The sequence below is a fragment of the Sarcophilus harrisii genome, chromosome X (assembly GCF_902635505.1).
Source record: "Sarcophilus harrisii chromosome X, mSarHar1.11, whole genome shotgun sequence".
NCBI lineage: Eukaryota > Metazoa > Chordata > Mammalia > Dasyuromorphia > Dasyuridae > Sarcophilus > Sarcophilus harrisii.
Window position 1 is genome coordinate 26,285,474 of NC_045432.1, and position 144,179 is coordinate 26,429,652.

Sequence of the window (144,179 nt, forward strand, 5' to 3'; positions counted from 1 at the left end):
ATTATAAAGTATAATATTAAATAGACCACCCCTCAAATCTACTTGTAAAGTATAAATTGAGCAAATATAATCTGCTGGTCCTTAATAAAGAAGTTCCTGGGACACTATTAAATAGATCCCCACTCACATCTACTTGTAAAGAATAAAATTAGCAAATATAATCTCCTGCTCAGTAATGAGCATGTTCCTGAGACAATATTAAATAGACCACTCCTCAAATCTACTTGTACAGCATGAAATTAGCAAATATAATCTGCTGGTCAGAGATGAGCATGTTCCTGGACAATAATGAACAGACCACTCCTCAAAACTACGTCTAAATTATAAAATTAGCAAATATAATCTGCTGGTCAATTAGGAGCAAGTTTGTGGGACAATATTAATTAGACCAATCCTCAAATCTCCTTATAAACCATAAAATTAGCAAAATTCATCTCCTGGTCAATGATGAGCATGTTCCTGAGACAATATTAAAGAGACCACACCTCAAATCTGCTTGTAAACCATAAAGTTAGAAAATATAATCTGCTGGTCAGTGACGAGCAAGTTCCTGGGACAATAGTGAACAGAACCACCCCTCAAATCTACTTGTAAACTATGAAATTAGCAAACATAATGCAATGGTCAGTAATGAGCATGTTCCCAAGACAACAGTGAACAGACCACTCCTCAAAACTACTGTAAACTATAAAATTAGCAAATATCATCTGCTGTTCAGTGATGAGAAAGTCCCCGAGACTATAGTGAACTGACCACCCCTCAAATCTACTAGTAAACTATAAACTTAGAAAATATAATCTGCTGGTCATTAATTAACAAGTTTTGGGGATAATATGAAATAGACCACCCCTCAAATCTATTTGTAAAGTATAAAATTAACAAAAATAATCTGCTGCTCAGTGATGAGAAAGTGCCTGAGATAATATGGAATAGACCCCCCCTCAAATCTCTTATATTAAAAATAATAATAAATAATTATAATAATATAATATAATAATTATAATAATAAATGAATTCTAAAGTATAAAGTATAATATTAAAGAGACCACCCCACAAATCTACTTGTAAACTATAAAATTAGCAAAAATAATCTGCTGGACAGTGATGAGGAAGTTACTGAGAAAATAGTGAACAGACCCCCACCCCCTCAAATCTACTTGTAAAGTATAAAATTAGCAAATATCATCTGCTGGTCAGTAATGAGCAAGTTACTGGGAACATATTAAATAGGCCACCCCTCACATTTACTGGTAAACTCTAAAATTAGCAGATATCGTCTGCTGGTCAGTGATGAGCACGTTCCTGAGAAAATAGTGAACAGACCCCCCCCCCCCTCAAATCTACTAATAAAGCAGAAACTTAGAAAATATAATCTACTGGTCACTAATGAATAAGTTACTGGGATATTATTAAATAGACCACCCCTCAAATCTATTTGTAAAGTATAAATTTGGCAAAAAGAATCTGCTTCTCAGTGATGCGCAAGGTCCTGGGACAATATTGAATAGACCACCCCTCAAATCTACTTATAAATTGTAAAATTAGCAAATATAAACTCATGCTCAGGAATGAGCAAGTTACTAAGATTATAGTGAACAGACCAATAGTGAACAGATCAATCTTCAAATCTACTTGTAAAGTATAAAATTAGCAAATATAATGTGATGGTCAGTGATCAGCAAGTTCCTAGATCAATATTAAATAGACCTCCCCTCAAATTTACTGGTAAACTATAAAATTAGAAAACATAATCTGCTGGTCATTAATTAACAATTTAGGGGATAATATTATATAGACCATCCCTCATATCTATTTGTATAGTATAAAATTAACAAAAATAATCTGATGATCAGTGATGAGAAAGTGCCTGAGATAATAGTGAATAGACCCCCCTCAAATCTCTTATAATAATAATAATAATAATAAATAATTATAATAATATAACAAAATAAGTATAACAATAAACAATAAATGAATTATAATATATAATATGAAATAGACCACTCCTCAAATCTACTTGTAAAGTATAAATTGAGCACATGTAATCTGCTGTTCATTAATCAACAAGTTCTTGGGACAATATTAAATAGACCACCCCTCAAATCTACTTGTAAACAACAAAATTAGCAAATGTAATCTGGTCGTCAATGATCAGCACATTCCTGGATCAATATTAAATAGACCACCATAAAATTAGCAAATATAATCTGCTGGTCAATGAGGAGCAAGTTTGTGGGACAATATTAATTAGACCAATCCCCAAATCTCCTTGCAAACCATAAAATTAGCAAACTTCATCTCCTGGTCAATGATGAGTATGTTCCTGAGACAATATTAAAGAGATCACCCCTGAAATCTGCTTGTAAACTATAAAATTAGGAAATATAATCTGCTGGTCAGTGATGAGCGAGTTCCTTGGCCAATATGAATAAACCACCCCTCAAATCTACATGTAAGCCATAAAGTGAGCTAACGTAATCTGCTGGTCATTAATGAACAATTTCCTGGGACAAAATGAAATAGACCACTCCTCAAAACTACTTTTAAACTATAAAATTAGCAAATATAAACTGCTGGTCAATGATCAGCAAATTCCTGGAACAATCTTAAATCTACCCCCCTTCAAACGTACTTGTAAACTATAAAATTAGAAAATATAATGTCATGGTCAGTGATGAGAAAGTTCCTTAGACAATATTAAAGAGACCACCCCTCAAATCTACTTGTAACCTATGAAATTAGCGAATATAATCTGCTGGTTAGTGATGAGCAAGTTCCTGGGACAATTTTAAGTAGACCACCCCTCAAGCCTATCTGGAAGCCATAATGTGAGGAAATATTATCTGCTGACCAGTAATGAGCAAGCTCCTGAGACAATAGCGAACAGGCCACCCCTCAAATCTACTTGTAAACTATAAATGAGCCACCTAGCTGCCCCCATGGCTCCATTCTTGCTTAGCATTTTGTGATAGAAAAGTATTCTCCCCTGGGACAGCTAGGTGGTACAGTGGATAGAACATCAGCCCTGAAGTCAGAAGCACCTGAGTTCCAATGTAGCCTCAGACACTTAACATTTGCTTGCTGCGTGACTCTGGGCAAGTCACTCAACCCCGATTTGCTTTCTGCTGAGGCTAGCATCTGTCCATTCCCAATAGGAAAGAGCACTTCACTAATTTCTATAAAATTCTTTTTTGATCAGTTGTGTAGTTAATTGGACAGGAGCATGAGGGAGAGAAAACCAAACTTATCTGAGATAAAATGAAATTGATGTATGCTGAGAGATGCTTGGGAGGCAGTAACGTAGCATGGAGGACAATCAGGATGAACTCAGCCTCTGTTGCTTATCATCTATGTTACTTTGAGTAAGTCATTGGCCCTTTCAGGGTCTCACTTTCTTCCTGTATAACGTGGGGAGGCTGGACTAACAATAACGATCATCGCTAGCATTCATAAAACCCTACAAATAGCTTATCTGATCCTCACAAGAGCCCCTATGTTAGTTGCTATTATTATCCCCATTTTACTGCAGAGGAACTGGTAAGTGACTAAGGTCAAATTTGAACTCAGGTCTTCTTGACTCCAGGTTGAATGGCTCTGTCCAGTGTGCTACCTGGCTGCCTAGATTACTCCTTCAGGGTGTTACTCCCCAAAGTAAGGCGTGTGCGACTTAGGGGATACACGGGATGATCCATTGAAATAAGTGAAAATAACTTCTAAATCTAAGGATTACTCATCTAAAATAAGAAGAATGACATTAAGCTTTATAGTATTTTTCCTAATTGCATGGAAAGACCATTTTTCGCATTCACTCAAAAAAATTTTGAATTTTTAATTTTCTCCCTCCCCTCCTGCTCCCTAAAACTGTAAACAATTTGATATATGTTATCTATATGCATATTTGTCATATTGTGCAAGAAAAATCGGCTTTGGTCTGCCTCTTCTTTCACAAACTAACTAATATGGAAATATGTTTAAAAGAATCGCACACGTTTAACCTATATCAGATCTCTTGCTGTCTCGAAGAGGAGGGAGGAAGAAAAATTTGGAACACAGTCTTACACAAATGAATGTTGAAAACTATCTTTATATGTGTTTGGTAAAATAAAATACTATTGAGGAAAAAAAGAACTAGACAAAAAGAAAAAAAAAACACAATAATAAAGGGGAAATAATATGTTTCTATCTTTATTCAGAGTCTATCAGTTCTTCCTCTGGATGTGGATAACATTTCCAAAGTTTCTATTCATTCCACATTAGCTCATGCATGTGCATGTCTTCCCACATTTATCTGAAACTATCCCTTTTGTGATTTCCTACAGTATGATAGTACTGTGTTATATTCATATACTATCATTTGTTCAGCCATTTCCCCCAAGAGGCGGTGTTCACCTTTAATTTCTAGTTCTCTCCAACTCCAAAAAGCTGTTACAAATATTTTTATACATAATGAATCTTTTCATCTTTCTTTGATTTTTTTTTGGGGGGGGTATGAAAGTAAGTGAGCAGTATTGTTGAGTCAAATGGCAATCCAGTTTAGTAACCTTTGAGAAATAGTTCCAAATTGCTATCTGGAATTCTTTTTTTTTTTTCTGAGGCAATTGGTGTTAAGTGACTTGTCAAAGGTCACACAGCCAGGAAGTGTTGTGTCTGACGTCAAATTTGAACTCAGGTCCTCCTGGCTTCAGGGCTGGTGCTCTGTCCACTGCACCACCTCGCTGCCCCGCTTTCTGGAATTTTTGAACCAGTTCATAGTTCCAACAACCATTGCATTAATGGGCCTGTTTATTCCACAGCCCCTACAACAGTTCTTTCCTTTCTTTTCTCTTTCTTCCTTTCCATTTTTCCTTTCTGGCTTTCTTGCTTATCTTTGCCAATCTGATGGAAGTGAAGTGGAAACTCAGAGTTGCTTTTAATTTGCAATTCTCTGATTATTCATGACTGGGAGCATTTAAAAAAATATAGCTGATTATAACTTGGATTTCCTCCTTTGAAAACTGACAAATGTTTAAAAAAAGACTTCAAGAAAACAGTCCTATCAGTGCACTGTTACTGAAGATGTGAATTGGATTAGCTGTTTTGGAAAGCAATTTGGAACTATGCTAAAAAGGATACTAAACTGGGTAATCCCTTTGACTCATCAAGACCATTTTTTGGCATAAATCCCAAAGAGATCAAAAAAGAGGAAAAGAGGAAAAGGACTCATATGTGCAAAAATATTTAGAATACTTCTTTTGATTGTAGTAAAGAATTGGAAATTGAGGAGGTGACCACTGTTAACAGGCAATCGCATTATCAGACTTATGTGAAAACCAGGTCTTTTATAAGGGAGATGAACATGCATGTGAACCTCAAAGAGTTCAAAGTCCTTACAGAAGTTTACATGTTTATGTTTTATTAATGAAAGCTTTTTATTTATATTTTTATTTATATGCATGGGTAATTTTTCCAACCTTGACCCTTGCAAAAATTTCTGTTCCAACTTTTCCCCTCCTTCTCCTACCCCTTCCCCTACATGGCAGGTAGTCTAATACATGTTAAATGTGTTAAATTCACTATACGTATATATATATATATATATATATATATATATATATATATATATATATGTAGTTATATAGTTATCTTGCTGCATGAGAAAAATTGGATCAAGAAGGGAGAAAAAAACTGAGAAAGAAAACAAAGTACAAGCAAACAACAAAGAATGAGAATGTTAAGGTTTACATGTTTATAATAGCAGGACAAAGGGAGGAGGGGATACCAGGAAGGCAGAAAAGCAAGGTGATGGCAAAAGCTGCTTTTTTTTCCCTTGGGAACTTCCCAGGGGTCCTCAAACTTTTTAAATAGGGAGCCAGTTCACTGTCACTCAGACTGTTGGAGGCCCAGACTAAAGTAAAAACAACTTTGTTTTGTGGGCCTTTAAATAAAGAAACTTCATAGCCCTGGGTGAGGGGGATAAACATCCTTAGCTGCTGATTATGGCCCACAGGCCGTAGTTTGAGGACCCCAGTAATATCTAGATTATGAAGATGGGAGGATCCACTTATCTGCAAAGGACGCCAACTTGCCAACCATGTGACAGACTGGTTAGTGCCTGTGTTGTCCCCCAAGGATACACAAGGAATCCAACTTGGGGTGCAACAATAAATTATGTCAACTCAGGGGAAACTTTGTCTTTGACACATTCAGGGCCTCTTGCATACACTGGGTCTAGTGCTTCTAGAAAATGTGGAACTCAGAAAGACAAATTCAGGGGATCTCTTAATAGCCCTTAACATCATCCGCTGGGAACAGAAAAACAAATTCTGCTGTATTGATGTAAAGGAATCTTATTGCAGTGTATAAAATGTATGCTTTCTTTTGATTGATGACACATTCAGAATTGAGATGACCTCATTTGGACTTCCACTTTTGAAATTTTCTTAACCACAATCAAGATATGTGATTCCAGTCACAAGACAAAGGTTCTCAGATTATGGGAGTTGCCTTCAGACTGGTGGGAGTTTAATACTTTTTTTTATCATATATTATAATATATTATTTTATTTTTTATTAATGAAAGCTTTTTATTGACAAAATATATGCATGAGTAATTTTTCAGCCTTGACCCTTGCATAGCCTCATGTTTCAGATTTTCTCCTCCTTCCTCCCATTCCTTCCCCTAGATGGCAGGTAGTCTAATACATATTAAATATGTTAAAATACATGTTAAATCCAAATATATAAAATATAAAATAAAATATAATTATATTAATATAATAGTTTAAATTGCTGATATTTGACCATTTAGATCAATCACGTTTCTCTGGAAAGCGGGTACTGAGTAAGGTTACAAAGATAAGTAAGAGCTTGACTTTTAGGTAAGTTTCTCTGAGATGTAGTTGGTGGGTGAAGTTTACAAGGGGATGGCGCTTCAAAGGGGAACATCAAATCTAGCTTGTCTTAGCAAAACAGAATTAAAATCAAATTTCAATTAAAATATTGACACTGCAGTTACAATCCACCTCTTTGATTCTTAGGAGGCTATAGCTCCCATGAGTCACTTAGCCTGATCAAAGTCACAAAGCAAGACACAGCAAGATCTTATATGGCTACCATCCCATAATGTTTAGTAAAGCAATTATTACAGAAACAAAAATGGTGTGGCCTAGTATCTCTATTGAAGTGACATGTTTCTAGCTGTTTGTTCTAATGTTGTAACTCTAGTATAAGGGAACAGAGGCCAAAGAAATGTTGTCCCACATAGTCTTCTTTAATGGGACTAATGTGAGAGTGGATTCCCCCCTCCCCCCAAACCATGAGGCTTACTCTTACAATAATTCATTCAGTCTCTTTCATAGTAACCCATTCCCAATGTTCATTCTATAAGCACATCAAGTCTCAGGGTTCAGATATCTCCTGCAGTTTCTGAAAACCTCTCCTTTTGAGCATTTTGAAATGGGTCTGTTCTCAGAACAGCTATGAAGGGAGGAACTTCTAGAAGATCTGCTTCTCTGACTCAGTTTACTTACAGAGATTCTTAGGTGTTTCTGCTGTAAATTTTTATAAAACTGACTTCAGTACAATTTAGTATATTCTCCTAAGCTTGACTTTTTTTTTTTAGCTTTTTATTTACAAAACATGCATGGGTAATTTTTCAGCATTGACAATTGCAAATCCCTTTGTTCCAACTTTTCCCCTCCTTCCCCCCACCCCCTCCCCCAGATGGTAGGTTGACCAATACATGTTAAATATCTTAAAGTATAAGTTAAATACAATATATATATGTATATGTATGTGTGTATATATATACACACACACACACACACACACACATGTCCAAACAGTTATTTTGCTGTATAAAAAGAATCGGACTTTGAAATAGTGTACAATTAGCTTGTGAAGGAAATCAAAAATGCAGGTGGACAAAAATAGCGGGATTGGGAATTCTCTGTAGTGGTTCATACTCATCTCCCAAAGTTCTTTCCCTGGGTGTAGCTGGTTCAGTTCATTCCTGCTCTTTTGGAGCTGATTTGGTTCATCTCATTGTTGAAAAAGGCCACATCCATCAGAATTGATCATTAGATAGTCTTGTTGCCATGTACCATGATCTCCTGGTCCTGCTCATTTCACTCAGCATCACTTTATGTAATTCTCTCCAGGCCTCTCTGAAATCCTCCTGCTGGTCATTTCTTATAGAACAATAATATTCCATAACATTCATATACCACAATTTATTCAGCTGTTCTCCAAGTGATGGGCATCCCCTCCCTTTCCAGTTTCTGGCCACTACAAAGAGACCTGCCACAAACATTCTTGCACATACAGGTCCGTTTCCCTTTTTAAAAATCTCTTTGGGATATAAGACCAGTTAAACTTGACTTTCTAATAACCAACTCAAGCATCAGGAATCCATAATTCCCCCCAAAGTTCAAAGAATTTCAGTTTTCACATCTCACTTGCTGTTACCTAAACCTTGTACCTGATATGGATACTGTCCTCAACAGGCTAAAGGAAGAATCCTAAAAAGAAATTCATGAAGGTTTGACTTTTAAGACAATCCCTTCTGGTAAATATTAACATTTACCAAAATAGATGTGTAAACTAGGGTGCTGAAAAGGAAAACTTTCAGTTTTAAATTAAACTTAAAAAATAAATATTGCACTCTGTTCAATTTTGAAAGAAAAGAAAAAATCTATTAGGTCTTTTTCTTATTTTTGTCTTACATATCCCTTTGGGAAGATAGTATCACTATATCAGCTTGAAACCCATTTTCCTACACAAAGCCACAATTTTAATGGAGTGACAAGTTCAAAAGTTCTTTTTATTTAGTTGGTTAGGGAATGATCTTCCCTACTGTTATCTTAGTGTTTTTAATATGAACCAGCAGTAACTCAGATGCATTACTGGACACCTTCTCTGACAGAGAAACTTGCTATAAAAGGAAAATTAGGAGGGACATAGTCACAGCAGGGAGATAATACCACTCGACTTCTCTTTGATTTCAGACATGAGTAACTTGACATTCAATAATGTAGGAAAGCAAAAAATTATTCACAGAGTACAGAAGACAGGTTTATGTTTGACTAGGTCATAAAATTTCTTGTTTAAGAAACTGAGTTAAGAGGATTCTTTTTTTTAACTGAAGTTTTTTCTTTTCAAAAGATATGCATGGATAATTTTTCAGTATCAATCCTTGCAAAACCTTGTGTCCCAATTGCCCCCCTTCCCCTCACCCCCTCCCTTAGATGGCAAGTAATCCAATATATGTTAAACAGGGTAAAATATATATGTTAAATCCAAAATAGGCATAGGTATTTATGCAATTATCTTGCTACACAAGAAAAATCAGACCAAAAAGGAAAACTAATGAGAAAGAAAACAAAATGCAAGCGAACAATAACAAGAAGAGTGAGAATGCTAGGTTGTGATCCACATTCAGTTCCCACAGTCCTCTCTCTGGGTGCAGATGGCTCTCTTTATCACAAGATCATTGGAACTGGCCTCAATCATTTCATGGTTGCAGAGAGCCACGTCCATCAGAATTGATCATCAGATAATCTTGTTGTCAGGTACAATGAGTTCCTGGTTCTGCTCATTTCACTCAGCATCAGTTCCTGTAAGGTAAGCAGAGCTGACCATCTCTGCAGGCAAGGGCAACCTGAAGAGATGAATTTAACACAATTTTACACAGCATTATTCCCAGCCAAATATAAGAAATCTCAGAACCATGATTGGAAGACAATAACAATAAGGGCAAGGTAAACCCAGCAAAAAAGTAACAACTCTAGGGGAAGGTGGATTACCTTTTAGATTGGGAAACAGATATAACAAGGAAAGGTAATAAGTTCTGACCAAAGATATAGTTCCTTGTGAATAAAATCACATAAGACAAATGAATCTCACATTTAAATGATGGGAAATACTTATAGGACTTCACCTGTTTCAATTCCCAACTGTTACAGCAGCTCAAAATGTGTTGGGCTAAATATTATAAGCCCCTGTTGTTAGTTTGTTACTCTGATATTGTAAGTGGGAGGCTGGTAGGGAATCATGATTCTGGGGCCAGGCAAAAGGCTCTAAGGAGTCTGGTCTCACTCTGATAGGGTGGGACCCCACTACCTTAAATAGCAGTTCTACAGGTTGGAGCCCAGGGAATAGAAAAGAGATTGAATTCAGTGGTTCCCAATTTGTACAAATTGATACACGCTATGGGCAATCTCTCTCTCTCTCTCTCTCTCTCTCTCTCTCTCTCTCTCTCTCTCTCTCTCTCTATATATATATATATATATATATATATATATATATATATAATTGCAACCAAGGCCAATAATAGAGAAGTCTTGATCAACATATACATTAAGGGCTATGACGAATGAAAATCTTGGGAGATGGAGTTTCTGGGTAATTAAGAATCAATTTATTAATTAGGCTAGCTGATAATGAATAAAATGATGGTCACTGGTCTCTCTCCTTAACCAAAGATCCAACCATGAAGATCCCTGAGTTAGAAAAGGGTCTGCCCTTGATAGGTAAAAATCGACCCTGATTGGTGAACAATTACTGAGGGGTGGATTTTCAAATGAGGAAGTGGGCTGAAAGTCTTCAGCTCCTACAGTGGTTTGGTCATGAGACTCAGCTGCCTTCAGCAGTTTGGTCAAAGGAATGCAAGTCTCTTCAGAGTCCTTCGTTCTCCTTCATAAACTGGGCCCCCCCAGACTATAATAGAAAGGTACAATGACAAGGACCCAGTGCTTTAGGGCTAGAATGTACCTAGATTAGATTTTGTATAAAACAGTGAAAGCAAAAGTAAGATCCCCTAGTTGGGTGAGATCAGACCAAAAAGGAGGAGCATGTACCCCAAGCATTAGGCGATCTCACCAACAATCTTGTCTTTCAGAGACTGGATGGAGAGCCCACAAAGGGCTGGTATTTTTTTTTCTGAGGCAATTGGGGTTAAGCCACTTGTCTAGGGTCACACAGCCAGGAAGGGTTAAGTGTCTGAGGATAGATTTGAACTCAGGTCCTCCTGACTTCAGGGCTGGTGCTCCATCACTGCACCACCCAGCTGCCCCCAAGGGCTGGTATTTGAATGAAGAAATAGAAAGGAATAACCTTAATCCTAATTTAAGATTCCTATTTTAAGAACCTAATTGGTTCTTAATAGAAAATAATTATTTCTCTCAGAAAAAAAAAAAAAAAACTTATTTTCACAGTTTTTAAATATGTTGCCATGGTGTCAAATATTGGAAAATTAAGCTCAACAGCAATAATCTATATTTAATATTTCCTAGGGCTAGCTTTATGTTGAGGATTAATTTTTTTTCAAATACTTCTTTATGCAATACATATTCCACAAATCTAGCTACCTCTTCTCTCACAAATCTTAACAATATGACTTTTTTTCAGACAGTAGAAATACCTTGTCTGGGCCCTAGGCTTAAATTTTTCTTTTTCCTTCTCTTTTCCCTCCTAGACACAGTAGGATGTATCTTTTAACTCATTAATTACTTTCTTAGAACACTGTGCAATTCCTTTTAAAAAGCGCTTCCTGATTTCTGGTTGAGACTGGTTGACAAAACTAAATAAAAAACTCAAGCATTACATGGTTCACTCGAATTTAGACCTTAATGTTTAGTATCTTTTCACAATCTATTTTTTAAAAAATCTAGGATTTTCTTCTGGAAATCAAAAAATATGGGGGCAGCTAGTTGGCGCAGTGGATAGAGCACCAGCCCTAAAGTTAGGAGGACCTTAGTTCAAATTTGACCTCAGACACTTAACACTTCCTGCCTGTGTGACCAGTCATTTAACCCCAATTGCTTCAGCCAAAAAAATACTTCAAATTCTATGAAGCTGCAAAAGTTAGTTTCAGAATCCAATTTAAAATGGATTTATAATTTCTAATATCAAAATCAATTTGACCTACTTAACTTTTTAACTTAACTTTGATTGACTTAAAAGTAAGGATTAAATTTCACTGACCCTCAAGTTTCTTCTTGATTTAAACAAAGTTCTCTACTTTCAGGGTCAAGAACAAAGTTCAAATGACAAACTGTTTTTGAACTCTTACTGATGCTCATTTGTAACAGTCTGACACTTTAAAAACTAGAGTAAAAAAAAAGCCTCCCTCCCTAGATGTCAAGTGGTCATCAGGACACAGCACATAATCTTTTTTTTCTCCTAAAACAAAATCAGCAGTTTTGAAGTGCCAGAAAAGTGTAGGACCTATAAACACAATCAATTTGTTACCAGTTTATGTTTAAGTCTGATTATGTCCCGTGCTCACGCTTATCATAAGTGTGGAGTGGGTAGATGAAAACAAATTGTTCCGATGGCTGAAAAGGAAGCTGGAGCAAATGCTCAGGAGCTTGGTCAGCTACGGAAGAGGCCAAGGTCATTCACGGCATCCCAGGCCATTGCCAAATGTCTTGCCTTTTGTCTTGCTGCTGAACTTTGATGACTCTGGAAGAGAGAGTGAGACCGATGATTTTGTGCAACTCTGCCCTACTTTATTTTTTTTTATAGTTTATTTTTTATTAAAGCTTTTTATTTTTCAAAACACATGCATGGACAATTCTTCAACATTAGCCCTTGCAAAAAAAAAAAAAGGTGTTCCAATTCCCCCCCCCCCTTCCTCCCACGCCCTCCCCTAGATGGCAAGTAGTCTAATACATGTTAAACATGGTAGAAATATATGTTAAATCCAATATATGCATGCATATTTATACAATTATCATGCCGCACGAGAAAAAAAGAGAAGCAAAATAAAATTCTGCCCCACTTTAAATCCAATCTATTCACATGTCGATGACATATCATTTCAAAAATGAAGGACAAACAGCAGTGCTTTTCTGTTGACTTTTCATGATCCTAAGAAAAGTTAGCTTACTCTATCCCAGCACAGAAACACAAAAAAGAGAGACACAGAAACACCAATAAACATGCACAAGGCTGACGGCTTCTTGGGAAGGGTCCCGGTGAGGCAACCTTTTCAGCTTCTTCAGCTTGGAGAAGTTAAAACTGTTTTTTTTTTCAGTTCAATCTCCAGTTAAGATATTTGAGCAGCTAATAGAAATAGGGTTTCTGAGGGGCAGCTAGGTGGGGCAGTAGATAGAGCACCAGCCCTGAAGTCAGGAGGACCTGAGTTCAAATGTGATCTCAAACACTTAACACTTCCTAGCTGTGTGACCTGGGCAAGTCACTTAACCCCAATGGCCTCAGAAGAAAAAAAAAAAAAAAAAGAAAGAAAGAAAGAAAGAAAGATAGAAAAAATATGGTTTCTGAGAATACCCTTTGAAGTTTTGGGGAGTTTCTCCCCCATGGGTCATGTGGTCCTAGGCTGAGTACATAGAGCTAATAAAGATTCAGGAGTCCCCTAACGGATGCCCCTCTCACAGTTCACAGCATTCAAACTGGGAGCCAGTTTAGTACCAGAACAGGGAGGTAGTTGATGCTAAGGAAAAAACAAATTCGTGGGTTGCCCAGAGATACAGGTGCTTTGGAAAGAGTGAATCTTGGCAGGGGTGAGTGTGTGGGGGAGGCCGGGAGGGGACATATGGCTCTTGCCTTCCAAGAATGGGTTCACAGTCATATTTCCCCAGCATGAGTCTGGCTATCAAATAGGTTGGTTTTTCTCTGAGGACCTAGTTTATAAGCTAACAGAGGACAATTTAGGATAAAACCTGGAGACCACTTTTCTCTGAACAAAATTTAAATATAATAAAGTGGGAATCACAAGACAGATACCCAGATATTAAATGCCACTGAGGAAACTTCAAACACAGACACACAGTCACAGCCTTTTCAGGCCAATTTTGGGACATATATCATTTGCTGATTTTGCTGTATATACCTTGGAAATCCCTTTTTTCTCATCCCTTTCTTCTTTTTTTTTTTTTTTTTTTTTTTTTGGCTGAGGTAATTGGGGTTAAGTGACTTACCCAGAGTCACACAGCTGGAAGAGTTAAGTGTCTGAGATCAAATTTGAACTCAGGTCTTCCTGACTCCAGGGCAGGTGCTCTATCACCTCCGCCACCTAGCTGCCCTTCATCCCTTTCTTAAATATGAAGCATGTATCCCTCCCAGCTTTAAAACCAAAATTATCCCATGATAAAAGAATTGTTCAGACTACGAATGGCTCCCCCTTGGCCTGAGCTAGGGCTCCCCTTAGAGAAAATAAAATTTCTAAGGTTTTGACTTCCTGAAAGATTATTGATTCTTCTCATCATAAGCTGAGAGCTCCTCTTGAAGCAGGAAGAAAAATCTCAAGGATTTAAATTCCTTAGGGGAATTTCCCAGGCTTTATATTGCCAATTATTGCCAATCAATCACACTCTAAGACAGACAAGACACCAAGACAAACACAGCTGCAGCTCCTCCAACAGTGTGGGAACTTACCTTGGCTTGGAAACATTGGGAGTGGGGAGAGGGGGTCAGGTCTCTGGTGCAATCCTCTTAGGAGAAATCCCCACAGTGAAAATGTCAACCGAATGCTCTGAAGGGCCCTCCCTAAGAGGTTCCTCTGGGGCCTCAAACCCTTCATGGTCATCACACTCTTAAAGTAGAAATTAAGGTGAACTGAGAAACAAAGTTCTGAGTGTGAGCAATTTATCAGTTAGGGTTTTATTTGCGGATGGTCAGTTGTTTTTAGTCACATCTAAAAATCTGTGACCTTATTTGGAGTTTTCTTGGCAAAGATACTGGTGGCTTTCCATTTCCTGCTCCAGTTCATTTTACAGATGAGGAACTTGTCCAGGGTCATACAGCTAATAAAATGTCTGAGGCTGGATTTGAACTAGGCAGATGAAGCTTTCTGATTTCAAGCCTAGAGCTCTAGCCACTGTGCTACCTAACTGCACATTAGCCTAGCAGTAAGCAATATAAATTGGGTCATTGGACAATCTCTGTGATCAAAAATATTGGCTGGGGGTAGCTAGGTGGCACAGTGGCTAGAGCATCAGCCCTGAATTCAGGAGGCCTGAGTTCAAATATGATCTCATACACTTAATACTTCCTATATGTGTGACTCTGGACAAGTCACTTAATCCCAATTGCCTCAGCAAGAGAAAAAAAAAATATATATATATATATATATGTATTAGCTGACAGGTTTTTATAACAATGAGCAAGCTGACAGCATAAAAATCTCAAACAACAAAACATGAAGTGTCTTCTTCTGATTGGCTACTGATGATATAGCGAGAATTGAAATTACATCATTTGCACCTCCCCTTCTGAAATCTCTAACCACAGCCCAGGTAACTTGATCCGAATCCCAAGACAAAGGTTCTCAGGTGATGGGAGTCATCTTCAGAATAATGAGGATGACTACATTCAATAATTGATATTTGAACAGTTAGATTAATCAAATTTCTCTGGAAAGTGGGTATTAGGTCGGGTTCCAAAAAAAAAGACTTGACCTTTAGAGAAGATTCTCTGGGATAGAGTCGTTGGATAAACTTTACAAGGAATTTTTAATTTAAATTAATTTAATAAAATAAAATAAATTTAATAAAATCTAGCTTGATAAAAGTCTTAGGAAAAACAGAATTAATATTAATTTTCAATTTTACACTGGGAAGATTTGTGTGAATTTGATGAGGTCCTGGGTAGCCAGGTGGCCACTAGCTGAGAAAACCTGAACCACTGTAAACAATCTGGAAGCCAAGTCAAGCTGAGCCAAGCTGGAAAGAGCACGGATAGGATCGACTCATCCTTAAGTGAGCCTTTTGTTCAAGTAGACCCGGACACCAGGTGGAGGTCTTTGGTAACCTCCCCCCAATATCAGAAAGTCAAGTTATGATGTCAATTCTCCCCGCCCTTAGAGTTCTCTTATAAAAGATCTGCTCATACTCTATCAGGGGTCCTCAAACTACAGCCCGTGGGCCAGATGCAGCAGCCGAGGATGTTTATCCCCCTCACCCAGGGCTATGAAGTTTATTTAAAGGCCCACAAAACAAAGTTTTTATTTTTACTATAATCCGGCCCCCCAACAGTCTGAGGGACAGTGAACTGGCCCCCTAGTTAAAAAGTTTGAGGACCCCTCGGTGTAGATCCTTGCTAACTCCTTTTCAGAGCTAGCCACCCTCATGGCATCTTCCTCCTTATTATAGCTAACTCCTTTTGGGGCTAGCTAACTTCTCTTGTAATTTAGTCTGCTCTCAGCAGCATAATAAAGTCTTTGCCCCTTGATTTGGAGGTCCATGCTTACAAATTCTTGTGAGATACCTTTCAACACCAGCCCATAATCCCTATATACTTTAAAAAAATGTTTTGTGGGTATTTTTATTTTTTCCCAATATACTTTTGATGTAATATGATTTTGTGGTCCCCTAATTTTAGGGGGGGCTTCTGTTCTGGTAATAAATCAGTGATTTGAGATTTTCAGCCTCAGGAAACTCTCACACCCAATGTGCCTGAGACCACTCCTCAATTCATTACTGACTGGTAATAATCTGTTCAACCGATCCTTCCTACCTATGAGACATAGAATATATATATATATATGATTGAAATTGAATAAATGTATCTCCTTTGCTTCAGTTTCTCTGCTGAATTCCCTTACAATTCAGTCCACTTTGTAATGGCGTTACTATTGCAATAAAGCTTTCCCCCTTGACTAGGAGATGGGTCCAAGTCTGCAAATTCTTTTGAGACATCTCGAAACACTGGTCTGGGACCTCAAACTTTTGGGGTCCCCTTTCCCAACCTCAGCACTTTTGGGGTCTAACACTCTGAAACCCCAACAAACTGATACAGAATAAAGTGAACAAAACCAGAAGAATTTATGCTGTAAGAATAACAATGTATAAATGAACAACTTTCCAAGATTTGGAAATGATTAGATATATTCCAGGGGACTGATGATGAAACATATTAACTACCTCCTGCTTGAGAGGTAATGGATTCAGGAGTACAGATTGAGACACTTTGGGGACATGGCCAATGTGGGAATTTGTTTTGCTTGACTATGCAAATTTGTTGAAAAGGTTTTTTGCTTTATTTTTTCCCCCTCCAAGATGGGGGGAGTTGAGAAAAAAAAATTTCATGAAATTTTGATTTTGGTTTAGAGGATAGAGCACTGGCTCTGGAGTCAGGAGAACCTGAGTTCAAATCCAACCTGTAAGAAACAAAATGCCTTATCAAGCACTCCACAAACTGATGAATCCAAGAAAAGATTTTATTTTCCGTTCTTGCAAAAGCTAGTTTCTAAGTCAGTAGGCATGTCTTTGAAGCACAAAAGCACAGCCTTTTATTTCCCAACCCAAAATGCAAGTCCTTCCCCTATTGTCCTCAGTGATTGGGTATCATAGAAATTAGGCTATCCAAAATGTTTAATTTCTCCCATGTGAGTACTCACCCCTGATTCCATCTTCCCTCCACTTGTGAATCTGAGTCTTTGTTCCACTTCAGCCTAACCTTTAGATTCCATTTTTTAGCTTCCAATTTAATTTTTTTTTCTGATTTGTTTCATTTCTCTGCATTTCTCTAATTTAAGTTTTGTAACCCTAGAAACTAAACCCTCATCCATTTGTCGCAGGCCTCAGACACTTAACACTTGCTAGCTGTGTGAACCCCGGGAATTGATTCCTGTTCTTATAAATTGGAACCAGCTCCTTATGTATTTTGGAATTGGGATTTTTATCAGAGAAACATGTTGCAAAAATAATTCTCCCCTTCCCTTTCTAATTTTAACTGCATGGATGTTTGTTTTAATTTTATGTAATCAGAATTACTCATCTTATTTTCTGATCCTCTCAAATCTTTTTTAAGGGGCGGATCATTAACTCTTCCCCTTTATATAGTGGATTTGTTTGTAATGTGACCTTTTATATCTAAGTGACGGGTCCATTTGAAATTGAATTTGCTATCGAGTGGGATCTTTTAATCTAAATCTAATTTCTGTTACACAGGTGAGAGCCCTTTTTCCAGCTGAACTGCCAAGCATTCAAACTCCACTCCAGAGAGCTCAATTCCCAAGAGTTGTCCCCACTAAGTGCGAAAATTTAGGTTTGCCTAAAAGATGATTTTTACAGAGAATTCCCGTAAGCCAAGTGCTCACATGAAGGGCAGAAGAACATTCTCAAGATCTCTCTGAAGAACTTTGGAATCCATTGAGAGACCATGGCACAAGATCACCCAGCATGGTGTGGCCACATCAAGGAAGTCACTATGCTCTCTGAACAAAGTGGAATTGCAGTACCTCAAAATAAACACAAGATGCCCAGGTTTAGAGCCATCCCCACTCCAAATGTTCATCCGGCCCATTTGTGCTCCCGTTGTGGTAGTCTTCAGAGCTTGTGTCAGTCTCATCAGCCACAGCAAGACACGCTGTACCTTCACTCCAACATAGTAATGTCATTTTGGTTCTTTTTGAGAATGAAGAACAACCAACTTCTGCCCGATTTCCAGTTTTTCTAGCAGTTTTTGTCAAATATCAAGCTTGGGCTTTGGAAGTTAATTTACTAGCTACGATGGCCCTTAGCTTTTGGATACTATGGACCCAACAGACTTTTCTAATCAGTGTCAAATTGGTATCCACTGTTTAAACCTTTAGTTTTCAAAAAAAAAAATTGATAGAGGGGAAAGTGGAATTGAATGTCAATCAAGGTTTTTGCACAATTGTTGGAGGAGATTGAAAATGGATATCATGATTTAGTAAATGCAGTCCTTGATGCTTGTTTTCTATTTGGAACTAGGTATTTTTAGCAAATGTCTTTTTTTCAATCAATGAGTATCTATTAAGCACTCATTTTGGTACTTAAAGGACAGCAACGTGGTGCTTTAGTGGATGGAGTTTCCGGCCTGGAGAAAGGAAAAAGGACAGCAACGTGGTGCTTTAGTGGATGGAGTTTCCGGCCTGGAGAAAGGAAAACTGAGCTTCCTGAATTCAAACCTGGTCTCAGCTGTATCACCCTGGGCATGTCACTTAACCCTGTGTGTCTCAGTTTCCTCACACCTGTAAAATGAACCGGCAAACCAACTGGCAAACCAACTGGCAAACCACACCAATATCTTTGCCAAGAAAATTCCAAATGGCCTCCTGAAGAATGGACCTCTGACTGAAAGGGACTGAACCACAACAATGGCATTTAATCCTTGGCATTGTGCCAAGAGCTGAGGCTACAAAGAAAAATAAAAGTTCTTGCTCTCAAGGAGCTCACGGTCTAATGGAGATGACACCCATTTTAAATCATGTAAATTGAATTTCGAACCAGACCTTCAAATTGCTATCACAAAGTATTGAACCAAGATTTTTAGAAATAATTGAGCAATCATGTTGTCGTCACTAAAATGCTCAGCGATCGTTAATAGCAATCGGAGATGTTTTACTGAGGGCTAAAAGATTTTCTCCACCCCCACCATTTATTTATGGTGTTTATGAAAGTCCTTGGAATAGAATCCTTTGGGGCCATGTTTTATAATGCACACATTTATTTCTAAGTATACAAATAAGACACTTCTTCACTTGAAATGTAAAATAAAATTAACTTTTTAAAAGACAAAAATAATAGTTTGGGACTGCGTGGGTTTTTGTTTGTTTGTTTGTTTGTTTTAATGACAGCACAGCCCCATTCAAAAAGTTGAGCTAGCCTATGAGTTGCACCCATAGCTCCCACTAAGCTCTGGGGAGACCCCGTGGCTTTCCAGCGAGCGCTTCCCGCCCGTTGGGAAGGAGGCGACGGTAGCAGAAGGCGCCCCCCCCCCCCTCCTCCCTCCTTCCCCGCTAGGAGCTGAGCGGCCCCGCCCGTTCGGAAAGGGGCGAAGTGGGAAGCGAACATTTCCCTCCCTTTGCGAAGGAGGGAAAAGGAGCCGAAGGCTCCTCGCTCCCTGGCCCCGCCCAGTCCTAGGAAAGAGGGAATGTTCCCTCCTGTTGGGCGGGGGCTGACTCCCCTCTTCCCGGCTCCCCCTCCCTTCCGAGAGTAGCCGAAGGGAGCCGAGCGCCCCCACTCCGTCCCGGAAGGGGCCGCCGGGAGCCCCCTCCTCACTCCGCCCCGGAAGGAGCCCCTAAGAGTCTGACGCCCTCCTAGCCGAAGCCACCCCCTTCCCAACCCCCCCTTTCACCTAAGAAGCCCCGGACCACAAGCACCCCAAGTGGGTCAAGAAGGCCGGCCCGGCGGGAAGCGCTTCCGGAAGGAGAGGCGGCAGCGATTGGCTCCCGGGGCCGCAGCCGCGTGAGGAGGCGCTGGGCCCCCAGCACCCGCGCATAACGCCCCCTGCCGGCTCTCGGAGCGCCCACAGCAAAGGAGAGGCCGGCTCCAGCGGCGGCGGCGGCGGCGGCAGCGGCAGGAACCCAGCCGCAGTAGCAGTAAGCAGCAGTAAGCAGCAGCCGCAGCAGCAGCAGCTCCCGAGCCGAAGCAGCAGTGAGAGAGCTGGAAACGGGGCTTTGGGCTTCCCGTAGCACGAGAGGAGCAGGAGCGGACGCTGTGCCCGCGGCCCCTGGGGACCAGGTGAGGAAGGGCTCGCCTGGGCTGGGCCGGTGCCCCCACACACAAACCAGGAAGCGACAGCCCTGCGCCTCGAGATTTTCCTTTGTGCGGGGAGGGGTGTGTGTGTGCTTTTCCAGCCTGGGGAGGGGGGAGGCCGCGTCCTGGGGAGGGTGCTAAGTGCGGGACGAGGCTGCCAGATGGACGTGTTTCTCTGTGCCTAGGCCCCGGACTAGACGAGGGGGAGCCTTTTCCTGTTCCCGGTGTCCTTCCTTTTGGGGCTCCTTTTTTTTCCTCCCAGTTGCCTCAGGTCTAATCCGCTCTTTTCCTCCCTTTCCCCTCCCCTACTCGCCCCTTCGGGCCACTTCCCGGGCCATAACAATGCCGCCTGCTTCCCTGTCTCCCTCCCTCCCTCAATCACCAGCAGTCTGCTCCCCCTCGACACCCTCGACTCTTTCCACTCTATTCACTAGCTTGTACTTTCCCCTATGTGCCTGTTCTGCTTGAACCCTTCCCCCCTCCTTCCCCACCCCAACCTTGCACCGGTAGCTGGTTCGAGACTCTTCCTCCCTAAGGGAAGGCAAGGTCGCAAACCTTATTTTCAACCTATTGGCCTCAAAGGGTAGGGGCTGGGGGTGGGGGAAAGCAGGTGGAGGACGAGAGACAGGTTTCAGCTGCTGCAGTGATCCCCTGTGTTTGATCCCTCATATCTGATCCTGTGTTATTTCCTCTCTACACCCCTCCTCCATCACCTCTCTCTTCCCCCTCTTCTCCCCTCTCCCCACCCCCCAGTGTGAAGGTTGGTCACAAAATGGTTGTTCGGCAGGGATTTTCCACAAAGTCTGGTTGTAGCTCCTCAATTTCTCAACCCAAGAAAAACAAACAAACAAATGGAACGCCACCAACTTGCAAGGTTTCCTGTAAATGTCAATTTTCCATGCTTCCAGTTTAGTAGGACCCCTTTGTGAACCACAGGAAGTCTAAGGGCCTTTTTCGGAAATCCTGCCTACTAAAAAACTGACTACTGTGTTGAAATTCCCACATTTAGGAATCTGAGATTGTTGGCAAAAAGCCCAGAAGTCACTCTTTTTCAACTGATGGATGCCTTTATGTTACCCTGAAACTGTTGGATTGACAAGAAATACTCCGCGGAGTATTTCTGTGCTATTTTAGTCATGCAATATTCTGGTGATTTTGGAAAAACTGCACCTTGTATCATGTGGAAGGTTGCTTTAGAACTCTGAAGGGAAAGAATATTCTTGATACTAACATTTTTTTTTTTCTCACAAACTAGTGTGATTTTATTGATGGTGTTTACATCGATCTTGGTATATTTATTGTTATTGTTATTGTTAACATCCTTTTCAAAATGTTCTGACTGATTAGATATGTCAAGTCCAGGTCAGGATTTCAGCCTTTAGGCTGATTCAGGATTTCAGGATCTTTAGCCAGGAGTTATTTTGTTTCTGAGAGATTTTGTGAATTGCCTTTGTCCTTTCTGCATTCAAAAGCTGCAACTTTGATATAGTGGTGGACAACCAGTCACTCCATGGTGTGTGATATTATTTTCTTAGGATTGTACAATTTGCTGACCATCTTGTACTACCCGCTCATTTTTAGAGAGGAGAAACATGAAACACTGAGTAGAGCTAAGATACAAACTCAGATGATAGGAAATAGTTGGGAAAAAAAAACAAAAAACAAAAAACCCTTGAGGTGATCTCTTCCTAATCCCTCATTTTTCAGATTAAGAAACTGAGGACCAATAGAGGCAAAATCTTGCCGAGGGTCACACAGACAACCAGTTTTGAGGTTATGATTCAAACTGTGGCTCAGTGGGTAGGGAGCTGATCCTGCCTGGCTCGAGGGTGGCTTCAGATACTTCCTAAGTATGACCTTGGGCAAGTCTGTCTTTCACAATTTCCTCAACTGTAAAATGAGGATAATAATAGCACCTACCTCCAAGGTTGTTGCGAGGACAAAGCACAGTGCCTGGCACATAGTAGATGTTACATGACTGCTAGCTATTACTATTGCTGTTATTAAATCTCAGTTGTCTGACTTTGTAAATAGTTCTCTGACCACTATCATGATGCTGCCTTGACAAATCTGACAAATCCTTTTGAAGAAATCTAAATCTCTTCACCCCTTGACTGTGAGAGAGAAGAATGTTATTCTTGTTGATAACTAGATTGGATGGTGGCGGTTGTGTTTGAGCTAGAGTGGACAGTGATTGCTGAGAGTAAAATGAGCAGGCTAGTAACAAATAGAAGGACTTGAGTGATTTCTCCCAATGTTTTTCCCCTAAAAAGATATTTCCAGTACTTGGATGAAAACCATAATTCATCAGGAACTTTTGAATTAACTTGTGGGCCAAGGAAGATGAAAAACAATGTTGTTTAGTGGTTAACAATGAGAGGTAAGTGTCAGAAATGAACTGAGCCTCGAATTGCTAGCACAGAGTGACTGCTGGAAACAATTGGTGAGAGGGGGAGAGAGAACATTTTGTAAAAAAAAAATCAGTAGAAAGAATATGAGAACACATACATTTTTCTTTCTAGGAATATGTAGTGCACTGGTAGATAGATAAATGGAGCTTTGAAGAAAATTGGGCAGGGATGGATTGCTTGCTGGGTGTTTCTGGGCATTCATTAAGCACTTTCTGCGTGCAGGAACTATATCACTTCTAACATAGTGATACCGAGACCAAAATGAAATTGTCTCACCCTCAAAATGCTTGCATTCTCTTAGGGGAAACAACAGGTACATATGTAGGTGTATACCAAATAAGAACTCTCTTTATAGTTGAGAACCAATTTCCATTCGCTCAGAGCTCCTTATTTGATCAGAGCTAATGGGAGCAATTATTAATACTTAAATGTGCAGCAAATGATAATAGCTAACACTTGCATAATCTTTTAAGGTTTACAAAATGCACTTACACAAGATCATAATCTCATTTGATCCTCCCAATACCCCTGAAGATTTTAAATATTTTTGTCAAAGTTTATATCAAATAGATATCACTGTGGATAAAAAGATTCATCCCCCAAGTGGCCAGTCTTCTGTGGATGGCCCACTCAAAACTTCGGCTAGGTTTGTCCTTAAGATATCACCTGTCTAGTCTGTGATTTGTACTCAGCACTGCAGCACCTTCCAGTGCTCCTGCTCTGTTGCATGTCCATTGGGAGTCTAGATTCATCTCCACACTGGATTGAGATATTAGTTGGGGAGGGACTGATTAGATTAGATAAGATTTGAGGTGGAAGGGATTTCAGCCCTCAGGATCTCATCCACGCCCTCTGATTTTACAGAGGAGGAAACTGAGCCCCAGGGAGGGGCAAGGACTTGCTCAATGTCACATTGTAACTGGCAGCTTCGGGATTTCTGCCTTCCACATCCATTAGGCAGTAGTCTCTATGAGTTGAAACTAGAAAGAGCTACCTACAGGTACTGAAATTACAGGTGAAAAATGTTTGAATAGTAAAATGCTTTTATTTTCTTCCCTTCTCTACTTTCCCTGCTTTTTCCTTTTTTCTCCCCTGTAGGCATGGAGAGCAGAAAGCTTATTTCTGCCACTGACACTCTGTACTCTGGTAATCTACTGAACTCCTTGAATGAGCAACGAGACCATGGCCTGTTCTGCGATGTCACTGTTATCGTGGAAGATCGAAAATTTCGGGCTCATCGGAATATTCTGTCCGCATCGAGTACTTACTTTCACCAACTTTTTTCAGTTGCTGGGCAAGTGGTTGAATTAAACTTTATAAGGGCAGAGATTTTCGCTGAAATTCTCAACTATATTTATAGTTCGAAACTTATGCGTATTAGATCAGATCTACTTGAGGAGTTAATTAAGTCAGGGCAGTTATTAGGAGTTAAGTTTATAGCAGAACTCGGTGTACCTCTGTCACAAGTTAAAAGTATCTCAGGTACAATAAAGCAGGATGGTGGTGAAACCTTACCTCCTGGCACAGATGAAAAGCATCTTCAAATGCAGAAGGCAGATAATGAAGGGTCTGATGCTGGGGTGACTATGATGCCTGTTATAACTGAGACTTTTTCTCTATGTGCTGAAGATTATGAGACCAAAAAGATCGGTACTGATTCTGATGAAGATGATGATGATGTCATTTTCTGTTCCGAAGTTTTACCTCCCAAAGAGACTTTGCCAAGTGGTAACACGGCAGCACAAGTCCAGCCCGACCCAGGGCCTGTTGCCTGTACCGATCAGGCTTGTAGCTCAAGTAGCTCTCCCCCTGTAACAAATAAACCCTTGCAGACACTTGCTACCTCTGTGAACCAGACGGGCCCAAGCCAACCCCGAAATAGTGAAGAAACTCTTAAGGCTTCAGCACCCAAACATCTGACTCCCAACATCATTTTGTTAAATCAGCCGCCTCTTAACTCCCTACCCGGTTCCTCACTTCCTAGTCAGGTGTCTCCGGTTAATTTACTTGTACAGAATCATCAGCAGACGCCAAATAGCACTGTGGCTTTACCTAAACGTAGGGCTAACGTAGAAGTGGAAGCACAGATTATAGAGGATGACGATGATGCTCTCAGTTCTAGTCCAGACTCAGGAGTTGGTAATTCCTCTTTGGTCCCCCACCCTGATGCATCTTTTAATGGCTCTGCGATCCAGTCAAAGCAGGTCTCTCTTTTTCATCAAGAACCACTCTCTAACTCTTTAAAAATTTCTAATATTATTACTGAAAGCAGTAAGGATTCAGGTGGAGGTACAAAGCACGTGATGGAGGGTCAGAAGATCATTACGCTAGATACAGCTACTGAAATTGAAGGTTTATCTACTGGTTGTAAAGTGTACGCGAATATTGGGGAGGACACGTATGACATAGTGATTCCTGTCAAAGATGATCCTGATGAAAAAGAGGTCAAGCGTGATAGTGAGGGCCCGAAAACTTCCGGCGATGAGCCTTCAAACAAACGCGTCAAAGTCAAACATGACGATCACTATGAATTAATCGTAGATGGGAGGGTGTATTATATTTGTATAGTGTGCAAAAGATCTTATGTCTGTCTGACAAGTTTGCGGAGACATTTTAACATTCACTCTTGGGAGAAGAAGTATCCGTGCCGTTACTGTGAGAAGGTGTTTCCCCTTGCGGAATATCGCACCAAACATGAGATTCATCATACCGGAGAGCGGCGGTATCAGTGTTTGGCCTGTGGCAAATCCTTCATCAACTACCAGTTTATGTCTTCACATATGAAGTCGGTTCATAGTCAGGACCCTTCTGGTGACACAAAGCTTTATCGCTTACATCCATGCAGGTCTTTGCAGATCAGGCAATACGCTTACCTTACTGATCGGCCAAGGAGTATACCCGTAATAAAGGAAGATGGAATTGTGTATAAGGTTGATGGTGGGAAAGAACCTTCAGTAGGGACTGCCACATCTACTCCCCAAAGCAAGCCAATGACTTGGGATGATATCTTTATTCAGCAGGGAAACGATTCCATGTTTAAACAAAATGTAACAGATGGCAGCACTGAGTTTGAATTTATAATACCAGAGTCTTACTGAATTGCTTTGGGGGGAAAACAAAACAACAACCTGAGTTTGTGACAGGGGGCATTGTTTTCAAAAGACCAGTAAACACTTACAAAATAATTGGGGTGAAAGCTTAAGTTAAATCAATCCTTCAAAGTCAATCTGAAAATAGTTTTCATTTGCATTATTTTTAGTTACAGGAAATTGGTAGGAGCAAATTTATCTGAAATTTTATTTGAGTATAAACTCAGGAGTCATCTCCAGGATGAGCTGTCCATTAGTTAATTGGGGGGGAGGGTTGTTCATTCGTTTATTTTTTTAAGAAAAATTAATGATATAAAAAAGAATTTGAAGCAATCACTCCTCTCTGACAGGTATTATTGGCATACCTGAAAAATTGAACCTATTTTGTGAATTTTTCCTTATCTATAGCACTTTACTGCTGATTTCTGCAAAAAACATTTGAACATCAAGTCTACAATTTTTGTGTTGTCTAATGTGTATGACATAAAAATATCCAGCAGCTTTTAAAGTCATTTTGAAAAGGTTCAAAATAACTATCCTGTCCACTTGGATGGCTTGCTTTGGGCCCAGCAATACTGTATTATTTCTCTGGTCCAAATGGATTATTAAACTTCCATCTGGATAGTTAAATCTGTTCTTCCATGTAATAAGCTTGTCACCTGGAACAAGGATAGAATTGGGCTCATCAGAAACAATGGTGACTTACATCTGGCCACGTACCGAAAGAGACCAGTGGCTGGTCCACTTTATCCCTTTGCCACATGGGATATGTAGAGGGAATCTTGATGGACTGAGATCTGAGTGGTATGGAATGGAGAAAAAGGAGAAGTCCTGCAGTAATTCTTTTAAGTTAGGAAACTCAAGAGAATGAAATTAGGAAGCAATCGTTGATTTGCTGGTGACTAACATGCCCATGTTAACATGTGATGTTACTTTTACTTTTTAACCTGAAGGCTGCACTATGGGCTTGCAAATATGCATAAAACCATAAAAATAACTAAATTCCATGGTTTGGGGTGGGGGAGGAGTCCCTCAATGTAAATTGTTAAACCTAGAATTTTCTAATAGGAAATTTTCATTTGAAATGGGGTGGTTTTGGTTTTTTTTGTTTTGTTTTGTTATTTTTTTCTTAAAGAAAAGCCTTAGCTTTTTAATGTATTATGAGATATGCTTTGCTCTATTCTACCTGCAAATCACTGTGATGATTCAGCATTCAAGAACTTCGGATGGAGTCTTGCCGGCCTGGTGGTCCCGGCCTAGTTGTAGGACTTCAGACAGGTTTGTGTGTCACCTTCAAAATGACGCATCAAGGAAACAAAGTCAATAGGAAACTTTCATCGGAAAGGCTAGTAAAGTGAGCAAGCATAAATTACTTCACTTAGTATTTCCTAAGTCAACCTGTTGAATTTCTGTAAATGATTTACAAAAAAAAAAATGTAAAAATACAAAAAAAGTTGATAGATATGAAAAGGTTGTGCATAGTAATAGTTATTTGTAACCTTTCACTAAATATTTCTTATTTGATAGTTTAAAAGAATTTTTCTTTTTATGTATTATAAGAATGTTTTTAAAGCTTAAAGCTTTAATTATAAATTTTCATGCATATGTCATTGTTGCTAGGATGAATTAGATTTGAAGATAATTTTTAAAGCTTCTAAAGCTACAAAGGTACCAGAAATCAGTATTTTTAATAAAAGGAGAACAAAACATAAGTCATTTTTTTGCCTACCCAGGTGTATGCTGTGCATATGTTTTCTGTCTTGCGTGTGAATAGATTTTTCAAATCATCATTTTGTAAATGAAATTTTTTTTTTTAAATTGAAGAAAGTAGCTTTTAATTTAAGACTCTGCTACCGAATCACAGTAGTAGAGTTTGTGTATAGATGTTAATGATGTTATTCTTTGGTCATCAGAGTGTACTTGTTTTGCAAAACATTGTTGGTTCAAGTTTATCCATTTCATTAATATACTTCATCAGTTAAATGCGATTATTATGTGAACAATACCTAGACCAGCATAGCTTTCAGACCTTTCAGACTTAATGGCCCATGTGCAGTTAAACACATAGACACATTTTGTCATGCTAAGGCTTAGTAAGTTTTATGAATCAGTTGTGACAAATGGGGAATTCCTTGTACCACTCCAGTTCTTTATTCAGAATGAAGTGGATATAATTATTTGCTGCTTAATATGCCCTAATGAAGTCCTGATCCTTAAATTTAAGCTCTATGCCTATTAAAGGTCACTTTTTGAGGGCTAGAAGGGAACATGGATTTGGAGGAAAACTGGAAAAATTAAGATGAATTGTATTTCTGCCGGAAGACTCTTATTTGCATGTATCTCAGGGTCTTCAGTTTTCCTAGGAGCAATTTCAATATCCAAAGTCCAGAGCGCATATAAAAAAACAAAACAAAACTTTTTTTGTGGGGAATAAAATCCTTCACTTCTAGTATTTATTGGATTGAAAATGTGTAGAGGCCCTGTTTATTTTTCTTAATGGAGCCTATTGGCCTTTAGATCTCGGCCTATTGCACTTATTATTTTTGTGGTTATTAAGCTAGCTTTTTCCTTTTGGTCTTAATGCTAAATTTCCTGTAAATATTAGAAGACGCTTACTTACTCTTTGAAACAGTACTCATGTTCAAAACAGTCACACAATTTTACAAGGCTTAAAAGTCTTTGCAAAATAGGAAAAAATGCCATAGCAAACTTTCAAAGGACTATTTTAAAATACTGTCAATCTTCATAATGATATTGGTAGTAAATATCCTCCACCCTGTCACTAAGGGAAACTCTGCTATGTTTTCCAGTATAACTAAGAGCATAATATGTTCGAGGTAATCATTGTTAGAGGCTGCGTATTTATTTTCTGCTGTTGTTAAGGTATGATGACTGTTATCAAGATCTGAGAGCCGACGAACTGGACGTTGTCTTAAGAGCTTTGATTTCTGTCACTCAGAATTAAAACTGTCTGCTGTTCACTTTCACCGACACTGTAATGTGTATATATACACTTGTACAGTCTTTTGCTTAACTTTTAAAGTTGTGCTTTAAATTTTAACCAGTAATTCTTGCTGTTAGTTCTTAGAAGCTTTTTATGACAAAATAAAAAGTTTTAATTCCGCCTATCAGGTGTCTTTATTGAAAAAGATATTTTAGCATCATGATGAATTTCTGACCTAAAAATCTCTTTCCCGGGGAAATACATATATAGTCCTAGACATCTGGGGTATGGTGGGAGGTCCTCTCCCTGAGCAAGCATACCATATATACATGTATTTCAAACAAGTTTCCAAACCAGATTGGAAAACAAAAGAGTGATGCCATTTAGAGGGCACATTTGTTTTCCTTGACCGAACAGTGAAAAATAGAAAATGAATATTTCTTTCGCATTTATATTATTTTTCAGTTTTGGCAGCGGGACTTCAGTTGAACCTCTCCTCCCCCCCACTTTGTTAAAATTTTGGACCAGACTCGTGATGTCATTAACATAGGGAACTCACAGTAAGTAAATTCCCTTTACCAATCTGCAGCTTGGTTTTAGAGCATTGATCACTAAGCGAGACAAAATTTGGAACTTTTGCTGTCCACTACAAAGGACACACCTTAAAAATCCACAAACAACAATATAAGGATAGAAATGAGCCACCTGTCCTTAGATAGCTTTTGACAACTTGGGAAAATTTCTGCGAGAGTTTTTTTTTTCCCCTGTTAGATTGATTGGTCCCATCTGTAGCTCCTATAGAAAAGTGAAAACCTATGGTTTTAGACAAGTTATATTGAAGTTGAACACACGAGAAAGACAAGTGAATGTTCATACATTTAATTTCTTTTAAGGGTGAAAGGAAAGGATAGTTGAATTAATCAGAAACATCACAAAAGCAATCAATTTCAAACATGGCAGTGATACAGGTTTTAAGCAACACTCCATTTATATAGATTTTGGATTAATAGTTTATATTTTCATGCCTTGTTTAGCACATTATATAGAATCAGGTATAAGGCATTAAATATTACAAAATGCAATCAAAATACATATTTTGGAAACATTCCTTCATTACTGCAAACACTTTGCTAAGATAATATTGATATTTCTTATGATAACATGTACTTTATATATATATATATATATATATATATATATATATATATGTAGTTCAGTGTAACATAAATACTGATAAAGCTGCTCAAATTAATTTAGTATTACAAAATCCATAATGCATTATTTTCCAGTTACTTGGAAAGTTAGAAAGATACATAGAAATGAGATCCTTAATACTTTGGTGTGCGGAAATGTGATGGAACAGAGTAATCTTATAATTTTCAAAATTAAGTGCTTATACTTATTCACTAAAGCTAAAGGAAAAGTATAAACAGAAGATGCCAATGACGATGTAACAAGTTAATATTGTACTTAGAGTAGCAAGACAAATTATGATATTCTCTACATAGAATTCAGTGGAATCCCTTCCCCCCACCCCATGCTTAGATTTGCAGAAAAATAAATAGCAATTTTGTTAAGAATTAGGTTTTTTTTTAGACCCTAAATCTGGATGACAAAACGGATCATACTAATAATTGTTTCCCAAAGAGATGCACTGAGCAAATTGAGTGCATTTTAAAGGCATTAAGGAATCTCGCAGCTAGGTGTCTACAAATATCTGTTTGTTTGGATAACCAGCACCTATCTACTACCTCTAGACCCTAGACTGCTCTATTAATATTGATCATTTGTCAAATTGGGGAAAAAGTGACCTGTTTGCCAAAGGATTCAATTTTTCTTTGGCCCCTCTATTTTATAATACCCAAATGTAGGATTATCAAATTGTTCCTTTAGCACTCTCTTTTCTCACCTAGTATTTACTTATCTCTTCATAGGTTGAGTCCCCCAATTAGAATAAGAACTCTTTGAAGGCTGGGGCAAGTTTCCTTTTTTGCAGTAGTTTAATTGCACTGAAAGTTTATTTGGTGGAGGATCAGGTGTTTAAATTTTGAAGTGGGAGTCAGCCTCACCCTGGGTGTTATGAGAATCAAACACAATAATGTATGTAAAGCTGTAAGCACCATATACATATCTATTATTTGAACTTCACTAGGATGGTTTAAAGCTTGGTATACTTTTTAAAAGCTGCTCAGATGCTTTAACTCTACTATAATACTTACAAATTGAGCGAGATGACGATGTCGCAGTTTTTACAGAAGCCAGGTAGGTGCCTGACATGGTGGAATGATTTTGTTGCTGTTTTGCAGAATGTGTGAAGTTTGTTAGAATGCTCAACTGGCCCAGTTTTAGAAGATTAAATAGCCACAGAGATCACAACGAATCACTAACAATCCAAGATGATCTAGCACTAACAATAACACAAAAAATTTTATCCAAGTAAGATGTGTACTTCTACAAGTTCACTGAAGTGAAGTGTGTAACTTCCACAGGTTGCTGGGTCTACTTTTAGGACCCGCTTTTTAAAAACCTCACTTGTATGTTTGGATGGTATATATGTGAAAGAAATCTGATTTCCCCACTAAATGAAGACGAGGAACTTTTGCACTTTTTCCTTTGAGGGGTTCAAATAATGAGATCTGAGCTGAATTTTTGCATCACTCAGGAGAGTGAAGTAACTATGGTCCGGCCCCATCAGCCAGAGACTTCCTTGGGGCCTGATTGGTTGAAAGTGGGGTGTTTCAACTGATAGAATGGGTGGCTAAGTGCTATGGCCAATTTGTATAAAAGGAAAAATGACAATTTGATGCTGCTGAATGAGGTGGGGTGGGAAAAGGGGTAGGTTGCAGCATGCTAAGTCCTCACTGTGTGGGATCCCCAGTATGCTAGCAAGGAGAATGTAAGCTGATCTCAATTCAATGGAAAGAAGTAGTGGGTTTCACCTGGTCACCCACTCTTCTGCATTGATAAATAATAAGCGTCGCCCTCCTCTGCCTGGCCAGGCAAATCACGAAACCGCAAACCCAGTGGAAAGATCACACCTTAAACTCAGCCAATGCTACAGTAACAGACATCCGTGATCTCAGTGGTGGGCAGGAACTCTTCATCATGGGCTATATGGAGGTGGCTTTTCAAAAGGCGAATAATATGGTGGGGAGTACTGTGGTGGCTCATTGGAGGACCACATGTAGCTCGGAGAAGGCGAATTAGACTGAGGCTCATCAGAAAGTCCTGGTGGGTTGGAGCCTGGAAAGACACTGGTATGCTGCGTGGAGAAAATAAAAGTAAGCTCAAGGCCAAATTGGTCACTCTTTGAGCAAGGAGTACTCGGGAATATGTTATCCATCAAAGTAATTTCTGTTCATTCATCTCCAAGTGTCAGGTTTTTCCATCAGAGGCAGAGAACTGCCTATAAGCTAAGATAACCTGGGGTCAAATTTACCTCTGTCATACTGGCTAAGTGACCCCGGGCAGGTCACTTAACTTAAATTCAACTAGAAACTAAACCCTACCTAAGAATCACTTGTGGTACATACTGACCTAGAAAACCAAATATTGATATTGTATTCTTACCTTTTTTGATATTTCTCAATTACATTTTTAATCTGGTTTGGGCCCCATACAATTAACTTGTGCTCCAGGCTAATGACTATGTTTCCTAAGTTACAGAGGAGGTGCTGAGCCACAGCCCTTGTATCAGTGAAGTCATAGGTCTGCTCCTTGCCCCTATTTTTTATTTAATAGCCTTTTATTTACAGGTTATATGTATGGGTAACTTTACAGCATTAACAATTGCCAAACCTCTTGTTCCAATTTTTCACCTCTTACCCCCCACCCCCTCCCCCAGATGGCAGGATGACCAGTAGATGTTAAATATATTAAAATATAAATTAGATATACAATAAGTATATATGACCAAACCGTTATTTTGCTGTACAAAAAGAATCAGACTCTGAAATATTGTAATTAGCTTGTGAAGGAAATAAAAAATGCAGGTGGGCTTAAATATAGGGATTGGGAATTCAATGTAATGGTTTTTAGTCATCACCCAGAGTTCTTTCTCTGCCTTGCCCCTATTTTCACAAGGAGTTCAAGTTCTAAAAGTTTTTTTTTTTAATAATCAATTCAGCATTTATTAAACTCCTACTGTGTGCCAAGTGGAAACCAACCGTGGCAGTTTTATTATCCTTGATAGCAAAAAAAGTTGTTATTAAATATCTTTGCAGTCCATCTTTCCCTTTTCACCCCGTACTGGGCCTTCAGAAGACCATTTAGTTAGCTCTTGCCAAGCTGCCTTTAAACTGGTTTTTTATCTTCCATTGCATCTCTCTTTTATGAGGAGATAATGCTTATAGTCTTCTAGTATCCTTTTTGGTAAAAACTGAAAATGCAAAGATTGGGAAAATCCAAATAAAAAACCCTAATCTTCTCTTTGTACCTGAAAAATATCGGTCTAAATATTTGATCATAGGCTCTGTGTTGTCTGCTGGCCTTCACATGTGGGTGGCTTCCACAAAACTCCCCCCAGACTCCAATTTCTTATGCCAGATCGTGATATATTGAAACTGCAATGGGGAAAGTCACGATGTGGAAGGGATAACTGTATATTCCAATCATGTATTGCCATTGGCTGTTATATCTTTCTGCCCGTCAATTAAGTGTCTATTGCACATAAGCAGTAATTTTTAGACTTCTTTGGTTTTCCCCTTATGGCAACCAGTTGACACTAGTTAAACTTTTGTGTGCAATCACTATCTGGGTTGTGCAATTCTTTTAATTGTATATCATATCTTGTCCCCCTTTCCTCTAGCTACGTACTAAGTTTGGTCTTTGATCTGACAAGTTGGTGCATACCAATACAGCAATAGCTGTTTCAGGAATGACACATCAGTAACAAGTCATCTCCTGTTTGTTAAAATATCATTTTCATTTTTGATGATGCTGTTGGGTACTTGCCATATCCAGTGTCTTCCGATTTCTTAGAGAAAATATTCATGGCATATGAGCATGAAGCTTCTGTATAGTTAAAAAGGTTATGAACGCTCTTCATTCCTTATTCGAATCTATATTTTATATCCATGTTTCCCTACATCCTCACTGGCTCCTGACTTTCTTTTGAGGTAATTGAGTATACAAAAAAAAAAATATATATATATATATATATATATATATAAAATGTATACACACACACACACACATATATACATATATGTATATAAAATTTGGAGGGTCTTATCAAGTTATTTGTAGAACTCTACCTTTTTGTTATCAGCAACAGGTGTTTGTACATACATTGAAATTCTTTTCATGGTGGACTCTGCTAGTCCTGTAGAATGATGCCATCTGAAATAATGTTTCTTGTTGCCTTTGAGTATGTGATAAAATTACTTTTGCCAACTTCTTTTTTATCACTCCAAGGAGCAGCCCCACTTTGCCATTCAGCTGCAACTTGCCTCTTTCTTCTGGTCCCATTTATAACGACAGTATGGCTATCTTTGGGTTCCCACAATGGAAAGTTCACTGTCTACACTAGTTGGTCATAAAGCATGGATCTCAATATAGAGCAAACTGTAGTTCTCAAACTAAGAAAAGTTTTTTGATACTTATAAACATAATATTATTTAAACAAAAAATATTTTAAAATCTCAAAAGCATTCTTAGCTCAAACTGTACACAATCAGGCTGCTCGCTTGAGTGATTCAAAGTATCAACAACTTGTTCAAGTTAAAAGTTTATAGACAGTCTAAGGACTGAGTCTTTGTATCCGATGCTCCCTTCTGATGGCAACGTTTCCATCACTGCAGAAGTGGAAAAGGATTGCACAGAAACTAAAGGCCATTTTACATATTTCTCTTAAATGGGTTGTTAATTGTTGAAGACTTTGTGCCTAAGTGGTCAACCTATATTAGTGATGACCGTCTCTGTTCTTAGTTGGGTTGGCCCTTGGGAAAGTAGACTTGAAGCCTTTTTAACATGCTACTCTGCTGTTAATGACTCTGACAATCCAGGATCCTTGCCATATCACAGTTTAGTATTGGTGTGGAGATCACTGGAGATTGGTCGAAGTTGGGGAACTAGGGGGTGGGCAAGCTTGAAAATGTATAGTCATCATCATCAAACATTAACCCTGTAACTCATCCTATATAAGTGGATTGGGGGGTATGTGCCCCAAATAGGACAAGACTGACTTTGGGGAAAGAGCGAATGTGTGCTGGCAAAACCAAACCAAACCACTCTGATTTGAAAAATGCAACCTCCTTTTAATCTCAAAAAACTATCAGGAGTTCTGATGAGGAGTTTTCTAAGACACAGCTGCTGATTCAGACATCAAACCTGGCCACACTTAGTAATAACAGTTAATAGCTACTATTACTCTACTAGTATGTTGAAGAGGGGACAGAGAGGATGTGTATCAAGAAAGAGAGCTGAATTATATCCAAAGCTTCACGAGAAAACTCACTGAGAAGTCACGACTTCCATTTTTTTCCTCCCATTTTTACCTAAGTTTGTGTGGGCCCCGAATTTTCTCAGTGACAGGATGGTGAATCTGGAGTCCAGAAAACCTAGGTTTCAAATCCTGCCTGTGTGTTTCAAATCCTCACACTGGCTGTGTGACCCTGGGTAAGTTACAGAGCCGCTATGTGCCTCAGTTTCCTCATCTGTAAAATGAGGGGGATTATACTTGACGGTCTCCAAGGTTGCTTTCAGCTCTAAATCTATGCGCCTATGATCAAGCAAGCAATAAAGCTGTGTGCCCTCTTTACCACCCCCCCAACCAAATTGTGGGGAAAGCTATGTCTGGCATTTCCTTTGCTTGATGAACTGTGAGCACTCCTATTACATGTCATCACTGAGAAGACATTGCAACTGCCATCTTTTATTGCTCCTGGATAAAATTTCCAACTGAAGGAATGAGAGAGTCATTGAAACTGGAGACCTTTCCCCAGATCTTCATTCCAGGAGTAAGCTAAAGAGAAACTCAGCTCACCTTACTGATAATGCCAATTGCTCTCTCTTCCCTCTCCAATGAATATTTTCTCTGAATCACTAAAGGTTAGTTGGGGAGGGGGATCAGGCGGAGGGATGGCACTAGTCTTTGCTAGAGCAGATCTGGCCATTTTCTTGTATTATTCCTTCTTCTAGCATTGTTTTTTGGTTTTCACAACTGCTGCTGTTATTATTGAGGCAGCCCAGTGGTTAGGGTTGGGACTAGTGTCTATGACTTGAAAGTAGGGGAAAGAGCAGGCAATGTACAAATATAAAAGAGAAGGATTTGGATTTGGAGGATGTGGGTCTGAACATTATCCTAACGTGATTAGAACTAGACTTGATGACTTTAAGGTGCATCCTTCTCAGCTTCAAATTTGTGAATCTTTGTGCTCCTTTCAGCTGTAGTGGTGGTGGGTGGTGGTGGTAGAGGGGGTATTACTTGATACTGCCATTGCTATTCCCCCTGAAAGAGGGCCTGTTCCCAAGCCAAGGGTAGGCCTAAGCTTAGATAACAGGCCCACTGCTCCCAGAAATAGAGAAGATTGGGGAGCTGTATTGGGGCCAGGCCAAAGATGCCCATTGTCGCCCTGGGAGCTGCCACAAGGGCCCCTGAAGAGAGCAGCTGCTGGGGCGGTGCTTTGATAGCACACAAGCTGTGTGAACGGAACATCCCCAGTGATCCGACTTCAAAGTTTCGTATTTTAGGAAATAGTGTGTGGGAAAGGGCTCGGATGACTTGCTCATCTTTTCCAAAGCCTTCTTCCTTTGAGTGCCCAGGATGAAATTGAGAAAGCCCCAATAAGCCTCCGGAGAGAACTGGATACAGAGTGCACATACTTCTTTAGTTTAGGAGGGAGCGTTATATGAATGTTTGTGTGAGCATGGATGCGTAGGTGTGAGTATGGGCGTGTGATCATATATATGAATGTTAGACCATGGGTGTGTGAAATCATAGGCATGTGTGAGCATGTGAGAAAATAGGGGGCTGTGTGAGCTCATGTGCCAAACACGTGTGACTGCATGTATAAGGATAGACATTTATGAGTGTGTATCTAAGCATGGGTATATGTATGAATGTGATACATGTGTATGAGTGTTCGGGTATGTATGTGAGCATGTGTGTGAGAAAATGTATGTGTGTATATGTAAAAGTGTGTGTGAGGCCGTGAGGATGTGGATAAGTTTGAGAGCATGTGAGAGAGGGTCTATGTGTGTGAGTGTGTGAGCAGGAAATGTAAATGTGATCATGTGAGTGAGAATATGTATAAGGGAACCTGTGTATGTGTGTAAATGTGCACTGCACGTGTGCATGACAGCATGTGTGCGTGAGCACTGTGAACCTTAGTGTAAGACATCTGAAAGCATGTCATGATTACGAGCACATATAAGCATAAATGTATGATTGGGAGCATGTGGATGTATGAGCATGAACATATGAGTATGTATGTGCAAAGGAGTATGAGCGTGTTTATGTATGTATCTGTAAATATGTGTGTCCGAGAATCTGTATATGTGAATGTATGAGTGTGGGAGCATATGTATATGTAAGTAGGCACATGTATTGTGTGATAGCGAGTATGTACACGTGTATGCAAGCACGTATAAGAATGTGTGAGCACACGTGCATATATGTGTCTGTATAAGTGTGTCTGAGAGGATATATGAGAATATATGTTTATCAGTGTGCATTTATAGGAGTGGTATATAAGTACATATGTGTATGAGTGTGTATATGTTAACGTGTGTGATCTTATATAACGTACCATTGCTTTCTAGAGCCCCCACACTGGGGTGATTAAAATATCCTGCTTTTTAGAGCCCCCAAGTTGGGGTGACAAAACGTACTGTGCTTTCTAGAGTCCCCATGCCAGGGTAGTTAAAATATACTGTTGTGGGGAAGTGATGAGGTGAGATTCCCAAGGATGGTGGAAACATGGAGTCCGTTTATCCCAAGGACTTTCCCCTTTTTAGACCCTCATATCCTCATGTAACAACAGCACTGCACATGCACTAAGTATATACTGCGCATGAGGGACCACATAAACAACTTGCTATTGTACGTAGTTTGCCACCTGCTATCACTCTGCCTCAGTCTCCACACGGGTTGTCACTGCCCCCTGACTTCTAGGAAGGCTGAGAGCCCTTAGGGGAGATGGGAGCCAAACCACACATTGTCAGCAGGTTCCCTCTGGGCTGAAGGGTCTTCTACCTCACCCAGAGTTCCCCCACTGACTGTGACCCTCTACACGTGTGAGCATCTGTGACTGAATTATGTGTCTGTGAGAACACATATGCATAATGTGTATGCGTGTGAGTATATTATGTGGGAATGATGGTGTGTGCATGTGTGTGAATAGGAGTATGGTTATTGTATATGAGTGTGTATGGGTGTGAAGACACATGTGCATTAAAACGAGAATGTGTCAGTGTGCAAACGTGCACATGAATATGTGCGAGAGCACATATGTGTTGTGTTTCAGCATGTGTGTGTAAGAGAAGATGTGTGAGTTTGTCCGTGCTGTGTAGAAGTGTCTGTGAAAACACGGATGAACACGGAAAAGCACAGATGTGTATGTGAGAACATCTATGTGTGTGTGTCAGAGCACATGTATGTGTGAGTGAGAGTATGTGCAGCCGTGTAGCTGGCTGAGGTGATGGAGGAGGGAGAGGCAGGGGTTAAAGATGAGCCAGAGCATTAGCATGTGGCTGCCTAGCAACAGCAGGCACCTCGGAGACCACCGTAGCTTTGTTCCAGCTGGAGAGCAGGCCGGTGCATTTTGGTTCCAGCCCGAGTCTGCTTTTATTAATGGGATGGGCAGTTGGAGAGGCCAGGCCTTTGATTTCTCCCAGCACACCACGGGCCATGAAAGGCCATCTAAATAGCCTACTGCTGGGCCCAGTCGGCCTAGTCCTTCCTGCCATTCCTCAGTGGCGGCCTGAGGGTGCCCAAAATTGAAGCACACTGGGAGGAAGACGGGAGGCCGGCCTTTCCCTCCCTCCTTCCCTTCCCTCGCCAGGCCCCCTCTGAGATTTGAGGCCTGCTATCACTCCCTCCTTCTTCCCTGCCTATGGAACCCTAACCATCCCCACTCACTAGAAGAGCAATTTGGAATAATGACTAGGGCAAAAAAAAAAAAAAATTCCTAACTCAATTAAGGTAGTAAAGGCTGCCACCAAGTATGGAGGGAGAGGTAGAGCCCTGAAAGCCCAGTCCAACCACATCACTGCCCTGCTCAGAAACCTTCAGTAGCTCCCTATTACCAACTGAAAGATGTAGTGGACAGTACTGGTCATGGAAACAAGAAGGTCAGAGTTCAAATATTACTTCAACACTATATTTGCTGAGGATGAGCTAATCAGGATGGATAAGCATTTTTTTTGAGCCTCAGTTTCTTTACCTACAAAGTGGGGCTACTAATGCTTGTACTACCTGTCTCATAGTGGTGATGAGGCACTTAAAAAAGCTAAGGCACTGTATCCCTAAAGTTTGCTAAAGTACTGTATCGGGTTTACCTCTTATTACAGAACTAAGCTGAAATTCAACCCAGCATTCAAGCCCTTTCAATTCTGCTTTTCCAGCCTGATATCTTATAATTCTGCTGTATATTCTTTACATAAAAAAAAAAAGCCACACTCTTAGGGGCAGCTAGGTGGTCCAGTGGTTGGAGCACCAGTCCTGGAATCAGGAGGACCCTAGTTCAAATCTGGTCTAGACACTTAATACTTACTAGCTATGTGATCCTGGGCAAGTCACTTGATCCCAATTGCCTTGCAAAAACCTCCCAAAACAAAACAACACAACCTCCAGACTATTTGTTTTCTGTTCTCACCTCTAAAAGGCTCACACTCTTTCCTCTTCCGGGGATTTCCTTTACGCCGCTGTATCTCCTTCAATCCCTGCCCGTTAAAATCTATTCCTTTCAAGGCAGTTCTCAATACTCCCTTCTTCCCAGAGCTTTCAAGCAGATACCACGGTTCCCTTGTCACAATCCATAGAGCGCTCTGTACCACTCTTAAAGTATACGACATCCGTCTGGCTTTAGTAGGTACTTGTTGCTTGTCCTATTTGACCCATTAGATTGTCAGCTCCAACTGAATTTTCAAGAAAGCAATTTTCAAAGGGCTTAGGTAAGATCACAGGGATGAATACATTCTAACTGGGAAGTCAGCAGATTACCAGTTCTGCCCCCTTAACCGCCCTCTTCTAGGGAGTAGAAGTTATTGAATTAAAATATTGTGATAAGGGCAGCTAGTTGGCACAGTGGACAGAGCACCAGCGCTGAAATCAGGAGGACCTGAGTTCAAATGTGGCCTCAGTCATTTAACATGTCCTAGCCAGGACGTGTCACCGGGCGAGTCACTTAACCCCAGTGCCTCAGCAAAAACGATGTGATAGATTTCAGAAGGGTTGGGAAGCTCTCATCAAGAATTAAGTTCGGAATAAAGGGAAGCGATTCCAAGGAAGAGGAAAAATGGCAGGAGTCAGAGAAGGAAGATCAAAGAGGAATAAATAGGATCATAAGAATCACATGAAATGTAATATATAACATGAAAATATATAATACAAAAAGACTGTGAACCTTAACAAAACATGATATAAATACTAGTCATCATTATCATTATTATTATTATTATTATCGGTCCCTCCTTGAACTCCAGTTCTAAATCTCCAACTGCCTGATAGCCATGAGTTGCTTAATTTCATTTTGCTTCTCTTTTTGCTACCAAGAAGAATGATTTTTGGACTAGGTGGCTAACACGGAGGCTAGACAGGAAGAGGGCATGGAGCTGCCCGAGATCGAGGCCGTGGGCCCAAATGACCTACATCCTTGGGTACTGAAAGAGCTGTCAGATGTGACTGCTGAGCCACTATCAGTGATATTCGAAAGATAGTGTAGATTGAGAAAGGGACCACTAAGCAGAATGGGAGAAGGGGAAATATCCCAACTTTTTTTTTTTTTTTAACTTGGAGAACAGAATCCACACCCTAAGGACCAATGAGCTTGATTTCCACTGCTGGAAAAATCTGAGAACAAGTCGTTTAAAGGGATGGTTAGCGAACACCTAGAAAAGGAAGCAGCCACTACAAAGAGCCAGCAGGGCTTCATGAGAGCAGCTCACACCAGACTAACCTCATTTTCATTTTTGTACCATGTTACTAAAAAGAGCAGATCAGAGGAGTGCTACAGATATAGATTATCTAGCTTGTAGCAAAATCTTTGATAAAGCATCTTGCTCTGCTCTGGTGGGGAAAACACAGAGATTTTATAGAGAAATGTAGAGTTTGCTAAAGTGAACTCCATATTTTTGGGATTATGTACATTTCACCAGTAAAACATTTTTGTTTGCTTGTGACCTCGATAAATGTATATTCATTTATTTATAACTTGTATGTATGTGTATTAGCACGCTAATAATTGTGCACATTGTAAAACATGCACAAAAATAGAAAAAGGAGATAAAGATGAAATGAAATTCGATTCTAGAATCAGTAGGGAGCCCCTGAAATTTATCAAGTAAGGGAGTAACAGGATTAGACATGCACTTTGGGGAAATCACTGTGGTCGACAGATTGGAAAAAGGAGAGACTTGTGGCAGAGAGACCATCAGGAGGCCATTGCAACAATTCTGGTAAAGGATGATGAGGGCGGTGGCCGTGGGGACGCGGAGAAGAGGACAGATGCTAGAAAGGTTAAGCCAGAAATGATGACATTTGGCACCTCACAAGATGGGTTATGTGGATGTGGGATATGGGAAAGTGAGGTATCCAAGACGATGCTGGTTTGTGAGGATAGCATGGTAGTGTGCTTGGTAGTCCTTGACAAGAACAGAGAAGTTTACAAAATGGGTAAGGTTTGAGCAGGAAGTCGGGGTAGGTAACATCCTAAGTCTGGTATTACAGATCTTAACCAATCCCACATCTACCCATTCTGAATGACTTTCCCATTTATAATAAAATAAGGGAGGAAAGATGTCAGGCTCTTATTCACATGTCCTTGCCCACCAGTTGCAAAGCCTGGCCTCCAAAGAATGCGGCTACAGTCGCAAGGTGATCTGGGAACCAGAATTTTCCCAGTAGTACCTGTGAGCTACTGTGGGTAGCAGTTAATTTAGGTTCTAACTCAGTGGTCTTCAAAGTGTAGTCCAAAGAATTGTTGGGGTCTCTGAAACTCTTTCAGAGGGTCTACAAATTCAAAATTGTTTTTTATTTCTAATATAGTAAATAGCTATAAATATAACCCATGTGAACAAAAACTCTTTGAACAAATCCTCGATAGTTTTTTTAACAACATGAAGATACTGAGAACAAAAGTTTGAGAACCACTGTTAACTACTCTGAGGGGCCAAAGGAAGAGGTGGAGTGGAGAAGTGGTGGGGATTAAGGATTGTATGGACAGAGCCGGCGGAATGCAGCCTGTCTTCCCACACTCTGCTTCGACACCCCTCGGGGTCTGACAATGGTCCCACGGATAGATGTCATGGCCCGCCAGGGTGCCTGCTCCCACTCGGCAACTACTGGACCACAAATACAATAAGAGGGATCTCGAACTGGTTGAAATAGATCCAAAGAACAGGTCAAAATGGCAAGTCTCCAGTGGGGTGCCCTAGGGATCTATGCAGTTTAACATTTTAAGTAACCACTTACATCACAAAGGCCCAGATGGCAGACTTATCAAATGTGCAGCTGACATGAAGCTATGAGCAATAGCTTCCATTCCAGTTACATCTATCCTCCCTTTCACAGCCAGATGCCTAGAAAGCGCTGTCTCCCCTTGCCACCTCCACAAACAACTTCTTTGCAAAGTCCCCGATGATTTCCTTATTGCCTTTTCTCAGTCTTGGTCCTTTTTTGATTTCTGCTGCATTTGATCCTATTGACTACTCCCTCCCTCAAGCTTTTTTCTCCTACTTGGCTGACTTCTCCCTACCTGTCAGACTGGTCTTTCTCCATTTCCTCCACAGATCTTCCTCTATCAAGCTCCTCCCCACACCGCCCCATGTATGGGTGCATCCCAGGGCTCTGTCCATTGTTCCTCTCTGCCTTCCTTTCCTAAAATGGCTCTGAGCATGAAGCCATTGGCTCCTACAGGCTCAATTATCCTCTGCAAATGGTTCTGAAATGGATTTAACCTGCTCTGTGGGTAGCTAGGGATCACAATGCTTACACAGTATGGGGCTTAAGATCAGGAAGACATGAGTTTGAATCTGGCACAGACTCTCACTACCCGGGGGCCCCTGGGCAAATATATTCTCAGAACGTCAGCTTCCTTATCTGTAAAGCATATGTCTACTTTCCTGGGTTGTTGTGAAGATCAAATATATATACATATAAAGTACTGTAAATATGATAACATGCAAATATAATAATACTGTAAATACAAGCTGCAAAATATAATATAAAATGTAATAATATATAACAACATGTAATACAAAAAGACTTTGTGAACCTTAACAAAACATGATATAAATACTAGCCATCATTATCATTATTATTGGTCCCTCCTTGAACTCCACTTCTGAATCTCCAACTGCCTGATAGCCACAGCCACTTGGGATCTCGACCGCAACAGGTCTAAAACAACATAACTCATCATATTTTGCCCTCAACACCCCTCGCCGCCAACCTTGCCCTGCCTTCTCCAGCCTTTACTTTTTGTTGAAGGTACTACTCTGATTCTAGTAACAACAGCCAAATATTTCTTCAGAACTCTAAGGTTTGCAAACCACTGATAAAATTGATTTCATCTGATCCTTACAACCACCCTGGCAGAGAGATTTTCTTATTCTTATCATCATCTCTATTTCACCACGTCTGCAAACGTGACAAGTCAGATCACTGATAAAAATGTTGTTGATCAATGTAGGATCTACAATACATCTCTGGGGTGCTCCACTAGAGAGTTCCCCTCCAAGGGGAAATCGCTGACATAATAATGGCTGCTTGGGGATCATCATCGATCCATCTAATTATACTCGATCCCGTAAAGAAAAAAAAGATAAAGCAAGTCTGGAATGATATACCCTCACGAAGCTATTTTGAGGCTTTGCAGTCACTGCTTCCCTTTCTAAATGCTCACAAATCAACCCTTGGAAATATTCCCACACTTTCCTCATGATGTCCCATCTCCCAACTTGGGGCATTTTCACTGACCTTCCCCTGGGCCAGGAATTCTTTACCTCCTTATCTCTGTTTTATGGCTTCCTTCAAGCCTCACCTAAACTCCAATCTTATCTTCCTGACCCCTTACTGCTGCAGCCTTCTTCTGAGATTCATCAGAGAAGAGATCTGAACCCAGGGCCTTTGACTCCAGATTCTGTGTCCTTTTTTACATATCACTCTGCTTGACTTACGAATACAGTGAAATATTGCTGGATAAGACTTGATGCATATAAAGAAATTCAGAGAAACTTGGGGAGATTTCTATGAGCTGATGGAGAGGAAAGTGAGCAGAACCAGGTGAACTATTTCCTTGATGATTATAATAATGTAAAGAAGACCAATATTAAAAGGCTCAGAGCTCTAAGTAACTCTGAAAGACTCTAGCACTCTGACCAGTGACCAATCTCGACTTCCGAGGACTAGTAAGCAATCATGTTTCCCGTGTCTAGGTATAGAGGTGGTGGGCCATGGGTGGGGAATGAGGCAGACACTCTCAGGCATTGACAAGGTGTTGATTTATTTTGCTTGACTACCTGTTACAGGAAAGGGAGGGTTTAATTCAATGGTGGGGGCTTCAAAGTGTCCCTGACAGTGACAGTGAATGTAAGAGTAGGATATGGGAGGAAGGATTCTGACTCCTTTGAAGGCAGAAAAGCTAAATTCTAATCCTGACTAGCTGTATAGTTTTGGGCGAGTCCCTTAACCCCTCTGGACTTCCATTTCCTCCACTGTAAAATGACAGAGTTAGACTAGAAGGCTTCTGAGATCCCTCCCAGTTCTAGAACTCAGATCCTATGTGTGACCTTGGATATGTTCTTTCCTCTCCCTGGGCTTCAGTTTCCTTTTCTGTAAAATGAGAAGGTTAGAATGGATGGCCTGTGTGGTCCCTTCCGGCTCTATATCTGTGACCTTTTGCACTTACAAAGAAAAATTAAAGATAGAATAATGTTTGCTTTGCAAATCTTAAAGATTTTTAAAATGTCTTGATAAAACTAAACTGAAAACACTGAAAGAAAGCTGAGCTTGGATACTCGAGAGAAATATTCATCTGAGCTCTTTTCTATCAAAAACAAAGCAATAGGCAGAGATTCCAAACATGGTCGCCAAGTGAGGACCCTCTGTCCACTGGACCCTCTGTCCAGTGCCCTCCTTATCTCTACCTTCACCTATCTCCTGCTTCTAAACTCAGTAATAAACCTCTTTTATTAATCTAGCTAAAAAAAAAAAAAAACAAAGCAATATTTTTACCGATGTCTTTTGTCTTTATATCATAAGAAATTCTGGAAAAATACACATCTTCCCTTTCAGAGGGAATCCTCCTTTTAACAAAGAAAAGCTAAACAAACCACCCTAAACTATCGCTGCATTTGACAGTGTGCACAGCCTTCTGCCCTAGTAGTTCCAAGCTAGAAAAGAGCGAGAGTGCGAGGATTTCAAAAATCAAAGGGACCCTGGAGATCATCTATTCCAACCTCTTCATTTTTATCTGATGAAACTGATGATCAAATAGAGTCAAGTTTTAAACTTGGGTCCACTTATGTTTCCAAATCCAAACTCTCAACTGGGAGGAAGAAAGAAAATACTTTTCCAAAGACTTAGGACGCCTGAGGGGTAGAGAGCCTCCCAAACTGTAGCTTATCCCCTGCAGCTGCCTGTTCTGGCCTAGGTGATCACTCTAGAAGAGTAGATTTGGGCTCTGGGGCCGACTGCCTTAAATAAGAGGGCTGGAGAGAGAATAGGGAGAGGCTTCCCGACGCCAAGGCCAGCCCTATTTAGTACGCCAAACGTCTAGGACATATGAACTTCTAATACTAAGCTCACATTTCCATAGCACTTAAAGATTTGCAGAGCAATTTACATGTACTGGCTCATTGTATTCTCACAATTCACTGTTCTTATTAATAATAACGGTTTATATTTATACAACTACTGTGTACCGTATACATTTAAAATTGCTTTACAATTCTTATCTTGTTTGATCCTCACAATAACCCTGGGAGGTAGGTGCTGCTGTTATAGGTAGGTGCTGCTGTTATCCCTATTTTACAAATGAGGAAACTGAGGCAAACAAAGAGCTCTTTGACTTGTCCAGGGTTACACAAATGTGTTTGAGATCATATTTGAACTCAGGTCTTCCCGACTCCAGGCCTCTATTCATTACAGCGCCACCTAGTGGCCAGTGCTTCTTAGTTATATAAAGTGAAGTCTCGGATTATTTATTGCTACTTCTTTGCTGCTTTATTTAGGGGAAATAATGGCACAGTGAATAGAGCCTGGAGTCAGAAAGACCTCAGACCTTTACTAGATGCAGGACCTTGGCCAAATCACTTAATCTCTAATTGCCTTAGATTCTTCATCTATAAAAATGGGAACAACAGGACCTACCCCTAAGGGTTATTGTCAAAAAAATTATAAAGCACCTGGTACAGTGCTTGGCACGGAGCAGGCATTATATAAATGTTAGCTATTATTAGCTTCATAGGCCTTTGAGCTAAAAGGAACTTTAGCAATAATAAGGATTTAGAGCAAAACTTCTTAAATTGTGGGTCCCGACCCCATATGGGAGGTTGCAAAATTATGATTTATCATCAATGTCTGTATATCTATTTTATGTATCCATATACCAGAGGTCACATAAAAATTTTGGGGGCAAAAAGGGGTCGAGAGTGGAAAAAGTTTAAGTCCTGATTCAGAGTACAAAGAACCCTTTGAGGTCATCTGCTTCGAGGGAAAGCTGATTTGACCAAAGTCGCACAGCTTCCAATTTGACCTCCAACCTCACCACTCAACTGAAACTGCTCTCTCCAAAGAAACCAGAAATTTCTGATTTGCCAAATCTGATGGTCTTTTCTCAGTGCTGATCCTTCTCAACCTGCTGCAATTGATATTGCTGACAATCTTTACCTCTTAAATACTTTGTCCTTTTGATTTTTCCAGGACCCTCTCTGATAGCTCCTGCTCAATCTTCCTTTTCTCGTTTATCATCCACATCACCCCCCCTAACTATGGTTCTTCCCCAAGGTTCTCTTTGAGACCCCATACTCTTCCTTCTATGCTCTTGGGGACCTCATATGTTCCCATGGTTTAATAATGATTTCTATAGGGCTCACTATTCAACCTCAGTTTCCCCTCAGAAATTTAATCCCACATCATCAATTCCTAAATCGAGCATTCAGATTTCATTGCCAGACTTATCTCAAGTCCAATATGTCCCAAACTGAATTCATTCTCTTTCCCCCTCCAAACTCACCCCTTTACCAAACTGCCTTATTTCCATCCTTCCAGGCTCCCAACATCAGGATCATCTTCTCCTCCTCACTTTCACTCACTTCCCTCATCGAATAAGTTGTCAAATCTTATTGTTTCTACCTTCACAATACTTTTGCCATCTGCCCCTTTGTCCCTACTCACACAACTAGCACTCTAATTTAGGCCCTTGTTACCTTCAGGACATTTTCCTCTCTCTCACATCTTCCCTCCCTCTTACCCCAATCACTTGCCTAATCCTGTTGATTTTACCTTCACAATATTCCTTATATATACCACTTTCTCTCCTCTGACATTTCTACCACCTTGGTGCAGGGTCCTCACTCTATACCCGGACTATTACAATAGCTTGCTGGGGAGTTCAGCTGCCTCAAGTCTACTCTCCATCTGGCTGTCAAATTGTTGTTCCTAAAGCACAAAGCTGACCACGACATCCCCCAATTCAATCACTTTCAGTGGCTCCCCATTACCTCCAGCATCAAATATAAAATACTATTTAATTTTCAGTCCCTTATAATCTAACTTCCTCTCCAACCCCCAACTCTCCTTTGGAGCTGGTATCCCTTATGAGAATATCAACTCTATATTTGGTGGAGAGGTTTGGAGGGGCAAAATAAATGCTTAACAATTGGGAAAAGATTTAAAAATTAAAATTAAAATAAAATATAAAATATGAACTCCTTGAGGGCAAGAGCTGTCTGTACTTAAATACTTTTTCCTTCCCTCCCTCCCTCCTTTGTTCCTTTCTCCTTCCCTTCTTCCTTTCATCTCCTACTTTCCTTCACTACTACAGCCTTGCCCATCCTATAGATCAGGGGTCCTCAAACTTTTTAAATAGGGGGCCAGTTCACTGTCCCTCAGATCGTTGGAGGGCCCGACTATAGTAAAAACAAAACCTTTGTTTCGTGGGCATTTAAATAAAGAAACTTCATAGCCCAGGGTGAGGGGGATAATCGTCCTCAGCTGCCGCATCTGGCCCACGGCCATAGTTTGAGGACCCCTGCTAAAGATACATTTATCATTTAGGATTTTTGTAACTGCAAGTGCCATCTTCCATTTGTGAATGAAAAATAACAGATGCTACTTGCTAGTCAATGTGTCTGTGCGTTAGAATCTGTCTGCCAACTTCACGACCCTCTAATCAAACTCCCTCATTTTACAGAGGAGGAAACTGAAGCCCAGGGAGAAAAAAAAAGATTTAGCCAAAGTCACACAGAGGGTCCCAGCTCTACAGTGTGGATGGGGCTCTCTAGACTACTCCCCACTTGACAAGGGAAGAAACTAAGGCCAATTTATTTTATTTCAAGCTGAAATAATGTCCCCAAAGTATTTTGATACTGTTTAAGTGGAAACCTTCTCATACGGTGATCCTTTCATGTCCTTTTAAGACTCTTTGAAGGTTCTTTAGCTAAAGAAACAAACCAACTTGGCAGGAGTTTTCATCTCATTCATCTGTCACCGATTTCTTATTCCTCTTACATTGTTCATTGGCTTTATAAAAATATGTCAAGCGAAACAATGTAAAAGGGGCGATTAATTCTATAAATGTGTTATAAATGTCAAGTTAATATTATAAATGTTGCAAGAGGGTGCTCAGATAATTGATACTATAGTGACATTTTCACAACATCATGTGGACTTTGATTTGACTATATTTATAATGCTACTGGGAATCAACTCTGGCCAGAGCAGAACTTTGACTTTGGCTGTGTGTGTGTGTGTGTGTATGTGCGCGCTGTCTGTACATCTCTATATCAGCCTGAGGCTGGTACAATATCATTCAATGCACATTTGTTGAATAAATGAAGAACAAATGAATCTAGAAGAAATCATCATTTAGGGGGCACCCAGTCTGATCCCTCAATATAGGGGAAGGAAGATTAGAAAAACCTACTAATCTCTCTCCAGTTTCCCTAGAGTAGCGAAAGAGCCTGCCAGATGAATTCCTACCTCAAATCTCTCCCCTCTCAAGCCTATCTTCCACTAAGTTGCCAAAGTGATCTTCCCAAATCACATCACTGTTCCTCGTACTCAATAAACCCTAGCGGTTCCCAGTCATGTCCAAGATGAAATACAAAATTCTCTGATTTTTAAAGGCCTGTGGAATCTTCCCGCTTTTTCAATCTCCTTCCACCTCCACGGACTTTACCATCTGGTGACATGGCTGTTTTGCGTCCCTTGACCTGCCACTCCATCTCCAGAATCTGGATATTTTCACTAGTGGGCCCCCATGAGCTCTCTTGCTCTTCATCAATCCCTCTTGGATTCCCTCAAGCGTCAACTAAAACCCTGCCTTGTACGGGAAGCCTTACTCAGTCCCTTCGATGCGGGTGCTCTCTCTCTGAGATTACTCGCAATCTGGACACATTGTAAATGGGCAGAGCTGTTGGCATCCTGTCTCTTCCGTTAGACTGGGAACTCTGAGGGCAAGGAGGCTTTTCGTCTTTCTTTGCATCCCCAATGTCCAGCCTATAGCTTACCAAATGCTTGCTGATCTGACTTTATGAGTCCCCACTTCATTTAACTGCTTTTAATACCAATCTAAGGCTTGATTGGAGAATACACACATCTCATGGATGGAAATGGAATTGATCTCACTACTAAGCACTCTCCTCAGCTTATTGGTCCTTATTAATCTGGGGAGCCTTGAACTGAGTACAAAACCCCAGGATGATCTGAGCAAGGGCAAAGCAAAGAGACCATCACCTCATTTCTGGAAACTACAATATATCTGTCTTCTCCCAGTCCAAGATCCATAGGGGCTTAAGAGTACTGGATCTGGAATCAAAAAGACTATCTTCCTGAATTCAAATCTGGCCCGGATACTAGCTGGGTGCCCCAGGGCAAGACACTTAATCCTGTTTGTCTCTACTTCCTCTTTTGTAAAATGGGCTAAAGCAGGAAATGTCAAACCACTGTAGTATAAAGAAAACCTCAAGTGGGGGTGGGTCATAAAGACTGAAAAACGAATGAACAACTGATTTGTGTTGAGCTCGAGGCAAACTAGGAAGGGAAGAGAAAAGAAGCATTTATATAGCACCTACTATATGCTAGGTACTATATGCTAGGAATACCAATAAAGGCAGAAACAGCCCTGCCCTCAAGAAATTTATATTCTAATGGACAGACAACAGATAGATAGGGAAAGGGAATAAGAATTTGTATGACGCCTACTGGGTGCCATAGGTCAAGTGCTTTTTAAAAATATCATCTCATCCAAATGCCCCCAGAGAGAGGATTTGGAGGACTGGAATCACAACATAGTGTTCTCACTTTTTTGTTGTTGTTTGCTTGCATCTTGTTTTCTTTCTCATTTTTGATCTGATTTTTCTTGTGCAGCCAGAGAATTGGGGAAATATGTTTGGAAGAATTGCACCAGTTTAACTTATATCGGATTACTTGCTGCCTAGAGGAAGGGGTGGGGGAGAGACGGGAGAAAAAAATTTGGAGCACAAGGTTTGGCAAGGGTCAGTGTGGAAAATTATCTCTGCATGTGTTTTGAAAAGAAAAAAGCTTTAAAACATAGTATCTCATTTGATTCTCACCACAACTCTGTGAGATAGGTGCTATTATTACCCCCCCCACCAATTTCTAGTTAAGGAAACTGAGGCACAGTTTAAGTGACTCATCCAGGGTCATATAGCTAGCAAGTATCTGAGGCTGGGCCCGGCTCTATCCATTGTACCACCAGCTGCGGTCTAACCACGTCTCTTCCTGGACTTGGGATTTTTTACTTCTTGAATCCAAATGTAAAACTTTGCTTTTCCCCTGGTGAATTATATCTTTTTTTAATATTCACTAATGCTTTCCTTTAAGCTTTTTTTTTTTTATTGAAGCTTTTTATTTTCAAAACATATGCAAGGATAATTTTTGAATTTCATCTTCTTTAACACAGTGTGCTAGCCTGTCAAGATCTCTTGAGATCCCAACTTGTCAAGATCTCTTGGGATCCCAATTTGCCAAGATCTCTTGGGATCCGAACTTGCCAAGATCTCTTCGGATCCCAACTTATCATCCAGTGTGCCAGTTGATCCTGTGTAACTCCAAAAGGGAGGTGTGCTAGCTCTACCTTTAGCCAAGTCACTGACAGAAATAGTCAAGGGGGGGAGGGGAGGGGGTACAGCTAGGTAGCACAGTGGGTAGAGTACCAGTCCTGAAGACAGGAGGACCCGAGTTCAAATCTGACCTCAGACACTTAACACTTCCTAGATGTGTGACCCTGGGCAAGTCACTTAACCCCAATCGCCTCAGCAAAAAATAAATAAATAAATAAAAGAAATAGTCAAAAGTGCAGATTTCCCAGGAATAGCACCGCACACCTTCTTGGTTCAGTGCAAATCATTAACAACTATTCTTTGAGCCCAATCATTCAAGCAGTTCCAAAACCATCTCCCTGGATTACTGCCTAAACCACATCTCTCCATATCTGCTACCAGAACCTCATGAGAATCTTTATCTAAAGCCCAGGTGAACTGTATTCACCACATTCCCTTGAGCTGCTAGTTAAGCAATTCTGTCAAAGAAGGAAATGAGATTAGCCAAGCATGAACGGTTCTGGATGAAACCCCGCTGGCTTTTCATAATTACTGCGTTCTTTGCTAGATGTTCAGTAATTGTCTCTTCGGTTCATTATGGATCGTTATCCATTGTAGGATTTTTGCCACCGATACATGTCAATCTCATTGACCTGTACTTTTACCTACTCTGCTCTCTTCCCTTTTCTGCAAACTGGGGCAGTGATTTTCTTCAGGCCCATGGTCCCACTTCCATCCTCCAGAGTCTTGAAAATATCACTCATAGCGGCTTAGCGAGCACGTCCTCCCATTCTTTTATTCTCTGGGTCTGGTGACTTGAACCCATCCAGGGTCAATTAGGGATTCCCTTACTATCTCCTTCCTTATCTTTGGTATCAGTTCCCTTTTAGCCAATTCTGTTCTGGTATTTCTAGCACAAGAGTCATTCTCTTTGGCAGAGAAAACAGGAGCAAAGTGAGAATCAACCAGTTTTGTTCCCTCTCTGTAGTCCCATATCATCATCATTATCCCATCTGCCCTTAGCCTTTCTACCAACGTTGCTTGGAAATGAAGTTGTTGTCCTAGCTTCAAGCCTCCTAACCTTATTTCGACAACCTTTATGTTATTTCTGTGTTACTCAGACTCACTTCAAACTTCTTTTAAAAACCAAGTTAGTGAGTTCCACATCCGTCTCTTCAGACAAATGGGACTCGTTCCCCTTGGTATTATTGGAATTCCCTTTAAGAATTTCCCCACCTCCCTGGACTGAATTTCTCTATAAAATTTCCATGGGATCTCGCGTATCTTTCCTACAAACCTTTTGAAGTCTGTTTCCCCCCAGTCTAGGCTATTGTTCAGGCCACGTCCAGCTTTCCTCTCTATTCCCTCTCCCCCAGCTTTTGAATTTCTTTACGTAAATATACCTTAACATTCAGCATTTCCTTACCCACCCTGCCTCCCCTTCTCCCCAACTTGTTTCTTTTGAATAAGCTGGTTTAGTAACTCAAATGAAATGCAAATGAAAGATAAACTGAGATGGCCATCTTAGCCTACCACCTTACTGATTTCCATCTCCATCTGCCAAGTAGGGATCTCAGAATGGATGTATGGTAGACATCTTAAACTGGACATGTCTAAAACCCAACTTAATTATTTTAAACCCTCTCCCCTCCTACCTTCTTTTCATGATTGTAAAGGGTAACACCATTCTCTTAGTTCCTCAGGCCCATAAACTATGAGTCACATGGGATTCCTCACTAGCTCTGACTTCCCATATCCAATCTCATGTCATCCTGACACTCACACCTTTATGACGCCTCTCGTTTACGCCCCCTTCTCGCCTCCGACACTGTCACCACTCTGGTGCAGGTCCTCATCACACCATACCTGAACTACTGCAACAACCTACTGGATGGTCTCCCTGCCTCAAGTCTCTTCCCACTCCAGTCAGTCCATCGTTCAGCTGTCAAAGTGGCTCCCTTCCCCCCCACTCCCCCAAACTCCACTGGCTCCCTCTTATTTCCCTCTGTTTGGCATTCAAAGCCCTTTATCATTTGGCCCTTTTGTACCTTTCCAGTTATCTCCTCCCTGCCCCCATACTTTGTGATCCAGGGACACCGGCCACCTCGATGGATCTTGCATGTGACATTTTCATCTCTGGTCTCCGGGCATTTTCTCTGGCTGTTCCCCAAGCTCATCATTAGAAACCATTCTAAGGAAGCACCGCTCAATTCCCCAAGCCAGGGGATGCCAAACTTAACCCAATTAAAGAATATCAATTTCCTGCCATTTTAGTCAGAGTGATACAAACTAGGGCAACGCAAGGTCCTGAGTTCCTCCTTTATCCACAGACGTGCGGGAGGGTCATGTGAGAAGAACCCCAGTGGCTGGGGCCATCTGTCTATGTCATATTAGCTATACGGGGGCTCATGAACAAGGGGGAACTGAAGAGGGTCTGGATTTGCTTTGAAAAGGAGGGAGCCATGGGAGAGGAGAGAGGAGGGATTTTTTCTAAATAAATGAAGGTCATGTCAAAACCAAAGAGAAAAATACAAAAAATTAGGTGATTATTAAGGAAAAGGGAGAACAAGGGAGGGAGGGAGAAAGAAAGGAAGGAAGGGAGGAAAGAAGAAATGGAGGGAGGGAGGGAGCCATTTTGTAAAGAAACATACCTGGAAGTCGTAAGCCGAATAGGGCGGCAGATGGGGCGTACTATGATAGTAAGTACTGTACGACGCTATCTGAGGCCGCGAGTAGTAAGAGACCCTCGGATGGGCACTTTCCACCGAACAGTTCATTGCCGGAATGGTAGGAGTCTGTTTAAAAAACATCAAATGAACAATCCATAAATTGTCCTTGTGCAGAGTTGAACGGGCTGAGGAGTGTTTTGCTTTCCAAAAATCAAAATCATGAAAAAAAGGGGCACCGTGATGTTATGGAAAGAACATATGCCTGGGACTGGGGATCTGGGTGTGAGTCTTGACTCAGCCATAGCTTCCTGGATAACCTTGGGGACCCAGTGTAGTCAGATGGGGAAGGAAAGGCTTGGATTAGATCGTTTGCTGATTTCTGTTTTCACTGTGCCCTGGTTCTGTCTCAGCCGCCGCTTGGCTACTCTTTGCTTTCTTGTTTTCCCCAGCTCCCCATTTCCCAGCTATAGTTACAAAAGTCATATCTGGAAGCAAAAATCTTTTCATGAAATCAATCAAAGATGACGAATTTCATTCAAGGAGTCCCCTTTTTCCCTGAATGCCTTCTAGGATATCTCCTCTCTAAACCCTTGCTTTTCCCCAAAGGTCAAAGGCCAAGGAAATCCATTAGACTGCAAATGGAAACCAGGGAAGGGCTGCCCATATTCCCATGCTCCTTTGCTGCTGGTTTTTCTCAAATGCTGTCCCCACTGTCAGGGGGTACAGTCGTCTGTGCTCCCTACTTCCCTTTTCCACATCCTCCTCTGAACCTTCTTTAGTGCCCTCTCCTTCCTTCTTGAGGGGCCCACTACTCTCCACTTGTTTCCTGTTGATAAGGCTCCCAGATCCAGAGCTGGAACAGAACTCCAAATCCATCTAGTCCATTTCCCTCATTTTACAGAAAAGGAAACTGAGGTCCAAGAAGGGGAATGGAGTTACTTGCCCAAGGCTATATAGGTAGTAACTGTCAAGAGTGGGATTGAAACCCACTTCCTGTAATCCCAAAAGCAGGGTTTTCCCCATTGTACCACAACGATCCTTCCAAAGGGATCTCATCGAGTCATTGGTTCTCACTAAGGCAGGGAGAGCCTCTTAATCTGAGTTCCAGTGACTAGTAACCTCATTCTGAAGCCAGGATTCTTTAGATGATACTGAGCAGCATCCATCCATCTCTCTCTGTCTCTCCCCCCTTCTCTGTCTCTCTTTGTGACTGTTTCTTTTTCTCCCCCTCCATCCCTTTGTGTCTGTCTTTGTCCCTTCCCTCTGTCTCACCCTCCCATCTCTGTCTCTGTCTTTCCACTTAGAACATTATCTACCCAAAACAGATTTAGCTGATTTCCAAACCTTGAGTTTCATTGTCTCCCCTACCTCCAGGTCACCATAAGCAGGATGTTTTGTGGCCCAGGATCCCCCCCCCCCCCCCCCCCCCCCCCCCCCCCCCCCCCCCCCCCGCTTCTCCTTACCATATCTTTAAAGCTTCCAAGGATGGCCGCAGTGATGATACCCAAGAAGAGTCCCACTATATTCAAGATGGTGGCCGACCACAGCAGGTGGTAGAGATGGATGATATCCTGGCAGCTGCTGACATCAATGTATTCGTAATAGCCTCCAGAGATCTCCACACGGCTGGATGGGGAAAGGAGGAAGACACACACACACACAGACATCAGTTTCCCAGGAGTACCCTAGGGTGTCTTATAGGCATGTGGATCGAATGGCCCAATGGATAAAAAGCACAGAGGGATGTCCTGGAAATAAAAGCATTTTGGAAAGAAAACACTCTATCCATCCAAGGTATGGTTTGTATCATGAGAGGCAGTATGGTGTAGTAGATGGAGAGCTAGCGTTAGAGTGAGAGAAACCCGGGTTCAAGGCCCACTTCTAACCCTTGCTAGCTAAGAGACCCTAGGCAAGGCACCTCCCTTCTTCTCCCTCAATTGCCTCATCTAACAAATGACTTACAACTGCGAGATGTGCCTAATCTGTCCAAAGGCCAAGAGCTAGAGTAGATGCTCTCCCGAGGTCTTGTCTGGCCCTCGGATCTCTCAAACCCAAGCTATCGGGCCCTGTCTACCTAGGCAAGGCCAAATTAGCTGAGAGTTTAAGCACGAAAATGAATGATGACATTGGCAGCCCATGGTCCTTTGCATGAAAAGCAGCAGGGCGGAGCAGAGAGGGACCTGGTCCGGGAGACTAGAAGAGCTGCATTCGAACCCCCAATCAATCACTAGCTGTATGACACTGGGCAAGCCACTTACCCTCTCCAGGTCGCAGTTTCCTCATCTACAGAATGAGGGGGTTAGAATAGATGATGTCTAAGGATCTCTTCCAGTTCCAAAACTAAAGCTTGAGTCTATGAACCTAAATGCCATATACTGAGATGAATATCGCATAGGTCTTCCTTTAAGACAAATCCAACTCGATAATCCAGTCACATAGGATATACTTACTCTGTTTACTCAAGGAAGCTCATGGTTCCCTGGTACATATGCCTCAAGAGACCAAAATGTGACAAATGTTTTTTCAGTAACATAGCTACTTCATAAACTGAAAGACACTCGTCTGTGGGGCCCAGGCGAAACCCAGCGAGGGATGGGCCCAGTGACGAAAGAGGTGAGGGTGGATGCACGGGGAGGGAGGCAGTGGAGTCTGAGGGCCCAACTTCAAATCCTGCCTCTGCTGCTTACCAGTTGTATGACCTTGGACAAATTCCTTTTTGCCCCCTGTGCCTCAGTTTCCTCTTCTGTAAAATGAGGGAGTTGAACCATATAATCACTAAGGTCCTTTCCAGCTCCAAACACTACGATCCTCCTGGTTGGGTTTGTTTGTTTTGTACTCGCATCCCCCAGATCTAGCACAATGACTCAAACATGGTAGGTGGTTGAATTAATGCTTAATTAATAATTAATGAATGAATGAATCCGGAGTGAATCTGATGATTCCAGTTCCTGATGCAGCAACATCAGTTTCTAAACCCAGCCTTTTTTTGTACAGCTCGGTGTGCCTAGTGCCTACTTACTTGAGTGTGCCAGTGCTTGGTACTGCTAACGGAGGTAGCCATGTTTCCATCCCTAAGGATGGAGTACTTCCGGGGCAGCCAGCACAATGGCTCAGCGCTACAGGGGGACCAAAGAGCCAAGAAGGTAGCAAGGGCTTGCTCTTTAGAGGAGGTGGGACTGATACACATACAACAATCGGAGAGCAAGGAATGGTACCTGGAATCAAATGGGGTGCTATGGACCAGGGTACAGTGGAAAGGATGCTGGATTGGAGAGCCACTTACTCATTTGGGGTCTTACTTTTTCCATCTGGAAAATGAGGGAGATGGACTAGATCATAGTTGTCGAACACTCAGTCTGGGCCTGGATGGTCCCAGTGCTGCCTGAACCAGGTTAAAATGTAATTGGGCAATACTGAACAAAATAAATAAAAAAGAATAAGACACAGATGATGTTGATTTGTGGTTTTCTGAGTTGAGATGCCATCTACTGGGATCCTAATAAATAGGAGGGTAGCGGTCCCCATTTCTATTTGGGGTTGATACCACTGGATTGGGGCAATTAGGTGGCGCTATAGTGGATAGATAGCGTGCCGGGTCTGGAGTCAGGAAGTCTCATCATCCTGGGTTCAAATCCAGCCTCAGACACTCACTAGCTGTGTGGCCCTGGGTAAGTCACTTTACCCTGTCTGCCTCAGTTCCCTCATCCATAAAATGAATTAGAGAAGGAATGGACAAACCACTCCAGTATTTTTGCCGAGAAAATCCCAAATGGGGTCACAAAGAGTGAGAGAAGACTGAAAAACAACTAAACAACCGTGATAACTGTCACTGGACCACATGACATGGAAGATACCTTTTAAGTTCTAAATTGATCACTCTACATAGCTATGACATCAAACAAGACTGGGGATGGGAGAAATTAGTATGGGACAAGGTAGTCCCAAAAGTCTTCCTGAAGGAAGGGGGATTTGAGCTGGTCCTTAAAGGTGTGGTAAGGTTTGGAGAGGGGGGACAAGGGGAGGAAAAAGGAATTGGGTGCAATAGAAGATAAAAGCTAGAGTTGGTTGGGGCCGGATGTGGAAAAGTACTGGAAACCAGGCAGTGAAACCTGAATTTGGTATCCCAGAGAGCTCTGGGATAGAATAGAGAAAGACGGGGTATTCCTCGCAATTGAACATTTGTCTCCTCTACAGCTTGCTGGGGCGAGAGAGGGAGGATTAATTGTTCCCCGCTTTGCCAGGAATCAAATCGTGGGTCTTCCCTTTGATCCAAGAAGCCAGAATCTGTCCTTCTGGATATCAGAACACCGAAGCCTCAGAAAAGTTAGTTTGCCTGTGATTATAGGGATGTGCTAGTATTCAGGTTTTCAGTTTAAAAATTATCTTAATGCTCCAATTTTATAGGGACAGGGAGAGGGACTGGTTCTGTGGATTTTCCTGTAAGAGGCAACTCCCAGAGGGGGAAATTCCCTCCCTTAATACAAGCCAGCACCTGCTCTGTAAATACCAAGAGATCAAATGATTTGCCCAGTCACGTGGTCAGTGTCAGAAGCGGGCCTTGGAGGTCGGGTTTTCCTAGCTTTGAAATGGTTCTCTAGCCACTAACTCTGTGTATTAGTGTTCACTAAAAGGAGTCCAGATTCGGTTTCAAACGGTTTCTCAAGTCCAGGGGATTTTTTCTTTGCATTGGGGAAGGGGGGAAGTTGAATCAAAGCGAACACATAGAATCGGTGTCTTACAAAGGGCACTTGGCTCTTCTCTGGAACAACTTGCAGATCAATGTTTAAAAAATAAAAGTCCTTCAAAATGGCAGCAGCTCTTTGCTCCCATGGGCCTCCTCACTGCCTAGACGCTTATAACAGCCTCCTGAGACAGTCTCTGCCTCCCATAATCTACCCCTGCCTGCACCCAGTTGCCACATTACTGCTCTGAGGCATCTGTGGGTTCCTACTTCTAAATATTCCCTTCACTGAGTTAACTCATGCATGGATTCATCCCTCTACGCCTTCTTCGTGAATCCTTCATAGAGGATCAGAGAAGCATGATCCTCTAATGATCTCTAATGGCTAGGGTATTCGATCTGGAGGCAGAAGAGCCTGAAATTTGAATACTGCCTTAGATACTTATTAGTTATATGACTCTGGATAAATCACTTTACCCATTGGGCCTCAGTTTCCCCCTTTTACAAAAAGAGAAGGTTGGTCTTGATGGCCTTGGAGGTCCCTCTCAGCTCTCAATCCAGGATCTTCTAAGCCTAAGAGATGGGATCCTTCTTCTAGTTCTTTCAGTATTACTGGACTCCCAATGAACCCTTTGGTTGACCAATTGCCATCTCAGAGACTTGCCATGCAGCCAGCTCACATGCCTAGAGGCCCTCACCAATCTTATTTGACTTCTCGCATACAAGTCATCATTGGTAAATATATTTCATCCTACTTATACCTACCATGTATCTTAATTGCTTTTTAATCTTCCTAAAACAATTTTCCCTTACTCAAGCGCTTTCAATGGCTCCCTAGTACCTCCTAAGCGCTCAGTTTCTTTCTTTTTTGCTGAGGCAATTAGGGTTAAGTGACTTATTTATAAAATCTTATAGGGAAGGATGGGAGAAGATTATGAGCTATATCCCCTCAGAAAGTTAAGTTCACAGCCAGGAAGTGTTGAATGACTCAGGTCACATTTGAACTCAGGTTCTCCTGACTTCAGGACTGGTCCTCTATCCACTGCGCCCCTTAGCTGCCCCTTAAGTCCTTAATTTCAAACTCCTCCTGGTATTGAAAAATTTCCCCATCTGGTTCCAACCCACCTCTCTGTTTACTTATGAGCAGCTACCAATATGAAGTCTCTACCCTGGCCAGGTTGGGCTCCTCACCGGACCCTGGCCATATTATGCTCACTTCCAACTCAACCCTTTGCTCACGTTCTTTCCTTTACCATCTGTTTGTTCCCAAAGTCTTCTCTAGCCTTTTAAGCTGGCGCTCTGTTCTCTGCAACAACAGAAACTTCTCTGCCCACTTCTAGTCTGGTCTGTACCCCCATCTTGGCCCCGAATATACTGCCTGGCATTCTTAGTAATGGTTTCATATTTGTGCGTCTTTTTTTCCTCAACTAGAAAATGAATTCCTGGAGGCAGAGACTGTGTGTGTATGTGTGTGTCTATTTTTTTCTGCATATCTTGTGCACATAGTAGGCATTCAATAAACCTTTGGTGAGAATGGTGGAACTCATTGAATGGTTCGATCTCCTAGGATTATAGGATCATAGATTTAGACCTGGAAGGTTCCTGAGATATTCAGCTCAATCCCCTCAACTTAAAGATGAGGAAACTGAGGCACACACTGGTTAAGTGACTTACCCAAGGTCATACAGCTACTAAGTGTCTAAGGCAGGATTCAAACTTAGGAGTTCCCGACTCTAAGTCCAGTGCTTGTCTGCCATGCCACACTGCCAGCAACAATTAGCTGTTAATTTAATTTTTTTAAATGTTAGCTATTAGCTAACATTTTACATCATATTATTATATTTAGTAATACCTAACATTTGTAGAGCACTTTCAGGTTTATAAAGCACTTACATATATAAATATATATATATATATATATAATATACATATATATGCCATTTGATTGATAACAACTCTGTAAGTTAGGTGCTATTATTATCTTCATTTTTCACTTGGAGAAACTGAGGCTGAGAAAGCTTAAGTGACTTGCCCAGGTTTGTACAACTAATCAATATCAGAGGCCAGATTTGAACTGGGGTCTTCCTGACTCAAAGCCTAGGCATCCGTTCAGCAGGTCACCTAGCTGCTTCTTGGAGCGATCACCAGAATGAGTAACCTGTATTTGTCTCCCTCTTCTTTGAGCTCAACTCGTGCATCTGATCTTGGGGGAAACGGATCAATGTGTCTGTGTCAGTGTCTAGTTTATACCGGCCTGTAACAGGGTTGTATTAAGGAAAGGTTGTATAAACTCTTTGAGCCTCAGTTGCCCTCTCTGTCAAGTGAAAGGCTCAGACCAGACAATTTCCCAAATCTCTTCCAAGCGTGGGGCTGTGGTTCTAAGGCAGGAGATGATGCCGGCTCTCTCTCAAAGGTACCCACTGTGACATAGCGTGTCAGCCTTGGAGTTAGGAAGACTGGGTTAAAAACCTGCCTTTCAAACTCGCTAAATGTGTCAGTCCTCGGGCAAATGATTTAAACCCTCTCAGTTTCAGTTTCCTCACGCCTAAAATTAGAGAGTGGGGGTCGATGGCCTTGAGGTCCCTTCCGGCTCTAGTAGAGGAGTCTACGTATGATTTAGACAGATCACTTCCTCTCCCTGAATCTCAGCCTCTCCCCACCCCCTGTATAAGAGAACCGGAGTCGATGGTCTCTCAGGTCCCTCCCAGCTCTACACCTCTTCTCCTAGTCTGTGACACTCCAATCACACGGTCCTGTGTCCCCCTGACAGTGGTGATTTCGGTGGGCAGAGAGCGGTGGAAATTGTTTCCATAGCACCATACAAATGACTACCTGGTCGTTTTTCTCCCGACATTTTTCTTCTTGGCCTTCTTTCCAGGAAATGTGCTGGGGGAGCTGGCAATTGATTAAAAATAGGTGAGGAAGACAGATATGTACGCATTAGGCAAAATCACGGTCCCTCGCCCCCGGGGGCTCGTCATCAGCTATATTTAGTCCTTGTGGTCAGGTTTGAATTTTAGCTGGCCTGAAAAAACCTTGGTACTGGACAGCGGCTGTTCCACAGAGATGTTTTCCTTCTATTATGGGATTGTTGCTTCCTGACTCTCAGGCCTTGAACGGACCGCAAGTTCCCCCACAAAACAGCTGGGGCTGATCTCTAAAGTGACCTTGTCCTTGGAAGGGGCCGCCAAAGCGGTCCAACCGGATGGAAGTTACCTACCTGCGTATGAGTGAAGGGCTCATCATTCAACAGTTTGCTAAGCTCATCATGAAAGTATTCTGAGACTGACAGTGATCAACCTTTCCAGGCTCCTTGCCCGATATGACATTCCTACCAAGTCCTAGCAAAATGAAGGATGTCAGAGGATCTGGGTTCAAATTCTAGCTGTGATATTTTCTACCTGTGTGTCTTTGGATAGGTCTCCTCCCTCCACTTTACTATAAAATGAAGGGATCGGGGTAGAGAGCATCTGATGTTTTTTCCTCTTCTAAATCTAGACCCCAGATCTAGAACACTACGATTGTCCTCTTTTTCTCTTTTATACTTTTATAGACAGTAATGCTGTGCTTTACGTGAAGCAAAACCGATTGTATGGAAATACTGATGGATTCAAAGGATGACAGAGTCCACTTTGGGACAGGTAGCCTGATGAACTGACTGCTGGACCCGGAGTCATGAAGACCTGCCATTTTAGTGCTACCTCAGGCATTGTGTGACTGTGGGCAAGTCAATTAACCTGTCTCTGCCTCAGTTTCCTTGTCTGTAAAATGGGGAGAATGATCTCCGTAATAGTAACAGGGCTGTTGTACATAAAACCTTTTGCAAGTAATAAAACACTCTCTCAATAGCAGGGCTTTTTTGAATTACGCCTATGATTTCAATGGTCAAGGAACTCCCATCAAGGTGATTCCCTCCACCAATGAAGATGGGCATCCATTCTGCAATTTATAGTCTGAGAGAATTGGTGGGGGCAGCGAGAGGTACAGTGATTTGCCCAGAGTCAACCAGCCAGTAGGTGTCAAAAGCAGGATTTAAATTTGGCCACAAAACAGTGGCTCATATAAATGAGAGTCCAGAGCCTGATTAAGATGAGGAGGGGCCAAAGAGCCGGTGGGTGAGGAAAAGGTACTGAGTCTTTCCTGGCCCAAATGGAATCTCTGTCTAGACAGAGTCGTGGGAAGGCTGAACCCAGAGGCGGCCTATTTCCTGCCTAACCCCCTAGTGGTAGAGGATCTTGGGATGGGTGGGGGAGTAGAGGTCACCTATGTGAGCTGGAGCTAAAAATAAGCACTGTGGGCTACCCACATGCTCTGAATTCAGGCTGCACAACTGTGACATTAAGGATGTCAAGGGTCAGACCCGGCCATTCCCAAGTCTGGAATTAAGACTGTAGCTGGGTACATCTGAAGATACCAAGGGTATCTTGACAGAGCTGTCAACAGGAATGACATCAAAGAGAACAAAAATGGCACCAGCAAAGTGCCAGGGACCAAACTACCTTATTTTGCGTCACTTTACAGTCATTTACTTGTGTATATATTGCAAGCCACTCGAAAAAATACAAGCACCTAGCAATGATTTTGCTTTTGTCTTTGCATCCATTCCCAGCGTCTGGCTTTAGTGCCTTGCATATGGGAGGTATTTAATAAACATTGACAAAGTTGAAAGCTTTGCGTTGGATTACCTGCATGTAATAAAGGTTTAGAATATAAACTTATTTATAAAATCTTATAGAGAAGGATGGAAGAAGATTATGAGCAGTATCTCCTCATAAAACAGAAAAAAGAACCAATTTAAAGAAATCTTGATCCAAAAGACCCCAAATAAGGCAAAGTCAACCTGAGGGCCATTTATAAGGATGAAGCTGGATGAGGAATAACAAAGGGAAGAGATCTGTAAAACAGGTGGGATGATCACCTGTATTTGGCACTCAGCACAGTGCCTTGCGCACAGCAGGAGTTTAATAAATGCTTTTGACTGACCATGTTTTATTCTAAATTATGACACGGTGTATACCTGAAGATGTTTGAGTGTAACCAATATACTTTATAGGGAATGAAAATGTTTTAGGAGGAAGGGAATATGGGGCAATCAGCAAGAAGTCATTTTCACTTTATTTACAATGCTGTTTGCTTGAATGTCTTTTGTTTTCAAGTGACACAGGGGAGAAATGAACTAGAAAGGTGGTAAGATGCCACAAGACCAAGTGAATTAGTCACCAAGAAGACTGCGATACCGGGACCTTCAGAGCAAGAGCCCTTTGGCAAAGCTGGGCAGAATTAGTGAGAAACAAATATGTATATAGAAGAGCAGAAAGGCAGAAAAACCCAAGAGAATCCAAAACAAAAATGCTTCTATTTGGCCAAAAGAAAGTAAAAGAGCCAGCTATGGTGACTTCAGTGCAAAAAGTGAAAATAAGTGAAAATGGCAAAAAGATATTGGATAGACAGAACCTAATAATGAAACTGAATAATAAAAAAATGAAATTGGGTAGACTTTAATAGACAGAAAATGATTGATTACGATGGGGAAATTATTCCTCAATCAGCCATCTGAACAGAGATCAAAATCAATACATATCAAGAAGAAAGAGTAAAAAATGAGAAAAAAAGATATATATAATTAAAACAACTCCAACCTGACCTCTTTAGACACGTGATTCATGCAAGAATGGGATACACAGAGAAGAAAAGACATTAGCACCATTACTATTATTTCATACAAAAATTCAACTGGTGGAAATCAGTTGTCAGAACAGAGAGACAACAACAGCACTGTAAATGCATCCCAGTCAGATGTGGCAGCCAAGGACAACGCTGGTTTAGAATATAAACTTATTTATAAAATTTTATGGGAAAGGATAGGAGAAGATTATGAGCAGTATCCCCTTGTATAACAGAAAAAAAGAACTGATTTAAAGAAATCTTAGCCAAGAGACCACAAGAATGCAAAGTCAATCTGAGGGCCATTTAAGGATGAAGCTGGATGAGGAATAACAAAGGGAAGAGATCTGTAAAACGGATGTATTTTATTATATAAGGAGAGCTGTAAAACAGATAAAATCTTTTCAGAATTAAGGAGTGGCGTCATCACACTTGTACTCTGATTTGATGGTCTTTTGGACTGGCCCACAGAGGAGAAAAGAATGATATCAAAGAGAACAAAAATGAAAAAAGCACTGGCCCAGAACAAGTATGCTCAGAGGAGATCTAGATGAGATTGGGAAGGGCCTAATCATGGAAATAGCAAGGGATCAATTCTGAAGGCATCTGATGGAGAGGAAGATACTAAAAGCCTGGAAAAAAATCTCAGGGTTTATTATTACTATTCCAAACAAGGGTTACTGGGAGAACATAAATAATGACCAACTTACATGCCTAGTTTCCCATCTATATAAATATTTTATGAGAATCTTCTTCACGCACATGGACGGCATCTTTGATGAGGGCATTAGAAGGGAAAGGCAGGTTACTGCAAGTGATATTTCATAGTACACCACACATCTCTACCATCATGCCATGGAAGATGGAGAAAATAAGCTCCTGCTGTGCTTACTGCTTGGGGACTATAAAAAAAGCATTTGACTTGATGCTGAAAATGTGATCTTAAATACTGCCCTGTAACAAGGGGTCTTCGCCGCATCAAAATTAGATGAGATATAATGGGAAAGGTTTAATCATAGCTCCTTCGATCATTAATAAGAGGAGAAGCAGAAAACAGAGAGCTGTATCTTCAGCCAAGGTATACCTCTTTGTCATGAAGGGAGTCTAGGCTAACATCCAAGATAAAGGGTGATTCTCTAGAGAGACCGTGAGTGAGGCTCTCCAGATCCTTCTATTTGCATACGATATATTGACCGTACCAAGCCCTGGATGAGATCAGAGTTTGGCCTGCCGTCGAGATACCCAGAAAAATCTCTGTGGACAAAGGTTGCCTATTTGTGTAGATTATGATATCCCGCTTTAAGGATAACCCATTGAGTCTCATTCTTTGTGTATTGTGTGTATGTACGTATGAAAAGTACACATTTTCTTATTGAACCTATTTACAATTAATTTTGTCCTGTAACTGCTTTATATCACAGTTCTTTGTCTCTGAACTTGAGTTCACATTTTTAAAAACTTTTTCATCTGATTTTTCTTGTGCAGCAAGATAATTGTCTAAATATGCATATATATGATTTAACATATATTTTTACCATGTTTAACATATATTGGGGAGGGGGTGGGGAGAATGGAGGGAAAATTGGAACACAAGGTTTTTCAACGGTCAACGTTGAAAAATCATTCTTGCATGTGTTTTGAAAATAAAAAACTTCAATAAAAAAGTATATATAACACTGTTAAGAAATAAAAAATAAATAAAAAATGAACTTGAGTTCAGGATTCAGCAGGCTGATAACAGGTTAAATTTTAAAACATGTCTCCTTGCCTTGAGGAATTTTGCTAACCTTGGGAAGTGTGGGTAAACAGAAAGGGAGTTTGGATGTGATATATTTACAACCTTCAAGGATATTTGGTTTGCTATCCAAAACTCTGGGCCACTATCTTACACCTGGACTCAAACAAAGAGTACTTCTTAGTCTCATGAGAGAAGAATGGGGGGGAGGTTGTTGTTAGCCCCCATTACCAAATTTCCAACCAATCATGTTGTTCCCTGGGCCTCAGTTAGGTAATCAATTATATTTCTCTTAATTCCATGATGTCATCTATCCTGTTCTGCTCTTTGTTCTGTAGTCCCCCAAACCTGTCCTTTTGCTCAGGGTCTTGGCAATAACAGAGCCAAGTCACCAATCCGTTTATTGACGAGTACCATGTCACAGTTAATAAATGCTATTTTGCTTGGAGATCTGCCTCAGTTTGCCCCGTTTGTTGAAATTTAGTTGTGAAAATATTTTTGTATGTATATGAATACCACTTTGTATGTATGTGTGCAAATACCATTTTGCACATATATTTGTGTATACCATTTCCAGGTTCTTGAAAAAAATACACCTTGGGATAAACACCATGAATGGACAATGAACTGAGCCCACAACTTAATAGGAAGAAGAGAGCTAGGAAGATTGCCTTTGGGAGACAGCTTAATTTTAAGTGTTCCAAACTTCCCCCAGAAACCAAGGTCCATCTTTTTAATACTGATCTCATGGGACATGGAACTTTCTATCTTAGAAGAACTGAAAATGAGCATTTCCTCAGAGGCAATGAAATCCCAAGGCTTGACAATGAGTATTAGGTTATAAGAGACGCACAAATATGAAGAAGTAGAAAAATCAAAGTTATTAAAAAATATTTGAGTGAAAAAGAAGATGGGCTGGTTAAGCTAACTGCTGGATGCTGGTATGTTCCATTCTTATCCAAGGAAAGCACCCCCAGGACATTGGGAGTATCCCATGTGGACTTATGGGAGGCCAAGGACAAGAATCTCATTGTCTGAGCTGGTCTGATTCAAGTATTTGAGAAATCATAAAGCAGATTTATAGCAAATGTTCAGTTGACTATATCCAGAAAGGGCAGGGGACCGGCCTTGTATCCCAAAGAGATCATAAAAGAGGGGAAAAGTACAAAAGTGTTTGTAGCAGTTGTTTGTAGTGGCAAGGAACTGGGAACTGAGTGGATGCCCATCAGGTGGGGAATGGCTGAATAAGTTATGGGATATCAATGTTATGGGGATTGTTGTTCTATAAGAAATGACCAGCAGGAGGATTTCAGAGAAACCTCGAGAGACTTACAGGAACTGACGCTAAGTGAAGTGAGTTGAACCAAAGGAATATTGTACACGGCAACAGCAAGATTATGTGGCGTTCAAGTGTTTTGGATGTGGCTTTTTTCAACAGTGAGATGATTCAGGCCAGTTCCAATAGACTTGTGATTTGGAGAGACTTCTGCATCCAGAGAGAGGCCTGTGGGCACCGAGTGTGGATCACAACATAGTATTTGTACCTTTTTGCTTTTTTCCCTTTCTAATTTTTCCACATTTTAGTCTGATTTTTCTTGTGCAGCATGATAATTGTGGAAATATGTATAGGAAAATTGCACATGTGTAACCTAGACTAGATTGATTGCTGTCTAAGGAGGGAGGTGTGGAGAGAGGGAGAACAACTTGGAACACAGGGTTTTACAAGGGTGAATGCTGAAAACCATCTTGGCATGTATTTGGAAAATAAAAAAAGCTATTATTTTAACAAAAAAGAAAGGGCAAGGAGCAATAGCAATAGAAATAGAAAGAAACAGAAGTAGTAATAGAAAGATCAGATAAATCTCATCTTCAAACTAATGAAAGACTGTTTGGAAGAAAGCAAGGGCACTGACGATTAAATACTCTCCCCTTCTGCTCCTGTAGTTGGAGGGAGTTAACGAACAATAACACAAAGCAAACAAAACCCAAATTTTGGATAAGCAGATTTGGAGAGAAAGGGGCAAGAGCTAAGCCAAAGATCCACGAGCTCCCTGAATAAGTGCAAGAAGAATCCTAGAGATGAAACAATAACAAGATGCATAATAGAGATTAAACCGTACCATTTCAAGGTCCACACATGGCTTCTGCTGGATCAATCTCCTTGTTGCTTTCCTCTGTGTTTCCCTTCCAGACCCAGTTTAAGCATCACATTTTATGGGGAGCCCTTTTGGATCCCCATCCCACCCCCCAAATGCTCATTCCTCTCCCCCCAATCTCTCTAGTATTTACTTTTGTTTTTTATTAACTTGAGATTTATTCTAAACATACTTATATAAGTACTTGTGTCCCCCTATTAGAACCTAAGCTTTGTGAGAGTAGAAAGTGTTTCAGCTCTTGCCTTTATGTTGCCAATATCCAGGACAGTGATGGTACGCAGCTTGTGCTTAATAAATGTCTGTTGATTGTGTCACGTCCCCCCTGGCTTTCCATATACAGTTGACACTATTTGGCTGACATATTCCACCTATCTATATCTCCATCTAGACTAAATCACTGGGGGTTTGGGCCCAGATTTGAGGCTCAATTTAAGCCTGATGTCAGGAAAAGCTTTTTAATAATCCAAGCTGTCCCAAAGTGGACTGGGCTGCCCCAGTAGGTGGCGGGCTCTCCGTGGCACAGGCTGTGGGACCGTTGAACAAGTATCTTTTGGTGGAGATTCCTATCATGGGTGGATGGGGCTAGATTCCCCGTGTAGCCCCTTCCAATTGCCCAATGTAGTATTCTAGGCTTGAAACGTTAATGGCGCTCCTGAGCTTAATTGTGAGCTTGGTGTCTGATTGATTCTGTGACCACATCCTCTAGTTCTTTGAAAGCTGCCCCCATCAGAGTGCCTAGCCCAGGGCTGGCTGAATAGGGGCGACCATTCCTCCCTTCCAGGGCCAACTCACTCCCTCTCCCTTCCCAGCGTGCCCCAGGCTCGGTACTTACTTGCCACAGTTGTAGAGATCACAGCAGAAGCAGGTGTTGCCCCTAATCCTGGATTTGCAATAGCCCTGGTTGGCACGGAGGCAGTTCACCTGAAGGGGAAGACGGGTAGTTTAGGCAAGAAAGGGGGAGGAATGGAGCCTGGGACCGGAAGGAGTGTTAATGAAGATGGAGGCCATTAGTAAGGATTTCTTGCAAGCAACAACCCCAAGATGAAACGGATGAGGGTGTTAGATGTCTGTGACTGGAGCTGGAAGAAGCTGCTTGCTGGATGGTTGAGGACGTCCATTCTCAAACTGGAGGGAGGATTTGAATTAGCAGGGGAAATGGTAAGTGCCAGTCTTTTTGCCATCCTCTCTGAGAAGCCGGAACAACACCCCATGTGCCCCTCCCTCCACCTACCCCCCCATGCTTGGAGAGAAGGAGAGAGAGAAGCTCTGAGATAGCAACACTCACAAGGGAGAGCAGGGCAAGGGAGAGCAGGGAGGTCCAGGAAGCCAACCGACCCTACCATGCCATGCCGAGAGGACCTTCGGGCTATTTTATTCTGCCAGCATGCGGATGCCGTCTTTCACGAACCAAGATGGCAGCACTGGCTCGCCGTACCAAGGCAACGCCCTCCGAGTTGGGTTTCCAGGGCTAGGAGACGCCGTGGCCCTGAGCCATGCACACTCTCACCTCGTCCCTCTCGTGGCCAGGGTCACGTACCTGGGTTGTAACTGGCCGGGGCCAGGGGCACAGCCTGGCTCCAGAGCAGAGTGAAGCTACGTGGGCCACATGGGGACATAAAGCTGGCCTTGGCTCCTCAGCCCAGAGACAGCTAGCTGCAGATTCTCCCCCAAAAGACCAGTTCTAGTCCTGTAGGAAGGAAGGGGTCGGGGAGAGATTTGGGAATGGGGAGGATAGCCTTACCTCCTCGGACTCCTTCTGGGATGTCTTGGAGTAGTAGTGACAACGGTTTGCATAAAGAGGTTTGAGATCCTGGGAAAAGCAGAATAAAGGCTAAGGCATTGGATGTTGGGGAAGCAGACCAGGGAGTTCTGTTTAGTAACAAGGAAGGCACACGCACATGCCTGGCACTGAGTGGAACTGGAAGAGGAGGACCACATGAGGAGAAGGCTGTGCTTTTCAGGAAGTAGCAACCAAGTGGCTGATAGAGGTGAAATGTCCCTCCCATTTCAGGGGACCCCAGAACCCCAAGTCAACTATTTCCTACTCAGGGCATCCCAAAGGCACATCAAAAATGACGTGATAACTTGGATTTTGCCTTTTCTCTTGGCTGACTTTTAATAACAACTAGTACTTTTCTCATTTGATCCTCATAATAAGACTGTGAGGTTGGTACTATTATTAATCCTCATTTTATACATGAGGAAACTGAGACTAAGAGAAATTAAATGACTTCCCGGAAAGTCCAAAAAAACACCCTTTTAGGACTCTTTGGGTGACTTTGGGATTAAGAGACAGATGGAATCAAGTTAAGGGGGATAGGAATGAGAGAATATGGGGGGGGGGGCCAGAGGACAGTGTTATCCTCAATGGCTAGTGATGAATTGTTACAGGAATAGGAAAATAGAGGAAAGCACAGTGGGAAGCACATGGAGAGAGAAGCTAGTTCACAGTCCAGGGGAGGTTTTAGACCGAGCCCTAGCTAGTTTTGGAAAACCACAAACACACCCTTTTAGGGCTCATAAACATGACTATTGAGTTTGGTTTGGGGGGTTCAGTTTGCTTGGGGTTTTGGTCTCTAGGGTAATCTAAAAGGTTTTAGGGGCTTTAACGGGCAATTGCTCTATCGATGGGGAGGGACACCTGGCCTAAATACTATCCCAAACCTCCCCAGAGGAAAAAAAGGGCATCCAGCTGTGATTTCCGCTCCTCACCCCATTGCCTGGGCCCCAATCTGACAGGGACTCAAGGAGAGAAATGGCTCCAACAGCCCAGATGTTAAGTAAGCTCACTTATCTCGGCCCTCTTAGCAAGGCCAGCCCTGCCTTTACTTAATGCTCAGGTGCTCTGTTTCCTAAGATCATGCTGACAGTTTTCAGCTCCCTGTAGGGACTTGGGCCCTATCTTCCCTTTCTGGTGGGTTCCCCAAGCCTCTCAGCCTAGCACAGCGCATACAGCAAGCGTTCAGCATGTATCTGCAGGACTCCCTTTCATATACTCACGATGTGCCGGGCCGCAAACACTCCGTCTACAATAGCACAGCAGAAAGCAGCAATCACGCCGAAACTGATGAAGACAATGGATGCCACCAACTGCAGTGGGGACAGAGAAGGGGAGAGGAGAAGGACAGACAAAACAGTCAGGGTTACCTGTTAATCAAACACTGGAGCTTCTGGAGAATGGGAATTCCCTTTGAACTGTGAAGCTTAATTCCGGTCTTATGAAGAAATGAGTTAAAAAATGTTGCAAAAGCAAGGACAGGAAGTAGGGTAAAGAGAAGACTTATTTCTGTCTTTGACCTCTTTTGGGCATGTACCTTTAGAACTGGGACCTCGAGGTTACAGGGTATGCACAATTTGATGATTTGGCATAAGTGTGCCTCTTTTTGTTGTCTCTCCAATATTTATCATTTTTGGCTGTGCCAATCTGACAGGAGCAAGATGAAACTTGTGATTCCTTCTATCATGACCTTCTATCACGCCATCTTTCTTTCTGTCTTACAAACCCTAATCTCATTCCTGCATGAGAGTATCTTGGAGAAAAAAATGAAAGGTAGTATAGAGATTAGAGGTCACAGAAAAGATGAAGAACAGGATTAGGGTTAGACCAAACACTTCATCAAGGGTTTCTTGGGACTTATGAGGGGAGATAATATGAAAGGAAAAATGGATGACAAAAATCAAAGAGGGCAATCCCCTTTGATAACATTGTCTAATATGGTTTTTGACATCATCAACTGAAGAAAACTGCTCTCTCCAAAGTCATCAAGGATCTCGGAAACACCAACTCTAAGGGCCTTTTGTCGGTCCTTATCTTTTTTGTCACTTCCCATTGTCAGACACTGTCAATGACTCTCTGTTCCTAGATGCTCTTTCTAGGTTTTCATGACCCTGCCGTCCCCGTTTCTCATCCTGGCTGCCTGACTGTTCCTTCTCGGTCTGCTTTGCTGGTTATTAAGCCACATCACGTCTCCCAACTGTGGGTGTTTCCAAGACGGTTCTGGGCCTTCTTCACATTTCCTTCTATACTCTTTCACCTGATGATCTCATCAGCTCCCATGACTTCAGTGAGATGATTTTTCAGATCTATATATCCAACCCTGACCTCTCTGCTGACCTCCAGTCCTTTACCAAGCACTGCCTTTTAGACATACTGAACGGGATACACTGCAGGTATCCTAAACTTGACATGTCCAAAACAGAGGTATTATCTTTATCTCCAGCTTTCTCCTCTTCCAAACATCATTATGACTGATAGAGGATGATAGTTAATCACTCCCATCATCCCAGGCACCTAGGCTCACAGTCTAGGAGGTGTCATCCTTGACAATTCACTTTCTCATCCCCACTCCTGGCAATATCCAATCTGCTGCCAAGGCCTATTGATTTTTAGCTTTGCAGCATCTCTTGAATACACCCCCCTTCCCTCCTCTGATTGCCATCACTCTGGTGCAGATCCTCATCATCTAATGCCTGCACTATTACTGTAGCTCTATTACAGTAGCCTGCTGGGGGAGCGGGATCTGCCTTCCTTAAGTCTCTCCCCATTCCAATCCATCCTCCACTCAACTGCCAATGGGATCTTGCTAAAAGTACGTGTCTGGTCACGTCGGCCCTTTCCCGACATGCCTCAGTAACACTGGTTCTCCAGAATCAAATATAGAATCCTATTTGGTATTAGTTTTATTCTTCTTCACAGCCACACTCCATCTTCCATCTCTGTGTCTTTTCACTGGCTGTCCCCCATGCCTGGAATAATCTTCCTCCTTACCTCTACCTCCCAGTTTCCGTGGTTTCCTTTAGGTGCCAGCTAAAATCCCACCTTCTGTAAGAAACCTTTCCTGCTACACTGCACTCCCTGTATTCTACCCCTATATAGACCCCACTTTGCTCTGGTACTTCCCATTCATGCTGCCTAATTGTTTACACATTGCCTCATTAGAACATAAGCTCCTTGAGGTCAGAGACTATGTTTTTGCCTTTCTTTGTACAGTTCCTGGTACATGGTAAGTACTTAGTAAACTCTTGTCGATTGTTTGCTTCCTACTTTTAATTTTCATTTTGCTTATAAATCGGGGCAATCTTTCCTATAGTTGTTGATAGTTTAAATTTCCTCTTTAGAAAACTGTTTGTTTATATCTTTTGCCCATTTACCTACTTTTGTTCTTACATATTTGCATCAATTCTCTACATATCTTGGATACTAGATTCTTCTCAGAGACACTTGCCATGAAGTTTGAGTTTCTTTCAAGGCTCAGTTCAGATGCTACCCCCCTTGAAAACCTTTTCTCATAAACCTAGTCTTCAGTGCTGTCTCCCCCCTCAAACAATTTCTATTTCATTAAGTGGTATGGTAGTCCCCTAACAAAATGTAAAGTCCTTGAAAGCAGAGACTTTGGAGAGTTTGTTTAGCCTCTAAAAGGTATAGTCCCACAAAGTCAACACTTAAAACATCGTTATTAAACTGAATATATAACCACTTGTTCTTGGCCAAATATCCTGGGGGACTTCCACTTCCTCAGTACTTCTTTATCTAACTGGTACTTCAAACTTTTGAGTTAGAAATTGCTAATCTGTGATATCAGAAATGGAAAATCAAATGAGCCTGCTAGAGACCCCACTCCGTTCTATAAAACATTTGGCTCTCATTCAGATAACTCGAGGAACCAGAATCCAGGTACGTCTGCACTGAGTGTGGAGGAAGGACAAGAGCCCGATAATCTCAGTACCAAGTCAAGTGGCCTTTGTCTTAGTAGATCATCAAGCCCATCTCCTCCTGCTGAGGCTGGCAGATCATCTCACCTAAGATCTAGACCCCTCTGCTGGCCAGAGACCAACATCTCTCTCTCCTCGGGAGATCTCATTACAGAATCACACAGTAGTCAATTGGAAGGGACCTCAGGAGCTATCTAGTCCCACTCATAACCTAAAATAAAAATGATGATAGCTGCCATTTATATAGTGCTTTAAGATTTGCACAACACTTTGTATATGTCAATTCATTTGATCCTCACAGCATCCTTGTAAAGTAGGTGCTATTATTATCCCTATTTTATCGATGAGGAAGCTAAAGCAGTCAGAGGTGAAGTGATTTGCCCAGGATCATATAGCGGGTAGTGCCCGAGGCTGGATTTGAACTCAGGTCTTCCTGATTCCAGGCCCAGCATTCTACCACCCAGATGCCCCATGCCACAGTATGGAGTTCACTAAAATCCTCAGATGTTTTTCACATTATTTGTAGTCTAGTTCGTGTCTCTACCATTTTGTACTTGTGAAATTAATTTTTTGAATCCAAGTAGAAATTGATTTTTTAAATCCAAGTGTAAGATTTTTCATCTATTCTTACAATATTTCATCTCCTTAACTTTTTCCTGGTGTTTTAGCCTGCCAAGAACTTCCTGAATCCTAACTCTATGATCCAACCTGAATTGACTATTCCCAGCTTCATGTCATCTTGCAGACATGAAAAGTATCCTCTCTAGATCTTTACACAAGTTGTTAAAAAGCGTCGTGAGAAACACACTGGGAGAAGCACTCACACACTCCCATCTATACCTTTCCATCATTTTCCACCCTTAAACACGTAGCTCATTCTGTTGATGGACAGTGTCAATAGGAAGAAAGATCTTCCTCAGGTTCTGAGTTCAGATCTGCTTCCCTGTATCTCCACTTTTTTCCTCTATTATTCTTGGTTCTACCCTCTAGAGCCATACCTAACAAATACATCAAATACCCTTTCCCCAAAACAGCCCTTGGAATATCTGCAAATATCTATTGTGTATTCCCCTGGGCTTCTCTTCCCTGGTCCCTTCAACTGATTCTGACGTGCCAACTTGGAGTCCCCTCCTCATCCCAGTCACTCCATTCTGGTTGAGCTCTAATTTTTACTATCCTTCGGAAAACGTGGCCCCCAATCATCAAGAAAACAAACTAAAAGAAGCATCCCCAAGGAGAAAAGGCTGAGGGCATTCTGGGGAATAGGAAGTAGAAAGCTAATAATTTGTTTGGTGATGTTTAAATATGGCAGTTTGGGGGGTCCATCTCCATTTAATAGAGGTAACTAACTGCTCTTCACCAGAAGAAATATAGTATGATGTAGTAGAAAGTGATGCAGCTGGGTGGCGTTCCAGTGGATAGAGCCCTGGGCCTGGAGTTAGTTCAAACCCAGCTTCAGACACAATAGCTGTGTGACCCTGGGTGAGTAACTTCAACCTGTCCGCCTTAATTCACTGGAGGAGGAAATGGCCAACCACTGTAGCACCTTTATATCAATGTGATCTTGTCTGGGGGGGGGGGTCCTCAAAGAGTTGTACTCGGCTGAATGACTAAACAACAGGAGTTCTGAACTTGGAACTTGGAGACCTAGGTTCGAATCCTGCCTCTGATGCTTACTAGCTGTATGACCCTGGGCAAATCATTCTTCCTTTCTGAGCCTTGGTTTCCCCATGTATAAAACGGTGACAATTACATACTACCTATCTCACAGAGTGGTGAAAAAAGCACTTTCTAAGCCTTTAAGCTCTTGAAAATGAGTGTTATGTGGCCCACTCCTACCATCAACGGTGTGTCTCCATTAAAGTTTTCATAAAATATATTTCTGTTTCAAGGAGGCCCGGATATTTTTTCTAAGCTGGATATGAATTATCTTTTTATCAAGCCTATATCATAATCATACATCAGTGGAAGATATAAAAGCCCTCTCTGGCTCTTAATGCCACTGCTAACAAACTTACCATTTGCCTTTTATTTTCAATTAAGTTTGAGCCGATGATTCCGAGAAATGATCCAAAACCAAGCTGGAAAAACAAAAACAGATGACATCGCTTTAGAAAAAATACTCAGTGAATGTCACAGTTAATTACCTAAGTTGCCACTAGCTTCCAGGGGGTAAATGCCTACCGGTGACCAGCAAGAAGGCAAATTGTATCTGAGTTCTGGAACTTAATGGTTTCTATATCGAACCAATGATAGCTTTGGTCTCCATTAGGGGTCATTGATATATCAAAATAGAAATGGTTAAGTAAATAAATTATGCTTGTGTTTACTCTTTTGTCATTAAGGCCAACTGCTGGGTAGGGATTTTTTGTTTTCTTTAAGTACCCTTTTGATGTACTGAGCATTAAGGGAAAGAGGCAAATAAACTGACCGTGAAGGTCTGAATGCAGCATCCAAACCATCCCCCAATTTGCCCGTCCGGCTAAGGTAGTTAATGGAAGAATATTTTCCCCTGACGTTTGACAAACGTGTCTTGGGGATACAAACCCTGCTCCCAGACTGAAGGGAAATGACTTCATGTAACATACACGTATTCACTCTGCATCAACTTCTCCCAGTTCTCATTCCTTTTAATTCTTGGTGCATGGAGATGGTGTGTTTGTGCAGCACTGAGCGGAGGGGCTAACACGTAGTGTTTAATAAATACCTGCTAATGGACTTGCTGACTGAAGGGCTGTCGTCGATGAAAGCCTGAATGTTTAATCTTTCAAGCAGAGTTGTATATGAGACAGCCTGAAGCAACAATGGACAGAATCAAAGCAATACCTGCCTCCAAAAGTCTTCCAACAATAAACAAATACAGAGAAATGTTGAGTGGGGAAACATTGGCACAAGGGACGGGTGTTTGGTGACAAACACAAGGTGGGAACATAGAAGAGAAATTTTTTGGAACCAAGAAGAAGCCTTGGGGGAAAATCAGAGAAAAGGAATCTCAGAGGTTTGCTCTGAGCCTGATTAGCAGTATCTTCCATGATGGACCAGATAAGTGGTTCAGCCTCTGCTCTCGGGAATCAAGAACAGGTTTGACCCCGTTTCCATTTAAGTATCTGAAGATGACTCTTTGCTGAATCTTCTCTCCTCTATGTTAAACATCTCTAGTTCCAAACCTCGTATCCTATCTTTTAAAGTCTTTCTCCCCATTCTGATCAGTTTCTTCTAGGCCAGTTCTAGCATGTCTTTCCTCAAAGGTGAGCATGATACTGTAAGTATGGTCAGGCCAGGGCTCATTAGAGTACAATTATTACCTCCATCATCCTGGCCACCAGGACTCTGTGGATGCAACCCAGGATCATGTTAGATGTTTTGGGAGTTGCCTCCATTGGTTCATCCGGTCAACTACAATGACCAGATCGTTTCCATAAGAGCTACTATTGGTCCCATCCTATGACTGGGAAACGGATTTTTCAGCCATGTGCAAAAATTTACATTTTCCCACTTTCATTTTATCTTGTTCTTTCAGGTGCAGGTTCTAATATGTGATATCTTTTGAGATAGAAACTTTCATCTAGCGTGTAACTACCCTTACAAGCACCATATCATCCCCAAACTTGACAAGCACGCCATCAATACTGTCAGCTAAATCACTGATCAAAGTGCTGAACAGCACAAGGGAAAGGACGCATTCCTGGGGTACTCCATTTAGACTTCACAGTAAGCTGACACTGATTCTCTAATGACTTTTCTTGGGGTCTCTTTAAACAGTTCTGAATTCACCTCTTATCATTTAGCTCTCATTTCTCTGTTCTGTCTACAGGATAGCCTGACAGACTAAGTGTATTATACCTCGGGTACTCCCCTGATCCATTAGCCTTTTAACTCTGCCCATAAAAGGAAAGGAAATTACTCTGGCACAACTCTGCCTTGATGAAACTATATTAGCTTTTGGTGATCACTATTTCCCTTTTAAAGTGTTTATAAACCATTACTCATAATAATGTATTCTAAATTTTATCTGAAAAAAAAAAAAGCCAAACTCCTATTCTTGGGACTTTCAGTCCCTTTATGGGACCACTTTGCCCATTCTTCAAGATCTTTCAAAGACCACTCGGAGTGATTTAACAATGACATTGGCAAATTCTTTCAACGTTCCAGTCATAGTTCGTTCCGGCCTACTGTCTCGAATTCAGCAGGGCAATAAGATACTATCTGGCCCTCTCCATTTGTCTTGAGTTTCCACTCCTCAACCAATTTGGTTTTATATTTCATTCCAAAGATCATTCTTCTTAGAAGAAAAAACAGAAGAAAGATGCAAATTAAGTGCTTTCTCATCATTGTTTGTTATTTGTTCTTCCATCCATGTACCCATTCATCCCAAACGGTGATCTTATCCCTTCTTTTTATCTTCCTCTTTCTCCCCAGAAAGAATTTTTTAAAATCCTTTTGGGCATCCTTAGCTTCCCCCTTCAACTTCAGCTCATAAGGAGATACAGCCTCCTCTTTTGTATTCATCCTCACTGACTTCCTTTTGCTCTAGTCTTTTCTACAAGTCATTACCAGATCTCAATTAATCAATGAGTTCCCTGTGTATCTCAGTCTCTTCAGGAGGCTCTTGTTTTTGTAATTTCCCTTGAAAAAATACTAAACCATTGAATCCTATCCTTTTCTTGGAGCCTTTTGAACTCTGTTCTCCCAAAACCTAGGTTACAAGTCCTTTACTTTTCTTGAATACTCTATATGATGTGTACAAAAATATTTGTAGCAGCCCTTTTTGTAGAGACAGTAAACTGGAAACTGAGCGGATGCCCATCATTTGGGGAATGACTGAATAAGGTTATAGCATATGAATGTTATGGAATATTATTGTTCTGTAAGAAACGATCAGCAGGATGGTTTCAGAAAGGCCTGGAGAGACTTACAGGAACTGATGCTGAGTGAAATTAGCAGGACCAGGGGATCATTGTACATGGCAACAATGATACTATACAATGATCAATTTTGATGGATATGGCTCTTTTCAAAAATGAAGTGATTCAGAAATTCCAATAGACTTGTGACAGAGAGAGTCACCTGCATGCAGAGAGAAGACTATATAGGGCCTGAGTGTGAATCACAACATAGTATTTTTTACCTTTTTAAATTATTGTTTTCTTGCTTTTCTCTTTTTTTCATTTTTTCCCTTTTTGATCTCATTTTTCTTGTGCAGCCTAAGTGTGGCAATATGTATACAAGAACTGCATATGTTTAACATATATTGGATTGCTTTGCTGTCTAGGGGAGGAGGGTAGGGAGAAAAATTTGGAACACAAGGTTTTGTAAGGGTGAATGTCGAAAACTATCTTTACATATATTTTAAAAAGAAAAACTATTACTAACAAAAACTAAAACTAAAGCAAGTAAACAAACACGAATACTCTATGATGAAAGGGTCACTTGCCCTGAAAGTTCTTGGCAATCAGTTGCCCATGTTGCATTTTCTACTTTTTGAAGACTGAAATGATCATTAATCAAGTTACAAATTTTTGAAAGAGAGAATGTAAGCAGCAAATCTCATCTCTGATATATCCTCATTGTGTGACCCTTAGCAAGTCATTCAATCTCTTAGAGCCTCAGGCTCTTGGACCAGGGCTTCAAAAACTTTTCCCACTCAAGACCCCTTTTCACTGGAGAAATTTTTACATGACTCCACATATAAGGTATACAAATCAAACATTTTCTGTTAATAAATCAGAATTTCATGATCCCCAATTCAGTTATGAGATCTTGCACAGAGTCTCAAATCACAGTTTAAGAAGGTGGGTCTTAGACAATGAGCTACACAGAAGGCACCAACCTGCACTGGTAGCCAAGAGTTTCTTTGCCTGAGAGATCCCTATATCGATGAAATCCTAAATCTAGTCCCTATTCCAGTCTCCAGTTTAAGACCCTTATCACTATACTACACCAGATTTTTGTGATCTTTTCCCAAATCTGTCATCCAATTCCTCCTGCTGTCCAGGTGGTCTGTTCATATACATATTACTTCTATTTCTAACTCCATTGGTATCTTAACCAATATGTTCCCCCAACCCCAGTTTCTAGATTCCTCATATCAGCATCACATTTTAAAATACAATGCCACTTACACCTCCTTCTACTTATCTAGTCACAAACATGAGCCAGGCCACAGGGGCTCAATTGAGAATTTCCCTCACTGCCTTAAGATCTCAAGTTCACCCTATTTACTGCCCATTCTTTGGTTATCTTTATATAGACATCTGCAGCCATAGGTTTTATTGCTGACTCTCTTCTTGGATTACGTACCCTACGAATTAACTGGTCCTCTCTTAGGCTACACTTTTTTGTGTGTTAAAGCTGATTCTCTCTGGTTAGGTTTATCAGAACTACACAGGTTTGTCCTTTTTCACAGGAGAAAATGTTTTTACTGGTCCTTGTGTTAGGTGTCTTCCACCATTTGTCAAGAACCCACGAATCTCACATATCAAGCTGTGGTTCCAAAATCCAAATCCCATTACCAAACCCTACCTGCCTTTCTCTCCTGGATTCCCTACCTTCAATTGTCAACATTTGTTTTTAAAACTCTGAGTTCTAGATTCTATCTCTGACTACAATGTGCCACTGAAAAAGCATAACTGTTAACCCTATGAGTGTGGCAACTGACTCTTGAACATCAAAAATTGTTGATGAGACTGCTGCAGGACTTCAAAATCTGCAGGAATCACCAGATTCCCTGACACACGAAGTAATTGACTATCTCTCCCATTGAGAAGGCACATGTGAAGTTACACAAAACATTTCCATAAAAATCATATTTCAAAAGAAAACACAGATTTCCCCCCCCCAAACCCTCAAGAAACACCAAGTAAAAAAAAAGGTATGTTTCCATCTGTATTTAGATACAGTTCTTTCTCTGGTCTGGCCACCATTTTTCAGAGCAGTCTTGGATCACTGTATTGCTAAGAACAGCAAAGTTAATCACAGCTGATCACCCCACAGTGTTTCTATTATTTTGTAAATAGGACATTTCACTTTGCTTGAGTTCATGGAGGACTTTCCAGTTTTTTCTGAGAGCATCCCGCTCATCATTTCCCATAGAACAATAATATTCCATCATAATCACATACCACAATTTATTCAGTCATTCCCCAATTGACAGATATCCCCTAAATTTCCAATTCTTTGCCCTAAAAAAGAGCTGCTATAAGCAATTTTGTACATATGGGTCCTTTTCTTTTTTTTTTTACTCTCTTTTGAGATTCATGCCTAGTAGTGGTATTGCTAGGTCAAAGGATATGCACAGCATCATATTTTGGAACACAAGGAGCCATTTCTTCCAGTGGTAGCCCAGCACTTGCCCTATGGGAATTTTATATATTGCTCCAGCTGTTCAGAAGTCCTTCTTCTCTCCTTCCTTGTCTGTATCACATTCTCCAATCTGACAGGATAGAATTGTCCTCTACCTACCTCTTTATACCATTTTCCCATTTTGTTTCCTCCCTGAAGCACTTCCATTTTTTCCAAGAAATCTAGCACTCTCTCTGATAACCTGGATAATAGACTCTCTTCTCTAGAATGGGAACTAGTGGTTATTATGAACAGTTAGGGATATTTCTTGCCACTGGCCAAGATATAAACACAGCCCACTCTGAAGGTCACAGCGAAATTATCCTTGCCCCCACTATTTACTTAAAGTGAATCCACAGTCTTGTCTTGTTTTATTAACTTCTTGGACTTACGACCGAGGTTAATTACTGTGGCAACTACCTAATATCATAAGACTTGAGATATCAATACAATGAAATCACCACATATCCTTTCAGTCAGCTGCTGATCTCCAGCTCCTTCACGGACAGACATTACACTCTCCGACCCTACTCGGAGAGCGAGGCTTAATTGATTTAGCAGATGGAAGGAGACAAGATAGAAGCAACCAAGATACAAGGTGAAATCGAATTATCTAAAAAGATCTATGTAACTTGTTTCACCTAGCTGCCGCTTTCCTGAGGACTTCATTTACTTCTAGGCTCCCTGGCCCCATTTGAGGGCCAAGACTTAATTTGTTTAGCAGACACGATGGAACAAGGACACAGGATGAAATATAATCATCTAATGAAGTCTACAAATCTTGTTCACTTTCCCACTACTTTCCAGAAGCTCTCTAAGGTTTCTAAGAGAAGTTAGCCCCCATTGATTTGTGATTTGCTGAGGAAGGGAGATGAGATAAAGGGGGAAAAAAACCCTTCCTGGCAGCAAACTCTGGAAGAGCTGGGGCTGTGTCTGCTAACTACTCACTAGCTGGCCGGCTGGCCTTGGATAATTGCCTCATTGGTTCCTTTCTCTGTAAAACAGGGGGACTAAACTCTTGAGAGTCGCCCTGATCTCTATATGATCACTGGAGCCAGATGGCTCTGGAGGGGAAAGTGAGGCAGGGGACTTTGCTCAGCCCTCCCTCAATTCAATTCATTTGCGTGGCATGGCATCCCTTCCCTGGTGTCATGGTCCTCTTAGGGAACGCAGGACAAACAACAAGAAGGGGACTAAACTAGATGATCCCTGAGGTCCCTTTCAGCCTTGATCATCTGCAATCCTGTGACCTTCAATGAATAACTGCCTATTTTTGAATCTCCTCAGCTACAGTGCTAGAGTAGCAAAACTGATGAACTTGGGGGGGGGGGGTCACAGAATACAAGTTCAGAACCTATCTCTGCTGTAAGACCTTGGGTAAATCACTAACCCGCTCTCAGTTTCTTCTTCTGTAAAATGGGGGGGGGGCATTCAGTAGCCTCTGAGCTTCCTTCCAGCTCCAGAGCCAGGATCCTATGACCTTCTCACACTCTATATTTGCTTTTGACTCAGTTATGAGGTAAATGACAAGAATTATAGCCCAAATCTCCCTTTTGGGAAGAGATCTTTTTATAGGCCGGTTGCCCGACTCTGGGACGTGTTTGAAAGGAAGGGCAGTCCTGGAGGTAACTGGCATGCCAATCAACCCCAGGGAGTACTTTACAAACCAACACACTCCTTAACACCCCTATTTTTTTTTAAAAGATAGGACTTTTTTGCAAGCAGCCGGCACTTGTGGTTAGCCCACTAAAATCTCTGTTCGCATTTATTCACCCCTTCCTCCACCTCAGCTTCACTTCCAGACAAAAGGCACTCCCCCGCTCAGGGGCGAGCAGGAACAACCAGGTAAATGCTGAAAAGTAATTTCTCTAAGTGGTTGGCGTGACAGCCGGTGCCCCATCATCTCTGCCATTAGTGGGCTGAGTCCGCCAGGGTGGCTGAGAACAACAGCTGACTGATTGGCCTTGATGGGACTGCGGAAGAGGATGAAAATTAAATTAAGGGGAAAAATGGTGAGAAGAGGCCAATTAATCTTCACACCAGTTGCAGACGAACAAGCCTTGCCTTGATTTACATTCACTGAAGGGCTGGGCTTGCGCAGAGAGAAATATCTCATTTCCAGAACTGATGACAAAAAATTTCGAGGCCAGGAAAAGGACAATAAATCCTCAGAAATGCCCTTGGGAGGAATATAGAGAGATGAGAGACCTTCCTCTGGTGGGCCCTCAAAGTGTATTAATAGCTTATCATTCCCCCAAAAAGGCACAATTTTTTTTATCAGCACTTTAGGGTTGGGAAGGCATAGACAAGGGCCTAATAGACCTCTCCTACTGGATAATCCGACCCCAATGAGAAAATATCGCAGGCTCCACAGGCTTCCATAGGATCCAGACACAATATCTTTGGCCTCCAACCCTTGCCCACAGATGTTCTTCCTGTGAGTACTTTATCTCTGTTGCACAGACTCCCCTGGAGGCCAAAGAGACATCTCTCTAAAGAGGTTGGGCAAATACAGTGGATCGGCTCTGTCTGTTCTTTCAAAGTGGGGAAAGAGAACAAGAATGGGGGATTGAGCCCATAGATGCTGCCTCCAAAGAGGGGGAAAAGAACAAGAGTGGGGATTGAGCATGTAAGTGGGGGAAGAGAACAAGAGTGAAGATTTTGCCCATGGATGCTGCCCCCGAAGTGGGGAAAGGGAACAAGAGTGGGGATTGAGACTGTGGACGCTGTCCCCAAAGTGAGGAAAGAGAAAAAGAAGGGGGGATTGAAGACACTGATGCTGCCCCCAAAGTGGGGAAAGAAAACAAGAGTGGGTGATTGAGACTGTGGAAGCTGCCGCCAAAGTGGGGAAAGAGAACAAGAGTGGAAGATTGAGCCTGTAGATGCTGCCCCCAAAGTGGGGGAAGAGAACAAGAGTGGGGATTTTGCCCATAGATGCTGCCCCCAAAGTGGGGAAAGACAACAAGAGTGGAAGACTGAGCTGTAGACACTGCCCCCAAATTGGGGAAAGAGAACAAGTGTGGAAGATTGAGCCTGTAGATGCTGCCCCCAAAGTGGGGGAAGAGAACAAGTGTGGAAGATTGAACCTGTAGATGCTGCCCCCAAAGTGGGGAAAGAGAACAAGAGTGGAAGACTGAGCTGTAGACACTGCCCCCAAATTGGGGAAAGAGAACAAGAGTGGGGATTTTGCCCATAGATGCTGCCCCCAAAGTGGGGAAAGAGAACAAGAGTGGAAGACTGAGCTGTAGACACTGCCCCCAAATTGGGGAAAGAGAACAAGAGTGGAAGACTGAGCTGTAGACGCTGCCCCCAAATTGGGGAAAGAGAACAAGAGTGGAAGATTGAGCCTGTAGATGCTGCCCCCAAAGTGGGGAAAGAGAACAAGAGTGGAAGATTGAGCCCATAGATGCTGCCCCCAAAGTGGGGAAAGAGAACAAGAGTGGAAGATTGAGCCCATAGATGCTGCCCCCAAAGTGGGGAAAGAGAACAAGAGTGGAAGACTGAGCTGTAGACGCTGCCCCCAAATTGGGAAAAGAGAACAAGTGTGGAAGATTGAGCCTGAAGATGCTGCCCCCAAAGTGGGGAAAGAGAACAAGAGTGGAAGATTGAGCCCATAGATGCTGCCCCCAAAGTGGGGAAAGAGAACAAGAGTGGAAGACTGAGCTGTAGATGCTGCCCCCAAAGTGGGGAAAGAGAACAAGAGTGGAAGACTGGGCTGTAGACGCTGCCCCCAAATTGGGGAAAGAGAACAAGTGTGGAAGATTGAGCCTGTAGATGCTGCCCCCAAAGTGGGGAAAGAGAACAAGAGTGGGGATTTTGCCCATAGATGCTGCCCCCAAAGTGGGGAAAGAGAACAAGAGTGGAAGATTGAGCACATAGATGCTGCCCCCAAAGTGGGGAAAGAGAAAGTGTGGAAGACTGAGCCCGTAGATGCTGCCCCCAAAGTGGGGAAAGAGAACAAGAGTGGAAGACTGGGCTGTAGACGCTGCCCCCAAAGTGGGAAAAGAGAACAAGAGTGGAAGACTGGGCTGTAGACGCTGCCCCCAAAGTGGGGAAAGAGAACAAGAGTAGGGATTGAGCCCATAGATGCTGCCCCCAAAGTGGGGAAAGAGAACAAGAGTGGAAGACTGGGCTGTAGATGCTGCCCCCAAAGTGGGGAAAGAAAACAAGGGTCGGAATTGAGCCCATAGATGCTGCCCCCAAAGTGGGGGAAGAGAAAAAGAGTGGAGACTGAGCCCATAGATGCTGCCCCCAAAGTGGGGAAAGAGAATAAGAAGGGGGGATTGAGCACATAGATGCTACCCCCAAAGTGGGGAAAGAGAACAAGAGTAGGGATTGAGACTGGATGCTGCCCCCACTGGCTTGGCCTCCTGGGAATCTGTCCAGCTGGTCTGGTGGCAGCAGTCCAATCACAATCTTTTCTCTTCAGGTTGGGACGTGTGCAATTTGACAAATGACTCAGAAACTTAACTCAAAGGAGAGCCAAATAAGGCAGGAAAATGGAGCAGACGCAAGTTTGGAAAAATCCATTCTTGGGGGGTGGGAGTAAGTTGTATTCCTTTGGAGAAAGAGGGAGCTGGAATAGGCACCAGGGTGGGGGGTGAAGGGAGTGAACAAACATGTCTGCAGAATCTGAGAAAGTATTGGGTGTCATACCTGGCAACCCCCTCCCCCATCTCAGTTCCCCAAAGTCCAAAAGGCAAGGGTCATGCTCAACCTGTTTGGAACCATTATCAGTCTTTACCTATTTTCACGCCAAGGCAAACTCTTGCCAATCTCTTCTACCCCATCTAAGGAAAAACACCCCTAGTACAACACATCTAAATTTAAAACCTTTACATTTAAAATTTAAAAGACTAGCTATTTACTTAGGACTTTTACCTTTCTCTCTTTCTTCTTGCCCTCCCCTTCCCCCCAAATAAAAACGAGGTCTGAGTCCCTGCTGTCCATCTATGTGACTCTCTCTCTGAGCCTGAGTTTTGCCAGAGGCTGCTCATTCTAGAGCTGGAAGGAACCTAAGAGACCAGTTCTCTCCTTCTGGAGAAGATGAAACTGAGACCTAAAGAAGACAAGGGACTTAGCTAAGATCACACAGGTAGTAAATAATGGAGCTGGCATTTGAAGCCAGGTCTTCTTTCTAGATCCAAAGTTCTGTCTGCCTCAGTTTCTCAGTAACTACACAAGCTTGAAAGGAGCCCAAATGAAAGAAAACCACTGATCTCATATTTAATACTCTATTTCCCCCCAATTTCACCACATGTCGGGCTATGACATTCTGATGTCTCTTGGGATCTTAGGATCCCAGATTGATGGCTGAAGGAAGCTCAGAGGCTGTTTCTGAACCAGAATCCTCTCTTCAGCTTCCCCCGTGAGTGGCTAGCCTGATTCTGCCTGAAGACCTCCAAAGAAGAGGAAGCCATCACCTCTCGAGGAAACAGTTCCCATCTTGGGATAGGTTTCCGACATCTAGCCTCAATATGCTCCAACGCAACTCCCAGCCTTCGGCACCAAGTTCCCACCCTCTGGGGCCAAGAGGAACAAAGCAAATACCTTTTAATACTTATAGATGGGCCCTCTCTTCTTTAGGTTGACCCGTCCCAAGTCCTTCCATTAAACCTCCTACAACATGATCTCGAGGCCCTTTCACAAAGCCCCTAGCTTTGTCAAGCTTGTCAAAATTCTTCCTAAAACCATACCCATGATGCAATATACCCTTTGATCCAGCAATACCACTGCGAGTTCTGTATCCCAAAGAGATCGTACAAATAGAAAAGGACCCATGTGTGCAAAAATATAGCAGCTCTCTTTTTCTCTCTTTCCAAAGAACTAGAAATTGAAGGGATGCCCATCAACTGGACAAAGGCAGAACAAGTTATGGTATATGATCGTGATGGAATACTATTATGCCATGAGAAACAAGTGGGCAGATTTCAGAGAAACCTAGAAAGACTTACAGGAACTGATACAAAGTGAAATGGGCAGAACTAGGAAAACACTGTATACAGTAACAGCAACATTGTACAAAGTAACAGCAACAGTGTGTGATGATCAAGTACGATAAATTTGGCTCCTTTCAGTAATATAATAGTCCAAGAAAATTCCAAATGACTCATGATAGAAAATGCTATCCACACCCAGAGAAAGAACTATGGAGTCTGAATGCAGATAGAAGCATACTAGGTTTTTTTTTACTTTATTTTTTTCCGTGCTTATTTGGACCCGTTTTTCCTTTCATAATGTAACTAAGATGGACATATGTTTTGCACCATGCACATTACATAACCTATATCAAAATTCTTTACTATCTTATGAAGGGGGTGGAGGAGAGAGGGAGGAGATAACGTGGAACTTGAAATTTTTTAAATGAATGTTAAACATTGTTTTTATATGTCATTGAAAAAAAAATGCTATTAAAAATCCTTCCTAAAATGTGGCACGATAAAAAGAGTTGAAGAGTAGGAGAGCTGAATATTGGGTGGAAAGGATGGTGGTAATGGTGGAAATGATGCAGGCCTGACCAGTAGGTAAACTTCCCCCCAATAGTAGATGGAGGGCAAGAATAGTGAAGGAGCAAAGACTGGAGAGGACATTGGCTATGTCTTCTTTGGTTACTGGGTAGGACTGGGCCTGTATAGCAGTGAGCTTACTGACATCAAGAAGTAGGAGCCAATGAGAAATGGAGAGTCCAAATACCCAGGACTAGAACTGTGGAGGAGCCTGAGACAGATCATTAGCTCCCAGGTCCCAAGTTCCCCCACATGACTATACTATGTGACCCTCAAGGAAACCATGAGTAGGAAATCCAGCAAGGAATACTTAAGCCATGAGTAGGAAGCTCTGGATAACTTTATTAAATCCACTATGTGTAGGCATCTGAACTGTGTATGGAACTTCTGGGTTTGAGTGCCTACAAATTGGTTGTGGGCGACCTGGGTTTGGAAGGGATTATGGATGCCAAGCTTATGGAGCAATTTAAAAATATGTATTATGTATTATGAAATATTATGTATATAAATAATATATAATAATATATTATTTTAATATTAAATTTAAATTTAATAATATAATTAAATTAAAATTTTTATTTTAATATATCATATTATTATATATAATATATAAAATAATACATTTGTATACACACACACACACACACACAGTTACATATTTTTAAAACTGTATTCCTTTTACTTCCTCGGTCATGAGTAAAGGCTATCTTATATGATTGTCTCCATTATGAAATGCTGATGGGACGAGGGTTCACTGAAATATAGTTGATTAGGAAAACAGGCAGAGTTTTTCCTCAGTGGGTGGGGGGAGCTTCAAATTTGACAACTCACACTGACTACCTCTCCCTAGAACAGGAGTCAGCAAACCACGGCCAGTGGGTCCAAAAACGGCCCGCTGCCTGTTCTGGTAGCTCCTGTGAACTAGGAACCGTTTTCACATTTTAAAATATGACATTTCTTTAAAATATAGGTCGGCCGTAGTTTGCCAGTCTCTGACCTAGACTAACAAGGCGAGCGGCTACCAGTACAAAAGGGAGAGCTGGGGCTTAAATGGGAATAGTTCTCTGCAAATCTCAGAGACACTGGAATTCTCCCCAGGAGCCTCCTGGGGTTGAAGGGAAATTACAACCATCAACTGAACATGAGATTGCCAATACTTGGGCCTTCCTAAATAAAGAGGGTCAGGAAGTGGGAAGCATGTCCCCAAAGAGTGGACTTTATAAGAGGTTCTCATCTGTAACCTCAAATGGATGTTTTCTTCTTTGCATCTGAACTTTCTTTTGCAATTTCTATCATTCAAATCCACTTGAATGCCCAAGAAACACTTGAAAATGAGCTGTCTTGGTAAGTGAATCTGCCATCCCTGAGGGGTCTTTCAAGCGGAAACTTACAGAGGGGACTCTGCCTTTAGGGAGAGGTCAGACTAGACTTACTGCTGACAGGGACCTTTGAGACCAACCCTCAACTTTCCTAAAATAGGCCATGGAGACTCAAATTCAAGTATTTGCCCCTGATCTCATGGGCAAATGAGACTGGATCTGAACTCATGCTTCCCTCCAAATCCAGCCCCGTTTCCTCTATATCAGGACTTCTTAAACTTTTTCCACTCGCAACTCCTTTTCACCTGAGAAATTTTCACACGATCCTCGGTATATAGATAGAGAAAATAGGTATACAAATCACACATTTACTGATAATAAATCGTAATTTCACAAACCCTACATTCAGTTATGAGACCCCCCCCATATGGAGTCATAATCCACACTTTAAGAAGCTTTGCTCTATACCACGACTTCTGAGATCCTCCAAGGTTCTGTGACAGGGACTCTGGGCTGGGGATCAAAGATAGATCGGATACAAGCCTTGACCTCAAGGTACTTCTAATCTAACAAGAGGAGAAAGACAAATACACATCTAGAACCAAGGGCACACTGTCTACCAGGATGTGGCTTCTTCCCTGTTGTTCCCCCTTTCACTGGCTCTGCACGTGCTGAACATTCACTCAGCCCGCAAGCCTATTTCTCTGTCCCTAGGGTAGAGCAGAGCAGGATAGTAGGTATGTAGCACAAACCGTCAGACAGCTGTAAAATTAGTCCTAATTGGTAACAAAGACAGGCCTGCCTAATTAAATACTAAACAAAAGCAGAGGTAGTCTGGGACGTCTGCTGGAGCAGAACCATCCGGTCGAGTGTCAGCCACAGAAACTCCCCTACAATAATCAGGTATCATCTGCATCCACCCCCTCCTCCACCACCTCTGCCTAACCTAGAAAAAACATTAAAGGAGCAAATCCATTTTTGATACGATAAATGAAAAACACCTTCATCTCAGTTAAAGGAACAAATCCACTTTTTGATAGGATAAATGAAAAATACCTTCATCTCAATTAAGGGAACACATCCACTTTTTGATACAATAAATGAAAAATACCGTCACCTCATTCATCTGAGATTTTGAATCCCACCTTTTGGTTTGAGATGGGAGCAAGAGGATTAGATTTGCTATCAAAGTCTCACGGAATCTGAATGGTAGAAGGCTTCTCAGTGACCATCTAGACCGGGGACTCCTCAGTGGCTTTGTGGGCACAATCCCTTCTCGGAATCAGTTTTAAAAGCATCACATAAAATTCATATGGTTGATCATAAAGAAAACCAACTGTTTTGAAATACAAGTGTCAAAACATTTTTTTAAAAATTTACAGATCCTAAATTACAACCCCCTAATTTAGTCCAATGTACACCTGAAAAATTTATTATATATTATATTACACATATAATATATTAGATATCACATATAACATAATATAATAATATATTAGTATAATATATGATATATTAATATTATATAATAATATAATATTATAATATACCTAACCAAGGGGGCATCCAGCTGTACCTGAAGACCTCCCAAGGAGGGGAACCCAGCATCTCAGCCCATTTGGGGATACTTCTCATGGTTAGAAAAAGCTTAAATCGGCCCCTTTGAAACTTTCACCCCTTTCTCCTGGTCCTCCCTTCTCAGAATATAACCTTCCTGCATATAACCTGGGTTTGAATCCTAGCTCAACTCTATCACTTATGTCCTGTGTGACCTTGAACAAAGTGCTTGATGTCACTCATCTGTAAAATGAAGGCGTTGGGTCCTTCCAGTTTCAGGGAGGTGAGCCCCTATACCGAACGCCATTGCTGGCAGGATCTGAGGCCGATCTCCTCATTTTCCCAAGGCAAGGAGGACAATGACTAATTCAAAGTCACAGAGCTCTGACTAGAAGCCAACCTTTAGGTTCTTGATTCGAGGCCCTTTCTAGTACACATTAGCCAGAAACGTTTTCGTAAAGCAAGGTGTCCAGGGCAGATCTGACAAACTGCATTTTCAAGTCACCGGAATACCCATCGGAAACGGGCGCTTACTTCAATCTTCTTTGGGTTTAAAAATAAAAACCAATTCTGCTGAGGAGTAGAGTTCTTGCCTCACCACAGGAAGAGAACGGGCTAAGCATTTACGTCAGGCCTCTAGCAGAGGCCACCACGCAGGTACATACACACGCGGCTGCCTGTTTGCAGGGGGAGAAGCGGGGAGCCCCGACTGGCAGCAACGGCAGCCAGCTGTGGCTACAGCAGGACTAGCCTAGGACCCGGGCCAACAAAGCCTCTCTCGGACCCTGGCTAGACCTACCGTCTCTAGACGAGAGCAACAAAGGTCGGTACAGTCACGAGGCTTCCTTCCCCAAAGCACGGACTTTAAACAAATTCTCAATTTTAATTAAAAGCTTTTGTTCATACGTTATCTTCATTTCCAAATATCTCCGTCCTCCCTCGCCTCCCCGGCCAGCCAGCTTTTGTAACAAAGAATAAAAAAATGAAAGCCAGTTCAGCAAAACGATTCAACGCAATCACCCAAAATGACAGAGGTTCCCCCTGTGCAAAGAGAGCCACGTATATCATCTCACCTTTGTTTGTTTTATTTTTTTGAGGCAATTTGGGTTAAGTGAATTGCCCTGGAAATTTGTTAAGTGTCTGAGGCAGCATTTGAACTCAGGTTCTCCTGACTCCAGGGCAGGTCCTCTAACCACTAGAGCGCCACCTAGCTGCCCCCTCATCTCATCTTTTTAAAAGTATCAATGTCTTAGGAGAACATCTAGATTTGGGGTCAGAGGACCTGGTTCAACCTCTAATACCAGCGGTGTAATTTTGGGCAAGGCATATTACATCCCAAGAGCCTTAGTTCCTTCATTTCTAAAAGGAAGTGGTTGGACTCTATGACTTGGATGTCCCTTCTAGCTCAAAGATCCTAGCTTTGACCTTGGACAAGGTTCTTCCCCTTCCTGGGCCTCAGTTTCCTCCCTGTAAAGAAAGGGGATTGGACTACATGGGCTCTGAGGTTTCTCTCAGTTCTAGATCTGGGAATCCATGATCCTTTGCTGCTTCTATTTCCCATCTCCCACCCTGCATCTCTCCTTATACCCCCATTCTGCTGCCTCTGGTAAGGGCTTTCAAGAAGCCCAAGGTCAATAAAAAGCTGGATTTGAACTCAGGTCTTCCTGATTCTAAACTCCATACTTTTCTGCCTGTATGAAAACTTTTAAGTTGAAGAGATGGTACCAACCTGCATCGGTAGTGGGACTATCTTCTCTAAGCCAATGAAATCACAGGCCCGTCTCCATCCTCATCCTTACCTACTTAATCATGCTTGCCAAGGGTTTTATCTGTGCTATCTCATTGACCCCTCACAACAATACTTTAAGGTAGAGACTCCAGGTATTGGGATTCCCATTTTACAGAGGAGAAAACTGAGGCTTCGGGAGGGAAATGTTTTGGTCCCACAGCCGGTACCCTGTCCGCTCCATCTCTCCAGGGATAGGAGGATCATATCATAACCTTCTTTGTCCATCCATACCCCCCTCTCTCTCTGTTTCCAGAAAGCTCTCATTTTAGGAGAGCACCCTATGTTGAAGCCAACAGTATGCATGGTTCCATGTGACAGATGGCTTCTGAAGCCTCTGAGGTCAAAAGACGTGGGTTCAAAACCTGTCTCTGTCACTTAGTACCTGTATGAGCTTGGAAGGATCATTTCACTCCAGTGGCCTGCCATTTCTTGGACTCAAGGGCCTCCAAAGGGTCTTCCAGCTTTAAACCTGGGAGTCTGTATAACCCTGGACAAGTCATTCAATGCAATAAGGTCTCAGTTTCCCCCTCTGTAAAATGAAAGGATTAGACCAGATCTAGGCCTCTGAGGGCCCTCTTAGTTCTGAATCTAGACGCCTATGTCTGACCTTGTTTCTTCCCCTCCCTGAGCCTCAGTTTCCCCCCGTGTAAAAAGAAGGGAACAGACCAGATGGTCTCTAAGGGTCCTCCGGCTCGAGAGCTTCGCTCTGTGTGCCCAGGGTGGGCTTGGCACTGGCAGAGGAGGAAGGGGAAGCATTCGAGGAGAAATCCATCCTTCCTGGTGTGGAGGAGTTTAATAAGAGTCTGATTACTTCATTCCCGTCTTATTTATACAGAAACGTCCCAAATTTCAATTGAGTTGGGGTGAGACTAAGAGGCAATTAGCAAACAATATCAAACAACATATAATTAAATAGTGAATTGTTTGGTGTAGATTCATGATGTGGCAGAAGGAGCCCGAGGAGCTGAGTCAGAGGCCTGAGCCTCGAGTCCCGGGGCTGCCATTTACCAGCTGTACGACTTCCAGCGAGCCCCCTCACCCTTCCGGGCTGGTTCCCTACCCAAGAAAATGTGGAGGGATGCCAAGGCCTAAGGTGCCTTCCGGCTTCTACATCCTAAACTCTGGGAAGCAAGAAGGCCCACTCCAGGCTCTTAGATGAGGGCCACGTCCCTTGCCTGCAAATGAGGTCAGTGGCCAATGAGAGTGTGACTCAGTTTCCCCGAGTAGCATCTATGGTGCCAGGGGAAGTAGCAGGTTCACTGAACAGCAAGGGGAGGGGGAGACAGAGTGAGAGAGACAGAGAAAAAGTGAGATTCAGACAGAGAGACAGAGAAAAAGAGAGAGATGGAGAGAGAGACCGAGACAGAAAAACAGATAGAGATAGACAGAAACACACACACACACACACAGAGAGAAAGAGAGAGAGAGAGAGAGAGAGAGAGAGACAGAGAGAGAGACAGAGAGAGAGAGAAACAGAGATAGAGAGAGAGAGACAGATACAGAGACAAAGAGACAGACAAACAGAGAAAGAGAGAGACAGAGAGAGAGCACTGCAGTGGATAGAATCTTCTTCCTGAGTTCAAATCCTGCTTCAGGCATTTATTAGCTGTGTGACCCTAGACCAGTCAGTCACTTAATCCTGTTTGTCTGAGTTCCTCATTATAAAACAGAGAAGCAAATATAAACTGCTCCAGTATCTCTGCCAAAAAAACTTCAGAGTCACAAAAAGTCAGACATGATTGAAAACAACTGAACCAAACAATAACAGACCAAAAAAAATCATCCCAGTGAAGAGATTCCATCTATTTAGGCAAAATCTGCCTGTTCCACACTTAAGGGTCTTAGAGATTCACCTCTCCAAATGAGGGAGGCCTTTCAGGTATTATATTTCCCACTTTGCAAAAAAGGAAATGGAGGCTAAGAAGTGGAATATGAACCCAAATCTCCCTAATTCCATTCACTAGGCAAGATGCCTTCTTGTTTACTAGGTGCAGAAGATTGAACCCTTTTTGGTTTCCATTTTTCTCATTAACACCTCCCTCCGATGGCAGGCCATGGCATGGAAAGGGGGATTTGGTACCAGCCTTTGAGGCTGTCCACAGAATTCTCCCATTTTTCTCTTTTGGAAAGAGTAAAATGATTCAAGCCCATAGAAGTGTGCCATCTCCATTGAACGATACAAGCCCTACCATCTTCAAAGCCAGTCACAGTACAAACTAAGGAATTCCAGGCTGATAGTCAGGGGGCTTCCTTTCAACACTGCTGTGTGATTTGGAATAGCTTGCATCCCCTCTCTGGGCCTGAGTCTCTGCATCTTTTATTTATTTTTTTATTTTATTTTATTTTTTTTATTTAATAGCCTTTTATTTACAGGATATATACATGGGTAACTTTACAGCATTAACAATTGCCAAACCTCTTGTTCCAATTTTTCACCTCTTTACCCCCCCCCCACCCTCTCCCCTAGATGGCAGGATGACCAGTAGATGTTAAATATATTAAAATATAACTTAGATACACAATAAGTATACATGACCAAAACATTATTTTGCTGTACAAAAAGAATCAGACTCTGAATTATTGTACAATTAGCTTGTGAAGGAAATCAAAAATGCATGTGTGCATAAATATAGGGATTGGGAATTTAATGTAATGGTTTTTAGTCATCTCCCAGGTCTCTGCATCTTTTAAATGAAGATGTCGGACTACTTGATGTGCAACCCCGTGCCCGACTGAAACTTTTCGCTGAGGGATGCGAGACACCATAATTGGCGAGCGACAGAGGCATTCGCTTACTAGCTCAAAGCTCTGTACTTACGATAACTCCGGGGTAATACCCTCCAACAGTCACATTCTGGGTTCTGGTGGTGGCTGCCAGACCCACAGTCAGGATCAGCACCGACACAATGAGCAGCGTCACCGTGACATAGAGGGAGTTCCGTTTCCTTCGGTTGAAGGTCCCTAAAAAGACACAGACAAACACTTTGTTTACAGCATCCAGGTCCGGCGTGGCTTCTGAGATGAGGCCGAGGGTCCGATGTGGGCTTCGTTTGGCCACCTGTCAAAATGATCACCAAATGCGGGCCGGGACTGAGTCATCTACCAATGTGTGTATATTCTTTTTATTGATAGCTTCTGTTTCTATATCACCTTTATTTCTGAAGATGTCATTCCCCAATAGCTATCTTTTGTAAGATAGACAGGATGAGACCCATGATTTCATCAGGAGATGGAACTCCCTCTTCCAATGCAGGTTGGCTCCTTTTTGGCACTGTCTAGTCTTCAAAGAGATTAGTGTCAGAGACAAGAATCACGTTTTCATGGTCTCTATCTATGCTATCTCTGATGTGAAAAAGAATTAAAAAATGAAAAGAGGGGAAAAAAGGAGAGCAAAACTAACCACTATATCACCAGTGAGACTGACAGTGTATGCAATGTTCCACATTCAAGAGTCCCCACCTTCTACAAAGGAGGGAAGGGGATCATGTCTTTCTTTCCTTTGAGGCCAAGCTCATACCAATTATATTTAAACAGAAAGATTTTATACTTTTGGCAACCTAGAAAAGTTATATCATATAATTGTATAAATATATATGCCTATATTAGACTTGCATATATTTTTACCTTGTTTAATATATATTGGATTACTTGCCATCTAGGAGAGGGGATGGGAAGAAAGGGGGGGGGGAACTGGAACACAAGGTTTTGCAAAGGTCAATGGTGAAAAAGTATCCTTGCATGTTTTGAAAATAAAAAGCTTTAACAGAAAAAGAAAAGTTATATTATATCACTTAGTAAAGTGGTTTTTAGGCACATGATATATGCTCATTGGTGGTGGTATTCCATGTTAATAGTTTCAGACCTGGCTCTGGAGCTTACAAGGCCCCTACGATTCCATCTCCAATGATAGTCTCTCTCCCAATGTACGTAGAGCCTTCTTCGGCCCTTCATGACCAATTTTGAATTTAGTTTCAGCTAAGTAAGGCACCCTCTGTAGCGCTTCCTACTTGGATCTCCAAATCTGGCCTTGAAGAGGGTAACCTCTAGCCCACAAGGATATTTTGAGGGAGGAGTAAGAGATTAGGAAATATTCTCCTTGGCGTAAATCGGAAGAGAGGCAGTTACTGGTTTTCTTTGTCTGTAACTGCTTCTGATATGTCCTCTATAAATGCGTGAACTCAGAGAGTGCTAGCAGGGGCCAATAGTTAAAACTGAGCATCTTATTCTAAAATAAAAACGATGTTTTGCTTGTTGTGTATTTTTTGAGGGGCATTTAGATGTTTATTTAGCTATAGGACACTGAGTTTTAGCCCAGGTTTAGAGGGGAATTGAATCAGGAGGTGGAAGATGAGCTTTCAGAAAGTAGAGCCATACCACATTATACCTACCTCAAATTTCAGGATTTTTATAGATCTTTACAAAGATTATCTTGTAAGCACAAAATTGTTTTCCAATTCTAGCATCATTAACTTTTTTTTTTTTAACCAGTGGCCACCTCCTGTGACATCCAGTGACAATGACAATCTATAATCTTGTGAGACTAATCCCCTATACATTATCTTTAGAAAAACATCAGTCAGTTTCCTGAATTGGGAATTCTAGATCTTAATTTTTCTTCTTCCATTAAGCATTAGCCTTTAGGGTTCCCAAGTCACACTGTGTTATGTACTTTTTAAAAGGGCGCAGTACCAAGGTTCTCTCTCTCTCTTTCTCTCTCTCTCTCTTTTTTTTTTTTTTTGGTAATTTCCTGATTTCAAATGAAGTATTCCGTTCACTGATTTGTTTTTGCTCCTTCCACCCACTTTTTTATTCCCTTTTGATATACCAACTTCACAAATTTCCAGTGTCCTTGTTTTGATCATTTTCACAGTGGAAAAAAACATCTGTATTTCTGTACGTAGGGGAAAATGATTTCCTTAACGCTAGTGTCTGATAAATATTGTATGAAATGATTGTCAAGGATTTCTTGTTGAAAAAACAAAAGTGGAGAAAGAACCAAGTGTCCTCTGAGCTCTAAGGTTATCAGCCCACAGATGGGGGGGTGGGCAAGGTTGTGGTTTTTCAGTTTTATTCCACATCCATACCCAGGGATGATTGAGAAATAGTTCTGCCTTAAAATGCAGATGAGATCAAGATAGATTTTTCAAGTTCATTTTTAAAAGCTCCAGTACCTGCCCCCCCATCCCGCCCCATCAGAATCCAACTTCAACACTGTGATCCCATGGAATAAGACCAAGCTTTTGCCTGAATGACATATGGTAGACAGTGAAGTAAAGCCCTACCCTTGAGGTCCATGGCAGATTGGGAAGGCCCAGAATTGGTTTGAGGAAGCAAACGTTTTTAACAGGGCTCCCGGGCGGCTTGGCCGATAAGGGTACCTGGCTCCTCTGCTCTGGGAGGCTCGTGCCCCAAATCCAAAAAGGAATGACTAAAGTTTTATCGAAGAACCCAGCTTTCCGAGGTGGAAGGCCTGGATCTGGACTCCCTAAGTCATCTAACTTTTTTGGGCATTTGCTAGAAAATAAAGGGGATCCCAAGAACTGTCCCTGCATTCTCTCTTCACCTTCTTCCATGTTGTCAGGAGGATCCTTAAAGCTACTGAAATGGAAACTGATACAATTATTCAAGAGCCAAGGCATTCTGGGAGGCCTTGCAGACAGCGGCTTCAGGAAGCTGCAGTTCCCCTAGGCCCCGAAGCCCTCAGGAAACCTCAGAGGCCCAGCCATCTTGAATAGGAGGCTTTGTGGTTATCACAGAACAAAAGAGGTCTTTCAGACAATTCTCTCTTCCTTTAATTAAAAACGGAGGAAAAGTTTTGTTGTTGTTATGGCTCAGTCTCCCAATTTTTTTTTATGGGGAAACGGGAAGAAATACATTGGTCTGAAGAACTCCCGGTGTGGAAATTCCCCTCTCCTTATCAGATTGTGGTCTGAGTTGTCAAGGGGGCACTGAGGTTAAATGACTTACACAGGAACACCAAATGTGTCAAGAGGCAGGTCCTACACCCAAATCTTCTAGACATCAATGCTAATTCCCTCACTCTATCCTCTGGGAGCCTGGGTCCTCCCTCACTCTCCCATACCACCCAAATGGAATAAAGCAGCAGAGCTGGGCACCAGAAGGGGGAAGTAGTGGGGGAGGGTCAGGAAGCGATTAAAGGCAGCTCCCTGGCTTGTATCTTAGAACTTGCAAGGTCTCCCCAGGTCCCAGGCACAACCTCCGCTGGAGACAGCCCCATGCAGTGTCCTCACTTGAACACAATTGAGCCCACTGGCCACACCTGCCAAGCAGGGTCTGCCCCCCCCCCCCCACAATTCAAGTGTCCATTGTCCCAGATGGTGACTCAGACTTGAAGTGCACACAGTCCATTGTGACGGAGTCACCTGGGCTAAACACAATCACCCCTTTGGCTGCCATTTAGAAGGAGTTCTGCAAAGCTGCCTGGCTTCCCAGCCACTCTATCTCAAACCCAGGGAGGTAGGTCTATGGTTCTCCTATGATTTTATTACTGTTGGGAGGTCCCAGTATGGAATCTCCCTCTATCTCGAGGGTTTTTAACCTTTGGCTTAGATCCCTTTGGAAATCTGAAAAAGCCCATTTTCGAATAAGATTTTAAAATGCATAAAATGAAATATTATTTTCATTTATAAAAATCTTTTAAAAACAAGAACCAAGTTCATGGGCCCCACAATAAGAAATTCTATTGTGGGCAGCTATGTTACATGTTACATTGTGGGCGCAGTGGTTACAGCACCAGCCCTGAAGTCAGGAGACCTGAGTCTCAGACACTTAACACTTCCCTAGCTATGTGACCCTGAGCAAGTCACTTAACCCCAGTTGCCTCAACAACAACAAAAAAAACCAACAACAAAAAATGAACAAACAAACAAACAAAAAAAGAAATCCTATTGTTAAAAAAAAAGGAGAGAGAATTCCTGTTACATCTATAACTCATACTCTTATAAAGTTGCCCTGGGCACTCAGAGGTAGAGACTTGCCCAAGATCACCCAGCTGGGCATGTGTAAAAGTGGAACTTGGGTCTTCTGACTTAGGTAGACTCTTTAAAAAAACTATAACAAATAAGACTTTTAACACATAGCAAACAGAATGCTAATTTACATGCTGCTTCCTAGCCAAGTGACCTGGGGTCAGTCATTTGATTTTAGCCTTAACTGCTTCATTTGTAAAATGATGTCGATAACTACTTACCTTTGCCAACTGTATCCTCACATAACACGAGCATCTGTGACAGTTATAACGCACATGTAGACAAGGTGCTATGGAGGAGAAACATTCTTGCTCCAAGGAGGAAGAGGAAAACAACATTCATTCTTTGTAACCCAAAGTCTGGGTCTCAGCTCCCACCATTACAAAATGAAGGAGCCGGGACAGAATCTGAGATTCAGAACCGAAAGGGCCCTTGGGGATGCCGAGAGAGGAAACTCGACCGGGGACCTTACACAGGGAACAAGCCACAGTCAGCACTGGAACTCGGGTCCTGTAATTCAATTGGGCACTTCTGGCACTGCCTTCTATGAAACCAGTGAGGAGACCTGGATCTCTTTTGTGCAGGGCTTTGCTAAGTCCACTTACCTGAAATCAGTGCCAACTTTCCTCAAGATTCTCCTAATTCGGCAAGGTCCTCATGCACACATGGGGTCAAACGAGAAAGCCGTTTAGAGCTTTTCTCGACCTGGCCCCTTCCTACCTTTCCAGCATTCTTTTTCTTTTGGAAGCAAACAGGGTAAAGTGACTTGTTCAGGGTGACATAGTTAGTAGGTGTCTGGATCTGAACTCAGATCCTCCTGACTCCAGAACTGGTGCTTTATCCATTGCAGCGCCACCTGGCTGCCCTTTCCCACCATGTTAGATATCATTCCCCTCTACAAACTGTATCATTCAGATCCACAGGCATATTTGTTCTTCCACACACTAGTCTCTGACTTTGGACCCCTCCCCATATAGAACACTCCCTCTCCTCACCTGCCCCTCCTCACCTCCCCTTCCTCACTTCCCCTTCCTCACCCTCCCCCTCCTCACCTCCCCTCTTAAAAGTTCCTGCTTTTCTTCCAGCAGCCTTTCCTAATTCTCCTTCCTGTAACTACCCTGCCTCTGCCCCAAATACCTTCTATCTATAGTACATGTACCATATGTACACATATTATACACACACATACATGTTGTCTCCCCTAGAGAACGTAGGCTTCTTGAGGGCAGGGACTAGTTCCCTTTTGTTTCTGTATCCCTATTACTCAGCACAAGTGCCTTGCATGCTGTAGGTGCTTAACAAATAGGGACAGCTAGGCGACATCGTGCATAGAGCGCTGGTCCTATAATCAGGACAACCTGAATTAAAATCTGACCCCCCACCACCACCACTTACTAGCTCTGTGACCTTTGTTAAGTCCCTTACCCTGTTTGCCAGGATTGGAGTTTGCTGTTACTATTTTAGGCAACTAGGTGGTGCTGCAGTAGATGGTATATCTGGCCTGGAGTCAGGAGTTCAAATCTGACCTCAGACATTAGCTGTGTGACCCTGGGCAAGTCACTTTACTGCCTCTGCTTCCTCATCTGTAAAACGAGCTGGAGAAGGAAATGGGCAAACCATTCCGGTATCTCTGCCAAGAAAACCCCAAAGAGGGTCACGAGGAGTCGGACACAACTGAACAACAACAATTATTACTATATTAAATGCCTATTGACTGGTTGTTGGTTCATTGATTTCCATTTCCTTCTCTACCACAGATGCTGCCTCCCCCAAGCTGGTCAAAAATTAGCTTGTGGAAAATTCAATTGATGGGAATAACTAGGGGACAATAGAATTGCATCACACCCACACATTGAAATTACTAGGGAGAGATTTAAATCATGCCCCGGAGCAGTGGAAGATGGGAAATGTGAATGTGATGCTCCCTCAGAGTGGGGGGGAGCCCCTCCTAATGAAGCCATCTCTAGATTCTAGAATCTTCTCTCAGACAAACGTGTATACACACACACACACACACACACACACACACACACACACACCCCTCTCTGTTTCTCTCGGTCTCAGTGATCTCATCAGCTCCCATAAGTTCCATAATCATCTTTATGTAGACGATTCTCCGATCTCTATATTCAGCGCTAGCCTTTCTCCTGACTATGTCACCAACTGCCTTTTGGACATTTTGATCTTGTTCTGAAACTCAGTGTGTCCAAAAAATGAACTGTCTGGGTCCCTAACCTTCCCCTCTTTCAAGCTTTCCTCTTCCTTTCTTTTTTAGGAGTTTTTCTCCCACAAGGTACCAGCATCCTCCCAGTCACTGGGGCTTGCAACTTTGGTATCATCTTCAATTCTTTGTTCTCATTCACCCTACGTACTTGCTGTGTTATCTAGTCTTAGCATTCTACCTTCAAAACATCTCTCTTACATGCTTCCTCCTCTTCCCTGAAAGTACAACCCTGGCCCGGGCCTTCTCACCCCGGCTACTGCAACAGTTTGTGGATGGATCTGACTGCCTCCACATCTCCCTACTCCAGTCCCTTCTCCACCGAGCTGCCAAAGTGATTTTCATAAACTGCAGATCCTTCTCTTCCTCAAAAAATTTCTGTGGCTCCCTATTACCTCTGAGATAATTTTGTTAAAAAAAATCTTCTTATTGGCTTAAAATTCCTTTCCTGCTCCTTCGGACCCTTCTAGTCTTCTTATATTTTACCCCCTTCCCCACACTCTATGATCCATCTCCATTGGCTTCCTTGCTATTCTTCACTACTCTAGTATAGTGCCTTTCTACTGCTTGTCTCTGTACCTGAAATGCTTTCCTTCTTCCCCTTTACTGCTTTCTTCCCTGAGATTGCCTTCCCTTCATACTATATACTGCTGCTAGGTGGCACAATGGAGAAAATAACCTAGAATCAGAAAGACTCGAGTTCAAATACTTACTTGTTGTGTGACCTCTGCCTACCTCAGTTTCCTCTTTTGTAAAATGGGGATAATAATACCACCTACCTTCCCTAGGTTGCCAGGAGGCCCAAATGCAATAACTATAAAGACTTAGCACAAGACTAGCCATATTTCAAGTGCTTAATAAATCCTTTTTGACCAGTAGACTAAAAAACTTGATGAAAAAGCTTTGCTAAAATCAAAGTCAACCACATCCACAACATTCTCCCCCCCTACTATTTCAATAATCCTGTCAAAAAAGAAAATGAGGTTAGTCTGGCAGAACCTATTCTTTTTTTATTATTATAGCTTTTTATATAAGAACATATGCATGGGTAATTTTTCAACATTGACCCTTGCACAAACTTCTGTTCCAACTTTTTCCCTCCTTCCCTCCACCCCCTCCCTTAGATGGCAGGCAGTCCCAAACATGTTAAATATGTTAAAGTATATGTTTTATATACATGTATATATGCATACATATATATATATGTATATAAACCATATATATATAACATATACTTTAATATATTTATATATATATATACATATTTATACAATTATCTTGTTGCACAAGAAAGATCGAATTTAGAAAGAAGGTAAAAATAACCTGGGAAGAAAAACAAAAATGCAAGCAAACAATAACAGAAAGAGTGGAAATGCTATGTTGTGGTCCACACTCATTTCCAATAGTTCTCTCTTTGGGTGTAGCTGGTTCTGTTCATCACTGATCAATTGGAACTGATTTGGATCCTCTCATTGTTGAAGAGAGCCACTTCCATCAGAATACATCCTCATACAGTATTGTTGCTGAAGTATATAATGACCTCCTGGTTCTGCTCATTTCACTCAGCATCAGTTCATGTAAGTCTCTCCAGGCCTCTCTGTATTCATCCTGCTGGTCATTTCTTACAGAACAATTGGCAGAACCTATTCTTGATAAAGCCAAGCTTCCTTTTCTAGATGTCCATTAACTATCCTTTTAATGATCTGTTCTAGAATTTTCCCAGGAATAGGAGTTAGGCTCACTGGTCTAGTTTGTTCACTGTTCTCTCACTTCTTGAAAAAAAAGGATATTTACTCCCTCCAGACTTGTGGTACCTTGCTCCCCCTGATCTTTCAAATATCACAGATGGTAGATGGGTAATACTACCTACCAGATCCTTCAGCGGTCTCAGGATGGAGTTCACATGGATCAAGTGAGTAAAATGCTTCCAAGGGAAGCCAAGGGTTCTCTTACTACTGCCTGATCTTGGGTATGTGCTAGACATCTGTGCTGTCTTCTCCAAAGCAGATGCTCTATTTGACAGACAAAACAGATAAAATAATTGAATGGCTCAATCAACTCTTTGTTGTCAGTTATAATCCTGTCAGTCACCCCAAGCAAAAGTCTTGGCCCTTTGATTCTCCCTTTTCTCTTTAAAGAGTGAAAAAAAAAACAATTTTGACTGTCCTCAGCATCTCTCCCTTACCTCAGCTCATTCTGAACTTTAGCATTTGATACTATTTATACAAGGTCACGACATACATTCTTAGATTCATTTTCTGTACATTTCTTTTTAAAAATCTAAATTGGTTCCCCAGTTGATAAATGTTCGATGGAAGTTTTCAGATGAAAAGATTTGAAAAAATGTTCTAAATCAGTATTGATTAGAGAAATGCGAATTAAAACAATTCTGAGGTAGCACCTCACACCTATCAGATTGGCTAATATGACAGAAAAGGAAAATGACAGATGTTGGAGGGATGGGACCCCAATGAATTGTTGATAGAGTTGTAGACTGATGCAAACATTCTGGAGAGCAATTTGGAACTTTGCCCAACTGTGCAAACCCTCTGATCCAGCAATACCACTGCTAGGTCTATATCCCAAAAAGAACAGAGAAAAAGGAAAAGAACTTATATGGGAAAATATTTATAATAGTCTTTTTGTGGCGGCAAAAATTTGGAGATTATAAGGAGATCCCCATCATTTGGGGAATGACGAAGAGTATTATGCTATAAGAAATGATGAGCAGGATGGTTTCAGGAACACCTGAGAAGCCTTATATGAACTGATGCAAAGTGAAGTGAGCAGAACCAGGAAAGCATTTATACACAGTAATAGCAATATTATATGATGATCAATTTTAAGTGATTTAGATATTTTCAGCAATACAATGATGCAAGATAATTCCAAAAGACCCATGACAAAAAAAATTTCCATCTAATGGAAGGACTCTGAATGCAGATCAATACATATTTTTAATTTTTTTCTTTGTTTCTTTTTCTTTTTTGGAGTTGGGGTGGGGAGTCAGAGCATTGCAGTTTTCATGCACAGAAGAATCTTCTGTGAGCCTCTTAGGCTACTCTGTCCCAGTTGCAAGCCGGTGGTTTGGCAGATTTGCTACAAAAGGCAAATTGTAAACCACTGAGCCCCAGAAAAACTCCAGACCTAGCTGCCATTACCCAGCACTGGAAATCAATCAGCAGAACTGAAAGTAACTGTCAATCCTTTGCACTGCACAGACCTCAAGCCTTAAAAATGAATAAAAAACCAAAAAGAACTCTCACCATAGACAACTTTTATGGAGAGAGAGAAGAACAGACCTCAAATCCTGAGGTTCCTAAAAAGCAAAGCAACTCCAGATGAAGTCCCACAGAGAGATATGAACTGGTCCCCATTTTACAAGGCTTTCTTGGAAGATTTCATAAAGGATCATAAAAGAGAGTTAGAAGAAAAATGGGGAAATCAAATGAGATCATTGCAAGAAGGAATGGAAAAAGTATATGATACCCTATAAAAGAGATATGAAAAAGACACCAATTCACTGGAAAATAAAATCTGTGAAATGGAAAAAGAATTCAATCAACAAAAAAGTCAATTGCCCAATTATAAAAGGAGCTAAAAAAGATAACTGAAGAAAATAATACATTAAAAATTAGAATTGAACAAATGGAAGTGAATGACTCGATGAGACTTCAAGAATCAGTCCAACATAAACAAAGAAAAATGAAAAAATAGAAGAAAAGATCAAATATCTTCTAGGAAAAACAACTGACATGGAGAATAGATCTAGGTGAGACAATCTAAGGATTATTGGACTTCCTGGAAGCCATGATGAAAAAAAGAACCTATACATTATCTTACAGGAAATCATAAAAGAAAACTGCCCTGACATTTTAGAATCAGAAGGCAAAATAGCCATTGAAAAAATTCACCAATCACCTCCTGAAAGAGACCCCAAAATTAAAACCCCAAGGAATATCATGGTTAAATTTCAGAACTATCACACCAAGGAAAAGATATTGCAAGCAGCCTGAAAGAAACAATTTAAATACCAAGGATGCACAATTAGGATTATATGGGACCTAGCAGCCTCTACTTTAAAGGATTGAAGGGCCTGGAATCTGAGATTCCAAAAGGCAAAGGAATTTGGCTTACAGCTAAGAATAAGCTAAAATGAGCACAATCTTTCAGAGAAGAAGATGGATATTCAATGATATAGGTGAATTTTACCTATTTCTAATGAAAAGACCAGAACTGAACAAAAAATTTGATCTCCAAACACAGAACTCAAGAGAAGCATAAAAAGGTAAAAAGGAAAGAACCCTTGAGAATCATATTTCTGTTATGGGTATACTTAGAAAATGTGGGTATAATTTGATTTTATGATGATATGATTTTGATTTTATGAATTATGATTTATGAATTATGAATTTTGGAATCAATAATTTGATTTTATGAAGGTAATATGAAAAAGAAATAGAGGTGGAAAGGGAACCACACTGAAAAAAGAGGTAAAATAAGGGAAATTACATCCCCCCGAAGAGGCAAAGAAAACCTATCATAACTGAAGGAAAGAAGAGAGGGGGATGAGCATTGTGTGAATCTTACTCTCAGATTTGGCTCAAAGAGAATATCAGACATAATTGGTTTTACAGAGAAACTTGTCTCACCTTATAGGCTAGTGGGAGGGAAAGGGGGAAAAGAAAGACTAATAGAAGGGAAAACAAGTATTGGAGGAAAGGTGTAAAAAAGGGGGCGGGGCTCTAAAGGGATGGACTGTTTGAGGGAGGTGGTCATCAAAAGCAAAATACTGGGGAGGAGGGAAGGGGGAAAGGAAAGAGAAAAGCCTAACTTAGGGTAAATAAGATGGCAGAAAATACAGAATTAGTTATTTTAACTGTGAATGGTAATGGGATGAACTCTCCCATAAAATGGAATTGGATAGAAGACTGGATTAAAAGCTAGAATCCTACAAAATGTTGTTTACAAGAAACACATTTAAAGCACAGTGATATACACAGAGTGAAGGTAAAGGGTTGAAGCAGAATCTATTATGCTTCAGGTGAAGGGAAAAAAAAGCAGGGATAGCCATCCTGATCTCAGATCAAATAAAAGCAAATATAGATCTAATGAAAAGAGATAAGGAAAGAAAACTGTTTTTACTAAAGGGTACCATAGATAATAAAACAATATCAATACTAAGCATATACGCACCAATAGTATAGCATCCAAATTCCTAGAAGAGAAGTCAAGAGAGATGCAAGAAGAAAGAGACAGCAAAACTATACTGGTGGGGGATCTCAACTTTGCTCTCTCAGAACTAGATAAATCGAACCACAAAATAAGTAAGAAAGAAGTTAAGAAATTAAGGAGGTAAACAAAATGTTAGACAAGTTAGGTATGATAGATCTTTGGATAAAATTGAATGGAGACAGAAAGGAGTACGCTTTTTTCTCAGTGGTTCATGGAACTTATACAAAAATTGACCATGTGTTAGGGCATAAAACCCTCAAAATCAAATGCAGAAAGGCAGAAATAGTAAATGCATTTTTTCAGATCATGATGCAATAAAAATGATATGCTATACAAAGCCAGGAGAAAATAGACCAAAAGTTATTGGAAATTAAATAATCTAATCCTAAAGAATGAATGGATGTAACAGCATAGACACAATCAACAACTTCATCCAAGAGAATGACAACAGTGAGACAACATACCAAAATTTGTAGGATGCAGCCAAAGCAGTTATAAGGGGAAATTTTATATCTCTAGATGCTTACTTGCATAAAATAAAGAAAGAGAAGATCGATGAATTGGGCTTACAATTAATAAAGCTAGAAAAAGAACAAATTAAAAACCCTCAATTAAATACCAAATTTGAAATCTTTCAGCATAATCAACTATATCAATAACCAAACTAACAAAAATCATATGATTATTTCAATAGATGCAGAAAAAGCATTTGATAAAATCCAACACTCATTCCTATTAAAAACATTAGAGAGTACAGGAATAAATGGACTTTTCCTTAAAATGATCAGTAGCATCTATCTAAAACCATCAGCAAACATCATATGTAATGGGAATAAACTTGAACCATTCCCAATAAGATCAGGAGTGAAACAAGGCTGCCCAGTATCACCATTACTATTCAATGTTGTATTAGAAATGCTAGCTTTGGCAATAAGAGAAGAAAAAGAGATAAAAGGAATTAGAGTAGGTCATGAGGAAACCAAATTATCACTGTTTGCAGATGATATGACGGTATACTTAGAGAACCCTAGAGAATCAACTAAAACACTACTAGAAACAATTTACAACTTTAGCAAAGTTGCAGGATACAAAAAAATCCCATATTTTATATATATATATATATGTGTGTGTGTGTGTGTGTGTGTGTGTGTGTGTGTGTGTATGTACATACACACACATTTCAGGATACAAAATAAATCCACATAAATCCTCAGCATTTTTATATATTACCAACAAAGTCCAGCAGCAAGAGATACAAAGAGAAATTCCATTCAAAATAACTGTCAATAGTATAAAATGTTTGGGAATCTATCTACCAAAGTAAAGTCAGGATATGAACACAACTACAAAACACCCACACCTAACACCGTACACCAAAATAAGGTCGAAATGGGTTCATGATCTAGACATAAAGAAAGATATTATAAACAAATTAGAAGAATATAGGATAGTTTACCTCTCAGATGTGTGGAGGAGGAAGGAATTTGTGACCAAAGAAGAACTAGAACTAAAGAGATCATTATCGAACTCAAAATAGATAATTTTGATTACATTAAGTTAAAAAGTTTTTGTACAAACAAAACTAATGCAGACAAGATCAGAAGGGAGTTGGGAAAATTGGGGAATCATTTGTACATTTAAGGGTTCTGATAAAGGCCTCATTTCTAAAATATATAGAGAATTAACAAATTTATAAGAATGCAAGCCATTCTCCAATTGATAAATGGTCAAAGGATATGGACAATTTTCAGATGAAGAAATTAAAACTATTTCTAATCACATGCTCTAAATCATTATTGATCAGAGAAATGCAAATTAAGATGACTCTGAAATACCACTATACACCTTTCAGATTGACTAAGATGACAGGAAAAGACAAGGATAAATGTTGGAGGGGATGTGGGAAAACAGACACTAATACATTGTTGGCAAATGGATCCAGACAATTTAGAGAGCAATTTGGACCTATGTTCCAAAAGTTATCAAACTTTGCATACCCTCTGAATGAGCAGCGTTTCTATTGGGCCTATATCCCAAAGAGATTTTACAGGAAGGAAAGGGACCCACAGGTGAAAAATGTTTGTGGCAGCCCTTTTTGTAGTGGCAAGAAACTGGAAACCGAGTGGATGCCCATCAGTTGGAGAATGGCTAAATAAGCTATGGTATATGAATGTTATGGAATATTATTGTTCTATAAGAAATGACCAGCAGGATGATTTCACAAAGGCTTGGAGAGACTTACATGCATTGATGCTAAGTGAAATGAGCAGGACCAGGAGATCATTGTACACAGCAACATCAGTATTATAGGATGATCAATTCTGATGGATGTGACTCCAACAATGAGATGATTGATGCCAGTTCCAATGATCTTGTGATGAAGAGAGCCATCTACACCCAGAGAGAGGACTGTGGGAACTGAATGTGGATCACAACATAACATTCTCACTCTTTTTGTTGTTGTTCACTTGCATTTTGTTTTCTTACTCATTTACTTTCTTTTTTTTAATCTGATTTCTCTTGTGCAGCAAGAGAACTGTATAAATGTTTATACATATTGGATTTAACATATATTTAACATGTTTAACATATATTGAATTGCTTGCCATCTGGGGAGGGGGGTGGGGGAACAAGGGGAAAATCTGAAACACAAGGCTATGCAAGGGTCAATGTTGAAAAATTATCTGTGCATATGTTTTGAAAATAAAAAAAAGCTTTATTACAAATTTCAAGCTGAAAGGAATCTCAGGGACCCTCTAATCCAATCCCCTCATTTTACAGACAAGGAAACTGAGGCTCACTGAAAGGAAGTGATTTGTCCAAGTTCACAAGGGTAGTGATCATCACGGGTGGAATTTTAGGTCCTTCAACTTCCAGAGCCAGTGACCTTTCCACTGTACTTTTCAGCTCCTCAAGGTATCCTGACACCTGGGTTAGGAGTATAAGCTCTTTAGGGAGCAAAGTACATTTGCTTTCTCCCTGGCCCATTGTGGCCAAAACAAGGCCACAGTCACTGTTGACTTGCTTTGATCTCCTTTGAAAATAACTATAATTCACACATAGGAGTCCTGTCAGAAAGGTGAGTCAGCAAACCACATAGTGGTACTTGAGAAGCAATTTTGTTCTTCCTGCGTGCGTGTGTGTGTGTGTGTGTGTGTGTGTGTGTGTGTAGGGAGGTCAGGCACTTGAAAAATTTATGGAATGACCTTCTAGTCCCATGAGAGCTTCTGCTCTTCATTGGGGAAAATACCCTCGGTCTCCCCCACCATTGGTCCCTCCTGTACAAGTCACCTTGTAGAAATGAATGGGGGCACATGGGAGCAGTGGCCTTTTGTCAAATAAAGAAATACACTAAATAGATTGATTTGGGAGACATCAAGACCGAGGGGAGGGTATGAGATTTTGAGTGAAGATATCTGGATATCTATGTACTACCACAAACTAGCTGTGTGATTTTTCCCATTCTGGGTCTCGGTTTCCTTATCTGTAAGACAGGGTTAATAATATTTCATGCTACCAACTACATGGGGCAATTGTGAAAAGAAGTAATTTCTAAATTTAAGTTTATAGAAATCGAGCAATGGATTTGAAGTCAGAAGACTTGGATTCAAATCCTGCTTCTATAGAACTTTGGACATAGGTCTTTCCTTCCCTGGGCCTCATTTTCCCCACTGTGAAGTGAGAGGGTTGGATTTGGGGATCTTCTAGGGTGATTCTTATTAGATCCTATGGGTAACCCTGGATCTCAGTTTCCTCCCATGTAAAATGAGGAAGCTGGCCTACGTGGACTTTGAGGGCTTTTCTTGGTCTGAATCTATGATCCTAAAAACAGAAGTTGTTATTATTAAGGCAGATTTGCATATATTGAGATTGCCAATACATGTATATGGACGCATGGCCTTAGCACCTCAGTCGGGTTGACTCTGTGGCGAGATTACATGGACCAGAGTTCCACAAGATGGGAAAGAAAGCATGAATGGATTTCAACCTGCTCCACTGGTGGAAATGCCCACATCACTAGGATCCTAGATGCAATTGAATATTTGTAGATTTGCTTAGAAGGCAGCTAGGTGGCGCTATAACAAATAGAGCGCTGGGCCTGGAGTCAGGAAGACCCGAGTTCAAATTTGACCTCGAGCACTTTCTAGCTTTGTGTCCCTGGGCAAGTCACTTCCCCAGTTTGCCTCGGTTTCCTTATCTAAATAGACATAGAAAAGGAAATGGCAAACCACTCTTTGCCAAGAAAATCCCAAATGGGCTCGGGATTGAACAATTAACCAAGTGGTTATTTATCCTTTTCCTAAAGAATTCCAAGGAGTTGATCCAGAAGTGTTTCTACTGGGCTTATACCCCAAGGAGATACTAAAGAAGGGAAAGGGACCAGTATGTGCCAAAATGTTTGTGGCAGCCCTATTTGTAGTGGCTAGAAGCTGGAAACTGAGCGGATGCCCATCAATTGGAGAATGGTTGGATAAATTGTGGTATATGGATGTTATGGAATATTATTGTTCTGTAAGAAATGACCAGCAAGATGAATACAGAGAGGCTTGGAGAGAATTACATGAACTGATGCTAAGTGAAATGAGCAGAACCAAGAGATCATTATATATGTCAACAACAATACTGTATGAAGATGTGTTCTGATGGAAGTGGATTTCTTTGACAAAGAGACCTAATTCAGTTTCAATTGATCAATGATGGACAGAAGCAGCTACACCCAAAGAAAAAAAAACACTGGGAAATGAATGTAAACTCTTTGCATTTTTCTTTTTCTTCCCGGGTTATTTCTACCTCCTGAATCCAATTCTCCCTGTGCAACAAGAAAACTGTTTGGATCTGCACACATACAATGTATCTAGGATATACTAGGACATATTCAGCATATATAGGACTGCTTGCCATCTAGGGGAGGGGGTGGAGGGTGGGAGGGAAAAATCGGAACAGAAATGAGTGCAAGGGATAATGTTGTAAAAAAAAATTACCCTGGCATGAATTCTGTCAATAAAAAGTTACTATAATAATTAAAAAAAAAAAAAGAATTCCAAGGAGGGGCAGCCCCACCTCCTCTTAAAGTAGCTCATTCCATTTCGGGATAACCTCATCTGGCCCTTTTGTATCTTTCACCCACTGCAGCTCATTCTCCCTCTAAGGCTGAACAGACCAACTCTCCACCCCCCTGCTCTGCTCTCCTCTGTGGTCCTCCCCAAACCATCCCTAGTTCCTTCAATTGATTCTCATGTGGCATGGGTTCAAGGCCCTTTCACCAACTTAATTAACCTCAGATCTTTCTCAGACCAAGCACTCTCTAAATATGGTTCCCATGTCTCATACTTGTGAAGTTAACTGTTTGCACCCAAGTTTAAGACTTTACATTTGTCCCTACTGAATTTTCTTTTTATTACATTAGACCCAGCTCTCGAGCCTGTCAAGATCCTCTTGAATTTAGACTGTCATCTAGTGTGTTAACCACCCCCTCCCAGCTAAGATGTCTAAAATCTAAGCATCTCTTCTCTGTCTGCATTCAAGTCATTGATCAAAATGATTATAAAGGACAGGACTGAACACCAAAAGCCGAGCAATCATCCACTAATTAGGAATAAAAAAAAGAGATGAGGCCATTCTAGCTCTCTGTAACTACCATTTCTCTCTCCTCCTCCTTTCATGGTCCCTTCCAGAATTTTCCCAGAAACCAAAGTCAAGCTCACTAGCCTATGGTTATCTCCACTTACTTGGAAAGTGGGACATTTGTCCGTCTCCAGGTTTGTGGTACCTTTACCATTTTCCAGAATTTCTCAAATATCCCTGGCAGGGGCTCGGCCGTCTCACCCGACCCTTCTCTCAGTACCTGAGGATGTGATTCATCTGGGCCAGGTGTCTTGGCTTCATCAAGGGAAGTTCGGAGCTCTCTTATTCTCCTCTCACTTACCTTAGTATTAACTCACTGCTAGTCATTTTTGTCCTGTCCCTTTCAGGGTAAAGGTTGTTCTCCTTGCCAGAAAAATCAGAGACAAAATCACAATTGAACAGCTCTGCCTTCTCTCTCGTCCCATCCTCCCCGAGCCCTTCTTCAATCCTTCTTTTTCTCCTAGTATAGCTTTAAAAAAGATCCCTCTTTATGCTCCTTGGCTCCCCTTGCCAGCTATCTCCTGTTCACTGGTTTTGCTGGCAGTTTTTGTCCATTTCTTTTTCAAAATCTAAGCTAGCTGATGAGTTCCCTATGTTTCCACATTGGTTTCTCCAGATAAATCCCATGTTTCCTCCTCACTGAAACCGTTTCCCTTTGTAGTTGCAGAATTTCATTCTTGGGTATCTCCCAACCCTCCTTGGCTGACTTCCCCCCATGGAATCTCACTAACTTTCTTCTAAATTCTAACTCTTCTTCATCTGGGGTACATTTTAGACCCTGCCTGGCTCCCCTCCCTTTCTCGGTCCCAAACTTGCTACGAGGGAACGATCACCCTCATTTCTACCCTTGTGAATGAAAATCAGATCCAGAATTGACTTTTCCCTGTTGAGGGATGGAATGATCACAAAGGGAAGAAATTATTAACTAGTCACCTTTTAGCAAAGAGCTCCAGCTGATGTCTATCTAGATAATTGAAAACGATTCCCTCCCTCTCCCCTTCCCCCCATCACTTCTACCATGACTCTGTGTCAGACTTCTGCTCTGCTTTGGAAGGCTCGATTATTTCCTTCTTCCTCGGGAGGGGGAACTCGGGTATTTTCCAAATATCTCATCTATTTCTTCTCCCTGTCCTGTGGTCTATAGTATACCCCCAAGACAGCATCATTTCTGTTTTCACTATGAACTTAACCCAAACCTTCTCCTGCCATGCATGATTCCCCCATAGTTCCTTAAGGGAGAATCCTCATAAAATTATACCTATTTATTCTGCAATGGTATCTCACCCTTTCTCTTTTTACCTCTATGCTTTTTTATATAGTTTCTATACACTTTTTTCTTTTTTGCTAAGCAATTGAAGTTAAGTGACTTGCCCAGGGTCCCACGGCTAGGAAGTGTTAAGTGTCCGAGACCAGATTTGAACTCTGGTCCTCCTGACTTCAGGGGCTGGTGCTCTATCCACTGCGCCACCTAGCTGCCCCCTTTCCTACACTTTTAAATAAAATATATACATCCAGAGTCAGGGCCCAATGATATTTATGAAGTCCAGTTTACCTCCTTGAGCTAGAACTTATTTGTTGTCTAAGCTTTGAGCATTTAGGCATAAGCATCTGGGCTAGGGGTTTTACTACTGACTCCTTCCTTGCATCTTCTCTTGTGAATTCCCAGGAGTCTAAGCTGCTGTTCTTTGGGGATATACATCAATAGCCTTTGCCTTTCCCCATCCTTGTCAGTTGAAATGCCTTTTTTTTTTTAAAAAAAAAGCTTTGTAAAGTACCTGTGAAAATACAACCTGAGCAGCTTCTGTTAAGTAGAGTCCACTTCTGGTCAGGAACCGAGTGTGCTTATGTCAATAAGCTCCGGCCCAGAGATCCACCTCACGTTCCTTGGCCAGATGTTCACTTCCTAAATTTATTTTTCTCCTCTGTGTCCTTTTCCTTCAATGGTTAACAGTAAGGAAAGTGCAAACAGTGCCCATCTGGTCTTTGGGTTTTTCCTATCACTTCATAATCAACTTTTTGGTTTCCCATTTTTACTCACCCAACTCACATAAAATGTCGCCCATTTTGATAAGTCTCTGGATGATTTCTGTTGTGTCTTGGATGAATACCCCAGGCAGAGGACAGACTCTCTATTCTTATGACCAGGTCAACAAATAACTGTCACCATCCTCCTGAGCAAGAAATCATCTGCTATTCTCCTATTTATCTTTATCCTCTGACTTTTTCTGGAAGATCTCTTGCCTAAAAGCTTCTGTTTTGAAGCTCTCTCTGTGGAGAGCGTTTCCTTTTCCTTCCGTCTCTTTCCTGTGTTATCTCTCCCTATTCCCTCTCCATCTCACAAGGGTAAAGATTCCCCTCCCCTACCTCAGATCTTTGGCCATGAAAGGCTTGATTATTTCCCGGGGGAAGGCTTCCTTCCTCCTTGGGAGTGTGAACTCTTTGAGCCCTTTCACCTCCTCCTCCAGGAGGGAGCTCAGGACACTTGGAACCGAGTCTACTGTGAACTGAGTTCCTTTGGGTGCCTCGGGCTGTGTCCCACTCATTGGGGTAGAGCTCAGGTTGTAGTTGTTGAGTGCTGCTAGGCAGCCTCACGTGGTATTCCTAGGAGGGACCTGAGGCACTCTGTACCTGGCACACCTGAAAATCTGCTGGTTGCCAGGAGCCCCAAAGAGCCTCCTCCACCTGCTCTCTGCTGCTCTCTCTCCCTCCCTCCCTCCCCCCTTCCTCTCTCTCTCTGTCTCTCTCTCTCTCCTTTTGAGAATCTCTCATTTTTTTCTCTTTTTCTCTCTATACTGGGCTCTCTGATCATCTGAATTCCCCCCATGGTTCCCAGAGAAGCCCACCTGTTTGCTGTCTCCTCCTCCCATCTCACCCCGTGCCCAGCCCCAAAGCCAATTGATCTGTACTCACCTGGATGTCTTGGCACTTGCCACTCATCTGACATGGAATATGTACTTACTCTGAATCTGTGTCCCTCCTTTTCCTTCAAAACTCACCTCTTCCAAGGAGCCTTCCCTGATTGACCCATTCCACCAGGCTCATCCTTTTGCTCTGTGACCCCTCAGATTACACTCTGCTGATACTTTATTTATTACTCATCCCTAAGAACAGAAATTTCCCCCTCCGTGCAATGGGACTGGAAGTAGATGACCTCTATGGTACTTCTCAGATCCGACACGTTTTTGAATCCCTAGACAAGCCCTCTCCCCTCCTCTGGGAGTTATCTCAGGTCTGCACCGTGGAGCCACAAGGTTCTCCAATCTTTCCCAATTACCCGCACCCCCCCCCCTTGATTTTGATCACATTCACTCCAAGGAACAGGATCTGAAAAGAAGGGGATTCAATGAGCCTGGCCTCCCAGGAGAAGGTGATCCTCAAGTCTCATTCTCCCCATTTTATAGATAAGCAGGCCGAGACCTAGTGAGTGACAGAGCCAGGACACGAGTCTAGCTCTCCTTAGTACTACCCCACACTGCCTCCCAAGGAGGTAAGACTTCTTAGGAATAGAGAGAGGACCAGGTCGCGTTCGCTGCCAGGGAGGAAGCTGGGATTAGGGTGCTACAGAAGGGGCCTGACCACCTGATGACCCAACCATTTGCAGAGCATTTGGTTTTCTTTCTCATTTTTTTTTTCCTTTTTGATCTGATTTTTCTTGTGCAGCATGATAACTGGACATCGGATTACTTGCCATCTGGGGGGGGGGGGGAATTGGAACAGAAGGTCTTGAAAGGGTCAATGCCGAAAAATTACCCGTGTAGATGTTCTTTTTTAGAGTTTTTTATTGACAAAACATATGCAGGGTAATCTCTCAACACTGACCTTTGCAAAAACCCGTTTCATCTTTTCCCCTCCTTCCCCCCACCCCCGCCCCAAGATGGCAGGCAGTCCCGTACATGTTAAACATGTATTATCTGAAGATAAAAAGCTTTAATAAAAAAATAAAAATAAAATGTTTTTAAAAAAAGATCTGCCAAAAGGGCAAGGGAAAAGAAGGGCACCGGGTACCTCCCCGGGCAACGGTCACTCTACCGAGAGGCAGCCTTGGGGCACAGCCGGGCTGGGAGCTAGATGTTCCTAACAGCCAACGTCTGAAGGTTGGCAGGGGGTTTCATCCCTTTGTTAACGGGCCCTGGGAAGTAGGGATGACCATTTCCCCCATTTTAAGGATCAGAGAGATTGCTTCAGACTCACTCAGGGTCACCCAGGAACAGTGTCTGTGGCCAGGTCTCTAGCTACCCCGTTTAATGACCCCAGAGGAGACTGGGAGAGTCCTTGTTCCAGAGGGCCGCCCCCTCCTCCTTCCCCAGCAGATCTCTGGTTGGGTTTTTGGCGGAGCTGGTTTCCTTCATGCCGAGGGAATCCCCTCGGAACTGCTGAGGCTGGAGACTGAAACACTAACCGCCCTCCAGGGGAGCGAAGGAGGCTTCGCCAGAGCTGAGTTCAGCACGAGCCGCTCCTAAGTAGCCCAGGCGCTGATTCAGGCTTAGGCTTGGTGGGAGCCGAGCCAGGGAACTCCGAGGAGACTCCCCTGCCTGCACAGTCTAGGGCTCGGGCTGAACTCGGGATTGCCCAGTGCCCCCATCCACAGATGACCAGAGAGGGAAGAGCCTGGGTAGCCAGGCCAAAGGTCAGTCCCAAGATTCCCCTTCTGGGCTCCACTAGGCTTGACCTTGGAGAAGCTTATTCAGGTCCAAGTTTCCTGTCCCCTCAACCTCACATGTTCTTGTGCTAGTCTCCTGGAACTCTCCCCCAACCCCCCCCCCCAAGGTTCCCTCTTTATTTTGCTTCCGCCTCAAGGATTCTTCAGCTAAGTGTGACCCTTTCTTGACCTTAGAGCATGTTCAGAATCCATTGGAGTGTGCCAGGCTCTTCTTGTCCTTTCCAGGCTTGATGGATCAAGGTGACAGGGACAGTCTGTGCCCGGGGGCACAAAGGCACCCCGCCCACCCCTCACCCCCAGCCCCGCTGGCTTCAGAACATGTTTACTCCAAAGCAGAAGGCCATCATGCAGAGAACATTGGCTTGGCCCGGGATCAAACTCACCCATCAATTTACATTCAGTGCCATTTACCAGCAGTGTGACCTCAGGTAAACCAGATATCCTCTTCTGCTCTCAGTTTCCTCATCTGTCACATGAGGTCAGGTAGATGAGAGACTGCCCCAAGATCTATGCTCCTAATGGGCGTCACCTTGGCCAAGTCCCTTCCCCAAATCTGAGCCCGTTTCCTCCTCTGCAAAATTTTCGGGGGGGCTAGACTAGAGGGCATCTGAAGGCCTTTGTCAGTCTAGATCTATGCTCCTAATGTGTGTGATCTTGGCCAAGTCCCTTTCCCAAATCTGAGCCTGTTTCTTCCTCTGCAGAATTGGGAGGCTGCACTAGAAGACACCTGAAGGCCCTTGTCAGTCTAGATCTATGCTCCTAATGGGTGTGACCTTGGAAAGACCCTTCCCCTCCCTGTCCTCAGTTTTCCTCCTCCTGTCTCTGTGGTCCCTTCCAGCTCTAGACCTAGGATCCTATGTGTGACCTTGGGGCACTGGATCTCCCTCCTTGAGCCTCAGTTTCTTTACCTGTAAAATGAGGCATCTGATTGGAGTCAATGATTATGCAGGTGCCTCTTAGCTATGATCTGAAGATAACGAGAGCCATTCCCGCTCCCTATTAGCCCCCTTCTCTAGGGGTTCCGTGTTGGGATCAGAACTTGACCTCATTAGACCCAGGTCCCAACTGGCTGAACAGACGCAGCCCCAAACCCTGGCAGTCCCGGGCTGACCCCATTAGAAGTAGCAATCTCTCTATTGTCCAGAGGATGCTGCTTTCTGGGGCCTTTTTGGAAGGAACCCCAGCCTCCTTCCCCTTTCAGACAAGGGCGAACCCCTCCCAAGCCTAAAATGTCTCATTCCAGGGTTCTGTCACCAATAATTGGAGGCCATAATTCAAGCCCCTGGGATCCTGCAGTCTGAGAAGTGTTTGGGAAAAAAAAAAAGACAAAAAAGGCAACTCATGTCTGACTACCTCAGGGAAACGGGCTCAGCAGCCTTATTATTTTAAAGCTTTAAATCCTACTTTATTGGACCCAGAAGGAAATTCGCAGCCTGGAGAAGAGGGAAGACATGGAGCTGGTGTAATTGCCCAACGACTAGGGCCGGGCTTTCTCACTAACAGAAGGCAGCTTCGGTCTCCCCCCCACCACAATTGTTGCTCTGAAGTAGCTCCCCCCAAATTCGGACAAAGATGGGGCACTGGCGACTTGAGCTAGGCAGCCTGGGAGGAGGGGGGGCTGGCTCCTGAGAGGCGTTGGGATAATGGCGGAAGAAGGATGCTGGGGGTCTTGCTGACGCACCTTGGCCCTGTAGAGCTGCTCGCTCGCCCTTCGGTGAATTCCCCCCTATTAGGGCCCCGGGGAAACTGCAGAGGCAGGTCCTTCTCTCCCCCCCCACCCACCCAAGCCACTGGCTGCTGCCAAAGCCCAGCCCTGCAGCCCTGTGCTATTGAGGGGAGGGGCTCTCCAAGCCCTTGGCATTAGGGTGAGGTGCAAAACATGAATATTATTAGTGGCAAGCAGGGAAAATTGATGCGGCCTTGGGCATCTCGGGAGACCACCCAGGGAGCTAGCTACAGGGATCTGCCTGGATCTAGAGGAGGCTGGACCCCCCCCCCAGGCCTCCCGCCTGGGCATCCGCAGCCAGACACACATTCGCTCGCATTCATACATATGCACGCACGCAGAGACACAGGCCAGTCAGTCAATAAGCATTTATTAGGCAGTTATTAGGTGCCAGCCACTGTTCAGGGCACACACACACACACACACACACACGGCAGGCGCGGACACTCGGAACCATCCATCACCAGATATTTATTAAGCGGCTGCCTGGGAGGCCGGGCAGTGCGCAGGAGAGCCACGCAGCCGTTCACACGGCCCCCCGAGACTCGGACCCCCGGGGGCAGACACCAACCGGCCCGATCCGCCGCCGCCACAGACACACAGAGATCCGGCCCAACCGTATTTCCGGACCCGGAGTCATCACGCAACAAGCAACAAGCATTTACCGAGCGGCCACGGCGGACTGCGCGCTGAACCCGCCAGACACACGGTCCCAGACTTGGACCCAGACACAGACACACCCACATACCCAGCCAGACGCACTGGCGGGCGCGGGGCTGGCGAAGCCGCGCGCACCGACGGACACACACGCACATACATGTCCGTCTCCCCCCCCCACACCTCCCACCGGCGTTGCGCATCTCGGCTCACCGGAGCTCGGCCCCGGCCCCCCCTCCCCACCAGCCCGTTCAGCGCACGGAGCGCACCACATCGAGCGCGCACCGCACCGAGCGCTCCTAAGCGCTCCGCACCGAGCGCTCCCGCACCGAGCGCGCCAGCGGCGGGGGAAAGGACTGGGGGGGGGCAGGGAATGAGGGGGGGGGCTCCCCGGGATGCTTCTTCCACTCTCGCCCTGACCAGGGCTAGTGCCTGGCGGGTACGCACGCCGGGCGCTCCGTTCCTCCCTGCCCGGGACGGGCGGCCGGACAGGCAGGTAGGGGAAGGGGAGGCGGGCGGCGTGCGCGGCGCCTCTACTTACTTACCCATGGAATCGGCCAGCGAGATTTCGCTGGAGCGCTGCTGAGTCAGGGACTGGTGCATGGTGAGAGGCGCGGCGCTGCAGCGCCCTCCGCCCCAGTTCCCGGGCTCGGGAGCCTCCGTCTGCTCCGCCGTGGCCGTGGCGTCGGCCGTTCGCTCCCTTCCGGAGCCCTTCTAGGAGAGAGCGCTCGCTGCGAGATGCTACCCAGTCGCCGCCGCCGCCGCCTATCCCTCTCTATTCCCAGGGCGCCCGCGGCATTGGCTGGCTGGCTGGCGGTCTGCGCTTGCGCAACCTCCCCGCCCCGCCAGCACCTCCCTCTCCCCTCCCCATCCCTACACCCCTCCCCAGCCCCAGCCCCATCTCTCCCCCCTCCTTACTTCTACATTGCGCCCATTTAGAGCTGCGTTCTGCTTAGAAAAGTGAGGGGTTGGGTCTATTGGGGTGTCGCAATGAAAAAAGGGGGGATGCGGAGAAACCGCCTGCTTTAAAGTTAGATTTGGGGGGGCCAGGGGCACACACCCCCCCCCGCCCCCCGCCTCGAACACACACAAACCCTCACACACTCACACACACACACTCGGGCTTTGCAGTGTTCTCCGCATTGCCCCAGGGAAGTCACAAGGGAGCTGGCAGGGGAGTCCGAAAAACCATGGAGGGGATTAATCACCACAGGGACCAGGGCCGCGGGGCCCCTTCGATCCCGAGAAGGGATGGGATCTGGCCGCTCACCGAGAGCCCGGATCCGCAAAAGTACCGCAGAAAAAGGCACCGAGGCCCTTGTCGGGGGAGATTCGAATCCCACCCTCGTTGCTTTCGGCCATTCTGGACCTTAGTTTCCTCCTCTGTCGAACCAAGAGCTAGGTGGGAGGAGATGGCCTCTGAAATGCCTTCCATTTCTAGACAGGGGATCCTAACTGTGTGACCCTAAGCGAGTCACTTCCCTTCCTCGCTTCTCGGTAATAGGAACGGGCGACTTAGGAACCAGACCTGGCCAAGTCTTGGATCTGAGAACTAGGGACAGAAAGGAGGCAGCTTCGGGTGCAGATCCAGTGAATAAGCTTTATCTCGTCTTCGAATCGCAGCAGCTCCTTGCGAGGAAAGGAACTGGGATCTCCATTTTACACACGGGGAAACTGAGGCCCAGAGAAGGGCGGTGACGCCTCGAATCCCTCAAAACAGTGGCAGAGCCCCTCTTAGAACCTCCCTCCTTTGCTGGTCTTTTTCTGCTCTACTAGTTCCCCACTGTAGTCAGTAAACATGCAACACGTTATTCTAGCAGGAGTGACGCTTTATTCTAGCAGGAGTAACGCAGTATTCTAGCGGGAGTAGCGCTTTATTCTAGCGGGAGTAGCGCTTTATTCTAGCGGGAGTAGCGCTTTATTCTAGCGGGAGTAGCGCATTGTTCTAGCGGGAGTAACAGTAGGCTAGCAGGGTACGAGGGGAAATGGAGATCCATTGGGAAAGGTGGAGGTGAAGCCGGGGATGGCGGCTGCATGACGGGTTACTGGAACAGCTGCTTGGTCGCTGCTGCAGAAAGCCGACCAACAACAGTTCCCCGTCGCCGCCGGTCTCCAGGGGCCGCCATGTGGCTGCGAAGCAAGGAGCACCAAGGGCTGCGAAGGGACCCGTCGGCGGGTGACCCGAAGCTCCAGGGAGAGGGGCGGCGGGTGGAAAGAGGTCTCCGCAAGAAAGGAGGAGGGGCCGGCCCCGCGGGCGTCACACAGGGCGGGCCGAAGGGTGAAGGGCCCCCTCGGCTACCAGGGAGGCTCCCGGGAGGAGAGAGGAGGTAGATCCGGCCACGAAGCAAATTTATGGAAAACTGGAGAACAGCGCGCCGGAGTCCCCCACCTCTGCGGAGAAGGGAGGCAGGGCACAAATGGCTCGGAGCCTTCATTTTGATTGATCTTTTTTATTTTTTACATATCACCTACATTTCCCAGCGTATCCTCCCCTGCCCCCCTTCCTCAGGCAGCTGCCCGCCCCCCGCCCCCCCCCCCCCCCCCCCCGTGTGGGGATGGAAATAACCAGTTCAGCTGAACTAACCAACGTGCTGAACGCTGAAAGCACGTGATGCCCTCAGTGGGCTGCGGCTAGAGTCCCTCACCCCTGCCTCGGAGCCGGGAGGGGAGACATCAAAACCCCAGAGCCGGGGGTCCTTAGCCTGCGAAGGGACGGAAGGAACGACAGCAGAGCCGGACATCACGTGCGTGAGGAGGTGCTCAGCACCAGCAAAACACCTCACCCACGCAGGTGATGTCACGCGGATTTGGAGGATCTTAGCTCTGGGGCCCCAAAGGCCCCTTCATTTTAGAGAGGGGGAAACCGAGGCTCAGGGAAGAGAAGTGACCGGGCCAGAGTCTCCCCTAGGCCCCTAGATGTAGATCTGGAAGGGATCCCCTGATTTGACAGGGGGGGAAACTGAGGCTCAGGGAGGGAAAGAGTCTTACCCGAGGTTACACCCAGGTTTTGATCTGAAAGGGGCCTCCTCAGAGGTCAGCAGTTCAACCCCCTCATTTTACAGAAGAGGAAACCAAAGCCTTGGGCCTTGTCCCAGATCATGCAAGTCAGCGATGATGGAATCTGAACCTGCGTTTTTGACACGCCCGAGCCCATGCTCTCCCCACTCGGTGACGCCCAAGGGACCCCTCTGATCTCCCATGACAAGCGGCCCTCTTGCCTTCTGGCTCCTTTCTTCCTGAAAAGGCAGGTCTCGAGGCCCCGTCGGGGACCAGAACCCCGGCCTGATTGGACTGTGGGAGGGCTCATGCTCCTGGGGGTTCCGGGGGGGGGGCACAGTCCCCTCCCTCTGATCTCATCAATAATGCTCACTTGGCCAGGGATTGCCACGGGTTTGTTTAGACAGAGAAAAGCTTCATTTGAGTTAGGGCCGGGGTTTCCAACGTGGAAGGGGAGGGGGGAAGTTTCTGGGTCACCCCGAGCCCCCAAGCTGTGCCCTTGTCCCCCCACGCTAGTAGGGAGGCCGGTCACCCTGCCTTTCCTTCCCGGCCACTGCCAGAACCCCGCCTCCCCGGCCTCCGCTCCCCAAAAAGGAAAGGCGCTCTTCTGGGTCAGAGGGAAGGCAGGCTCATAGGCATCTGGCTCCCTGAGCTGACCACTGAGCCTTGCTTCCCTTATCTGGGAAATGGGAATCACAACCCCTGCCCTTTCCCAGCTTCCTGGGGCCTTCCCGAGGTTAAAAGCAAAACCATCTGTAAGCACTTTGGGGGTCCCAGGGGAAGGGCTGAAGGAGAGAGAAAGGGAGCGGCCGCAGCTTCCAGGGCACGGAAAGCGGGCCTCTGCTCCCGGGTGGCCCCTCAGTGGCCATCAGAGGGCCCCTGGCCCCTCACCTCTCGGGACGCTCGTCTCAGGGGGCCATCGGGGAGCCCAGGGCAGAGAACGGTGGGGAAGTGCTCGGCCGCCCCGCCGGGGGAGGGGAGGTATCAATGGGAGCTAGTATTCATGCGCCTCGGGCTCTTCTCCCAGCCCCGGGCGCTTTGTCCGTGCCCGGCCCGCACTTACCACGGGCTCTGGGGCGCTTAATCACAGTCGGCTCCACCGTAGTTACCTGTTTCTAAATCTCCCTGTAGCCCCTTTGAGACTGAGATCCCCCAGAGAGAGGGAGGGAGGGAGAGAGACAGAGACAGAGACACAGAGAGACAGAGACAGAGACACAGAGAGAGGCAGACACAGAGGGAGGGAGGGAGGAGAGAGGGAAAAGGAGAGAAAGAGGGAGAGGGAGAGAGAGAGGAAGGAAGCAAGGAGGGAGAAAAGGAAAGAGGGAAGGAGAGAGGGAGGGAGCTAGGAAAGAGATGAAGGCAGTGAAGGAAGGAAGCAGGAAGAGAGAAAAAGGAGGGAGGGAGAGAAGAAAGAAATGGAGGGAGTGAAGGAAGCAGGGAAGGGAGAGAGGGAAGGAGAAAGGAAGCAGAGATTGAAGGAAGAAAGCAGGGAAAGAGTGAAGGAAGGAGAGGGAGAGAGGGAGGGAGAAAAGCAGAAAGGGAAGAAAGGAAGAAAGGAGGCAGAAAGGGAAGGAGAAAGGAAGCAGGGAGAAAGGAAAGAAGGAGGGAGGGAGGAGGAGAAAGGAGGAAAGGGAGCCAGCAAGCAGGGAGGGAGGGAGGGAAGAGGGAGGGGGGGCAGCCTGCCCTTCCCTGCAAGCCTCACTAGCTGGTTACCTTCACCTCAGGCAGCCCCAGAGCTCTCCTCCCACACAAATACTTTGTATTTCTTTTGTGAGCCTGCTGTATCCAACCGGTGCAATGTCAACTCCTTCCTCCTTCACTTTCTATCTCCAGCATCCAGCCAAGTCCCTGGCGCAGAGAAAATGCTCAATAAACGTTTGGTCCCCGGAAGAGTTAACAAAAATGCATCTTAGGACCCAAGTTCTAGAGCTAGGAGAGACCCCAGGAGCCATGGAGTCCATCCTTCATTTTACACAGGAGGAAACTGAGGCCCAGGGAAGGAAAGGGACTTGCCCAGAACCACACAGCTAGTATTTGAGAAGACTTGAGTCCAGGTTACCAGGACTTCTAGGCCAGGGTTCTCTGACCTGTGCCACATGGACCCCCCTCTTGGCTTTGCAAAGGTGAGACATGATAAGTTGGTTTTGCCCAAATCCTCTCCCCCTACTTTATGGTTCTTTCTTTGTTACGACAGGGGACACGATAAGGAGGGGTGATGCTATGTCGCCCAAGTGAGTTGGGTTGAAGTGAGGAAGGGTCGAGCAAAGTCACTGCCTCACTTTCCCCTCCAGGACCATCTGAGTCCCAGGACCAGACATAGATCAGGACAACTGGAGATGGCCCTCCTATCTTCTCTCTATCTCTCTAAAATATTTATTATTTCATCGAAGGAGAAACTGAGGAATAGGGAGGAAAATTCTCCATAATTATACAAAACATGCACATATTCCTATTTATAAGTAGCATCTACCCGGGAGACAACATAATGTCCTGATGAAAGCTGGCTCTGGAAACAGCAAGAGTTGCCCTGACTCCGACACAGGCTGCCCGGATGACCCAGGATGACCCTGGATAAAACAAACAAAACTTTCAAGCTTCTAGCCCACTCTCCAAGTCTATTGATTAAAGAGAAAGTCTTGATTTGCATAATTAAAGAGCTTTCCCCTGAATTTGTAACTTTGTAGAACATTTAAATCAGAGATCCAGATGTCATCTTGATATTTTTGCTGTTATTGAATTGTACCCCCATATATGGCATCCATTTTGCAAGGATTGAGAAACTGAGGCATTAAAAGGGGGTAGATCACTTGCTCAAAAGCAGAAGATTAAGAAATTAAGGGAACAGGAACTATTCTCAGATCTTCTTGAACCAAATCCAGGAGGGAGGATAATGCTGACAATATCGAGATTATTGCCCCCCCCCCCCAATAATTCCCAATCCTATTGGTTTAAGGAATCAAAATGCTTGCTTTCCTTAGAACCCTCTTGGGAGGTAAGCGATTGTTGCAAATATTGTACTTCCCATTACACAGACGAGGAAACCGATGTTCATTTTATATGAATGTGAGTTGTTGTTACTAATGCAATTAATTGCCTTGTCTACAGCAATTCTGTCACTTGGACCAGAATCCAAAATGAAAGCAACGCTAGAGCCTTCCCTATCTGTCTCTGTCTCTGTGTATCTCTGTGTGTGTCTCTGTTTCTCTCTGCCTCTCCCTCCCTCTATTTTTCTCATGCACCCCCTCCCTCTCTCTCCTTCCCTTTCCTTCCCTTCCTCCTTTTGTCTTTTTTCCTCCCTCCCTTTTTCTCTCTCCCTCCCTCCCTTCCTCCCTGTCTCTCTCTGTGTCTCCGTGTCTGTCTCTCTTTGTCTCTACAGCTGAGGTTTAGTGACATGCTTAGTATCACATACGTAGCTAAGTATCTCAGGTCCCATTTGAATTTGGATCCTCCTGATTTCAGGGCTAGGGTTCCATCCACCATACCATGTACTCACCCCTGGCCTCTTCTTCTAAACTTATCTTCCATTTACTTTGCGTGTACCTTGTAAGTCTCTAGATGTTTTCATATGTCTCCTCCATCACCCCGTGAGCTCCTAGAACAGAAAGCCTTTATTTTAATCTTCAACACTGCCTAGTACACAGTAGGTGCATGACAAATGCTTATTACTTAACCAATAAAATACCACCTCACTTCTCTAAGAAGATCTTTATTCTAAACTTATCACAATGCCCAGCATGTAAATACTCGTTGACCACCACGACAAATTGGCTTGGATGTAAACACGATTTTCTTGAAATGAGACCATAACCAGAAACCCTGTACTATACAAATGTCTCTGTGAACAGCCCTCCTCTTAGCCTTATATTTAGGGAGTCTCGGAGTCCAGGGTCTTCCTAATCCGGCCAATGAGGGCGAGCCTCAGAGACAGGTACTTCGTTATCTGTCCAATGGGGATGAGCGACAGAGCTAGGTTCCTCCATATTTGACCAAAGGGGTGAGTAAAGCAAGGCTTTACTAATCTGGCCAATGAGAATGAGCCTCAGAGTTAGGGCCTTTCTTAACCTGCCAAAGGAAATGAGTGACAGAGTCAAGCCTTTCCTTATGTGACCTATGGAGATGAGCAAAAAAGCCAGGTCCTTCCTTTTTTGAACAATAAGAAAGAGCGTCTGAGGCAGGCCCTTCCTAATTTGGCCAATGGGAATAAATGTAAGAGTCGGGTCCTTCCTAATCTGGCCAACCGGGATGAATGTTAAAGCCAGGTCCTTTCTAACGAGGTCAATACGAATGATTGACAGAGCTATTTTATCTAGTCAATAGAAGCATTCTGGGTTGAGGAACAGAATAAGGTTCTTCCTTATATGGTCAATGGGGGTCCTCATTAGAGCCAGGTCCTTCCTTATCCATATAATGGGGTGTCAGAGTCAGGACCTTCACTATATGGCCAATCAGGATGAGTTTTAGATCTAGGACCATCCCCAAATCTGGTTAATGAGAATGAATGTCAAAACTAGGCCTTTACTAATTTGGCCAATGGGGATGAACATCAGAGCTGGGCCCTTTGTAATTGGCCCAATCGAGATGAAGGTTAGGGTCAGATCCTTTATAAAGTGGCCAATGGAAATGAACATCAGAACCAGGGGTTTTTTGTTGTTGTTGTTGTTTTGTTTTGTTTTGTTTTTTTAACCTGGCCAATATGGATGAGCAATGGAGCTAGGTTTTTCCTAATCTGGCCAATGGGAATGAATGTCAGAGTCAGGTCCTTCCTAATCTGGCCAGTGAGAATAAATGTAAGAGTCAGGTCCTTCTGTACCTGGCCAATGGGGCTGTATAATAGAGGCAGGTCCTTCCTTACATGGCCAATTGGGTTAAGCATCAAAATCAGGTGCTTCCTTATATAGCCAATGGGCTTCCTCATTAGAACAGCTGTGTTCTGGAGGAAGACACTTACCCAAATTGACAACTCAGAGATCACTCATAAAAAGCAGAATTATTTATTAGAGTCTCCAGAAGCGTCCTGTTTGGCCCACTCCCTTGAGAGTGGTCACGGTTTTTATACATTTCAGACAAAGAACCACTCCCCCAAAATCCCACCCTCTATATGTTGCCATTGGTTACATACGTCTCTATTCCCCTATTTGATCAATGGAATGCAGTAGATGAGGTGATATATAGCTTCTTACTTGTAATCCCTTCGTTGGACAATGGAATGTGGTCCAAACCTTATCTAAAATCACATGACTCCAGGGAAACCAAAAATGAGGCCTTAAGGCTTCAACTAATTTAGCTAACAGTCTCTGATTAATATGTGCTTAACCTGTAAGTTCTTCACCTTTTCCAAGGCAGGTGGGTCCTTTATTATTTATCCAATAGGGATAAGCGTCAGAGTCTGATGCTTCCTTATATGGCCAATACAGATGAGCTTTAGAGCTAGGATCTTCCTAATCTAAACAATGGGGATGACCGTCAAAACTAGGCCCTTGCTAATTTGGCCAATGTGGATGAGCAATGGAGCTAGTTTTTCCTAATCTGACCAATGGGGAGGAACTTCAGAGTCAGGTCCTTCCTAATTGGACCAAAGGGGTTGCGTGACAGAGTTTATACGGCCAATAAAGTTCCTTGTTAAAGGAGGCTCATCCTTCATAATCTGACCAATGGGGAATGAACTTCAGAGTCAGGTCCTTCCTAATTGGACCAAAGGGGTTATGTGACAGAGCTTATATGGCCAATAAAGTTCCTTGTTAAGAGGCTCCTCCTTCATACTCTGACCAATGGGGAATGAACTTCAGAGTCAGGTCCTTCCTAATTGGACCAAAGGGGTTGTGTGACAGAGTTTATATGGCCAATAAAGTTCCTTGTTAAGAGGCTCCTCCTTCATAATCTGACCAATGGGGAATGAACTTCAGAGTCAGGTCCTTCCTAATTGGACCAAAGGGGTTGTGTGACAGTTTATATGGCCAATAAAGTTCCTTGTTAAGAGGCTCATCCTTCATGATCTGACCAATGGGGAATGAACTTCAGAGTCAGGTCCTTCCTAAATGGACCAAAGGGGTTGTGTGACAGTTTATATGGCCAATAAAGTTCCTTGTTAAGAGGCTCCGCCTTCATAATCTGAATGGGGAATAACTTCAGAGGTCCTTCCTAATTGGACCAAAGGGGTTGTGTGACAGAGTTTATATGGCCAATAAAGTTCCTTGTTAAGAGGCTCATCCTTCATAATCTGACCAATGGGGAATGAACTTCAGAGTCAGGTCCTTCCTAATTGGACCAAAGGGGTTGTGTGACAGAGTTTATATCAAAAAGTTCCTTGTTAAGAGCCTCCTTCATACTCTGACCAATGGGAATGAACTAGTGGTCCCCTAATTGGACCAAAGGGGTTGTGTGACAGAGTTTATATGGCCAATAAAGTTCCTTGTTAAGAGGCTCCTCCTTCATAATCTGACCAATGGGGAATGAACTTCAGAGTCAGGTCCTTCCTAATTGGACCAAAGGGGTTGTGTGACAGTTTATATGGCCAATAAAGTTCCTTGTTAAGAGGCTCATCCTTCATGATCTGACCAATGGGGAATGAACTTCAGAGTCAGGTCCTTCCTAAATGGACCAAAGGGGTTGTGTGACAGTTTATATGGCCAATAAAGTTCCTTGTTAAGAGGCTCCGCCTTCATAATCTGACCAATGGGGAATGAACTTCAGAGTCAGGTCCTTCCTAATTGGACCAAAGGGGTTGTGTGACAGAGCTTATATGGCCAATAAAGTTCCTTGTTAAGAGGCTCATCCTTCATAATCTGACCAATGGGGAATGAACTTCATAGTTAGGTCTTTCCTAATCTGGGCAGTGGGGATTCAGAGACAGGTCCTTCCTAATCTAGCTAAAGGTGATGTGCAATACAGTTTATACAGACATACAATGTGCCAGGCACTTTGCTAAGAGGTGAGGATACAGAGAAAAAGAAAAAGAAAGAAATACTCCCTGTCCTAGGGAGCTTATAATATAGTGGCAGAGACGGGATAGTTCCAGGCCAAAAAGTGGGGGAGGGGAAGAAGATAGCCAGCGTTAGGGCATGATGGAGAAGCCCAGCAAAATCCAGCTAAGGGCCCCTGCTGGGAAGTGAGAACAATCTATCTCATTATCGTGGGGACCAAATTAAACTTTACAGCAATACATAATTGTCAGCTTTTAAAAAATCAAAACCCACGTGGGATTTTGTGTTTAATTGTCTCCTGATGAAGTCCGGCAGCCTGATAGAGGCAGGTCCCTCCATCTCACTTTCCTCCTCTGGCTAATGAGGGGTCCCCCCTCCTCCTCCAGCTCCATCCTTCTCTGTTGACAATCAGCAGCTCCCTTGATGAATGATCCTTCAGGCCGATGGAGGCTGCTGTCAAAAAAATGAAAATGCCTTATAAATCACAGGCTCAGACATCTCCAGCTACTAGGAACCTTGGAAAGGATTTAGCTCAGCCCCTTCATTTTTCAGCCAAGCTAACTGAGGCCCAGGGAGAGGAGGTGAGGCCCAAAGTCACATGAGTCGGAATTTGAACCCAGATCCTCTGATTCCAAACCACCATTCTATCTTCCACAAGAGGAGGGGCAGAGATGGCCCATAGTGGGCTTCATCCCCAATCTCTAAGCCTCTGTTCAGGGACTTGCTAGGTACCCGCAGCCACAGGTGGGGAAAGGAGTGGGACTGTTGCCCTGATCTTCAAGTATTCGGCTTAAGTAATGATGTCACCATCTGGCATCCCGGGCTGTCTTGCCCTCTGACCCAGCCCAGAGCATCTTTCATACGTCCTTTGTACATAGGGAAGGAAGTCCTGGAGCGGGTCTGGTAGCAGAGAGACCAGCAGTCCACGGGTTTAACTCTGAGAGAGCCTCTGCAGATGCCCGAGTGCATTGAAGTGGCACAGACTGGGCCCCTGTAGCACTTGGGGGGGCAGCAGATCCATGTAACAATAGGGCCACCATAGGGGCCCCTCCAGAAAGGTGTCGGGGGAGAGGGACTTTCCCTCTGTGGCTGAGACCTGGAGAAGGACTTCTAAGGGTCTAGGGAGGGAAACATGAGGAGAGACCCAAAAAGAAGTGGGAGGAACTCATGGGCCAGACTCCCTGCCACCATCAGGGCCCTGCAGGCTGCCCAGAGCCTTTCCCTTGTACCTTCTGCTTATCCCACACCCTTGCAGTGAATTCAGCGCCTCAGCCTTTCTTTGTTTTATTTGATTTGGACTTTGTTTTCATATTTAAAAGTGCTATATTTATGCACCAAGAGTATTCAGGAATGGCCAGTTATTTTTTTATTGCTTCCTCCCCAAAGTGAACCCCACAGTTTGGTAACCTCTTTTGTATGGGAAGGACAGTGAATAAGTGTCCTTAAATAAATAAATTTTATTTATTTAATAATAATAAAGGATTAGGAATAATAATAAAGGAATGTATATTCTTTTATTATAATAAAATAATAATAAATAATAAAGGAATCGCAGCCAATCTGATGTTAGGGAACAAAAATTCAGGCAATGTCTTCTTCCACTAACTCGCCTTTTTTTTCATAATGAAAAAGAAAATCTGAGGGTTTGATTATGATTTGAATGATTTCACTGAGTCTGAAAAGTTGTCAGTTTGTGGTTTGGTAAACAAGTGCCTTTCACTGCAGTTTTTGGTGCAGAGTAGCAGTTGGATATCTACCAAAAAAGGCCTCCTCTTAACTCTCAATATGTCACTGGTACCTTGCCAGGTTCTTATTTATTTATTTGTTTGTTTGTTTGTTTGTTTGTTTATTTATTTTGGTGTAAGGGACTTACCCAGGATCACGTAGCTAAGAGGGATTTGAAATCAGGTCCTCCTGCCTCTTGAGCAACCCATTGCACCATCTAGCCACCCTTGTAATACCAGACTCTTAACTGTTATGTCAGGGGTGCAAGAGCTTAGGAGGGTCCTAGAAACAGACTGTGTTTGCTCTCTGGAGGTCACTTAAGAACAGAAAGATTGAGTGCTAGTGTTGAGCCTTTAGGTTATGATGCCCTTTTAACAAGAGCCTTCAGTCTTAAACCAGCCCCTTCTACTTCTCCAGTAACAGATAGGGAAGAGCACAGGACTTGGAGGCAGGAAAACATGCATTCAAATTTAACCCTGGGCTACCTCTGTCCACCTCAGTTTCCCACTTTGCAAAATGAACAAGTTGGACTAAATCTAGGCCTCTGATTTTCTGTCCCACCCTATCTTCTAGGTGACCTTGGGCCTCACCTCCTCTCCCTGGGCCTCAGTTAGTTTGGCTGAAAAATGAAGGGGCTGAGCTAAATCCTTTCCAAGGTTCCTAGTAGCTGGAGATGTCTGAGCCTGTGATTTATAAGGCATTTTCATTTTTTTGACAGCAGCCTCCATCGGCCTGAAGGATCATTCATCAAGGGAGCTGCTGATTGTCAACAGAGAAGGATGGAGCTGGAGGAGGAGGGGGGACCCCTCATTAGCCAGAGGAGGAAAGTGAGATGGAGGGACCTGCCTCTATCAGGCTGCCGGACTTCATCAGGAGCCAGTTAAACACAAAATCCCACGTGGATTTTCCTTCAAAAGCAAAGCTGACATTTTTATGTTGCTGTAAGGTTTACGGATGAATTTGTTTGGTCCCCAAACAATCCTGTGAGATAGGCTGTAGTGCAGACATTATTATACTAGTTTTCCCAGCCTCTTCCAGCTCTGGATCTCTCTGTGTGATCTTGGGCAAGACCCTTTTACTTTCTATATATCAGTTTTTTCCCATAAAAAATAAGAAACTTAGACTAGATAGCTCTAAAGTTCCTTCTGGTTCTAGAGCTTGGAGGCTACGTTCCTACGAAAGTGCCGAAAAGGACCTAATTTTTATGCCCTCTAGAACTAAGTCATTTAGAAGGATGCTACTTGACAAACTAAATCACATCCATGTAGTTGAAGGGTTCCCAGCCCAATGTGGGGGGGTCAGTAGGCAGATTTCAGGGAGTCTGAGAAATGAATGAGATCTATTTTGGTTTTCACTGGCCTCTTACTGAAATGTCACATTTTCTCCAGTTACTGAACAATATTTAATGCTGAGATGACTTTCATCTGAAAGCAAAAATGGGGTCCCTGACACCTGAAAGCCCAAGCCCCAACCCCACGGCCTAGACAACCTCTCCATAAGTGAAAGCCCAAAACCTAAAGGAAGCAGCAGCTAATGGAAGGCTGGCTTCCGGCTTCTCCTTGGAGAATCAGATGAAGGACTTGGGATCAATCAATTAATTGTCCTGCACTTATTATGCACTGACTGTATAAAATGTGTTGAGCTCTAAGAATACAAAGACAAGACGATATTCGAAGGGGAGGCAACATGAACACAAACAGGCAACACATATACTATATATATATATATATATATATATATATATATATATATGTGTGTGTATATATATATATATATATATTTGCACATTTGCACACACACACAAATGCATGCATGCAAGTACACTCAGAAGAAAGAAAACAAAATAAATCCAAGTCAGGCAAGCAGACAAAACACTAAGCAGTTCAGGGGTAAAGAAAGACTTTTTTGTTTGTTGTTGTCCATCTTTCCCTCTTGTAGAGGATCAATGACATCAGAAGGTGATATCTTGACTTGCAAATGACTTGGATTTAAGTGAGGCAGGGCTGTGCAAAATCATCAGCCTGGCTCTCTTCTCCAGTCATCTGAGTCCAGTGGTAATGACACTGGCAATGGCCCAGAATGCAGTGGGAGACTTTGGCCTTTTTTAAGCCAAGATTTTTCCCTGGTTTCAGTTTGTCTGAGGCAACACCCACTCATTGATTAAAGCCAGGTAAAAACTGAGGTAAAAGATGGCTTACTTTGCCTTCACAAAAGAATCATTCGGGAAGAGGAAGACCCTCAGCTTCTAGCCAGGCTAGTGCTTGAGCTGCATCTTGAAGGAAGAGAAGAATTATATATGGTAGAAAAAGGAGAGAGGGCATTCCAGGGATGAGGAACAGCCAGAACAAAAGCATGGAGATGGGAAATGGCAGAATAGGATGTGGGGTAGGGGAAAGGGAGGAGGAAATCTGGAGCACGAGGCTTTCCGAGGATCAATGTTGAAAAATTATCCATGTGTATGTTTTGAAAATAAAAAGCTTTAATAAAAAAACAAATATTCTAAGGATTGTGTGAACAACAACAACAAGAATAGTATGTGAGGAACAGAAAGAAAACCAGTTTGGCTAGAACAACTATAGGATCTGAGACCAACTAGTCTAACGCCCTTATTTCTTTTTTCTTTTTTTTATAATTTTTTATTGACAGAACCCATGCCTGGGTAATTTTTTACAACATTATCCCTTGCACTCACTTCTGTTCCAATTTTTCCCCTCCCTCCCTCCACCCCCTCTCCTAGATGGCAAGCAGTCCTATACATGTTAAATAGGTTACAGTAGATCCTAGATACAATATATGTGTGCAGAACCGAACAGTTCTCTTGTTGCACAGTAACGCCCTTATTTCACAGAAGAAGAAACTCAGGTCCCACCAGGGGAAAGGACTGGCCCAAGATCACGTAGGTAGAAAGTAGCAGAGCTGGGGACTGAAATCCATGTTCTCAGAATAGCAAGCCACTTTTTTCCCACAGGCTGCTGACTCCCAAGTCGAGTGGTTTTGTACAGTATTCAAACTAACCAGAAAGCCCAGAGTCCCACAAAACAACTGCTGTTTTACTTTGCGGTACGCACAATGAACTTATCTTCAAGGCCACCAGGATGAAAAGAATGGCAACTTAAGAACATTCATCATTGCCCAGAATGAAGAAAGAGAGACACTGTATGGTGAAAGTGCAGAGGGGAACAAGACAAGGGGTAACAGTTTCAACTAACACATAGATTTCTTAAAAATAGTTTGAAAAAAATCAAGTTGTACGTAAATGAATTGCATAGTTTCACATCGAATCCTCTTTTCCTATTTGGAAAGGCTCTTGGGATGGTCATTAAACTCAAAATGGAAAAAAAAACAATTTTGAAAAATTCTATTAAGAACTTGAGAGTTTTCTAACAAAGGGCTGTCACACACACATATGTCCCGCAACACTCCTGAGTATGGTCCAATCAGATTGGAAGAGTTTAACAAAATGATGAAAATAGAATAAAACAGATAATGTGAATATATGTTTTTCTAAGTCAATACACGTCTTATGGGCATCCTATGTGTGGTTCAGTGGACCCTGTTTCTATGTGATTTTGACTCTGCTGGAGTAAAGTCAAACCTCAATGAATGAATGAATGAATGAGCATTTCTTAAGTACACACTCCAGGCCAAGCAAGCACCATACACATAGGTCTATGTGACTTGATCTTTGGGGATTCCAGTGCCAAAATGATGGTGGGAGAAAAGTGAAAAAGACCCCAGAAAAATCTTATTTTGGAGTTAAGAAACAAAATTGACCAAAGGCTTGAAGATTACTCGGAAGGCTGATTCCTACAAGACATAAATACACATATTCTTCAGGAAGGGAGTAAAAGGTGCTGTGTTTGATTGAGTCTTAACCAACAGGAAATGAATGGTCAGTGACGTCAGCATCATTTCAGAGCCGGCCGGCCCTGTGCAGTAAGATCGGGGCATAGAAGCAAAGGTCAAAATGAAATCAGAATGAAGGCTGAAGATGAGATAAGGCTGTGTGTATTTAAGTTGGTGCCAACCTGGCCTATTCAAACAGCTTGTCGGTTTATCTCAGAGGAGATGAAATCTCTCTGAGAACGACTGACACGGGTACGGAAGCGATGGGGTTAGACAGCGGTTCATCCAAAAAAAGATCTGAGTGTTTGCGTGGATTAGATTTCATTAGCTTACTAGAAGTCAATAGCAACCAAGAAAGCTAATGATAATCGTAGGCTCCGTTAAGGGACACCTAGCTGCCAAGAATAAGAAGCTGATATTCCCAATGTACTCTGCTCTGGTTAGAGCTCATTTGAAGTATTTTGTTCAGTTCTGAGTATCACATTTCACAAAGGACATCGATAAGTTGGGGAGAATCCAAAAGATGGCAACTGGGATGGAGAAGGGTCTCGAATTCATGTCATCCGGCGATCAGTTAATGGACCCGAGGGGGATCTAGTCTGGAGGAAAGAGATGATGATTATCGTCATCAACTATCTGAAAGGTTCTTACATGGAAGAGGGAGTAGATTTATTCCGTTTGGCCCCTGAAGGCCAAACTAGGAGCAAGGAGCAAAAGGAACAAAAAGGCAAGTTGAGGCATGATAGTAGAGAAAAGCTGCCCCAAAGTGCAAAGGGCCACTCCAGGAGCTAGTGCTTGCCACCTCCTTGGGGGTCTTTAAACAAAGGTTGGATGACTCTTTGTTAGATACGTTATAAAGAGAATTATTTTCTGACTATGGCTCAGACCATTTCCAATAGACTTGGGATGGAGAGAGCCTTCTGCATCCAGAGAAAGGACTGTGGAGACTGTGGATCACAATATAGTATTTTCACCTTTTTTGGTTGTTTGCTTATTTTTTTTCCTCATTTTTTTCCTTTTTGATCTGATTTTTCTCATGATAAATGTGGAAATATATATAGAAGAATTGCACTGTTTAATATCTACTGGATTACTTGCTGTCTAAGCGGGGGAAGAATGGAGGGAGAAGAGAAAAACACAAAGTTTTGCAATGTTGAAAACTATCTTTGTATATAATTTGAAAATAAAAAGCTATTATTTTAAAAAAAAAAAACCAAATATGGCTTAGACTAGATGGTCACTGAGATCTTTTGCAATTCTAAAATTCAGGCAATTCATAAAAATAAAAGAGGGGAATGGACATATTTATTTTTATTTCTTTTTTGCTGAGGCAATTGGGGTTAAGTGACTTGCTCAGGATCACACAGCCGAGAAATGTTAAAGGTCTGAGGCCAGATGTGAACTGAGGTCCTCCTGACTTCAGGGCCAGTGCTCTACCCACTACACCAACCAGCTGCCCCTTGAATGGACATAATTTTGAAGCTATTTCTCTGTAGCCAACCACATCTTCATTAACGCAGTTGGTTAAGCACAGAGAATCCCATTGTTTTTATTTGTTGACTGCAAAAAATTATTTGGTTTAGCAACTACAGCAAAATGGTATCTGAAAGACTCTCCTCCAACCAGCAGTCTCCCATTTATTAGCATCGTACAAGATTCCTTGATAAATACAACCACTGAGATGATTCTCTTCTTTAGTGTAAATATCAAGGGAACCATCAAACAAGGAGTTGGAGTCTGGCCAAAACTGTTTACAATTGTCATGGAGGACATCCTGCGTAGAGTCCAAACGGAAGAAGGCTTCCTACAGATGGCGAGACCCTCCAGATGTTCCCATTTGCAGATGGCAGTGCGGTGATTACATCAAGCCTCCTCAAGGGGGGTCCGTGACAACTAGAAAGAGATCGACCTAAAATTTTACCCAGATCATGACATCCGGTTGAACGTAGTTCACTGAGCGACTCCATCAGTATGCATAATCTGGGACTGGTACTGCAGATAGATGAGGAACCGGGCCCGGAATGAACAGCAGGACAGTGGGCTAGATTCTACATGAACCCTGCAGTGTCACCAGTGCTTCTCCTCACCACCAAGATCCATTTCTTTAATGCCAGTATCCTCCCAATGGCCAATATCTTCCCAATGGTCAATATCCTCCCAATGGCCAATCTCCTCCCAATGGCCAATATTTTCCCAATGCTTTTATATGGCTAAGAATTGTAATTATGGAACAACATGACTTCAAAAGGATTAAAAGATCAAAATGGCCTCTGCGATCCCCTAGGACCATGATTTTCTGGGGAAAAAAATGCAAGCAATTTTAGGCGGTGATGTATTCATTTCATGACAACAGCTCATGTCTCTCTTGGGCTCCGTATAGTTACAAAGCTCTTGTCTCACAACAGCCCTGTTAGTCAGGCGGTGGGGAGTCTTATTGAATCCCAATTGAAGCGATTGGGATTTGCCCAGGGTCACACAAAGTCATTATCTGAGGCAAGATTTGAACTCAGGCTTTCCTGACTCCAAGAGGATAAAAGTGGATAGAGATCCATTATGCCACACTGCCTCCCTTAGGGAAAAGATAAAGAAAACCTAAAGGTTTTAGTTTTCATCCCTGGAGGGATGGGATACTAGGGCCATTTTTTCCTCCTTTGCTGTAGCCACAAAGGCTTCTGGGAGGAGGCAAGTTTTAGAGAGGTGACCCCTCAGCTTGAGCCCATATGGCCTTCTCGGTAAGGCAGGACACATGGGCATCTGGACCTACAGGTTTAGTAGATAATCTTCCTGGCGGGGAACCAATAATTCTGCTCTTTGCACCATTAACCTGATGCGAGACTGTTCGTAGAGAGCTCAGTTGTTTTCTGGGCTCGGTGGGGATCATTGCAGAAGCTGCCAAGTGGGGCGTCCACTCCCAGATCCCTGTGCTTAGTAGCTTAATCTGGACACTCTCCCTCCTCCGAGTACCCTCATGGAGTCCGGGGCCCTGGGAGAATCCTGGATGGGGGTGGAAAGACCTCCCAGAGCTCCACAAAGCCAGTGGCGAGGATCCCTGCCTCGTCTTTCTTTCCCTAACTTGTGGCCAAAGGCCTGGGTTTGCATAGATGGTTAAATGTCCTCCTTGAGGGGAGATGCATTTTTATCTTAGCAGCCCCAGTGCCTGGCACAGGCTGGCGCACTTAATAAATGCCTTTTGATTGATTGATTGCGGGCTCTTTACAAATCACTCTCTTTGAGTCATACCCCCACCCAGGGCTTTGGAACTTGGCTCATTTTGTCCACGACCAGGGTTTTCCCAGGGAGCCTTAGAACCCAGCTCATGTCTAGGTCTCTTCAGAAATGGTAGAATCAGCACAGAGAATTGAAAGCGGCTTCGGAAGGCCATCTCGGCCACCCCCCTCATTTTATGAAGAAGGAGACTGAGACCTAGAGAGCTTAACTGACTTGTCCAAAATAAATACGTTGTAAAGGGCCCTCAACTCCCATGCAAGCATTCAGGCTAACGATGCATCAGATACAGAGCGGGCTTTATTTTGCCTGACTACCCCCCCCCAAAGAAAAAGATAATACAAAATGCTAATAATTGATATTTATGTAGCACCTTACATGCATGATCTTACTTGCTTCTCACAACCCCGTGAGGCGTTACTGCAGGTATTATTGTGATTGATCAGCTACAGGGCCCAAGGCCCAAGTTAGGGACTTGTCCACAGTTACACGGCTATTAAATGTCAAAGGCAGGAATCAAACCCAGGTTTCCTGATCCGAGTCCAGCGCTCTGTTTACTAGGCCACCTCTCAGGACAGCGAGAACCTGAACAAGCAAAACAGTTCTCTCTTTCTCCAGTGTGTGTACAGCTTCCTCAGAGACTCTGTGTGTGAGAGAGAAGAGAGAGAGAGAGAGAGAGAGACAGAGGCAAAGATAGACAAAAATAGAGACAGAAAAAGACAGAAACAGAGAGACAGACAGAGAGAAACAGAAAGATAGAGAGACAAAGACAGAGACAGGCAGACACACAGAGAGAGACAGATATGAGAGAGAGAGAGAGAGAGAGAGAGAGAGAGAGAGAGAAGAAGAAGAAGAAGAAGAAGAAGAAGAAGAAGAAGAAGAAGAAGAAGAAGAAGAAGAAGAAGAAGAAGAAGAAGAAGAAGAAGAAGAAGAAGAAGAAGAATAGAGAGACAGAGAGACAGAGACAGAGACTAAGAGAGCTGAGAGTTCACTTGCAGGAAGGGCTGGGTAAGGGGAGCTGCCAGGTGGCTGCTGCTGTTGTTGTGGCCTCCTCTCCAAGTCCCTGCCCCTTGTATAGGGCCCCCTGAGTTAGGCTTCCCTCCCAGCCCAGCAACTGAACCCCCGTTGGAGAGGACCTTTTTCCCAGCCCCCACCCCAGCAGCTGTCCGTAGCTGTCATCCCCCCAGATTCAGTTTCCTCCTGGAAACCATGGATGTGCCCTGAACGGGTTAGCCAGCCCAGGCCATTCCCAATATGCTCTGGGGCTGCATGGCCATGATCTTCCTGTGTGCAGAGCAGGGCAGCAGACAGGTGCTAGAGATTGTGGACCTAAAGAAGGCCGACCTCTCATGGAGCCCAAGAATCCCGGAAATAAATCAGCAGCTCCCCTAAGCAGGCTGACTGGGGATGGGCCAAAGCTAAAGCAATGGCTGCAACTTTGGGATGGTTCCCGGGATCATCTGTCCAGTTTATGAAGGTTACCTTCAAGGCAATTTTGCTTGGGAACTGGATAAAGGCAGGGCCAGCCAGACCTATCTGAGCCCACCCCCTTCCCCCAAACACTTGGTGCTGTGATCTGAAGGCCTCTGGCCACATCTTGAAGGCCAGTTAGTTTGTTTCCTCCATTTAGGACCCAAGAATTATGGGTGGTGCAGTGTAGTCAGTAGTCAGGGGTAGAGTACTAGCCTTGGAGTCAAGGTGACTTGTATTTGAGTCCTGCTTCTGACACCATGTGATCCTAACCTACATGATCCTCAGTTGCCTCCTCTGTAAAATGAGACAGTGGATTCAATGACCTCTGAGGTTCCCTCTAGTCCTGGGTCTAAGATTCTATGAGTTACAGCTGGAAGATCCCTTTGATATCAAGGATGAGAAGAGGACATTGAAGTCAGAGAAAGGGAAAGCGACGTGCTGGGAACAAGGGCGTTGCTGACCTAGGGGGAGGGTTTAGGGTTCTTTGCAGAGTTCCATGACTGGGTGAGGGGGATCCAGTACTAGAAGTCGGTGTTTCTCCTCCCCACCCCCCAGGGTTCATTCCATTACATCCCAAAAATACGGGACCTGGGGGGGGGAATAACACATAAATTGTGTGGATTCGAGTCCCTGCCGTGCGCCAGGTACCACATTGAGTGTTGAGGGGTTAACCAAGACAAAAGGGAGACAGTCCCTTCCTTCAAGGAGACAATGGGCTACGTGAACCCATTAACACCAATGGAACAGAAGATCAAAGGATTCCCTGATCCCCCGTTGCCTATTTTATATATGTGTATATGTATATGTATGTATACCTACAGAAGTTTATATACACATGTATATGTATAAATATGTGTATGCAGACATTTCTAAATTTGTACACACAGATCTATATGTCTAAATCGGTATACATCTAAATATGTATATGTGTGGACGTGTATATGTACACACACGTACACACACATATCCAAAACTGACAGACATCTGAATCTGAGGGAACGGGACTTTCTCGAACAAGCGCGTTCCAACAGAAGGCAAGTGGGCAGACCGAGAGCAAGGAGCCCTGGCCGAGAGCACGAGGAGGCCCAGCTGGCAAGCTTGGGCAGCCAAAGGCCGGGACGGAGATGCTGAGCGTGCTGAGGGCAACGACGATCCTTGCTTCCTTCACTCAGTCAGTAACCATTTCTGGTCAGGAGCAAGGCGCAACGCTAAGTAGCAAAGATACAAAAAAGGTGCGCTCGACAAGTTCCGAGGGCCCCTGTGCCCCTTTTGAGTCCACAATTAGAAATGCTCCTTTCCATTAAGCCATCATCGCAGTGAAGTTCCAGTTGAAACAAGGATAACAGTAATAATAATTCAGGGGTGACTGGGTGATATTATAATACATAGAGTGCCGGGCACAAAGTTTAGAAGATTCATCTTTCTAAGTTCAAAACTGACCTCAGACACTTCCTAGCCGTGTGACCTTGGGCAACTCACTTAACCCTGTTTGCCTCAGTTTCCTCATCTGTAAAATGAGACAGAAAAGGGAACGGCCAAACCCTGCAAGATCTCTGCCAGGAGGACCCCAAATGGGGTCATGAAGAGTCGGTCACGACTGAAGATGACCGAACAAAAGCAATAATTCCTATTTACATGGTCCTTCCCATCCATTACGTCACTTGGCCCTCCCAACAGCTCTGGGGGGTAGGCAGGCTGGGCCACGTGACCTCCATTTCACAGATGAGAAAATGGAGTCTGGGTAATTGTTTTCTCTCCGGCAGTCCCCGTCCCCCAGAGTTAGTGCGAAGATGGATGGCTCCGGCCCCGGCTGGAAGAGAGCGGCATCCAGATTGCGTTCTTGCGGTCTGTGGCCTCCCGGCTGGCCTGGGCTGCTCTGAGACAGTGAGTCCCAGGCCTTGCCCAGGATTACACCGGCACGGCGTACCGCCATAAATAATGTAAGATGATGCCCTCTCCTCCGAGCCTAATGCAATTGAGAATGCTGTGTATAGTGGACTACCACTTAATTGGAAAGATGTACTGGGCCATTGGGGATGCTACGGTACATTTAGTACATTCATCCTAAGTCCCTTCCAGAGCCCAGGAAACGCACTGCGAATGCTGAGGCGAAGGCCAATTGAAGAGAAGCCTTTCCCCTGGGCTCCGAAGGAGGAGACATCGGGTTTGTCATCCGGGCCCTGGCAAAGGGGTGAGGGGCTTAAACTGATTTAATAGAGCTGCGCTGGAAGGGTTCCAGTTAATCAGGGTGGGGGCTCCCTCTGCCAATACAGATTCCTGTTTTACAGGGAAGGAAACTGAGGCTCAGAGAGGTGAAACAGAAGGTCCTAGGAGCCCAGCTCTAGACCTGGAAGGGACCCAAGAGATCAATAAGTCTAACTTCCCTTCATTTTACAGATGAGGAAACTGAGGCTCACAGAGGTGAAACAGAAGATCCTAGGATCCTACCTCTAAAGCTGGAAGGGACCTGAAAGGTCACCGAGTCCAACTTCCCCTCATTTTACAGATGAGGAAACTGAGGCTCAGAGAGGTGAAACAGAAGCTGTAGAAATAGAAGGGACCTGAGAGGTCACTGAGTCCAACTTTCCCCTATTTTGCAGATGTGGAAACTGAGGCTCAGAGGGGAAAGTGACTTGGCCAAAGCCACCCAGCTGGCAAATAGTAGAGCTGCTCCTGGAGTCAGGAAGACCTACTTCAAATGTGATCTCAGAAACTTGATACTTATAGCTGTGTGAAAGCAAGAGGAGATCCAGGTGGAAAGGCTCTGGCAAGTCATTTAACCCCAATTGCCTCATCAGAAAAAAATACTCGAGCTGGGAGTTGGACTCTGGTCTCAGCTTCCGATCCAGTTATCAGAACCATTGTCAGGGGGAATAGTAGAGGTAGGAATGGGTCAGCACCCTGGCTAAGGGAGAAACAGAGTCAATATCAACCAATCAATCAACAAGCATTTATTAAATGCCTACTGTGTGCCAGCTGCAACTAAGAGTTGCCACGGGCTGCCATAACGGGGCAATATGTGGGGAGGGAAGGCGAGTGAGAGGAGTGATTAATGAGGAGGAAGAGGAGAGACTGCTGGCTTGCTAGGCTGGTAAGTATCGGATCATCTTGGGTGAGAATCAACTGTATACAGAGGGAACCTCTTCTATAGAAATGAATCTCCTAGTGCTCAAGGGCTAGGATGCCCCCCCCATACTGAACCCTGGAAATCTGGGACCCAGAAAACCCCTGTGCGTTTCTCTTTTCCCTTCACGCGTCTGGGGGTTCTACTTAGCATCCAGTGGGACTGGCTTTCGGTGGCAGGTCTATAATGAATGATCAGCCTTTCTGTAGAGCAGACCCCTAAGCTGCAACCCAGAGACTCCTAGTGTGTAATCCTGCCCCATCACCCTGGGGTCGATCAAGTGGACAGGCAGAACACCATACGTCCAGAGCAAAAACTTCCCAAACTGTGGGTTGTGACCCCCATGGGGTCATGTAACTGGGGGGTCACAAAACATTTAGCAACAGTAAAAGGTTTCTGAATGCTCTGCATCCTGCAGTATCAAATATTCCACCGAGATTTAATTTCTTTCTCTCTTTTTTTGCTGAGGCAATTGGAGTTAAGTGACTTGCCCAGGGTCACACAGCTAGGAAGTGTTAAGTGTCTGAGGTCAGATTTGAACTCAGGTCTTCCTGATTTCAGGGCTGGTGCTCTATCCACTGTACCACCTAGCTGCTCCTTGATTCCAATGATCTTATTCCTTCATTCATTTATTTGTTTATTTTTTGCTGAGGCAATTGGGGTTAAGTGACTTGCCCAGGGTCACACAGCCAGGAAGTGGTAAGCATCTGAGACCACCTAGCTACCCCTCAAGATTTAATTCTTTATGTAGAAATAAACAAGCACATCTAACTAATTAGTATGTCTTTATTTACATTGTTTTTAATAAATGATAAAGTTATATGTGTTCCAAAGAGCTGTAAAATAAATTTCTTTACGATTTATTATCACCAAATATTTGATTTGTACGGCCATTTTTTAATATACTTACATGCTCAGAGTCACATAAAAATTTCTCAGGAGAAAAGGGGTTGCAAGTAGAACAAGGTTAGGAAGCGAAGCTAGAGCAGGGGCTCTTCCCCAGTTTGGGGGTGCTGGACCCCCTGGGGCAGTCTGGGGAAGCCTCGGGACCCCTTCTTAGAAACGTGTTTGTTTTAATGCAAGAAATAAAAAAAAGAAAAGAAACCAATTATAGCAGATAACAGATATCAAAATATGTTCTTTTTTAAATCAAGTCTGTGTGAGCCACAGGTTAAGAAGCTATGGCCTTTTTGTAGCTTGAATAGACTATACTAAAGGATCTAAGTGCCCCAGAAAGCTGTTGGGCCCGAGTGCTGGCAGAACAGGCTTTTAGGCAGAATTCACCACACC

The 144,179-nt window shown here is 42.9% G+C and overlaps 2 protein-coding genes across 3 annotated transcripts; one reads left to right on the forward strand and one right to left on the reverse strand.

Annotated features, from left to right (window-relative positions):
- Window positions 1-19,766: 19,766 nt before the first annotated feature.
- Window positions 19,767-29,072, forward strand: ZBTB33 (zinc finger and BTB domain containing 33). Its single transcript, XM_003774760.4, has 2 exons — window positions 19,767-20,429; window positions 23,954-29,072. The coding sequence occupies exon 2, from the start codon at window positions 23,956-23,958 to the stop codon at window positions 25,951-25,953; it is 1,998 nt and encodes a 665-aa protein (XP_003774808.1). The 5' UTR covers window positions 19,767-20,429; window positions 23,954-23,955; the 3' UTR covers window positions 25,954-29,072.
- A 289-nt stretch (window positions 29,073-29,361) lies between these two features.
- On the reverse strand, window positions 29,362-120,353 carry TMEM255A (transmembrane protein 255A). Of its 2 annotated transcripts, XM_031944890.1 has the most exons (10): window positions 120,125-120,353; window positions 95,285-95,427; window positions 75,973-76,035; window positions 71,243-71,332; window positions 69,984-70,052; window positions 69,075-69,163; window positions 61,520-61,582; window positions 55,470-55,632; window positions 53,989-54,132; window positions 29,362-32,150 (listed from the first exon to the last, which is right to left on the reverse strand). In XM_031944890.1, exons 1-10 carry the CDS (start codon window positions 120,180-120,182, stop codon window positions 31,992-31,994), a joined length of 1,041 nt encoding a protein of 346 aa, XP_031800750.1. In that variant the 5' UTR covers window positions 120,183-120,353; the 3' UTR covers window positions 29,362-31,991. The 2 variants fall into 2 exon arrangements, with proteins under 2 accessions (XP_031800750.1, XP_031800751.1); XM_031944891.1 differs by lacking the exon at window positions 61,520-61,582 and having other exon boundaries at window positions 29,363-32,150.
- Window positions 120,354-144,179: the final 23,826 nt, after the last annotated feature.

What these genes read in the sequence shown, in the direction of transcription:
- ZBTB33 (XM_003774760.4), top strand. Translation starts at nt 23,956, where the DNA reads ATGGAGAGCAGAAAGCTTATTTCTGCCACTGACACTCTGTACTCTGGT.
- TMEM255A (XM_031944890.1), bottom strand. Translation starts at nt 120,182, where the DNA reads ATGCACCAGTCCCTGACTCAGCAGCGCTCCAGCGAAATCTCGCTGGCC. An exon ending in TTGAAAATAAAAGGCAAATG is followed by an intron (nt 71,333 to 75,972) that starts GTAAGTTTGTTA and finishes TCCCCACTGCAG; the next exon opens with TTGGTGGCATCCATTGTCTT. An exon ending in GTCGGGAGAAAAACGACCAG is followed by an intron (nt 55,633 to 61,519) that starts GTAGTCATTTGT and finishes TTCCCCATCCAG; the next exon opens with CCGTGTGGAGATCTCTGGAG.